General features: G+C 40.8%; 7 protein-coding genes and 2 pseudogenes across 10 annotated transcripts in view; 4 read left to right on the top strand and 5 right to left on the bottom strand.

Annotated features, from left to right (window-relative positions):
- The window catches only part of LOC110509101 (anion exchange protein 2), a 77471-nt gene extending 50170 nt beyond the window's left edge, over positions 1–27301 (bottom strand). Inside the window, exon 1 of one of the 3 annotated variants that reach the window (XM_036966169.2) lies at positions 27014–27301. The gene's annotated coding sequence lies outside the window, so the exon portion shown is untranslated. Of the gene's footprint in view, positions 1–21307; positions 21706–27013 lie in introns of those variants that run through there. The other 2 variants (XM_036966168.2, XM_090225225.1) reach the window with 2 other exon arrangements.
- A 20777-nt stretch (positions 27302–48078) lies between these two features.
- Positions 48079–52220, bottom strand: LOC149971143 (uncharacterized; annotated as a pseudogene).
- A 16803-nt stretch (positions 52221–69023) lies between these two features.
- On the top strand, positions 69024–80534 carry LOC110509100 (uncharacterized). Its single transcript, XM_021590064.3, has 2 exons — positions 69024–69309; positions 77509–80534. Exons 1-2 carry the CDS (start codon positions 69144–69146, stop codon positions 78834–78836), a joined length of 1494 nt encoding a protein of 497 aa, XP_021445739.3. The 5' UTR covers positions 69024–69143; the 3' UTR covers positions 78837–80534.
- LOC149971142 (uncharacterized) lies at positions 72455–73357 on the bottom strand (annotated as a pseudogene).
- Positions 80535–80963: 429 nt separating the features above from the next.
- LOC110509099 (dnaJ homolog subfamily C member 1) lies at positions 80964–89048 on the top strand. Of its 2 annotated transcripts, XM_021590063.3 has the most exons (12): positions 80964–81290; positions 82632–82733; positions 83949–83995; positions 84364–84529; positions 85058–85155; positions 85446–85539; positions 85782–85881; positions 86397–86569; positions 86960–87079; positions 87257–87305; positions 87710–88197; positions 88512–89048. In XM_021590063.3, the coding sequence occupies exons 1-12, from the start codon at positions 81135–81137 to the stop codon at positions 88578–88580; spliced, it is 1662 nt and encodes a 553-aa protein (XP_021445738.2). In that variant the 5' UTR covers positions 80964–81134; the 3' UTR covers positions 88581–89048. The 2 variants fall into 2 exon arrangements, 1 of the variants encoding a protein (XP_021445738.2); XR_016492798.1 differs by lacking the exon at positions 87257–87305.
- Positions 89049–93375: 4327 nt separating this feature from the next.
- Positions 93376–104404, bottom strand: riok1 (RIO kinase 1 (yeast)). The gene is made up of 17 exons (XM_036966583.2): positions 104205–104404; positions 103050–103257; positions 102711–102801; positions 101855–101924; positions 101698–101740; positions 99822–99914; positions 99350–99462; positions 98806–98886; positions 97229–97315; positions 96621–96758; positions 96183–96286; positions 95567–95673; positions 95282–95347; positions 95045–95164; positions 94773–94826; positions 94369–94482; positions 93376–94011 (listed from the first exon to the last, which is right to left on the bottom strand). Exons 1-17 carry the CDS (start codon positions 104258–104260, stop codon positions 93901–93903), a joined length of 1656 nt encoding a protein of 551 aa, XP_036822478.2. The 5' UTR covers positions 104261–104404; the 3' UTR covers positions 93376–93900.
- Positions 104405–108257: 3853 nt separating this feature from the next.
- On the top strand, positions 108258–111211 carry lyrm4a (LYR motif containing 4 a). Its single transcript, XM_036966844.2, has 3 exons — positions 108258–108409; positions 109136–109256; positions 110843–111211. The coding sequence occupies exons 1-3, from the start codon at positions 108324–108326 to the stop codon at positions 110912–110914; spliced, it is 279 nt and encodes a 92-aa protein (XP_036822739.2). The 5' UTR covers positions 108258–108323; the 3' UTR covers positions 110915–111211.
- Positions 111212–114215: 3004 nt separating this feature from the next.
- Positions 114216–122879, top strand: rpp40 (ribonuclease P/MRP 40 subunit). Its single transcript, XM_021590060.3, has 8 exons — positions 114216–114492; positions 114722–114866; positions 114982–115050; positions 116881–116976; positions 117139–117264; positions 117591–117789; positions 122240–122374; positions 122492–122879. Exons 1-8 carry the CDS (start codon positions 114376–114378, stop codon positions 122688–122690), a joined length of 1086 nt encoding a protein of 361 aa, XP_021445735.2. The 5' UTR covers positions 114216–114375; the 3' UTR covers positions 122691–122879.
- Positions 122880–127927: 5048 nt separating this feature from the next.
- LOC110509094 (chromodomain Y-like protein) lies at positions 127928–139089 on the bottom strand. The gene is made up of 7 exons (XM_090225221.1): positions 138781–139089; positions 134043–134862; positions 133130–133395; positions 132578–132750; positions 131982–132192; positions 129791–129934; positions 127928–129232 (listed from the first exon to the last, which is right to left on the bottom strand). Exons 1-7 carry the CDS (start codon positions 138802–138804, stop codon positions 129074–129076), a joined length of 1797 nt encoding a protein of 598 aa, XP_090081347.1. The 5' UTR covers positions 138805–139089; the 3' UTR covers positions 127928–129073.
- Positions 139090–144179: the final 5090 nt, after the last annotated feature.

Genomic DNA, 144179 nt, shown 5'->3' with positions numbered 1-144179 from the left:
CACACTTCTACAGAAATGTGATCAAACTTGCCATTGCGCTTCTCTTTTAGGAACTATCATGGCCCAGTTCCAACATCTACAAATCGTACAGCAAATGAGGGCGTTTTTTGTTACCATAAAAGGTGCATAGAGTGAGTTTTCAAGATGGGGTTGTAAAACTTGTTCATGGGCGCACAAATACAGCAGCCTGTGTTTCTGATTTATCAATGAAAACATGCATATATGTTGCGTGCAACAGTGATAAATCCCAATAATTTGTAACGCAGGAAAATCCTAGAAACTCCACATACACCAGAATTTAGTGAGAAATGTTCGCAAGGTTGATAAATGAGGTATCAGTAGTCTACACAAAGGGACCATGGTTATTTCTGGCGAGGACCCTCAACCCCTGGCATCACCTCTTCCCTCATAGATGCAAAGAGCTAAAATACTCTGCATGGTCAATCTGACTTCTGCAATGGGCCGTACAGCATATACTGTGATAGGGCCTCTGTAGAAGTCAGGAATTTCATACTTCTTGCGCTTCACGGAGCAGAGCAGGGCTATTGTGAAGGAAGTTGTCAAGGAAGTGAGATTGTGTTTATACAGGAACCTCCCGCCCTCACCGACCGTCAACCAATCATGTCAATGCGGAGCTATACGGAACATCGCCGTACAGAGATCAATTTGGCCTCTGCAAGCCACTGGAGGCTCTGTAATTATGCCATACGAAGCCCCCGGACAGCATTTCTGGATCAAGGATAAATCAGATAATAATCATATAAAATCAATAATAAAAGCGCTTAGTGGGAAAAAAAGCTCCAGATTCGCCAGCCAGCATTTAAACAATGAGAATGGCAAAAGGGATGAAGGAGATTACCACGCTGTACCTACTCTTGCCTTTGTTGTTGATGTGGGTCGGTGGAATGTTAAGGTCAATCCATGGTGGATTTGTAAGCGGTGGGCCGGGTTACTGAAGCAAAGCGCTACACGGTCCATGTTAGGCAACCTGCCAGGGATTTATGGGGTTAAGAATGTGTGTGTGAAAAGATTAGCATGATTGTTTATGCAACACCAGTGAGCATAGAGGATAGAAGACCTTAGCGACACGTGTTTGGTCAGACTTGATCAAAGCTTTGGCACTGTAGCCATTCACAGAACATAAGGTTGTTGGAAAGTGACTTGTACTCTGAAGATATTTGATAGGCCAGGAGGGACTCTACTTTAGATTTTAGGGCATGAGGGTAAGATGGCCAGCCTGGTCTCATAGACTAGAAAATATACATTCTGGACCCGCAAATTTGAATGATATGTTACGTTTGGTATGGTTACATAAGACAGAAGGTTACTTAACTTAAAAATGAAAGGAGGGGGGTTGTTCGGGTGGATTAGTTGGCGTAAAATGCGAACATCTAGCAACCCAAAGGTTGCGTGTTCGAATATCATCATGAACAACTTTTGCAACTTTACAACTACTTACTACTTTTTTAGCTACTTTGCAACTACTTAGCCTGTTAGCTAACCCTTCCCCTAACCTTAACCCTTTAACCTAAATCCTAACCTTAACCCTAACCCTTAGCCTAGGTAATGTAAGTGTTAGCCACCTAGCTAACGGTAGCCACAAAAAAAATAAATTTGTAACATATCATACTTATTGCAAATTCGTAACATATTGTACAAATTGCAATTCAAATAAAATTGTATTTGTCACATGTACCGAATACAACAGGTGTAGACATTACTGTGAAATGCTTACTTACAAGCCCTTAAAACAACAATTCAGTTCAAGAAATAGAGTTCTGAAAATATTTACAAAAAAAAACTAAAGTAAAAAAGTAAAATAAAAAGTAACAGAATAAAATAACAATAACGAGGCTATATACAGGGGGTACCTGTACTGAGTCAATGTGGAGGCTATATACAGGGGGTACCTGTACTGAGTCAATGTGGAGGCTATATACAGGGGGTACCTGTACTGAGTCAATGTGGAGGCTATATACAGGGGGGTACCGGTACTGAGTCAATGTGGAGGCTATATACAGGGGGTACCTGTACTGAGTCAATGTGGAGGCTATATACAGGGGGGTACCGGTACTGAGTCAATGTGGAGGCTATATACAGGGGGGTACCTGTACTGAGTCAATGTGGAGGCTATATACAGGGGGTACCTGTACTGAGTCAATGTGGAGGCTATATACAGGGGGTACCTGTACTGAGTCAATGTGGAGGCTATATACAGGGGGTACCTGTACTGAGTCAATGTGGAGGCTATATACAGGGGGTACCTGTACTGAGTCAATGTGGAGGCTATATACAGGGGGTACCTGTACTGAGTCAATGTGGAGGCTATATACAGGGGGTACCTGTACTGAGTCAATGTGGAGGCTATATACAGGGGGTACCAGTACAGAGTCAATGTGGAGGATATATACAGGGGGTACCTGTACTGAGTCAATGTGGAGGCTATATACAGGGGGTACCTGTACTGAGTCAATGTGGAGGCTATATACAGGGGATACCGGTACAGAGTCAATGTGGAGGCTATATACAGGGGGTACCGGTACAGAGTCAATGTGGAGGCTATATACAGGGGTACCGGTACAGAGTCAATGTGGAGGCTATATACAGGGGGTACCGGTACAGAGTCAATGTGGAGGCTATATACAGGGGGTACCTGTACTGAGTCAATGTGGAGGCTATATACAGGGGGTACCGGTACAGAGTCAATGTGGAGGCTATATACAGGGGGTACCGGTACAGAGTCAATGTGGAGGCTATATACAGGGGTACCGGTACAGAGTCAATGTGGAGGCTATATACAGGGGGTACCTGTACTGAGTCAATGTGGAGGCTATATACAGGGGATACCGGTACAGAGTCAATGTGGAGGCTATATACAGGGGGTACCTGTACTGAGTCAATGTGGAGGCTATATACAGGGGGTACCGGTACAGAGTCAATGTGGAGGCTATATACAGGGGGTACCTGTACTGAGTCAATGTGGAGGCTATATACAGGGGGTACCTGTACTGAGTCAATGTGGAGGCTATATACAGGGGGTACCTGTACTGAGTCAATGTGGAGGCTATATACAGGGGGTACCTGTACTGAGTCAATGTGGAGGCTATATACAGGGGGTACCTGTACTGAGTCAATGTGGAGGCTATATACAGGGGGTACCTGTACTGAGTCAATGTGGAGGCTATATACAGGGGGTACCTGTACTGAGTCAATGTGGAGGCTATATACAGGGGGTACCTGTACTGAGTCAATGTGGAGGCTATATACAGGGGGTACCTGTACCGAGTCAATGTGGAGGCTATATACAGGGGGTACCTGTACTGAGTCAATGTGGAGGCTATATACAGGGGGTACCTGTACCGAGTCAATGTGGAGGCTATATACAGGGGGTACCTGTACTGAGTCAATGTGCGAGGGTACAGGTTAGTCGAGGGAATTTGTACATGTAGGTAGGGGTAAAGTGAAAATAGTCCGGGTGGCCATTTGATTAATTGTTCAGCAGTCTGATGGTTTGGGGGTGGAAGCTGTTTAGGAGTCTCTTGGTCCTAGACTTGACACTCCAGTACTGCTTGCCATGCGGTAGCAGAGAGAACAGTCTATGACTTTGGTTTTTTAATTTAACCTTTATTTAAGTAGGCAAGTCAGTTAAGAACAAATTCTTATTTACAATGACGGCCTACCCCGGCCAAATCCTGACCCGTACAGCGCTGGGCCAGTGATGTCTTAGACCACTGTGCCACTCGGGAGATTGGAGTCTTTGACCATTTTTGGGTCCTTCCTCTGACACCGCCTAGTATATAGGTCCTGGATGGCAGGAAATTTGGCCCCCAGTGATATCCTGGGCCGTACGTCTTACAGTCAGATGCCGAGCAGTTTCTATACCAGTCGGTGATGCAACCGGTCAGGATGCTCTCTATGGTACAGCTGTAGAACTTGTAATTCTTAACATACGAAATAGATGATAGAAATGCACAAATTAATACATACCATACAAAACTTAACATATCATTATAAATGGAGGGAGACAGATTTACATTTACTATGTTACGTCTACCCCTGAATCCAGGTTGTAAACCAGTGTGCTGTTTTCTTACTTCTTCCTTACAGTTAAGAATCACCTTACATTTCCTATGTTACGTCTACCCCTGAGTCCAGGTTGTAAACCAGTGTACTGTTTTTTACTACTTACAGTTAAGAATCACCATACATTTCCTATGTTACGTCTAGCCCTGAGTCCAGGTTGTAAACCAGTGTACTGTTTTTTACTACTTACAGTTAAGAATCACCATACATTTCCTATGTTACGTCTAGCCCTGAGTCCAGGTTGTAAACCAGTGTGCTGTTTTTTACTTCTTCCTTACAGTTAAGAATCACCTTACATTTACTATGTTACATCTACCCCTGAGTCCAGGTTGTAAACCAGTGTGCTGTTTTTTACTACTTACAGTTAAGAAACACCATACATTTGCATGTACCAGGAATTTGGCCTGGTGAAATGGTCACAATATACAGAATATACACAATAACTGGAAAACACTAAAAACTACAGACTAAGCTATAAATTTGGCATGTGCAAGGTCTTTAAACAAGACATTTTTTAAGAATGATGTGTAATGGGGGAAATATATATGTAAGAGTCCGTGGTAGAGTGCAAATTGGTAGGTGCGTACAAGAATGTGCAGAGAGTGCAAAGATCAATGTACAGTTCTAGGATGATAGTGCAAATGAGAAGACCATCATAGACCAGGTGGCCGGCTGGTGAGGCGCGTGGGAAGAAGCTGTTCAGGTGGTGGGTGGTTTTGGTCATGATTGACCTAAACCACCTGCCAGATGAGAGTCTTTGGAAGAGGGGGGTGTCCAGGGGGGATGGGTTGGGGATTATCTTTCCTGCATGCTTCTTGGCCCGATCCTTGATGGAAGGCAGGTGGCAGTGCGTTTTGCTCCCCTACTGGTTAACACACCTACTCATTCAAGAGTTTTTCTTTATTTGTACTCTTTTCTACACTGTAGAATAATAGTGAAGAGATCAAACGTATGAAATAACACATATGGAATCATGTAGTTACCAAAAAAGTGTTAAACACATCAAAATATATTTTATATTTGAGATTCTTCAAATAGCCACCCTTTGCCTTGATGACAGCTTTGCACACTCTTAGCATTCTCTCAACCAGCTTCACCTGGAATGCTTTTCCAACCGTCTTGAAGGAGTTCCCACATATGCTGAGCACTTGTTGGCTGCTTTTCCTTAACGCTGCAGGTCTACACCATAATTTGCAAATAAATTCATTAAAAATCCTACAATGTGATTTTCTGGATTTTTTTTCTCATTTTGTCTGTCATAGTTGAAGTGTACCTATGATGAAAATTACAGGCCTCTCTCATCTTTTTAAGTGGGAGAACTTGCACAATTGGTGGCTGACTAAATACTTTTTTGCCCCACTGTAGCCCTTACACAGCCTGGAGGTCTGTTGGGTCATCGTCCTGTTGAAAAATAAATGATAGTCCCACTAAGCGCAAACCAGATTAAAAGGCGTTTCGCTGCAGAATGCTGTGGTAGCCATGTTGGTTAAGTGTGCTTTGATCTCTAAATAAATCACTGACTGTGTCACCAGCAAAGCACACCCACACATCACACCTCTTCCTCCATGCTTCACGGTGGGAACCACACATGTGGAGATAATCCGTTCGCCTACTCTGCATCTCACAAAGACATGGCAGTTGGAACCAAAAATCTCACATTTGGACTCATCAGACCGAAGGACAGATTTCCACCGGTCTAATGTCCATTGCTCCTGTTTCTTGGCCCAAAAAAGTATCTTCTTCTAATTGGTGTCCTTTAGTAGTGGTTTCCTTTCAGCAATTTGACCATGAAGGCTTGATTCATGCAGTCTCCTCTGAGCAGTTGATGTTGAGATGTGTCTGTTACTTGAACTCTGTGAAGCATTTATTTGGGCTGCAATTTCTGAGGCTTGTAACTCTAATGAATGTATCCTCTGCAGCAGAGGTAACTCTGGGTCTGCACTTGAAGAAACTTTCAAAGTTCCTGCAATTTTCCATATTGACTGACCTTCATGTCTAAAGGTACTGATGGACTGTAATTTCTCTTTGCTTATTTGAGCTGTCCTTGCTATAATATGGACTTGGTCTTTTAAATAGGGGGGACCAAATAGGGGGGACCTACCTTGTCACAACACAACTGATTGGCTCAAACGCATTAAAAAGAAAAACAATTAGACAAATCCACAAAAAACTGGTATTCAGAGGTATTCAGAGACTTTACTCAGTACTTTATTGAAGCACCTTTGGCAGTGATTACAGCCTCAAGAGTCTTTTTGGGTATGACGCTACAAGCTTGGCACAAGTGTATTTGGGGAGTTTCTCCCATTCTTCTCTGCAGATCCTCTCAAACTCTGTCAGGTTGGATGGGGAGTGACGCTGCACATCTGTTTTCAGGTCTCTCCAGAGATGTTAGATCGGGTTCAAGTCCGGGCTCTGGCTGGGCCACTCAAGGACATTCAGAGACTTGTCCCGAATCCACTCCAGCGTTGTCTTGGTTGTGTGCTTAGTGTTGTTGTCCTGTTGGAAGGTGAAACTTCACCCCATTCTGAGGTCCTGAGCACTCTGCTACAAGTTTTCATCGAGGTTATCCGTTCATCTTTCCCTTGATCTTCCAATCCCTGCCGCTGAAAAACATCCCCACAGTATGATGCTGCCACCCCCATGCTTCACCGTAGGGATGGTGCCAGGTTTCCTCCAGACGTGACGCTTGGCATTCAGGCCAAAGAGTTCAATCTTGGTTTCATCAGACCAGAGAATCTTATTTCTCATTGTCTGAGTCCTTTAGGTGCCTTTTGGCAAACTCCAAGTGGGCTGTCATGTGCCTTCTACTGAGGAATGGCTTCCGTCTGGCCACTCTAGCATAAAAGCCTGATTGGTGGAGTGCTGCAGGGATGGTTGTCCTTTTGGAAGGTTCTCCCATCTCCATCTCCACACCTTCCTGACCAAGCCCCTTCTCCCCCGACTGCTCAGTTTGGCTGGACGGCCAGCTCAAGGAAGAGTCTTGGTGGTTCCAAACTTCTTCCATTTCAGAATGATGGAGGCCATTGTGTTCTTGGGGAACTTCAATGCTGCAGAAATGTTTTGGTACCCTTCCCCAGATCTCGACACAATCCTGTTTCTGAGCTCTACAGACAATTCCTTCGACCTCATGGCTTGGTTGTTGCTCTGACATGCACTGTCAACTGTGGGACCTTATATAGACAGGTGAGTGCCTTTTCAAATCATGTCCAAACAATCGAATTTACCACAGGTGGACTCCAATCAAGTTGTAGAAGCATCTCAAGTATGATCAATGGAAACAGGATGCACCTGAGCTTATTTTTGAGTCTCATAGCAAAGGGTCTGAATACTTATGTAAATAAGGTATGTCTGTTTTCACTTTGTAATTATGATGTCATTATGGGGTACTGTGTGTAGATTGATGAGCAAAAAAATGTATTTCATACATTTTAGAATAATGCTGTAACGTAACAAAATGTTTTAGTATGTATGACACCTAAATAGGCTTATATTCAACTAAATAGCATATATATATATATATATATATTTCAGTATGTTTGACACCTGAGTAGTTTTTTATTAATCTAAATAGCATATATATATTTCAGTATGATTGACACCTGAGTAGGCTTATATTCAACTAAATAGCATATATATTACCATATATATTTCAGTATGTTTGACACCTGAGTAGGCTTATATTCAACTAAATAGCATATATATATTTCAGTATGTTTGACACCTGAGTAGGCTTATATTCAACTAAATAGCATATATATATTTCACTATGTTTGACACCTGAGTAGGCTTATATTCAACTAAATAGCATATTTATATTTCACTATGTTTGACACCTGAGTAGGCTTATATTCAACTAAATAGCATATATATATTTCAGTATGTATGACACCTGAGTAGGCTTATATTCAACTAAATAGCATATTTATATTTCACTATGTTTGACACCTGAGTAGGCTTATATTCAACTAAATAGCATATTTATATTTCACTATGTTTGACACCTGAGTAGGCTTATATTCAACTAAATAGCATATTTATATTTCACTATGTTTGACACCTGAGTAGGCTTATATTCAACTAAATAGCATATATATATTTCAGTATGTATGACACCTGAGTAGGCTTATATTCAACTAAATAGCATATTTATATTTCACTATGTTTGACACCTGAGTAGGCTTATATTCAACTAAATAGCATATTTATATTTCACTATGTTTGACACCTGAGTAGGCTTATATTCTACTAAATAGCATGTATATTACCATATATATTTCAGTATTTATGACACCTGAGTAGGCTTATATTCTACTAAATAGCATGTATATTACCATATATATTTCAGTATGTATGACACCTGAGTAGGCTTATATTCAACTAAATAGCATATATATATTTCAGTATGTATGACACCTGAGTAGGCTTATATTCAACTAAATAGCATATTTATATTTCACTATGTTTGACACCTGAGTAGGCTTATATTCAACTAAATAGCATGTATATTACCATATATATTTCAGTATGTATGACACTTGAGTAGGCTTATATTCAACTAAATAGCATGTATATTACCATATATATTTCAGTATGTATGACACCTGAGTAGGCTTATATTCAACTAAATAGCATATATATATTTCAGTATGTATGACACCTGAGTAGGCTTATATTCAACTAAATAGCATATTTATATTTCACTATGTTTGACACCTGAGTAGGCTTATATTCAACTAAATAGCATGTATATTACCATATATATTTCAGTATGTATGACACCTGAGTAGGCTTATATTCAACTAAATAGCATGTATATTACCATATATATTTCAGTATTTATGACACTTGAGTAGGCTTATATTCAACTAAATAGCATGTATATTACATATATATTTCAGTATGTATGACACCTGAGTAGGCTTATATTCAACTAAATAGCATGTATATTACCATATATATTTCAGTATTTATGACACTTGAGTAGGCTTATATTCAACTAAATAGCATGTATATTACATATATATTTCAGTATGTATGACACCTGAGTAGGCTTATATTCAACTAAATAGCATGTATATTACCATATATATTTCAGTATTTATGACACTTGAGTAGGCTTATATTCAACTAAATAGCATGTATATTACATATATATTTCAGTATGTATGACACCTGAGTAGGCTTATATTCAACTAAATAGCATGTATATTACCATATATATTTCAGTATTTATGACACTTGAGTAGGCTTATATTCAACTAAATAGCATGTATATTACATATATATTTCAGTATGTATGACACCTGAGTAGGCTTATATTCAACTAAATAGCATGTATATTACCATATATATTTCAGTATTTATGACACTTGAGTAGGCTTATATTCAACTAAATAGCATGTATATTACCATATATATTTCAGTATGTATGACACCTGAGTAGGCTTATATTCTACTAAATAGCATGTATATTACCATATATATTTCAGTATGTATGACACCTGAGTAGGCTTATATTCAACTAAATAGCATGTATATTACCATATATATTTCAGTATTTATGACACCTGAGTAGGCTTATATTCAACTAAATAGCATGTATATTACCATATATATTTCAGTATGTATGACACTTGAGTAGGCTTATATTCAACTAAATAGCATGTATATTACCATATATATTTCAGTATGTATGACACTTGAGTAGGCTTCTATTCAACTAAATAGCATGTATATTACCATATATATTTCAGTATTTATGACACCTGAGTAGGCTTATATTCAACTAACTAGCATGTATATTACCATATATATTTCAGTATTTATGACACCTGAGTAGGCTTATATTCAACTAAATAGCATATATATTACCATATATATTTCAGTATGTATGACACCTGAGTAGGCTTATATTCAACTAAATAGCATGTATATTACCATATATATTTCAGTATGTATGACACCTGAGTAGGCTTATATTCAACTAAATAGCATATACATGTATATTACCATATATATTTCAGTATGTATGACACCTGAGTAGGCTTATATTCAACTAAATAGCATGTATATTACCATATATATTTCAGTATGTATGACACCTGAGTAGGCTTATATTCAACTAAATAGCATGTATATTACCATATATATTTCAGTATGTATGACACCTGAGTAGGCTTATATTCAACTAAATAGCATGTATATTGCCATATATATTTCAGTATGTATGACACCTGAGTAGGCTTATATTCTACTAAATAGCATGTATATTACCATATATATTTCAGTATGTATGACACCTGAGTAGGCTTATATTCAACTAAATAGCATGTATATTACCATATATATTTCAGTATGTATGACACCTGAGTAGGCTTATATTCAACTAAATAGCATGTATATTACCATATATATTTCAGTATGTATGACACCTGAGTAGGCTTATATTTAACTAAATAGCATGTATATTACCATATATATTTCAGTATGTATGACACCTGAGTAGGCTTATATTCAACTAAATAGCATATACATATATATTACCATATATATTTCAGTATGTATGACACCTGAGTAGGCTTATATTCAACTAAATAGCATATACATGTATATTACCATATATATCTCAGTATGTATGACACCTGAGTAGGCTTATATTCAACTAAATAGCATGTATATTACCATATATATTTTAGTATGTATGACACCTGAGTAGGCTTATATTCTACTAAATAGCATGTATATTACCATATATATTTCAGTATGTATGACACCTGAGTAGGCTTATATTCAACTAAATAGCATGTATATTACCATATATATTTCAGTATGTATGACACCTGAGTAGGCTTATATTCAACTAAATAGCATGTATATTACCATATATATTTCAGTATTTATGACACCTGAGTAGGCTTATATTCAACTAAATAGCATGTATATTACCATATATATTTCAGTATTTATGACACCTGAGTAGGCTTATATTCAACTAAATAGCATGTATATTACCATATATATTTCAGTATTTATGACACCTGAGTAGGCTTATATTCAACTAAATAGCATATATATTACCATATATATTTCAGTATGTATGACACCTGAGTAGGCTTATATTCAACTAAATAGCATGTATATTACCATATATATTTCAGTATGTATGACACCTGAGTAGGCTTATATTCTACTAAATAGCATGTATATTGCCATATATATTTCAGTATGTATGACACCTGAGTAGGCTTATATTCTACTAAATAGCATGTATATTGCCATATATATTTCACTATGTTTGACACCTGAGTAGGCTTATATTCAACTAAATAGCATATATATATTTCAGTATGTATGACACCTGAGTAGGCTTATATTCAACTAAATAGCATATTTATATTTCACTATGTTTGACACCTGAGTAGGCTTATATTCAACTAAATAGCATATACATGTATATTACCATATATATTTCAGTATGTATGACACCTGAGTAGGCTTATATTCTACTAAATAGCATGTATATTACCATATATATTTCAGTATGTATGACACCTGAGTAGGCTTATATTCAACTAAATAGCATATTTATATTTCACTATGTTTGACACCTGAGTAGGCTTATATTCAACTAAATAGCATATTTATATTTCACTATGTTTGACACCTGAGTAGGCTTATATTCAACTAAATAGCATATATATATTTCAGTATGTATGACACCTGAGTAGGCTTATATTCAACTAAATAGCATATTTATATTTCACTATGTTTGACACCTGAGTAGGCTTATATTCAACTAAATAGCATGTATATTACCATATATATTTCAGTATGTATGACACCTGAGTAGGCTTATATTCAACTAAATAGCATGTATATTGCCATATATATTTCAGTATGTATGACACCTGAGTAGGCTTATATTCTACTAAATAGCATGTATATTACCATATATATTTCAGTATGTATGACACCTGAGTAGGCTTATATTCAACTAAATAGCATGTATATTACCATATATATTTCAGTATGTATGACACCTGAGTAGGCTTATATTCAACTAAATAGCATGTATATTACCATATATATTTCAGTATGTATGACACCTGAGTAGGCTTATATTTAACTAAATAGCATGTATATTACCATATATATTTCAGTATGTATGACACCTGAGTAGGCTTATATTCAACTAAATAGCATATACATATATATTACCATATATATTTCAGTATGTATGACACCTGAGTAGGCTTATATTCAACTAAATAGCATATACATGTATATTACCATATATATCTCAGTATGTATGACACCTGAGTAGGCTTATATTCAACTAAATAGCATGTATATTACCATATATATTTTAGTATGTATGACACCTGAGTAGGCTTATATTCTACTAAATAGCATGTATATTACCATATATATTTCAGTATGTATGACACCTGAGTAGGCTTATATTCAACTAAATAGCATGTATATTACCATATATATTTCAGTATGTATGACACCTGAGTAGGCTTATATTCAACTAAATAGCATGTATATTACCATATATATTTCAGTATTTATGACACCTGAGTAGGCTTATATTCAACTAAATAGCATGTATATTACCATATATATTTCAGTATTTATGACACCTGAGTAGGCTTATATTCAACTAAATAGCATGTATATTACCATATATATTTCAGTATTTATGACACCTGAGTAGGCTTATATTCAACTAAATAGCATATATATTACCATATATATTTCAGTATGTATGACACCTGAGTAGGCTTATATTCAACTAAATAGCATGTATATTACCATATATATTTCAGTATGTATGACACCTGAGTAGGCTTATATTCTACTAAATAGCATGTATATTGCCATATATATTTCAGTATGTATGACACCTGAGTAGGCTTATATTCTACTAAATAGCATGTATATTGCCATATATATTTCACTATGTTTGACACCTGAGTAGGCTTATATTCAACTAAATAGCATATATATATTTCAGTATGTATGACACCTGAGTAGGCTTATATTCAACTAAATAGCATATTTATATTTCACTATGTTTGACACCTGAGTAGGCTTATATTCAACTAAATAGCATATACATGTATATTACCATATATATTTCAGTATGTATGACACCTGAGTAGGCTTATATTCTACTAAATAGCATGTATATTACCATATATATTTCAGTATGTATGACACCTGAGTAGGCTTATATTCAACTAAATAGCATATTTATATTTCACTATGTTTGACACCTGAGTAGGCTTATATTCAACTAAATAGCATATTTATATTTCACTATGTTTGACACCTGAGTAGGCTTATATTCAACTAAATAGCATATATATATTTCAGTATGTATGACACCTGAGTAGGCTTATATTCAACTAAATAGCATATTTATATTTCACTATGTTTGACACCTGAGTAGGCTTATATTCAACTAAATAGCATATTTATATTTCACTATGTTTGACACCTGAGTAGGCTTATATTCTACTAAATAGCATGTATATTACCATATATATTTCAGTATTTATGACACCTGAGTAGGCTTATATTCTACTAAATAGCATGTATATTACCATATATATTTCAGTATGTATGACACCTGAGTAGGCTTATATTCAACTAAATAGCATATATATATTTCAGTATGTATGACACCTGAGTAGGCTTATATTCAACTAAATAGCATATTTATATTTCACTATGTTTGACACCTGAGTAGGCTTATATTCAACTAAATAGCATGTATATTACCATATATATTTCAGTATGTATGACACTTGAGTAGGCTTATATTCAACTAAATAGCATGTATATTACCATATATATTTCAGTATGTATGACACCTGAGTAGGCTTATATTCAACTAAATAGCATATATATATTTCAGTATGTATGACACCTGAGTAGGCTTATATTCAACTAAATAGCATATTTATATTTCACTATGTTTGACACCTGAGTAGGCTTATATTCAACTAAATAGCATGTATATTACCATATATATTTCAGTATGTATGACACCTGAGTAGGCTTATATTCAACTAAATAGCATGTATATTACCATATATATTTCAGTATTTATGACACTTGAGTAGGCTTATATTCAACTAAATAGCATGTATATTACATATATATTTCAGTATGTATGACACCTGAGTAGGCTTATATTCAACTAAATAGCATGTATATTACCATATATATTTCAGTATTTATGACACTTGAGTAGGCTTATATTCAACTAAATAGCATGTATATTACATATATATTTCAGTATGTATGACACCTGAGTAGGCTTATATTCAACTAAATAGCATGTATATTACCATATATATTTCAGTATTTATGACACTTGAGTAGGCTTATATTCAACTAAATAGCATGTATATTACATATATATTTCAGTATGTATGACACCTGAGTAGGCTTATATTCAACTAAATAGCATGTATATTACCATATATATTTCAGTATTTATGACACTTGAGTAGGCTTATATTCAACTAAATAGCATGTATATTACATATATATTTCAGTATGTATGACACCTGAGTAGGCTTATATTCAACTAAATAGCATGTATATTACCATATATATTTCAGTATTTATGACACTTGAGTAGGCTTATATTCAACTAAATAGCATGTATATTACCATATATATTTCAGTATGTATGACACCTGAGTAGGCTTATATTCTACTAAATAGCATGTATATTACCATATATATTTCAGTATGTATGACACCTGAGTAGGCTTATATTCAACTAAATAGCATGTATATTACCATATATATTTCAGTATTTATGACACCTGAGTAGGCTTATATTCAACTAAATAGCATGTATATTACCATATATATTTCAGTATGTATGACACTTGAGTAGGCTTATATTCAACTAAATAGCATGTATATTACCATATATATTTCAGTATGTATGACACTTGAGTAGGCTTCTATTCAACTAAATAGCATGTATATTACCATATATATTTCAGTATTTATGACACCTGAGTAGGCTTATATTCAACTAACTAGCATGTATATTACCATATATATTTCAGTATTTATGACACCTGAGTAGGCTTATATTCAACTAAATAGCATATATATTACCATATATATTTCAGTATGTATGACACCTGAGTAGGCTTATATTCAACTAAATAGCATGTATATTACCATATATATTTCAGTATGTATGACACCTGAGTAGGCTTATATTCAACTAAATAGCATATACATGTATATTACCATATATATTTCAGTATGTATGACACCTGAGTAGGCTTATATTCAACTAAATAGCATGTATATTACCATATATATTTCAGTATGTATGACACCTGAGTAGGCTTATATTCAACTAAATAGCATGTATATTACCATATATATTTCAGTATGTATGACACCTGAGTAGGCTTATATTCAACTAAATAGCATGTATATTGCCATATATATTTCAGTATGTATGACACCTGAGTAGGCTTATATTCTACTAAATAGCATGTATATTACCATATATATTTCAGTATGTATGACACCTGAGTAGGCTTATATTCAACTAAATAGCATGTATATTACCATATATATTTCAGTATGTATGACACCTGAGTAGGCTTATATTCAACTAAATAGCATGTATATTACCATATATATTTCAGTATGTATGACACCTGAGTAGGCTTATATTTAACTAAATAGCATGTATATTACCATATATATTTCAGTATGTATGACACCTGAGTAGGCTTATATTCAACTAAATAGCATATACATGTATATTACCATATATATCTCAGTATGTATGACACCTGAGTAGGCTTATATTCAACTAAATAGCATATACATGTATATTACCATATATATCTCAGTATGTATGACACCTGAGTAGGCTTATATTCAACTAAATAGCATGTATATTACCATATATATTTTAGTATGTATGACACCTGAGTAGGCTTATATTCTACTAAATAGCATGTATATTACCATATATATTTCAGTATGTATGACACCTGAGTAGGCTTATATTCAACTAAATAGCATGTATATTACCATATATATTTCAGTATGTATGACACCTGAGTAGGCTTATATTCAACTAAATAGCATGTATATTACCATATATATTTCAGTATTTATGACACCTGAGTAGGCTTATATTCAACTAAATAGCATGTATATTACCATATATATTTCAGTATTTATGACACCTGAGTAGGCTTATATTCAACTAAATAGCATGTATATTACCATATATATTTCAGTATTTATGACACCTGAGTAGGCTTATATTCAACTAAATAGCATATATATTACCATATATATTTCAGTATGTATGACACCTGAGTAGGCTTATATTCAACTAAATAGCATGTATATTACCATATATATTTCAGTATGTATGACACCTGAGTAGGCTTATATTCTACTAAATAGCATGTATATTGCCATATATATTTCAGTATGTATGACACCTGAGTAGGCTTATATTCTACTAAATAGCATGTATATTGCCATATATATTTCACTATGTTTGACACCTGAGTAGGCTTATATTCAACTAAATAGCATATATATATTTCAGTATGTATGACACCTGAGTAGGCTTATATTCAACTAAATAGCATATTTATATTTCACTATGTTTGACACCTGAGTAGGCTTATATTCAACTAAATAGCATATACATGTATATTACCATATATATTTCAGTATGTATGACACCTGAGTAGGCTTATATTCTACTAAATAGCATGTATATTACCATATATATTTCAGTATGTATGACACCTGAGTAGGCTTATATTCAACTAAATAGCATGTATATTACCATATATATTTCAGTATGTATGACACCTGAGTAGGCTTATATTCAACTAAATAGCATATATATTACCATATATATTTCAGTATGTATGACACCTGAGTAGGCTTATATTCAACTAAATAGCATGTATATTACCATATATATTTCAGTATGTATGACACCTGCCTACAAAAGAGAAGTGAAAATAGCAACCTGCAGAATAATATATTTTTGTGCTCTTCTCCCCAGCTCCTCTCCTTTACCGGTATGACTCAAGGTAACAGAGGACAGTGACTCAGCAGCAAACCACATCTAATATTCAGGCACTCTGATGCGAATGTAAAATGGCCTAAATATGGGCGCAATGGATTGAAAAGCGTAACTGCTTTGATGGTTGCAGATGAGAACCACTCTTAGAAAGTCTATCCGCTCCATTCGTTTCATTCTCGTTCGTACAAAGTGTTTCTCTGGTCTACACCATTGCCCATCATCATCCAGTCAAAATATAGTTCAATAGTGTTGGCAACCACTAGGGCATTTTGGAAATAAGGTCATGACCTCACAAGGTCAGCAGAACATTTTATTCCCACCATCTTGAGCAATTGACATTGCCGGGTTTGTTCAAAGTTGATCAGAGCTAGCTGACTGGCCTAGCTTGCCCTCTATAATTACTTGGGCTGGATCCCAAACTGCCCCTTATTCCCTATAGAGTACATTACTTTTGATCAGCGCCAATAGGGCTACAGTGCATTCGGACCCTAAAACTTTTTCTACGTTTTGTTATGTTACAACCTTATTCTAAAATTGATGACATTTGTTTTCCCCCTCATCCATCTACACACAATACCACATAACGACAAAGCAAAAAAACATGTTTTTTTGGAAATGAAATACCTTACCTTACATAAGTACTTAATGTATAAAATAAATCTTGCCCTTATAAAATATGCTTAAAATTGCATTTTTGGGGGGTTTGCTTAACCTAGGCCGATGTTCTCAAAGTGTCTCAGAGGTGGAATGCTGGTCCAGTTTTGCCCTTTAGATCCGAATTACATGGACAGGGGGAGGGACCTGATCCTAGATCAGCACTCCTACTGTAAGACACTGAAAATACGACCTAGGTCACACAAACAAAAAATCTCAAATTTGAGCATATTCATTAACGGCAGGATTCACTTTGTAAGATAAGAGGTTTGTATATTAAAAAAATTAGAGGCTAGACGCTAGTATGTCTATAGACTAGAAAGGGAAGTGACACGAGCATACCAGATGAGCTGAATTACTTCTATACTCACTTTGAGGCAAGTAACACTGAAACATGCATGAGAGCATCTGCTGTTCCGGACGACTGTCCGATCACGCTCTCCATAGTCAATGTGAGTAAGACCTTTAAACAGGTCAACATTCACAAGGCCGCAGGGTGAGACGGCTTACCAGGACGTGAACTCCGAGCATGCGCTGACCAACTGGCAAGTGTCTTCACTAACATTTTTAACTTCTCCATGTCTGAGTCTAATACCAACATGACCACCATTGTCCCTGTGCCCGAGAACACCAAGGTAACTTGCCTGAATGACGACCGACCCGTAGCACTCACGTCTGTAGCCATGAAGTGCTTTGAAAGGCTGGTCATGGCTCACATCAACATCATTATCCCAGAAACCCTTAACCCACTCCAATTTGCCTACCGCCCAAACAGATCCACAGATGATGCAACCTCTATTGCACTGCACACTGCCCTTTCACACATGGACAAAAGGAACACCTATGTGAGAATGTTATTCATTGACTACAGCTCAGCGTTCAACACCATAGTGCCCTCAAAGCTCATCCATAAGCTAAGAACCCTGGGACTAAACACCTCCCTCTGCAACTGGATCCTGGACTTGCTGACGGGCCGCCCCCAGGTGGTAAGGGTAGGTATAACAACACATCCACCACACTGATCCTTAACACAGGGGCCCCTAAGGGATGCGTGCTCAGTCCCCTCCTGTACTCCCTGTTGACTCATGACTGCATGACCAGGCACGACTCCAACACCATCATTAAGTTTGCCGATGACACAACAGTTTGCTGATGACTCTGATCACCGACAATGACCAGACAGCCTATAGGGAGGAGGTCAGAGACCTGGCCGTGTGGTGCCAAGAAAATGGAGATGATTGTGGACTACAGGAAAAGGAGGACCGAGCACACCTCCATTCCCATCAACGGGGCTGCAGTGGAGCAGGTTGAGAGCGGCAAGTTCCTTGGTGTCCACATCAAACAAACTAACATGGTCCAAGCACACCAAGACAGTCCTGAAGAGGGCACGACAAAACCTATTCCCCCTCAGGAGATTGAAAAGATTTGGCATGGTTCCTCAGATCCTCAAAAAGTTCTACAGCTGCACCATCGAGAGCATCCTGACGGGTTGCATCACTGGCTGGTATGGCAACTGCTCGGCCTCCGACCGCAAGGCACTACAGAGGGTAGTGCGTACGGCCCAGTACATCACTGGGGCCAACCTTCTTGCCATCCAGGACCTCTATACCAGACAGTGTCAGAGGAAGGCCCTAAAAATGGTCAATGACTCCAGCCACCCAAGTCATAGACTGTTCTCTCTGCTACTGCATGGCAAGCGGTACCGGAGCGCCAAGTCTAGGTCCAAGAGGCTCCTAAACAGCTTCTACCCCCAAAGCCATAAGACTCCTGAACAACTAATCAAATGGCTACCCAGACTATTTGCATCCCACCCCCCCTTCTACGCTGCTGCTACTCTGTGTTTATTATCTATGCATAGTCACTTTAATAACTATACCTACATGTACATATTCCCTCAATTGCCTCAACTGACCGGTGACCCCACACATTTTATTTTTACTTAGCAGGTATTTTTTAAAATTAAAACTGTATTTTTGGTTAAGGGTTTGTCAGTAAGCATTTCACTGTAAGGCCTACTGCACCTGTTGTATTCAGCATTTCACTGTAAGGTCTACAGCACCTGTTGTATTCAGCATTTCACTGTAAGGTCTACTACACCTGTTGTATTCAGCATTTCACTGTAAGGTCTACTACACCTGTTGTATTCAGCATTTCACTGTAAGGTCTACTACACCTGTTGTATTCGGCATTTCACTGTAAGGTCTACTGCACCTGTTGTATTCGGCGCATGTGACAAATAACATTTGATTTGATTTGGTCATTATCATCCACAACGATTTCCCTTTGCTGAAGTAAGACACAATGTGGCTTTACACAGGTGTAACGTTGAAGTCTCCGTAAATGGCCGATATCATAGGTTAGACACCATCTGTAACTCAAGACCTTATCATTCCTCTCCTCTCAAAGAGAGAAAGAGAGACAAATAGAGGGATTGGTGGAAAATGTATAGAAACGAAAGAGACAGGTGTTACCTCACAAGACAAAGACTACATTGAGAGCTCAGTACAAACTGAAAGCTGCATAAGGACATGATTTTTCATCGCATCCCCCTCAGTACACGTTGTGTGTGTTAATGGCAGAGAGAGGAAAAAAACAACCTCCTCACTCAATGAAAAAGTTAATGCAGAATCAAGCTACTCAGCTGGAGCTCATAGGTTCAAACCGGAGAGAATTCTGTTTTACAGTCCAACAGGAAACAGTCACAAAAATGCTGGAACACTTCCCATTTTTTCTTATTTTTCTTTCACTTCACTCAACAGATAGGGAACCCCCCCCCCCCCCCCCCCCCCTCCTCCCCTCCCCAATTCCTTGCATGCGCGACAGATTCACACACAATGACACGCCAAACTCTAACAAAACCTCCTCTGTGTCTCCCTATGAGACATGATAACATTACAACTGCTTATTAGAGGCTTGCATTTACAAAGGACAGAGGACATTTCTTCTTCTTGACAAGGGTCACCGAAACCCAAACTGAGAAAGACAGCAGAGTTTTAAGGGAAGAAGGTATACATGTATACATTTAAATCATTTAATTTATCCAGAGCAACTCTCCTGGTAAGTGTAGGCACAGCAAGGGGCTTCAACCGCAGCATAACAAGCATAACCTGGAGCAAATCTCTACTAGAAAAACATTCACAATACTACAGTTAACGTATAACACTTCTTCTTTTTAACTGACAGTCACAGAAGTAAGTGAGTGAAGTCTGTTACTGTGTGTCTGTGAGCTTGCAGTCAACACCGTAATCAAGGTGAGTGGAGACAATGAACACGACTGCCGCAAAACAGAGGGAGTGTGAGAGTGTGTGTGTGCGTGTGTGTGTGTGTGTGTGTGTGTGTGTGTGTGTGTGTGTGTGTGTGTGTGTGTGTGTGTGTGTGTGTGTGTGTGTGTGTGTGTGTGTGTGTGTGTGAGAGAGAGAGAGAGAGAGAGAGAGAGAGCCCGACAGAGCTTACCTCGGCGTGCTCACTGCAGAGAGCTTCCTGCAACTGCAGACATCGTAGTGCAGAGTCAAAACCCACTGTGAATTCAGACAGGCAAGGAGAGAACACAGAGAAGAGGGAGAGGGGAGTGGTGAATGTAAGGGAGAGGGAGAGGGAGTGTGTGTGAGAGAGGGAGAGGGAGTGTGTGTGAGAGGGAGAGGGAGAGGGAGAGGGAGTGTGTGAGAGAGGGAGAGGGAGAGGGATTATGTGTGTAAGGGAGAGGAAGAGGCCGGGTGTGTGTGTAAGGGATGAAGAGAGAAGCAGAGCAGGAGAGAGCGACGGAGACTGGTTGGTTCTGTATTACTGGCTTGGCTCTGCACACCCCCTAACACAAGCACACACTCTGCCCTGACACACACACACTCTACACCGCAACCATTGAGTACCAACTAATGTTTCAAACCCTCCCCCAACTTCCATTCCCCTCGATTGGGTTTCCTCCTCTAGCCCTCTGACAAGCATGTGACCGTGGGAGATGACTCGACAATAAGGGACTCTCTCTCACACACACACACACACACACACACACACACACACACACACACACACACACACACACACACACACACACACACACACACACACACACACACACACACACACACGCACACACACACTCATTGTTAAACACAGTGTGAAACATGACACAGTGACACACATGCCGAAAGACACTCTCTACAGCCGCTATTCACAATCTGACAATGACCTACACATTTACAAAATGTGAACAAGGTTCTATGCATTAGTAGATCCTGATTCTATCCCACGAGAAAACAAACTGTAAATCATATACAATGAAAAAAAAAACGTGATTTGAAATAGTTAAAAACTATTACTCAAAGATATAACAACAAACTTTAATTCATTCTTTTTTTTTTATATAACAGGTGAAGCAGCTGAGAACAAGCAATCTTTAAAAAATTAAAAAAATGACACACACAAGAAACATTCGGTCACTAAAATGGATGCCATCGTGTAAAACACCTAGGTACATAACATCAATGTGATACATTTTTCAATGATCTTAAGTGTTTTTTGACTCAACACTTGAAATCAATGCACTTTAATTAAATATGACTTGACGCCTATAGGGCTGTGCAAGCCATTGAACTTTCTGACCCCCCCCCCCCCCCCCAAAAAGTCCAACTGAGCATAGCAAATGTTAACTCAATGTGACAGGCCTATTTGTTCACTGGTCCAAAACAAGGTTATTATAGTTTGGTGATTTTTATATTTGTTTCCATAGGTTTAGATTTTTATTTGAAATTCTGTTTTGTTTTCAGAATTGATTTACTCGTTTTTATTTAGTTTGATTAAAAAAAAAACATTTATATTTCGTTTTTTATATTATTTAGTTTCAGTTTTAGTGTTAGGGATATAAAGTAGCCTATATGCGTGGGAAGCTAGGAGCCATTAATGTGTTGAAGGCCTATGGCTAGAGTCGTTTGTGGATGTCACTTCATGCCACTGTGGGGCAGTAATAAGATGATATAGGTTTGGTTTGGTTTCAATTATAAATCAATCTTAGGCCGCATTCCAGAGCATAGACGTTGCTGACTACCTGACAGATTCTACAACGCCTGGATGAGTATTTAAGTATCAGCTAACCTCATCATATGTTATAGCAATCTGTCAGTCGATGACACAGTCAATGACGTGGCACGCAGCCATTGGTTGATGCATGCAGTGTCTGAGCAGTGGAATGCAACCATTGTCTGCTTATTGCCTCTGCCCCGACCAGGAAAAAAAATGCCTGTGAGAGGTACTGCTCTGGGGTACCCCCTCCGCAGAGCGAGGGCAACAAGCAGACCAGAGGCCCCGCCACAATCAGATTTTTTTTTACGGGTCTCTCTCTTTCTCTACTGTCTCTGACAGATTTCTTCCCGGTTGTTAGCTAGTGATAGCAAACATATCTATTATATTGACAAGATGTTCAAGTATCCGCTCTAACCAAAAATACATGTCCTCAAAGATGGAAGCCAGGCGGAAGGAGACAAGCTATTCTAGCCAATGAGAGGGCAGATACGCGTGTGAACTACAGTTTTCCCGAACGCCACTTATGCCACTTATATCAGTAAATGTGTAACAACCTAAACATTACTCTCTATCTAATCAAATAAGCCTCGCATAATTTGACACTCTCATACACCTCTTATCTTGCGGGGGGACACATCCTCTCGCTTCACCTCTTCCTCTCTGGTGATAGGTAGTGACAGTGATGCACATGCTAGGCTTATTTGAAACATTTACTGGCAGCATTGCATTTACCCCCCAGAATCAGAAGCTCGAAAACCCACATTTTTGGGTAGTTTTGCAATCAAAAATAATATTTTAGTATAGTTTTAGTTTTTAAAACGTTTTCCTTAATTATTTAATTCCAGTTTACTAAATTGGTTTTTCCAATTGTATTTTTTTGATTACTATAATAAACAATAATAAACACTGCTGATGTCATCACATATCACACATATATCAGTTATATCAGAATTCTAGTTCTAGTTGACATTCCAATATTTTAAAATCACTGACAAATTGTGCCATTCTGATGTATAGGCCCACTGGGAACAGACATCAGTTCTACGTCTAGTTTTGATTTACACTATTGATTGAATTGCCAACTAATGTGAATTCAATGTGAAATCAACCAAACATGGTCACCTTGTCATTGGATTTATGTTAAATGTTGAAAAAATATTAATAATCCCTTACGTTGATGACCTTTTTGCAAATCCAATCAGTAATCCAGATTGATTCAGTAATCCACATTGATTCAGTAATCCACATTGATTCAGTAATCCACATTGATTCAGTAATCCACATTGATTCAGTTTTCCACATTGAATTTTTGGTTGAAATGATGTGGGGGAAAAAAATGATGATTCAAAAATTATGATTTGCCCAGTGGGGGAGGGGAGGGGAGGGGATGAGGGGGGGGGGGGGGGGCTCTATGACATCAGCCTATCTAGGGTTCTATGTTTATGGATGTCATGACTGACTGACTAGTTAAAGACCAGTTTGTCTCCTCTCTCACCTTGTAAAGAGTGGCCATGATTACATAAATCAATGTCATAACCTAAACACACACACACACACACACACATCGGTCCAACACAAGAGCGTCAATCCAACGCAAACAGTGATAATGAGGGACAATCTTAAACCGTGAGAGCGGTTTCCATGGTAATAGACAGAGCCAAGCTGGTGCCACTCAGGGCAATGTGGTCAGGGCATGGTGCTCCATTAGATAATATGTGTGACCAAAGGGAAAGACTTAACATCATCAACAGTTATAAACTTGACCACAATGAGCAATATTAGCATTTCCAGACCCCTTCCCCATCTAACCCCATGTACATCTTCCCCGTTTAGCATGTATTACATTTCATGCCCAAATCATCTCAAAATAATTTAAAACCAGTTCATTGAGTAACACAATCCAGATGTGGGCATGAAATGTAATCGATTGAAGGAAATGACAAATGGCTACCACAGTGGCTGCTTTTTTTTTTTTAATAGCTCCATTTTTTTTAAATGTTCAGGGCCCCAAACTGTGTGTGTGTGTGCCAAGTTTCATGCTTTTATGAAAAAGTGAACGATTCCACCCACAATTTGGACATATCGCCTGAACTATAACAGTGTTTTTCTTCAGCCTCAAAAACAATCGATGGTATAATAACTTATCTCCCGTGTAGGCCTATCACCACAACCACAACAACAGGCATTATCCAAACCCACAACACTTACATGGACATCCAGAAGGCTTTGTCTATAATCAGGCTATTCACCATTTCCAATCCGTAACCGCACTATAAAACCAATGGCAGAGGCATGGTCAATATTTCATGTTTTACGGTATACTAATTACTCATCTATGTTGCCAAGTTACTTTTTTTTTTTAGATACATGCGCAGGGTAAGAAAGCAGATTCCAAAACGTGCATGTTTTAATAGCATGTCGTCACATTCTCCAGCGTGTTTTTTTTTTGTTTTTTTTTTTGAAAACTTGAAAAGACGAGGAGCGGTGCAATTCAGCATGGCAGAAGAAGAATGACGTTCATATTCTCACGGAAAACCATTGGCTCAAGCGGTACTTCTTGGCTGGAAAATTCATACAAATATATGAATGATGTTATATATAATATAATATATAATATAATATATGAATGATGTCTGTGGAGGGGATGTTTAACCCAGATAAAATGTCACAATTCTTTGTCTCTGGCTGGGAATGTTTCTCTGTTCCTCTCAGATCCTGGTTAGCTTTGCATGCTAATGTGGGTCGTCCATAGATACTAACATATGATAGTATAATGAAGACCTCAATCTCCTCCATTTATATGTTTCTTATAAAGGCCACCAGTTATTTGGTTTCTATACACTTTCTTGTAATTAGGGTAAAACAGGGAAGCCAGAGAGAGAATAAATCTAACGGAGTGACTCTGGAAGGAATTTATAAATCTGAAAAGTTAATCACAGAAGTTCAGAGTCACTATAATTTATAACCAATAGAGATCCTGATAGTCTCCGACATGAATCAAAATAGAACTATAGAAATATAATTATAGATGTGAATTCTCAGCGTCACAGCTTTTTACTTACCGTACCAAACAGGAAAGGGGTGAGCACTTGGTTTACCATTGAGCATGAGTTAATGCATGGACATCTCCTCAAAAGCTCAATAGGTGTTTAAATCACACATATATTTTCACAATTTCCTTGGTTTCTTTTTGCCTTACAAACTGTCCAACAAAACAATGCAATTTACTATTTTTTTTTTGCCACATCAGGGTTTATCGTAAACCCTTGAATGGCTGGTGAATGTTTGATCCCCAGGCAAGTACAGGCTTTTGTGTACCTGAGGTCAAGATTCCTAGGTTCGTAGGTCCAGAAGGATTTTAGGCACTCAGCAACTTTTTCTCAAAGGACTGCCACAGTCTTAGGGAAAAAAAAGGTGATATCTAGAACTTTAAAGGATTCTTCGGCTGTCCCCATGGGGGAACCTTTTGAAGAACCCTTTTTGGTTGCATGTAGAATGCTTTAGGTTCCCGGTAGAATCCTTTTGGGTTCCACGTGCCAGGTAAAAGCCTCATTGGGTTCCACGCGGAACTCTTTCTACAGAGGGTTCTACATGGAACCCGAAAGGGTTGTACCTGGAACCAAAAATAGTTCTCCTATGGGGACAGCTGAAAAACATAACCTGCGCTGTCTGTGGTTCACCTTTATGGGACTCACTTTGGTTTCATCTACACTCTAACCCAAAATGTTTTTTTTACCTAGAACCTTTTTAAGAGGGTTCTCCTACAGGGACAAATAGTTCTAGTTCTTCAGTAACATAGTGTTTCGACAGCAAACCTAGCTGAGAAGTTGTCCAGTGCATGCAACCAGACTGACAAATTTCATATCAAGTGTCAACTCCCTCCGTCTGCTGTGTAAATCAAATTCACTTCTGAAAGTGCTATCCGGAAATTAACTATCTGCAAATGATTGAATCCCAGCCTTAGAAATAGTCATTTGGGATGCAAGACATGTTAACACGCTAACTGCCATTGAGATTGAGACTGGTAGCATAGCCAAGGGAATTGACAGGTGACTATACTTAGTCACAAGCTGTATGTAAAAAAAAGGCTTCATAGAGTAATGTGTTAGCATCATACACATTATAAGATTACAAGAGACTCACCTCTACATGTTCATTCGTTGTTTTCTTCTCCGCATGCAAGACTATGGAATCTGATAGTCGTTCGGACAAAGTCGTGTACTTAAAAAAAATGTTTTTTTATAAAGAAACAAAATGAAAGAGGTTTGCCTATGAATCTCTCTGTTAAGGATGTTGATATTGGTTTCGGCAGATCACACCAGTGATCTGAGAGGTTCTCCTTTGGCAAATGAGTGATGCACATAGGATTGATGAAAACTAAAGAGGGCAACTATATATAAGGTTGGGTTCAGAATGTGTGTGCATGTGTGTAACTGTATGTGAGAGAGAAAGAGCGTGGGATTAATTGGTAAGCTTTTAACTCCCAAGGGAAGACTCGATAGCACAAGGGGAAGAAAAAAAGGACACAACAGTTATTATCCATACGTGGTCATACTGTCGTGTTCAATCGTACACCAAGAAAAAAAAAACACACCTAGGAATGAACTTGAGGTAAATAGTGATTATTCCCAGTACTGTGAGATCTCGCTGTGTTGAGTTCTATGACTCCTGTGGGAAGGGAGAAAATAAGAAAATGAATGTGTACACCAAGACAATGACCACACACATCCCACACACACAAATGGTTGTTTTGAGGAAGTGTAGGAGGACTGGCCTCAATGGAAACAGGGTTTATCAAGTGTTGGCTGTTATTGGGACTGGTCTCTCACAGGTATAAAATAACCTCACAGTGCATTGGATTGGTGCGCATGCTTTGTTTACGTGTGTGTCTATTAATGACTATTTTGTATGTGTAGGGCAATTTCACTTGCTGTGAGAGTCCTCCGTCACCAAGTTTGTGTGTGTGTGTGTGTGTGTGTGTGTGTTTGTGTGTGTGTATGTGTGTGTGTATGTGTGTGGTGTGTGGTGTGTGTGTGTGTGTGTGTGTGTGTGTGTGTGTGTGTGTGTGTGTGTGTGTGTGTGTGTGTGTGTGTGTGTGTGTGTGTGTGATTAAATTCCACTCCATTACTATTAAACCACAAACCACTCAGCCCTCAGAGAGAGACTTGTAATGGATCACCATTATTTATGTCCCGTTACATCGTAAAAAAAAAAAAACGATTTAATTGTACTTTTCTCACGAGGCTTTACACTTTCCAAGATCAATTTTTGGAGTTAACATAATTTCTTCTGTACTACTAATACAATTATAAAATGGATACAGTGAGATCTCTTTAACCAACATAACACGAGTGTAGGTTAAAGTGTGGAAGTAAAGGAACCTTTCCTGCTCATAGTGGGTTTTAAATCACATGACCTACACCAGTTGATGACGTCAATGTCTCCGGATGACGTCATCGGAAATTCCTGTCTTCTTCTATCTTCTCGACTACAAAACATAGAAACACGCAGTTTACACACTTTGGCGTAGAGCTGGAGATGATGTTGAGAAAAGGGGCGGAGTGAGTGCCCCTTTAAGACAGCTGTTGCTGACCTGTGAAGAATATCGCCCTCTGTGTTGGCATGACAATACTGAAGCACCAATTTTCACTACCAATTGGCCAAAATGACTGACTAACCTCAGTGCTTGGCAGAGTTCATTTCACGTCAAATTATCTTCAGAGTGGTCTTGAGTGCCCCTGTGCTATCTGCTGATGTAACCGTGGCAACATGCATATGATGAACAGGGTGACATCAATCAGCCAATAAAATGTCTTGTGAGAATTTAAATATCAATTAACTGGCCATTTAATTGTACTAGGCTACTAGTAGGAAAACAAAAGTAATGCATGTGATATATCAGAAATTGTGTAATAGAATTAATGTCAACAAAACATATTTTCATGTGTAAATACAGTTTATATGGGTTTTATACACATTTTCCTCTCAAATACTGTACATGAAAACAGACCATAAATATCAACATGTTTGTTTTCTTTAAAAGCTGTGAGTGCTATTATATGATACAATATCAGTACTTGTTGCATTTACAACTTGTTTAAAGGACCGTCTACACCAAGGACGAAAGCTTTAAAGATAAACTAAAATCTTTCTAATTCGAGTGAACAGGATCGTTCAGACTACAACGATAACTACAAAAAAAAGTGGAGAACGATAACCAGATCTATTTATTGGATCACTTTCAGATCCATTTTTCCAGACGATAAAACACTTACAACCAATGACAAACGTGTTCTATTGAAGCGGAGGTAGAGCGCACGGTCAACTTTCCTGAATACAGTACCTTCAGAAAGTATTCACACCCCTTGACTTTTCCCACATTTTGTGGTGTTACATTTAAAATTGATCAAATTGTGTCACTGATCTACACACAATACCCAACAAAGTTATGTTTTTAGAAATGTTTACAAATTAATAAAAAAATGAAAAAGATGAAATGTTCAGGAGTAAAACTGCTTAACAAGTCACATAAGCTGCATGTAATCGCTATAACAATAGTGTTGAACCTCTACGGGATCAGTCCCCTCACGGAACGGTTGAGCTAACGTAGGCTAATGTGATTAGCATGAGGTTGTAGAGGTTTTAAATTGATTTTTAAATGACTACCCCATCTCTGTACCCCACAGGTCCCTCAGTCGAGCAGGGAATTTCAAGCACAGATTCAACCACAAAGACCAGGGAAGTTTTCCAATGGTTCGCAAAGAACCATTGGGAAGATGGGTAAAAAAATAGCTGACTTTGGGCTGGCAAGTAGCCTAGTGGTTAGAGTGTTGGGCCAGTAACTGAAAGGTTGCTTGATCAAATCCTCGAGCTGACAAGGTAAAAATCTGTCGTTCTGCCCCAGAACAAGGCAGTTAACCCACTGTTCCTAGGCTGTTGTTGTAAATAAGAATGTGTTCTTAACTGACTTGCCTAGTTAAGTAAAAAAAAAAAAATCCCTTTGAGCATGTTGAAGTTATTAATTACACTTTGGAGGGTGTATCAATACATCCAGCCACTACAAAGATACAGGTGCCCTTCCTAACCCAGTTGCCGGAGAGGAAGGAAACCGCTCAGGGATTTCACCAAGAGGCCAATGGGGATAAAAAAAAAAGTTAGCGTTTAATGGCTGGGACAGGAGATAACTAAGGAGTAATCACCCACATTGCAGTTACTCTACAATATTAACATAAATGAGTGAAAAGAAGGAAGCCTGTACATAATACAAATACTCCAAAACATACATCCTGTTTGCAAAAAGGCAATACTGCAAAGAAATTAGCTTTTTGTCCTCAATAGAAAGCATTGTTTGCTGAGTACCCCTCTTCATATTTTCAAGCATAGTGGTGGCAGCATCATGTTATGGGTATGCTTGCCATCGGCAAGGACTAGGTTTTCTGGGATACAAATATTCAAATAAAATGTGCTTTACAGGGAAAAAAACAAATACAATTCTATGAAAATAAAAGCTAAACTATTTACTACACAACAAGCATAAGATGAAAAAAGAAAGAATGGCAGAAACTGAACAACTAAAATGCAGCCGAAGGAAAAGCAAAGCTAAATAAGTGGGTTTTAACATCTCTTTTAAATATGTCCACAGTTTCAGCCCCCCTTCCAGAGGCTGGGGGCATAGTAACTAAAGGCTGCCTCTCCATGCCTCTTGGCCCAAGGCTTTGGGAGAGTTAAAAGGCCAGTACCTGAGGACCTGAGGGACCTAGTGGGTACATAACTCAAAAGCATGTCTGACATGTATTGGGGTGCACAATCATTGATTGATTTAAAAACCAATAGAATAGTCTTAAAAAGTATTCTAAACTCACAAGTAGTCAGTGCAGAGACCTTAAAACCAATGTAATGTGTGCTCTTCGTCTGGTCTTGGTCAGTATGTTTTGCAGTTGACCAATGACATTCTTGGGTAGAACAGACAGGAGAGAATTACAGTAGTCAAGCCTGCTTGTAATAAACAAGCATGGATGAGTCTTTCTGTATCAGCCTGAAAGAGAAACGTCCACACCTTGGCAATATTCCTCAGGTGGTAAAAAGCTATTTTGGTCACATTCCTAATGTGTGATTCAAAATGATGTCTAAAATAACACTTAGGGTTTTTTACCTGGTGTTTTACCTTTATTGCCCTTGAATTAAAATGTGCGGCCAGATTCTCTCTCTGTGCTTTGGCTCCAACAATAAGTACCTCAGTCTTGTCTTGATTTAGCTGGAGGAAGTTGTGAGCCATCCAAGTATTTAAATCACTAACGCGGTCGTATAATTTATCCGTGGAGCTAAACTCCTCTGGTGGCACAGAAAGGTAAAGTTGTGTATCATCTACGATAAAAATAAAAGGAATAGAGCTAAGCACAGGTAAAATCCTTTTTACCACTCTCTATATTTACAAGCATAGTGGTGGCTGCATCTCGTTATGGGTATACTTGTAATCATTAAGGACTGGGGAGTTTTTCAGGATAAAAAAGAAACAGAATGGAGATAAGCACAAGCAGAATCCTAGAAGAAAACTTATTTCAGTTTGCTTTCCAACAGACACTGGGAGACAAATTCACCTTTCAGCAGGACAGTAACCAAAACAGCAAGACCAAATATACACTGGAGTTGCTTACCAAGAGGACATTGAATGTGGCCTAGTTACAGTTTAAACTTAAATCTACTTGAACATCTATGCTAAGACTTGAACATTTCTGTCTAGCAATGATCAACAACCAACTTGACAGAGCTTGAATAATTGTTTTAAGAATACGCTCTTAAAAAAGAAAGACCCCTTGACTTTTTCCACATTTTGTTACGTTATAGCCTTATTCTAAAATGTATTAAATATATTTTTCCTTAGCAATCTACAAACAATAACCCATGATGACAAAGTGAAAACAGGCTTGGTGGTGCCTGTACCTAAAGAATGCCAAGCATCACGACTGGAGGAAACCTGGTACCATCCCTACGGTGAAGCATGGTGGTGGCAGCATCATTCTGTGGGGAATTATTTCAGTGGCATGGACTGGGAGACTAGTCAGGGTCGAGGGAAAGATTAACAGAGCAAAGTGCAGAGCGATCCTTGATGAAAACCTGCTACAGATTGCTCAGGACCTCAGACTGGGGCGAAGGTTCATCTTCCAACAGGACAACAGCCCTAAGCACACAGCCAAGACAATGCAAAGAATGGCTTCGGTACAAGTCTCTGAATGTCCTTGAGTGGCCCAGGCAGAGTCCGGACTTGAACCCGATCTAACATCTCTAGAGAGACGCTCCCCATACAATCTGACAGAACTTGAGAGGATCTGCAGAGAAGAATGGGAGAAACTCCCCAAATACAGGTGTGCCAAGAGTGTGGCGTCATACCCAAGAAGACTCTCAAGGCAGTAATCGCTGCCAAAGGTGCTTCAACAAAGTTGTGAGTAAAGGGTCTGAATGCTTAAGTAAATGTGATATTCTAGTTTTTTATTTAATATAAATTTGCAAAACATTCTAAATACCTGTTTTTGCTTTGTCATGTGGTATTGTGTGTAGATTTGAGGGGGGGAAAAAAACAATTTCATCCATTTTAGAATAAAGCTGTAACGTAACAATGTGGAAAAAGGGTCAAAAGGTCTGAATACTTTCTCAATGCACCGTAAACTAGTGTTTAATTTTCCATCGGTATGAGAAGGCCATATTTTCCGATGGCATCTGTTAACATCAGATACATCCTGAAAAAATACACACTGTGACTGGCCTGTTGAGAAAAGACCACTGACTGAGCCAAATGGTTGCCTAATCAAGCCTAGGCTAGATCATTATTTTGGAAGGAAGCATGCTTTCAAAAGGTTATTCAAATTAGCCTACAATCACTGCAGTTTAAAGCCCTAGACAAAAATGGTGTACTCTCACTTGATCACAGTAATACATGCTGCTGTAGCCTAGGTAAAATAATGTTCTTGCCCAGGGACTGCCAAGTGAAGCCTGGAGGAACGCACAGATGTGCCATTTCATAATCTGTTAACTTTTTCCTTCCACTTGCACCTGACAGGTAAATATTTATAGCCCTACTATTTAGCTAATGAATGGCCTAATATCTAGCTAATATTTAGCTTCCTACTTCTGCTACACAACTCTAATCTCTCTCTTCCGGCTGTTCCTGTGCGCAATGGGCTATAGGCTACAGAAACAGGCCTTGCCACTATTCCTGTTCTCGTGAAATCCCAGGGAAACCTACCGTATAGGCTACAAGAGCTATAGGACCTGTATTTTTAGATTTATTTGTATTATTTTAATACTAGGCCTAAGCCTTTTCGTGGAGAGAAGCAGTGGGAGAGTGTGTTGGTGTGATCACTTTGGCCAGTGACGATAACATTGTTGCACTGATGCTTTGCAAATGGTTACACAGGACAAACAGAAAGATGAGCACAGTGAGAAAGAAAGACAAAAATTGAAATCACTTGCAAACCACTTGAGCAACGAGGCAACGACACAATGTAAAAGATACGCAGGCTAGACAGAATTTGTTGTTGAATTGTTACATTTGTAAAAATGTTACCCCCTTTTCTCTGCAATTTCGTCGTATCCAATTGTTAGTAGTTACTACTATCTTGTCTCATCTTACAACTCCCGTACGAGCTCAGGAGAGACGAAGGTCAAAAGCCATGCGTCCTCCGAAACACAACCCAACCAAGCTGCACTGCTTCTTAACACAGCGCGCATCCAACCCGGAAGCCAGCCGCACCAATGCGTCGGAGGAACCACCGTGCACCTGGCGACCTGGTTAGCGTGCACTGCGCCCGGCCCTCCACAGGAGTCGCTGGTGCGCGATGAGACAACGATATCCCTACCGGCCAAACCCTCCCTAACGACGCTAGGCAAAATGTACGTCGCCCCACAGACCTCCCAGTCGCGGCCGGCCGATAAACTGCCCACTGGTGTGGATGCTCGCCAACATTTATAGTTATTATTATTGACCTTTTCAATTATCAAATCAATAACACGTTCTATATGTGTAACGGATGTGAAACGGCTAGCTTAGTTAGCGTGGGCGCTAAATAGCGTTTCAATCAGTGACGTCACTTGCTCTGAGACCTTGAAGTAGTAGTTCCCCTTGCTCTGCAAGGGCCGCAGCTTTTGTGGAGCGATGGGTAACGACGCTTCGTAGGTGTCAGTTGTTGATGTGTGCAAAAGGTCCCTGGTTCGCGCCCGGTTATGGACGAGGGGACGGTTTAAAGTTATTCTGTTACATTGGTGCCGTGACCCGGATCACTAGTTGCTGCGGAAAAAGGAGGAAGGTCAAAAGGGGGGTTATGGGCGAGGGGACGGTTTAAAGTTATTCTGTTACATTGGTGCCGTGACCCGGATTACTAGTTGCTGCGAAAAAAGGAGGAAGGTCAAAAGGGGGGTGTAACGGATGTGAAACGGCTAGCTTAGTTAGCGTGGGCGCTAAATAGCGTTTCAATCAGTGACGCCACTTGCTCTGAGACCTTGAAGTAGTAGGGCCGCTTTTGTGGAGCGATGGGTAACGACGCTTCGTAGGTGTCAGTTGTTGATGTGTGCAGAAGGTCCCTGGTTCGCGCCCGGGTATGGGCGAGGGGACGGTTGCACATATGCACGTGCAACCAATAGCCATAATTACTAGTTCCCAAAATGACGAGTACTTATTTCTTGATCCAACCAAAAGAAAAGGTAACAAACAAGTTATATATATATTGCTACCAAATCCACTAAACAAAATCATCAGACAACATTTATTTCCTGTTTCTAATCCCTGTTTCCTCTGCTGGTGTTAGCCACATTTGGCTAGCACATCAAATAACCACAGAGCTAGCGTGATGTGAAGGTAGAGAATGATCAGCTTACCTTGTTAGCCATCAGCAAGATAGATTACTTTCTCTCATGACAACCAACAATATAACTAAACTAAATGTAGTTAGTATATGAGTCCAATGTTAGACGGCCACATTATTTACATCAAAAGTTCGCTAGCAGCATTAATTACCCCACAATCAACATCTCTCTCCCCCCTCACCAATCTGTCTCTCCTAGCTCTTCTTCGTCTGCTTCGAACAAAACAAATTGTAATTTTATTTCAATTTATACCCTCATGATCTCTCCTGTGCATGTCATGCTTAAGGCCTACCTTCATTACAAGACTAGGGCTTGCACTAATCCATTTGAGAGGTTGACCGATTAATCGGAATGGCCGATTAATTCGGGCCGATTTCAAGTTTTCCAATCGGAAATCGGTATTTTTGGACACCGATTTACACCTTTATTTAATCTTTATTTAACTAGGCAAGTCAGTTAAGAACACATTCTTATTTTCAATGACGGCCTAGGTACGTTGGGTTAACTGCCTTGTTTAGGAGCAGAACGACAGATTTTTACCTTGTCAGCTCGGGGGATTCAATCTTGCAACCTTACAGTTAACTAGTCCAACTCTCTAACCACCTGATTACATTGCACTCCACAAGGAGCCTGCCTGTTACGCGAATGCAGTGGAAGCCAAGGTAAGTTGCTAGCTATCATTAAACTTATCTTATAAAAAACAATCAATCATAATCACTAGTTAACTACACATGGTTGATGATATTACTAGTTTATCTAGCGTGTCCTGCGTTGCAGATAATCGATGCAGTGCGTATCGTTGCTCCAATGTGTATCTAACAATGAACATCAATGCCTTTCTTAAAATCAGTACACAGAAGTATATATTTTTAAACCTGCATATTTAGCTAAAAGAAATCCAGGTTAGCAGGCAATATTAACCGGGTGAAATTGTGTCACTTCTCTTGCGTTCATTGCACGCAGAGTCAGTGTATATGCAACAGTTTGAGCCGCCTAATTTCCCAGAATTTTACGTAATTGTGACATAACATTGATGGTTGTGCAGTGTAACAGGAATATCTAGACTTAGGGATGTCACCCGTTAGATAAAATACGGAACGGTTCCATATTTCACTGAAAGAATAACCGTCTTGTTTTCGAGATGATAGTTTCCGGATTCGACCATATTAATGACCTAAAGCTCGTATTTCTGTGTGTTATGTTATAACTAAGTCTATGATTGGATAGAGCAGTCTGACGGAGCGATGGTAGGCACCAGCAGGCTCGTAAGCATTCATTCAAACAGCACTTTCGTGCGTTTTGCCAGCAGCTCTTCGTTGTGCTTCAAGCATTACGCTGTTTATGACTTCAAGCGTATCAACTCCCGAGATTAGGCTGGTGTAACCGATGTGAAATGGCTAGCTAGTTAGTGGGGTGCGCGCTAATAGCGTTTCAAACATCACCCGCTCTGAGAGTTGGAGTGGTTGTTCCCCTTGCTCTGCATGGGTAAGAGATTAGGCTGGTGTAACCGATGTGAAATGGCTAGCTAGTTAGTGGGGTGCACGCTAATAGCGTTTCAAACATCACCCGCTCTGAGAGTTGGAGTGGTTGTTCCCCTTGCTCTGCATGGGTAAGAGATTAGGCTGGTGTAACCGATGTGAAATGGCTAGCTAGTTAGTGGGGTGCGCGCTAATAGCGTTTCAAACATCACCCGCTCTGAGAGTTGGAGTGGTTGTTCCCCTTGCTCTGCATGGGTAAGAGATTAGGCTGGTGTAACCGATGTGAAATGGCTAGCTAGTTAGCGGGGTGCACGCTAATAGCGTTTCAAACATCACCCGTTCTGAGAGTTGGAGTGGTTGTTCCCCTTGCTCTGCATGGGTAAGAGATTAGGCTGGTGTAACCGATGTGAAATGGCTAGCTAGTTAGCGGGGTGCGCGCTAATAGCGTTTCAAACATCACCCGCTCTGAGAGTTGGAGTGGTTGTTCCCCTTGCTCTGCATGGGTAAGAGATTAGGCTGGTGTAACCGATGTGAAATGGCTAGCTAGTTAGCGAGGTGCGCGCTAATAGCGCTTCAAACATCACTAGCTCTGAGACTTGGAGTGGTTGTTCCCCTTGCTCTGCATGGGTAAAGCTGCTTCGAGGGTGGCTGCTGTCAATGTGTTCCTGATTCGAGCCCAGGTAGGAGCGAGGAGAGGAGACGGAAGCTATACTGTTACACTGGCAATACTAAAGTGCCTATAAGAACATCTAATAGTCAAAGGTATATGAAATACAAATGGTATAGAGAGAAATAGTCCTATAATTCCTATAATAACTACAACCTAAAACTTCTTACCTGGGAATATTGAAGACTCATGTTAAAAGGAACCACCAGCTTTCATATGTTCTCATGTTCTGAGCAAGGAACTTAAACTTTAGCTTTCTTACATGGAACATATTGCACTTTTACTTTCATCTCCAACACTTTGTTTTTGCATTATTTAAACCAAATTGAACATGTTTCATTATTTATTTGAGGCTAAATTGATTTTATTGATGTATTATATTAAGTTAAAATAAGTGTTCATTCGGTATTGTTGTAATTGTCATTATTACAAATGTTGGTTTGTTTAAACGGCCGATTAATCGGTATCGGCGTTGAAAAATCATAATCGGTCGACCTCTAAGTCTAATCTGGTATCCTTCAACACGGTTAGCCTCATTGTCTAATGAAAAAGAAAAACCCACACTGATCTGGCCATGATCAGCCTTTTGTTTTCTTTCCTAGTTATTATCAAATGATTCCCACACATGAGTTATTTCTGACATGTGAATGTTTTTCCTATTACTAATAGTATAAGGGCACAGGGCTTGACCCAGATACAGGAGGCAGATGGTTTGAGTCTCTGATATTTATTAGTATCCAAGGGGTAGGCAAGAGAATGGTCGTGGACAGGCAAAAGATCATAACAAGGTCAGAGTCCAGGCGGTACAGAGTGGCAGGCAGGCTCGAGGTCAGGGCAGGCATTATGGTCAGGCAGGCTCGAGGTCAGGGCAGGCAAGGGTCAAAACCGGGAGGACTAGCAAAAAAACTGAGCAAAAACAAGCGCATGGAGTAACATGTTTTGTCAAGTCAACCAGCAAGACAAACTGGCACAGACAGACTGAAAACACAGGTATAAATACCCAGGGGATAATGGGGAAGATGGGTGACACTTGGAGGGGGTGGAAACAAGCACAAGGACAGGTGAAACAGATCAGGGTGTAGTATCATTTCATTTCAAATGGAGAAAACATCTCAACAAAATATAGACAATGTGTGAGGAATTGATAATCCTGTTTCAGTACATTCTTAGAAAAAAAGGTACAAAAAAAAGTTTCTTTGCAGAGGGATAGGATTCTACCAAGAACCGTTTTGATCTGAAAAATCCCTTTTGGAAGACAAGGGTTCTTTATAAGGCATAGGGTTCTACCTAGAACCTTTAACATCATAGGAATCGGTTTTGGAAGAAAGGGTTCTTTGATGATTCTTTGGAAGGCATGAAGGGTTCTTTGGAAGGAAAGAAGGGTTCTACACAGAACAGTATCATATTTCCCAGCATGCTCTATTGGAGGGTGATTTTTCAGAATGTTTTGTTTTAATATATGTTTTTGCATACATTGATTGGTTGATACATTTTATGCTACACAAAGATAAATAGCATACATTTTTCTAAACTATTTCTATCTGTTAGTAGATGGACTTATTTGCACCCATTACAGAGATAGTTGTTCCAGTTTAACTGATTGAGAGTCTCAATACTTAACCTCCTCTACCCTGGCAGTCATTATGAATGCAGGTTGCAGGTGATTAAGAAATCCACTTGTTGGAAATCTTAACTGGATTCCAATCTGCGTTAAACATCACTTTGCAAGCCAGCATAATGTAACTTGCAGGCCTGCTGTGTGTCTTAGACCCTCAAAGAAAGGCCTTATGATATACACTACCTGTCACAAGTTTTAGAACACAGACTCAAGGGTTTTTTCTTTATTTTTACTATTTTCTACATTTTAGAAAAATAGTGAAGAAATCAAAACTATAAAGACATATTACATTTATTTAACTAGGCAAGTCAGTTAAGAACAAATTCTTATTTACAATGACGGCCGACACCGACCAAACCCAAACGATCCTGGGCGCCGACCTGTGGGACTCCCAATCATGGCCAGTTGTGATACAGCCTGGATTTGAACCAGGGTGTCTGTAGTGATGCCGCTAGCACTGGGATGCAGTGCCTTAGACCGCTGCGCCACTCTGGAGCCCAAGTATGGAATCATGTAGTAACCAAAAAAGTGTTATACAAATCTAAATATATTTGAGATTCTTCAAAGTAGCCACCCTTTGCCTTGATGACAGCTTTGCACACGCTTGGCATTCTCTCAACCAACTTCACCTGGAATGCTTTTCAAACAGTCTTGAAGGAGTTCCCACATATGCTGAGCACTTGTTGGCTGCTTTTCCTTCACTCTGCGGTCCAACTCATCCCAAACCGTCTTGAGGTCAGGTGGTTGTGGAGGCCAGGTCATCTGATGCAGCACTCCGTCACTCTCCTTCTTGGTCAAATAGCCCTTACACAAGCCTGAAGGTCTTTTGGGTCATTGTTTTGTTGAAAAAAAAATGATAGTCCCACTAATGTCAAGAGTGTGCAAAGCTGTTATCAAGGCAAAAGGTGGCTACTTTGTAGAATCTCAAATATAAAATATATTTTGATTTGTTTAACACTTTTTTGGTTACTACAAATGTTTATTCCATATGTGTTATTCCATAGTTTTGATGTCTTCACTATTTGACTAGTACTGTAGTTCAATATCTTTTCTGCATGCTTTCTATCTGTTTTTGGTCGTTTAAGTTGACACTGAAACTGTTTTTCCATCCTGAAAATTACCACTTAGACTGCCCGCCTAAGAATTTTCTGTACAGAAAAAACCCTGTAATTAGCTCCAATGACTGTAATTTCCTCCATATTAAAGGGATAGTTCGAGATTTTGGCTATGAAGCCCTTTATCGACTTGCCCAGAGTCAGATGAACATGAACAGATAGAATGCTAACTGATGCCGTAGACTGGAAGTTAAAAGTCCCGTAGACTTTTAATTACGGACACGCTGCAGTACCTCTGCAGACCCCAGTTTGAAAACCCCTACACTGTAGGATAAACACTTACCAAAGACATGGCTTGTGGTGAACCACTCAAATCTTTATTTGCCTTCCCATACAGGAACAGCAATCACAACCTGGCCCAAAGGATGTGGACATTTTAGTGAACCGATAGTGTTTAACTAACGTCAACAATTGGGGAGGGGAAAGAAACAATACAATTAAATAAATTAGAGGCTGAGCCAAACAAAACCACAAGCCAAAAATGGGTTTTACCCAGCCAGCTGTATTTCTTACTGTGCCTTTTATGCTCTAAAATGGACATCCTGTTATTTGGGCCCTAAAATGCCATTTGCCATGCCAAGTGAACCATTCCCCTTATTCATAAGGCTGCACAGAGATGTACTAGGCAAATCAATTAGAGGTAGTTCAATTTTGTGAGCATACATTGCCAACTTGCAATGTTTGTTTTGTGTGTTAGTTAGTGTTAGGGTACATGTTGACTGAGTTTGTTAGGGGTAAGGGGTTCAGTAAATCAAATCCTGTATTTCACTAAATCAGAAGTAAGCCTCCCTTTGTGAAAACTCCTATATTATGGGCTTTGCTGTTGTCTTGAGTTACAGGTTTCATAGACCTCTCATGCCACTCAAGGGCAAAGCAAGGACCACACTTGGAGCAAAAACAATACTAAACCTTGCAACTCTCATGGCATGTAATGGTAACATCATTTGAAATACATAAGCAGTAACTTCATGTTTTTGTGTGTGTTTCTTTTTGTTTGTTTCGTAACACATGTAAATTGTGTTCTGCTTCAACCTAGACCAGCGTAGACCAGCATATGGTGCCTTCAGAAAGTATTCACACCCCTTAACTTTTTCCATATTTTGTGTTAAAGCCTGAATTTAACATAGATTCAATTGCATCATCTTTTTTGTCACTGGCCTACACACAATACCCCATAATGTCAAACTGGAATTATGTTTTTTAATTTTAAACAAATTCATTAAAAATGAAAAGCTGAAATGTCTTGAGTCAAAAAGTATTCAAACCCTTTGTTATGGAAAGCCTAAATAAATTCAGGAGTAAAAATGTGCTTAACAACTTACATAATAAATTGCATCGACTATGTTTTCAATAATAGTGTTTAACATGATTTTTGAATGACTACCTCATCTCTGTACGGTTGCAATCCAGTATCTCATTAATTATGGACAAATTAGCACAATGTTTTTATGTACTAATAGCACAAACTCTTGGCGCATGGAACTCCATCAATGCCACGGCCCTTCTGAATCCCTTAACTTCTCTAGGCTAGGGGGCGGTATTTTCACGTCCGGATGAAAAGTGTGCCCAAAGTAAACTGCCTGCTACTCAGGCCCAGAAGCTAGGATATGCATATTATTAGTAGATTTAGATAGAAAACACTCTGAAGTTTCTAAAGCTGTTTGAATGATGTCTGTGAGTATAACATAACATAACTTATTTGGCAGGCGAAACCCAGAGGACAAACCATCCAGGATTTTTTTTTTTTTTTAGGTCACTTTCTTTTCAATGGGATTTCTATGTGGATCTAGATTTTTAAGGCACTTGCTTGCTTGCAGTTCCTATCGCTTTCACTGGATGTCAACAGTCTTTAGAAATTGGTTGATGTTTTTCCTTTGAGAAATGAAGAAGTAGGGCTGTTCAGAATGAGGGTCGAGTCTAGTGTACTGTTTGTTAGGGGAGCGCGACCTGAAAGCTTGCTCCACTTTGTTTTTATCCGCTATTGAAGAGCCATAGACCTCCGGCCCAGAGGCAAGAAGGACGACCAAAACATATCCTCATTTAACTCCAAAGCAAGAGGAACTGCAATTTTGATAAGTAGACACATCCCCTTCTGCGTCAACAACACCATCTCTGATCCCTCTGGCAGGTTTGTTTTGGTGCAGGGGCTTATCTTTTCAGAGTCAACAACACCATCTCTGATCCCTCGGGCAGGTTTGTTTTGGTGCAGGGGATTATCTTTTCAGAGTCAACAACACCATCTCTGATCCCTCTGGCAGGTTTGTTTTGGTGCAGGGGCTTATCTTTTCAGAGTCAACAACACCATCTCTGATCCCTCGGGCAGGTTTGTTTTGGTGCAGGGGCTTATCTTTTCAGAGTCAACAACACCATCTCTGATCCCTCTGGCAGGTTTGTTTTGGTGCAGGGGATTATGTTTTCAGAGTCAACAACACCATCTCTGATCCCTCGGGCAGGTTTGTTTTGGTGCAGGGGCTTATCTTTTCAGAGTCAACAACACCATCTCTGATCCCTCTGGCAGGTTTGTTTTGGTGCAGGGGATTATGTTTTCAGAGTCTTGGACCCTGTTGAATATTTATGCTCCTAACTTCGATGACCATATGTTTATTCAGAATGTCTTCCTTCAGGTTGCTCAAGCACCACCAGGATGGCTACTGGCTGGAGGAGATTTACATTTTTGTTTAGATACAGTTCTTGATAGGTCCTCTGATAAACCCTCACTTCTTACCAAAGCCGGCAAGCTCACCATGTCATTCATGAAAGATCTGAATTTACTAGACATCTGGAGACAGATGCACCCACAGGATAGGGACTACTCTTTTTATTCACACCCACACAAGACACACACACACACGCATAGATCACTTTTTTACTATCAACCCAACTGTTTCATAGAGTGTTAGATGTCGAGTATCTCCCCAGATTGCTTAGTGACCATTCTCCTCTGGTATTATCAATCTCCATTCCTACCAAGGTAAATGGAGCATATAGATGGAGACTCAATTCTACACTCCTGAAGCATCCTGAATTTTGTGTATTCATCAAAGAGCAGATGAATATTTTTACTTTGACAAACAAACCCTCCGCTCCTGACAGTTTCATTCTTTGGGACATATTGAAAGCCTATCTGAGGGGACAGATCATTTCCTATACTAAAGGGTTGTAGAGAAAACACGGTGCAGAACTGAATGTCCTTGAATCTGAAATCTCTGAGCTAGAGAAAACCTACCAAAGAGACCCGACTAAAGATCTATACAGGCTTTTGGTAAATAAAAAACTGAAATATAATACTCTGAACAAATATCAAGCTGAGAGGGCCATCACTAAATCAAAACAGCTTTACTACGAGCTTGGAGAGAAAGCACACAAAGTATTGGCATGGCAACTGAAAGCAGAGGGAGGTAAGAGGACAATTAATGCCATAGAAACTCTTTCTAATGAGATATCTTTCGACCCTACTGAAATTAATTTGAAACTTTTAAGAAATATTACAAAGACCTCTACACTTCCCAATCAAGTGGTGATCTATCAGAGATTGACTCCTTTCTCTCCTCTCTCAACCTCCCATGCCTGTCAGAGGAAGACAGAGAGCGCCTGATTGAACAGTTCTCAGTTCCTGAATTTTTGGAGGCCATTAAATCCTTACCTTCTAATAAATCTCCTGGGGACGATGGCTTCCCTCCAGAGTTCTATAAAGAATTTAAGGAGCAGTTGATACCCTACCTTATGGAGGTACTTAAAAAAGCCAGGGAGGACAACTGCTTTCCAGAGTCTTTCTCTCAAGCAGTGATTACTGTAATTCACAAGAAAGGGAAAAACCCGCTAAAGTGCGCCTCCTATAGACCAATCTCTCTCCTTAACACAGATCTCTCTCCTTAACACAGATCTCTCTCCTTAACACAGATCTCTCTCCTTAACACCAAGAAGCTATCTAAGAGACTGGAGTCATATTTTCCCTCTAACAAAAACAAAATACCTAGTGTCACAGTCTCCCTCGACGCTGAAAAGGCCTTTGATAGGGTTGAATGGCCATACCTCTTTCGCGTCTTGGAAAAGTTTGGTTTAGGTACCGTGTTTGTAAATTTGGTAAAATCACTCTACAAATCTCCTAAAGCTAGGATTGCTACCAATGGGATTACTTCCTCCTCTTTCCCTCTCTATAGGGGGAACAGACAAGGTTGCCCAATTAGCCCCCACCATCGAACCTTTGGCTGAGGCTATTAGAACATGCCCTGACATACATGCCAGCAGCATACCACCATGCATACCACTGCTGGCTTGCTTCTGAAGCTAAGCAGGGTTGGTCCTGGTCAGTCCCTGGATGGGAGACCAGATGCTGCTGGAAGTGGTGTTGAAGGGCCAGTAGGAGGCACTCTTTCCTCTGGACTAAAAAAAATATCCCAATGCTCCAGGTCAGTGATTGGGGACACTACCCTGTATAGGGTGCCGTCTTCGGTGTGTCCTGACTTTCTCGGGTCCTTAAAGATCCAATGGCGCTTATTGTAAGAATAGTGGTGTTAACCCTGGTGTCCTGGCCCAATCTGACCATCACAGTCACCTAATCATCCCCAGTTTACAATTGGTTCATTCATCCCCTGTAACTATTGCCCAGGTTGTTGCTGTGAATGAGAATGTGTTCTCTGTCAACTTACCTGATAAAATACATGGCTTTGAGGTGGGCCCCCATATCCATGAGTTATCACTCTTTGCGGACAACCTTATCTTATTTTTAACGAGCCCAGAACACTCCCTCTCTCACTCGCAGATCCAGATATAAGGTCTATTTTGATAAAAGCTAAATCTTACCGTTGTCTGTCTATGACCACCATACCATCAAGCACAATTTTCCTTTTAGATGGTCGCCTATGGGCTTCACATATTTGGGCATAATGGTGGATGGTAACCTGAACAACCTCTATAAACTCAATCTGGCCAGTTTGTGTAGAATCAATGTAATTAAAATGAATGTCCTGCCCAGATTTCTATATCTGTTTCAATCTCTCCCTATCCCTGTGCCCGCAGCATTCTTTTCCTCTCTCGACAAGCTGACCAGACGGTTTATCTGGCACGGCAAAACCTCTAGGGTTGGCTTGGATAAACTGACCCTTGATTACGGTCAAGGGGGCTTAAACCTTCCCAATTTTAGAATGTACTACTGGGTTGCACTGTCTAGGTTTCTGGCTCAGAGGTTTGACAATGGTCCCTCTCCCAACATCCCAACATTCAACTCAACATTGAAAAGTTTGAGGTAAATGATGACACTGGGGCAGAATTGTTTTACAAATGGGACAGAAAATCTATAAAAACCATCACAGACAACCCTTTAATCATACATTCTGTCCTGGCATGGTGCAAACTGTATGAGCTGTTCAGACGAGGGGGATTTCTTTCCCCTAAAACCCCTTTGTGGAACAATAGATTGATTCCTATGTTGATAATATATTGATTCCGATAGATTGATTCCAATAGATTGATTCCTATGTTTTTCCAGAATAGTAACTTTAGACCATGGTCTGATAAGGGGATCACTCTCCTGGAACATTGTTATGAGGAGGGAGTTCTTATGTCTTTTGATCAGCTGAAACAGAAATACCACTTGCCTAACAGGGACTTCTTTAGCTACCTACAACTACGAAACTTTATTAGGGTGACTCTCAAGAGACAATGGAACCTACCTAAGATGTCACCTATTGAACAACTCCGCCACGCAGACCAACCGCTGTTCAAGACCATTTCCCGTGTTTACGATGCTCTAATGTCAGGACTAACACTGCCTGAGCTAGATAAAACAAACCAATCATTTCAATCGTGTAAGCACATGGAAATACATTTTAGCTAAATTATTTATTTATTTCAGACAGATTTAAGTGGTGAGCTGTGAGTGACGGACTGTGAAACTCAATCTCCCATGATTCCGTACTACCGGAATTGACCATTTAATTTATGTATAATTTATGTTGTATTCCGCACACAAACTTAAAACATTTTTTTTACTCTGCATGTAATATTTAATAATAGAAGAAATACTTGTATTTTACATTTGAATTAGATCTGTGATGGTGTAGCTAGTTTATTTATAGACCTGCATGTGTCCAATAAGAATAAAAAAAATGGGTATGTCCTGTCTGCACAACCATTAAAATGATCAGAGAGGGAAAAAAAATGAGAAAATCCTCTTGAGCCTTAGTAGTTGCTCAGTGAAACATTGTTGACAGGATATTGAGATGCTTTGGGACACCATTTATGCTGTCATCAAGGCAGAATGTGGCTATTTGAAGAATCTTAAATATAAGTATATTTAGATTTGTTTAACACTTTTTTGGTTACTACATTATTCCATATGTGTTATTTTATAGTTTTGATGTCTTCACTATTATTCTATAATGTAGAAAATAGTAAAAAATAAAGAAAAAACCTTGAATGAGTAGGTGTTCTAAAACTTTTGACTGGTATTGTATGTGTGAATAAGGTGTAAGCAATATGGTGTAAGCTTCACCACTTTCCTGATTATATCTATCCAGACCATTCAGAACAATCTAAGGGTTAGGTCAGGGCCAAAGAGGAGGGGTAGGGAGTGAATTTGGACAAGCAAATATTAGCCTATTATAGGCCTATATGTATTTGAATCTATAGCTACACCTAGCCTATTATAGACCTATATGTATTATAATCTATATCTCTACCTAGCATATTATAGGCCTATATGTATTATAATCTATATCTCCACCTAGCCTATTATAGACCTATATGTATTATAATCTATAGCTACACCTAGCCTATTGTATTTGAATCTATAGCTACACCTAGCCTATTATAGGCCTATATGTATTATAATCTATAGCTACACCTAGCCTATTATAGACCTATATGTATTATAATCTATAGCTACACCTAGCCTATTATAGACCTATATGTATTATAATCTATAGCTACACCTAGTCTATTGTAGACCAATATGTATTATAATCTATAGCTACACCTAGCCTATATGTATTTGAATCTATAGCTACACCTAGCCTATTATAGACCTATATGTATTATAATCTATATCTCCACCTAGCCTATTATAGACCTATATGTATTATAATCTATAGCTACACCTAGCCTATTATAGACCTATAATAAACTCCTCTATGAAGATGCACTTATTGTTGCATATAGGCCTATATTAACTATTTGAAGGTTAGTTGGACATATAATAAGCCATAATAAGTTTTTCCCTGGTACAAATGGCAAGAGGAGCCCTGCGTGGCCTAAATAGTGTAACTCTGTATCATCCCCTTCAAAACGCCCTAATTCTTCATAACACCACTCACGCATGTCCACTGATGTGGGAATTTGCCTACGTATTCAATCTAAGTATTTGATATTCCCATCACTTTTGCTGATTGTTTTCTCATTCCTCACAATAAAATCACTAGACCTATATGTATTATAATCTATATCTCCACCTAGCCATAGACCTGCTCAGTATGTCAATCATACTTAGTATGCTATAGTTACTGAATTTTTATGTAAAATTCTATATATTTTTTTACACCATGAATATATCAATTGACATCAATTAATTTTGGTAAAATAACTATTAAAACATATGCTGTTGTAAATAAGCATATTATCCTTCATCAGGTAGGCCATCATTGTAAATTAGATTTTGTTATTTTACCTTTATTTAACTAGGCAAGTCAGTTAAGAACAAATTCGTATTTTCAATGATGGCCTAGGGACAGGGGCAGTTCATGCCTGTTCATGGGGCAGAACGACAGATTTGTACCTTGTCAGCTCGGGGGGTTTGAACTTGCAACCTTTCGGTTACTAGTCCAACAGCTCTAACCACTAGGCTATCCTGCTGCCCCGAGTCTTAACTGACTTGCCTAGTTAAATAAAGGTTAAATTAGCCAGTAAGCTTTAACAGGACACATGTCGTACCATTTGAAAGTATGGTGTAGGGTACAATGCCCTGCTGAAATATATAGGTTGGGAAACAGTACATTCCCCTCAACCACATTAGAAAGATGATGTTATACTTACAATGTTGCAAGGAAAACTTTTTATTACATAAAAATAAGTAATTCAGACTATGTAATCGATTGAAACACACACACACACTCAGAGCTGTTACTGCTTAATGCATTTATTTATTGAGAGCTTTATTTATTTAAGCAGTCCCATTGAGACCAAGGAAGGACTCTTTCACAACTCACTCAATTACAACGAACAAAAGGAAATCCCAATCATGACATCATAGACAATACTTGAAGAAAATACAACAAAATACAATGAAGAACAAAACACATTCCTCGGTAAAGATGTCTTCAAGCAACAGTCTGAGTTGCTGATGACTTCGCTACAGCCTAGGACCAGGAAAGAAACAGAGGAGAGGTGAGGGGAAGAAACATGGCAACAAATGCGCTGAAAAATACACATTCCTTCTCCACTAGCGCGTCGTCGGGCAAATTACATTTCCTTGGATGGGTTCAGAAGGTGAGGGGGTCAGGGGTCAACGTCAGGAGACCAGGCTGCTCCCAAGGGAGGTGGTGGCGACCTTCTCCCTCTCCTGCGGGAGACAGCGAGACCAAGTGAAAGAGGCAGGAGTGTTGTATGATTTCAGAAAGCATAGCAGGAGTCATCTGATCTCTCAGCAATAGGACTTCTATCTTCATCTGAGTTCTTGTCTTCATCGGAGTCATAAAAAAATATCCCCTCCTCCCAGAATCAGCTTGTGGTAGGTGTTCCTGGTGTTGACTTGGTCTTGTGTCAGTTCACTCAATCTTCTCTTCAGGTGGCAGAGAAGGCCATTCCTTTCTCCCTCTGACAACTCCACTGAATTGCCTAAATGTCACATGTAAAGCAGTAAATGATTTACCCTTCCATTAAACAAAATAGTGTGGAGGGTATTTGTAAAGCAAGACAAAAAGTTCAGTCCAAAAACAGTATAAACCTCAACATACTCTGGTCTTGCTGTAGACCAGCTGTAGGGACAGTACCTTCTGTGTTCCCGATGCTCTTTGTAGGCTCCCCCCAGTGCCTCTTCATCTCCTTCACCAGGATCCACTCTTCCTCCTGTAGTCTGTTCACCAACATCAGTCTGTCCAAGATTGCCTTTTTTGATGACAAGATGGCTGTTGCCTGTGTGATGTAAACTCACAGAGGTATATAACAGAACGGCAGCAATGATTGCAGCCTACGCTGAAGGTAAACATTCAATCCCAATAGATACCTTCTGCAGTCCTGTTTCTTACTGGTGCCAAGTCTCTCCCATGGCCACACAAAGCTGTCAGTGTTGATCAGCTCGTCCACTGTGGGGAGCCTAAACTCTGCCTTGCTGTTGGTGAAGTTGAACAATGGCAGCTGTCAAGGCCGCTTTGTCCTCAACCATTTTTCTCTGAATCCGATGTGTCCTTTTGTTGCCGTCTGAATAAAAAGGGGTGATTAGACAGACTGTATGTTCAGATATATTACATGACTATAAGTTACAGAACTACTGTAGAGGCACGAACAAAGAGAGAACAAAGCAATCAACTCATTTCTAAAGCATTTACTGTCATGCGGTTATAACATTATACAAGGCCTACAGAGTTGTAGCTCACTCTGCTGTTTATGGTCATGCAATTTCTCAGTTTAATGAAATGTTTTGCATGAGATCAATTAATAACATAGGTCATGGATACATTTTTTATCATAAACATGGTCTGATGTGTATGACTAATGCATTTTCTTTCACAAATCCGTTTCACTGCTTGATTAAAAAGGTGTTTGAGGTCATATTGTTGTTGGGGCTTACCTGTCTAACGGTAGAGGTAGTGTTTCCTCTGTTTCCCACTGAGGTAAAGCCCCTCAGTCTTCTTCTGGAGATGCCCCGTCTACCCTGTTTGACTATCCTGAAGTGTGGAGATCAAACATTAGGGCAAGTTACAAACATGACTCCACTGACATCAATGCAAAAAATAACATTCACTTTTCTACCTGTCTGCCTTGAAATATACTTATTCCTGTCATCATATTAGAATGTATTGATTACTTTATATGTATAAGAAATGTACAGTACCAGTCAAAAGTGTTAAACAAATCAAAATATATGTTATGTTTTGAGTGCTGCATCAGATGACCTAGCCTCCACAATCACTCGAGCTCAACCCAATTGAGATGGTTTGGGTGAGTTGGACCGCTGAGTGAAGGAAAAGCAGCCAACAAGTGCTCAGCATGTGGGAACTCCTTCAAGACTGTTGGAAAAGCATTCCAGGTGAAGCTGGTTGAGAGAATGCCAAGAGTGTGCAAAGCTGTCATCAAGGCAAAGGGTAGCTACTTTGAAGAATATAAAATAGATTTGTTTAACACTTTTTTGGTTACTACATATCTGTTATTTCATAGTTCTGATGTCTTCACTATTATTCTACAATTGAGAAAATAGTAAAAATAAAGAAAAACCCTGGAATGAGTAGGTGTGTCCAAACTTTTGACAGGTAATGTATATGTTAGGGGTCAATGAAAGGTGTATAGGAACTTTGGGTATGGAAAGTTACTGAGTGAGACAAGGGGAATTGCAGAAAGTTTATATTCTGATCAAACATGTTATTGCTGAATGTGAATATTTCTAAGAAAGGAGGCAAAGGCTAGCAGTTTAGTTTCAGTTCCTGATAAGGCAGGCAAGCTGCTGAGGAACCAGGACAATGAGGGATGTGGAACTCAACTCCAGAAAAGGTCAGCAGTTGAAGAGAGAAGACACTGCTGGGAGGGGGGCCATAGGGGCCCATCCCGAAGACCATCTGACTACAGACCTATCCCATACACGCACTGCTGGGAGGGGGCCATAGGGGCCCACCCTGAAAACCGTCTGACTACAGTCCTATCTAATACACACACACTTCCACACCCGTGAGGGTTCTAGACTTAGGCAGGCCATGACAATACCAGTGAGAGGAACCTATTATGTTTCTGCCTAACAACAGATGAGTGTTTATCTTAGACATGCAAGGTGGCAACTCCACCTAGTCAGAAGGCTTGTGGGTAGAATAAACTTAGTTTGAGCTTTTTCTGATTGTCTGTTTCAGTTTCTGCTCTATTTGTTCAGAACCTGACATACCTTCAGGCCACTGCTGGACCTCAGAAACCCACTCCTGAAGCACAGAGTCGTTGATGTCCAGCTCTGCCCGCTTTTCTTCAAGGAGTCTGGTCTCCCCCTTCAGTCTTTTGACATTCTGAAAAAATTCAAATTCAATTTAAGGAATAACATAGGTGAATGTTTTTCAAGTGAATCACACTAAAATATTTGACTTTAATGGAAACAGTCATCTTGATGTTTTCCTACAAGTGTGCTGGAGCTGAAATATAAAGGACCATGTTGCAATCCTGAACCTTCTTCAGCATTAGTCATGACATCATAATACACTTACCAGCCTTGGACATGTGCTTTGTTGTGACAGCAGCTCTGGATATAAAATTATTCACCTGTTCGACTTCCTCTCTGGTTATGTTGCCGGCACCAGGCTGATTGCGGCCTCCCCATTTGAACTTTAATGCCTTAATGAACAAATACAACAAAAATGTAATAATGTATTATGGAACGATTATTTAAAAAAGCATTACAATATCCTTTCTTCATAACATTTAATTTAAATAAACAGTCAAGAAGGAAAACAATTACCTCACAAGACCATTCATGTGCCTTCGCATGAATAACAGAGAAGGAGAGGGTGCATTTTTAAGAAACTACTCCAACTCTGGGCACGCCTGCACAACTTTCTGACAATATGGACAGTATTTACATGCAACATCGTGCCAGCAGAAGACAGCTCCTTCTGCAAGTGCATTGTATGGGCATATATCTCTCCTCTGTACATGTTGAGGGCCTTGAGGAGTCCATTACATAGGCATATATCTCTCCTCTGTACATGTGGTGTCAGCACTGTATCCTTCCTCATCTACTTTGGCAGATCATTTTCCAGACGTCTCCTTGGCCGCTGTCCACTCTGACGTGCCACGCACTCCTTTGCCTGGCGTCTACAACATGAATATCACAGGGAAGTGCAGAGATGAACTTAAAAGAAACAAGTTCTAAACTAGGTGACATTAAGTTATGTTATAGAAACTGTGAGAATAATTACATGATTGGTCTTTGTACGGACATGTTTGACGAAAGATGACATATCGTTTGTCTTTTGCCAGGACGACACCATCACAGAAGCCCTTCTCAACACTAAATAGAAAGTCAGACTGCAAGATTACATCACAAAATGATCCATAAAACCAAACCGCCAAGGTGTGGCATGTAGCCTAGAGTGGTGGGTTGCTGGTTCAAATCCCAGACATCTGACAGTGTTGCTCCAACCTCTCTGTGTGTGCGTCTGAGTGTGTGTGTGTCTCTGTGTGTCTCTGTGTGTCTCTGTGTGTCTCTGTGTGTCTCTGTGTGTCTCTGTGTGTCTCTGTGTGTCTCTGTGTGTCTCTGTGTGTCTGTGTGTGTCTGTGTGTGTCTGTGTGTCTCAGAGGGATTTGGATGAAGCAAAAAGACAAATCCCTGTCCAACAATTTTTCTTCCTGGAAAATGACCTTTAGGTTGATAATTAATCTTCTTCTAAAAAGACCAACTGCAATATAACATCATAAACATAATTCACAACAAAAGGAAAACCAACTGCAATATACTAGCACAGCTACACAGCTGTGGCACAGCTACACAGCTACACAGCTACACAGCTACACAGCTACACAGCTCTGGCACAGCTACACAGCTACACAGCTGTGGCACAGCTACACAGCTACACAGCTACACAGCTGTGGCACAGCTACACAGCTACACAGCCATGGGCAAAAGACAAACTAGAAACCAAAATGTGACACCAAAGAATCACAAATAAATTGTTCTATATATTTGGATTGTAAATACTGATGCATTGAAAATTGTGCAGCATGACTAAAAAAGTGTGTATTGCAGGAGGTGCTATCAGATTTAATTTGAAACACATAAACAATAAACACACAATTTTCTCCTGGAAGGTAAGGGATGGTTGGGGGACAAGGGTCGATAAATCCCTTCAAACAGAGACTTCCTGTTATGCAAAACCTTGGTGCTATGGGTAGCTTTGTCACATGTGGCACAGAGAATATGCCTGGGCAGGCAATCTGCACTGCACAACAGCATCCTCACTGTTGCAATACTGACACTGTCCCAACACAGTACCTTCAGCAGCGAGCATGCTGTCCACCATTGCCTCTCCCCCTTTTGTGCACACAAGGCCTGCCACTCTGCCCAAGTCACCTTTGGGGTTATATGACAACCTGGCCCTGTGAAACTCCTCATCAGCTCCTGTAGGTCCTGCATCAGGGAGTCTTGTGGAGATTAAAAAAAACAAAAACATGACAGGATTCATTAAAAGAATAGCTGCTTGGCTATATTAAGAAATGTTAAGGTTGGCATGGTATTTGTTTGGCATTCTAGCATACTGTACCTTTATCTTGTGGGGATAGGTGCAGGAGCATGGGTACCGCAGGAGGATGGATACTGCAGGAGGATGGGTACTGCAGGAGGATGGGTACTGCAGGAGGATGGGTACTGCAGGAGGATGGGTACTGCAGGAGGATGGGTACCGCAAGAGGATGGGTACCGCAGGAGGATGGGTACTGCAGGAGGATGGTACCGCAGGAGGATGGGTACCGCAGGAGGATGGGTACTGCAGGAGGATGGGTACTGCAGGAGGATGGGTACTGCAGGAGGATGGGTACCATAGGAGGATGGGTACCACAGGAGGATGGGTACCACAGGAGGATGGGTACCACAGGAGGATGGGTACCACAGGAGGATGGGTACCACAGGAGGATGGTACCGCAGGAGGATGGTACCGCAGGAGGATGGGTACTGCAGGAGGATGGGTACTGCAGGAGGATGGGTACCATAGGAGGATGGGTCCCATAGGAGGATGGGTACCACAGGAGGATGGTACTACAGGAGGATGGGTACCGCAGGAGGATGGTACCGCAGGAGGATGGGTACCACAGGAGGATGGTACCACAGGAGGATGGTACCGCAGGAGGATGGTACCGCAGGAGGATGGTACCGCAGGAGGATGGGTACTGGTACTGGAAACTATTAACTAAAAATGGTGTTTTATTTCTTCATCAACGCAACTTAAGTATAACTTAGTATAACTGTTTATTGGGTGAAGAGATGAGAATCCACTCTGACAGATATGTCATTAAATGATGATGTCCGTTAGTTCTTATATTAGATATAAATATATCATGAAATTATGATATACTGTATGTCCTTATATTAGATATCATTAAATTATGATATACTATATGTCCTTATATTAGATATATATATAATTAAATGATGATATCTGTATGTCCTTATATTAGATATATATATTAAATGACATGTGCATAGCTATGTGTTTTTAATGTACATTAGCAACAAGTTCTTCTTACTTCGGGAGACATAGAACATAACATTTTCAGTACATGCCACCTAAGAGTTCATGCCTGCCAGACAGAGGCTGAGGTTACAGTCAATCGGTCTGAGGATTTGAACTTTTTATAGCACTACTTTGCATTTAATTCCACATTGAAATGAAAGCCAATGAGACAGCTAAAAATCGGTCAGTATATATTGCAACTGGATTTAGTACTAGTTAGAAATAATGTCCTGACAAGGTAATCATGCTGCCTGACCAGGTGAACGACGCTAGTCTTGATGAGGCACTTCATCTCTTGGGGTTGTTGTGTGTATCGTGATTTCCTTAGGGTCATGTGACCTGGGTTTCAAGCCTACCTCTTTTTGTATCCAAATCCGGCTTAAAACTTCTTCACAACAGTATCTCGGACCTGCCTGGTGTGTTCCTTGTTCTTCATGATGCTCTCTGCGCTTTTAACGGACCTCTGAGACTATCACAGTGCAGGTGCATTTATACGGAGACTTGATTACACACAGGTGGATTGTATTTATCATCATTAGTCATTTAGGTCAACATTGGATCATTCAGAGATCCTCACTGAACATCTGGAGAAAGTTTGCTGCACTGAAAGTAAAGGGGCTGAATAATTTTGCACGCCCAATTTTTCAGTTTTTGATTTGTTAAAAAAGTTTGAAATATCCAATAAATGTCGTTCCACTTCATGATTGTGTCCCACTTGTTGTTGATTCTTCACAAAAAAATACAGTTTTATATCTTTATGTTTGAAGCCTGAAATGTGGCAAAAGGTCGCAAAGTTCAAGGGGGCCGAATACTTTCGCAAGGCACTGTACAATTATCTGTAAGGTCCCTCGGTCGAGCAGTGAATTTCAAACACAGATTCAACCACAAAGATCGGGGAGGTTTTCCAAAGCCTCGTAAAGACGGGCAACTATTGGTAGATGTGTAAAAAAAATAAGAAAAGCAAACATTGAATATCCCTTTGAGCATGATAAAGTTATTAATTACACTTTGGATGGTGTACAAATACACCCAGTCACTACAAAGATACAGGCGTCCTTCCAATCTCAGTTGCCAGAGAGGAAGAAAATCGCCATAAGGCCAATGGTGACTTTAAAAAAGTTACAGCGTTTTAATGGCTGTGATAGAAAACTGAGGATGGATCAACTACATTTGAGTTACTCCACTACTAACCTAATTGACAGAGTGAAAAGAAGGAACCCTGTACAGAATACAAATACTCCAAAACATGCATCCTGTTTGCAACAAGGCACTTAAGTAATACTGCAAAGCAATTCACTTTTTGTCCTGAATACAAAGTGTTATGTTGAGGGCAAATCCAATCCAATACATGACTTAGTACCACTCTCTATATATTCAAGCATAGTGGTGGCTGCATCTCGTTATGGGTATGCTTGTAGTCATTAAGGACTGGGGAGTTTTTCAGGATAAAAAAAGAAACGTAATGGAGATAAGCAGAATCCTAGATGAAAACCTGGTACAGTCTGCTTTCCACCAGACACTGGGAGATGAATTCACCTTTCAGCAGGACAATTTACTAAAACACAAGGCCAAACCTACACTGGAGTTGCTTACCAAGAAGACAGTGACTGTTCCTGAGTGGCCTAGTTAGGGTTTTGACTTAAATCAACTTGAAAATCTATGGCAAGACCTGAAAACTGTTGTCTAGCAATGATCAACAACCAACTTGACCGAGCTTGAAGAATAATGTGCAAATGTTGCACAATCCAGGTGTGGAAAGCTGTTAGAGATTTACCCAGAAAGACTCACAGCTGTAATTGGTGCCAAAGGTGCTTCTACAAAGTATTGACTCAGGGGTGTGAATACTTCTGTAAATGAGTATTCAACTAATCAATACATTTGAAAACATTTTTAAAAAACATGTTTTTTACTTTGTCATTATGGGGTATTGTGTGTAGATTGGTGAGAAAAATATATATTTAATTCATTTTGAATTCAGGCTGTAACACACAAAAAAAGTGGATGAAAATCAAGGGGTTAGTTTCTGAAGCAGCTGTATGTTGTGTTTTGGACACTTTTTGATACTGGTGACCAGTTTGTGATGGTGATGCTGGTGACCAATTTATGATGGTGATGCTGGTGACCAGTTTGTGATGGTGATGCTGGTGACCAGTTTATGATGGTGATGCTGGTGACCAGTTTATGATGGTGATGCTGGTGACCAGTTTATGATGGTGATGCTGGTGACCAGTTTATGATGGTGATGCTGGTGACCAGCTCATGCTGGTGACACTGGTGACCAGATTATGATGGTGATGTTGGTGACCAGTTTATGATGGTGATGCTGGTGACCAGTTTATGATGGTGACACTGGTGACCAGTTTATGATGGTGATGCTGGTGACCAGTTTATGATGGTGATGCTGGTGACCAGTTTATGATGGTGACACTGGTGACCAGTTTATGATGGTGATGCTGGTGACCACCTCATGCTGGTGACACTGGTGACCAGTATATGATGGAGATGTTGGTGACCAGTTTATGATGGTGATGCTGGTGACCAGTTTATGATGGTGACACTGCTGACCAGTTTATGATGGTGATGCTGGTGACCACCTCATGCTGGTGACCAGTTTATGATGGTGATGCTAGTGACCAGTTTATGATGGTGATGCTGGTGACCAGTTTATGATGGTGATGCTGGTGACCAGATTATGATGGTGATGTTGGTGACCAGTTTGTGATGGTGATGCTGGTGACCAGTTTATGATGGTGATGCTGGTGACCAGTTTATGATGGTGATGCTGGTGACCAGTTTATGATGGTGATGCTGGTGACCAGTTTATGATGGTGATGCTGGTGACCAGCTCATGCTGGTGACACTGGTGACCAGTTTATAATGGTGATGCTGGTGACCACCTCATGCTGGTGACACTGGTGACCAGTTTATGATGGAGATGTTGGTGACCAGTTTATGATGGTGACACTGGTGACCAGTTTATGATGGTGATGCTGGTGACCAGTTTATGATGGTGATGCTGGTGACCAGATTATGATGGTGATGTTGGTGACCAGTTTGTGATGGTGACACTGGTGACCAGTTTATGATGGAGATGTTGGTGACCAGTTTATGATGGTGATGCTGGTGACCAGTTTATGATGGTGATGCTGGTGACCAGTTTATGATGGTGATGCTGGTGACCAGTTTATGATGGTGATGCTGGTGACCAGCTCATGCTGGTGACACTGGTGACCAGTTTATAATGGTGATGCTGGTGACCACCTCATGCTGGTGACACTGGTGACCAGTTTATGATGGAGATGTTGGTGACCAGTTTATGATGGTGACACTGGTGACCAGTTTATGATGGTGACACTGGTGACCAGTTTATGATGGTGATGCTGGTGACCAGTTTATGATGGTGATGCTGGTGACCAGATTATGATGGTGATGTTGGTGACCAGTTTGTGATGGTGACACTGGTGACCAGTTTATGATGGTGATGCTGGTGACCAGATTATGATGGTGATGTTGGTGACCAGTTTGTGATGGTGACACTGGTGACCAGTATATGATGGAGATGTTGGTGACTAGTTTATGATGGTGATGCTGGTGACCAGTTTATGATGGTGATGCAGGTGACCAGTTTATGATGGTGATGCTGGTGACCAGTTTATGATGGTGATGCTGGTGTGAAAAGTCATGTTTAATCCCTAGATGGAAACTATCCAGAGTAGGGAGATCCCAACATGTTTACATTTATTCACCCACAACCTGCATTCAGAATGATTTCCAGGGTTGGAAAGATATATGAGACGACCTAAACCCTCTAAAAGGCAACAACCATTTCAGTCCAACTAACTCATGAATCAATGTACATGCGAAAATACAGATGCTGAAACAAACGATGCTAAAAAGTCGCTGTTTTCGAATACCTGAGCCGACAAGGTGAAAAATCTGTCTCTGCCTCTGAGCAAGGCACGTATTTATTTTATAAACAATTTACTTTAACATTTATTTAACGAGGTCAGTTAAGATCAAATTCTTCTACACAATGACAGCCTTCCACAGCCAAACCAGGACGACGCTGGGCCAATTGTGCGCCGCCCAATAACCATCATTTTCTTCAGGGGTGTTCAGGGGTGTTGTACTACTATGGCTGACCCTGTAAAACAACACATTTCACTGCACCTATCTGGTATATGTGACCAAAAAAACACATTAGCTACTTATTAGTTTTGTATTTAATGTTGCGAATTGTGGTGAAAAGCCTTTAATCTCTGCTCTAACTCCTCTGCAGGATACAGTTGTGGCTACAACGCCAACACGTATCACCACTTACATCAGATCAATACACAGATGGCAATTCAATGCAAGGATTAAGAAACTTAAAGACCACCTGCCATAAATGAACAAAGACCAATTCATTATTTTCCTTTAACAACCCCCCCTCCCCCCCCTCCATATTTACCCCAAACTTTTTTTTGTACATTTCATTCTCCACAGCATGTATCCCCACTTGTATCGAGTTAACACAGGTGGCAGAACAATTGGCAGAAAAAAAAGGATAACAACACTCGGATAAAAAGCTCAAACACCACCTGCGCTTTAAAAAAAATAAGTAAAGGAGCCGTTTGGAAATGCAAACAGACAAAGTGCTAGTTAGGCATAAATATTGTTGCTTTCACCACCCCACCCCAACCCACCCCACCCCACCCCACACCACCCCACCCCACACCACCCCATGCCATGCGAATAGTCAACAAAAGTGACTTCACCCTCTGCAATGAATGCACCTGGTCATAATTCAAGTATTTTTTTTCCGCCCCCCAAACGAAAAAAAACAACCTAGTTTGACACTGCCATCTTGTGTTATTTTCTGGAACAGCATCTGAGCTCCCATGTATACAACAAAAAAAGTACCTAAATGGAAAGTGGTTTAGCGGTATATACTGTATGAGACAAAGCAGGCAACAAATAAAGAATTACATAATAAGAAAGTTGAATTCAAAAAACAAACATGATATAATAAGTTAAAAGTAATCTTGGGAGACGTTGCTCAAACACTTGCCATGTAAACATATCAACAAGGCTTAAAAGAGGAATGATAATGCACATTTACACTACAGCCATGCAGGTAACATTATCTTCTTTACATTACCATGAATAAATACAAATTTGTAAACATTCTGACATTGACATGTGGGAACCAAAACGACTCAAATTTCTTTCACTGCAAATACCTGAGTGCGGACCCTCGTCATTTTCTTCTTCATAACAGATCACTTTTTTTGGGGTCGACGCATCACAATATGAAAATCTACAATTAGATGTGAGCTGTGTTTTCTTTTTTTGGAATATTTCCATTTCCATAGGCATCTCAGACTGAATTTACACTGAGAAGAGTTTTAGAGAGAATATCTGCTTCTACACATACTTCTAGGTCGTTCCTATGCTCCCTCAGTACCCACTGTGGAAAGGTCTTATAAATTAAATTGAGGCTACACAAAGCATTTATAACCCTGTCATGCATCTTGTCAGAGCATTGCAATGCCAGGATAGTGGGTTCGATTCCTGGGACCACCCATATGTAAAAAATATATTCACGTATGACTGTAACTTTGGATAAAAGTGTCTTAAAATGTTATATATAATATTATAAACTGGGTGGTTTGAGCCTTGAATGCTGATTGGCTGACAGCCGTGGTATAGCAGACCGTATAGAACAGGTATGACAACAAAAACAAATTTACTGCCCTAATTTAGTTGGAAATCACTTTATAATAGCAATAAAGCACCTCTGGGGGTTTGTGATATATGGTGAATATACCACGGCTAAGGGCTGTATCCAGGCACTCTGGGTTGTGTCGTGCTTAAGAACAGCCCTTAGACGTGGTATATAGGCCATATACCACACCACCTCAGGCCTCATTGCTTAATTATAGTACTCTAAAACATTTCTAGGATGGTCCAACCTCTTTCATTCTTGAGTGCATATTCAATATTAGTCCTGACCACAACCTTCCACAAAATGCTGACCTGCAGGATGACACACACACGCTAAAGTGCAGTCATGCACTGCAAAAAAACATTGGCAGAGCCTTTTACAAAAAATAATCTTCTGGAGTTTTTTTCCGCCCAAATCGTGTTTTCTCTGTTTTTTTTTTTTTTTTTCAGGTATTCATGAATATTCATCCATTTTCTTCTGGTTTTCCTCCAGTTTTTTCACACTTTTTTTGTTTGGTTTGTTGTGTTTACAACAATGTTTAAACTGGGGTCATTCACTTGACCTTAGAGCATGTTATAAAACCCAAATGTCTCTTAAATATCAACAAATATGAATCATTGTTAATGTTTAGACAATTATTTTTCATATATACACTGAACTAAAATATAAACGCAACATGAAAACAATTTCAAAGATTTCAGTTCATATGAGGAAACCAGTCAATTGAAATAAATAAAGTAGGCCCTAATCTATGAATGCACCTGGTCATAATTCAAGTATTCACATGACTGGGAATACAGATATGCATCTGTTGGTCAAGTAGGGGTGTGGATCTGGTGTGACTACTGTTGGGTACTGAGAATATGACATATTCATGTCACTGAGGGAGAGAGGGTAATGTATAACGTTTACATTATGTCAGGATATGTTATTGTTAGCCATCAGGGATCCTCTGGGAGGAGAAGAGACACAGTCTGGTACCAGGCACAATGACAGCCTTGTGTTGAGTGCAGGGAAGCGGACACATGTGGCAGGCATTGATAAGGGGAGAGAGCCATGGATTAGCGATGAAGGGGGGGTCGAGATCAGGTCAATTAAGGGATTAAGGGAGAAATAAAAGTTTATGGCCCGTATCACTTAGCGTCCTGCCTAGCAGTAAAGAACAATGTTTGTACAGATGTTTAGGAGGAGACTCAGCCTAGGAGGAACAGTTAAACATCAGTGCTAGTGTGAAAATGTATTTGTCTAATGCAGCTGTATTGATCCTCTGGGATGAATAAACTTGGTTTAAGCTTTCATGGTGTCCGTAGAGTTTTTTACTCTGATAATTAGAACCCAATACTACCATTTGCCTCATGCAGTGCGACACATATCCTTTGCGTAGAGTTGATCAGGCTGTTGATTGTGGCCTGTGGAATGTTGTCCCACTCCTCTTCAATGGCTGTGAGAAGTTGCTGGATATTGGCTGGAACTGGAACACGCTGTCGTACATGTCGATCCAGAGCATCCCAAACATGCTCAATGGCTGACATGTCTGGTGAGTATGCAGGCCACGGAATAACTGGGACATTTTCAGCTTCCAGAAATTGTGTACAGATAGATCCTTACGACATGGGGATTTGCATTATCATGAATGGCACGATGATGGGCCTCAAGATCTTGTCACAGTATCTCTGTGCATTCAAATTGCCATTCTTAAAATGTAATTGTGTTCGTTGTCCGTGCTTATGCCTGCCCATACCATAACCCCACCGCCACCATTGGGCACTCTGTTCACAACGTGGACGTCAGCAAACCACTCACCCACACGACACCATTCACATGGTCTGCGGTTGTGAGGTCGGTTGAATGTACTGCCAAAGTCTCTAAAACTACGCTGAAGGCGGCTTATGGTAGAGAAATTAACATTCAAATCTCTGGCAACAGCTCTGGTGGACATTCCTGCAGTCAGCAGGCCAATTGCACGCTCCCTCAAAACTTGAGACATCTGTGGCATTGTGTTGTGTGACAAAACTGCACATTTTAGAGTGGCCTTTTATTGTCCCCAGCACAAGGTGCACCTGTGCAATGATTATGCTGCTTATTCAGCTTCTTGATATGCCACACCTGTCAGGTGGATGGATTATCTTGGCAAAGGAGAAATAAGATTTTGTGCATCTGGAACATTTCTGAGATCTTTTATTTCAGCTCATGAAACATGGGAACAACACTTTACATTATGTGTTTAATATTTTTGTTCAGTGTATCATGAATAAATATCGGTTATTGACACTTTTCTACTATTATGTAGGTGTCACTACTTCCGCCGAAGTCGGTTCCTCTCCTTGTTCGGGCGGCGTTCGGCGGTCGGTGTCACCGGTCTTCTAGCCACCACCGATCCACTTTTCATTTTCCATTTGTTCTGTCTTTGTCTTATCACACCTGGCTTCACTTAATCAATGACTTGTTTATTATTTAACCCCCTGTTCTACATGTTGTATTTGTGAGTTAAAACCTACAGGACTGTAGCTCTCCAGGAACAGGGTTGGAGTTAAAACCTACAGGACTGTAGCTCTCCAGGAACAGGGTTGGAGTTAAAACCTACAGGACTGTAGCTCTCCAGGAACAGGGTTGGAGTTAAAACCTACAGGACTGTAGCTCTCCAGGAACAGGGTTGGAGAGCCCTGCACTAGTCCAGCTTCAGCCACAATATTTGAGCTGCCACAATGTGTCAACAATGTCATGTTGCTAACTAGTAGGCTGCTGTTAATCACAAATATATAAAATTAAAATGTAACAGGAGCCGAACCACCGGTCCAGTAGAAAACGGATTAGCAGACCTGAGGGCGTTCCTTAATTATTTTAACAATTTATAAAAGTCCCAATTGGGCATTCCAAAAGGTAAAGTTCTGTTTTACTGTCCATTCAGAATGTTCTGTTGTCCTCCCACGGCAGGAACGCTCTGAAGGCTCCAATCCAGTGCTTGCAGTATGCCTCTCCTGGGTCATGTTGTACTGCGTGGAAGACAAATATTCTGTCAGCAGATGGCGCTGTATAGCACAACAGTGGTCTAGTTACCTCAACGGTGTCGGGGCCACTGCTGCACTGTCAACTCCAGTAGTACTTAAACACATAGATATATCTCTGAACTCACCGAGAGGCCATACACCTTGAGACTCTTTGTAAAAGGGTTGAAAATGTCTGTAGTACCTTTATAGAGACCAAATCATACAGTGTGTGAAAGAGGGGGTGCGTTGCCTCGGGAACAGATTCTGTGGAAGGACGAGGGCGTTTACAAAGCTCTGGTTGAAGAGTTCATTGATGGTGGTGTCCTAATTGGTGGTGTTCTAATTGGTGGTGTTCTAATTGGTGGTGTCCTAATTGGTGTTATAAAAATTAACTGATTCAAGGACTGAAAAAATATGAGTCGTTAACATTTCAAACAGTATTATAGAAATTAACTGATTCAAAATAAAAATGTACATAAGTATTCAGACCCTTTACTCAGTACTTTGTTGAAGCACTTTTGGCAGCGATTACAGCCTCGAGTATTCTTGAGTATGAAGCTACAAACTTGGCATACCTGTATTTGGGGAGTTTCTCCCATTCTTCTCTTCAGATCCTCTCAAGCACTGTCATATTGGATGGGAGCGTTGCTGCACAGATATTTTCAGGTCTCTCCAGAGATGTTCGATCTGGTTCAAGTCTGGGCTCTGGCTGGGCCATTCAAGGACATTCAGAGACTTGTATATCGAAGCCACTCCTGCATTGTCTTGGCTGTGGGTCGTTGTCCTGTTAGAAGGTGAACCTTCACCCCAGTAGGAGGTCCTGAGCAGGTTTTCATCAAGGATCTCTCTGTACTTTGCTCCGTTTATCTTTCCCTCGGTCCTGACTAGTCTCCCAGTCCCTGCCTCTGAAAAACATTCCGACAGCATGATGCTGCCACCACCATGCTTCACCGTAGCGATGGTGTCAGGTTTCCTCCAGATGTGACACTTGACACTTGGCATTCAGACAAAAGAGTTGAATATTGTTTTCATCAGATCATAGAATCTTGTTTGTCATGGTCAGAGTCCTTTAGTTGCCTTTTGGTAAACTTCAAGTGGGCTGTCATGTGCATTTTACTGAGGAGTGGCTTCCGTCTGGCCACTCTACCATTCAGGCCTGATTGGTGGAGTGCTGCAGAGATGGTTCTCCCATCTCCACAGAGGAGCTCTGTCAGTAACAATCGGGTTCTTGGTCACCTCCCTGACGAAGGCCCTTCTCCCCGATTGCTCAGTTTGGCCGGGCGGCCAGCTCTAGGAAGAGTTTTGGTGGGTCCAAAACTTCTTCCATTTAAGAATGATGGAGGCCACTGTGTTCTTGGGGACCTTCAATGCTGCGGAAATTGTTTGATACCCTTCCCCAGATTAGTGCCTCGACACAATCCTGGAACTTGGCCCTCTACGGACAATTCCTTCGACCTCATGGCTTGGTGTTTGCTCTGACATTCACTGTCAACGTTGGGACATTATATAGACAGGTTCAAAATCATGTCCAATCAATTGAGTTTACCACAGGTAGACTCCAATCAAGTTGTAGAAACATCTCAAGGATGATCAATGGAAAACAGGATGCCCCTGAGCTCAATTTCAAGTCTTACAGCAAAGGGTCTGAATACTTATGTAAATAGGGTATTTCTGTTTTCAATTTTTAATAAATGTGCCAACATTTCTAAAAACCTGTTTTTACTTTGTCATTATGGGGTATTGTGTGAAGATGAGGTGAAAAAATGATCATATTTTTTAGTATTTAAAAAAAATGTTTGTTTTTTTACCCCTTTTCGTGGTATCCAATTGGTAGTTGCAGTCTTGTCCCATCGCTGCAACTCCCGTACGGAGAGAGGTGAAGGTCGAGAGCCGTGCGTCCTCCGAAACACAACCCAGCCCAGCCGCACTGCTTCTTGACACAATGCCCGCTTAACCCGGAAGCACCAATGTGTTGGAGGAAACACCTGGCGACCGTGTCAGCGTGTCAGCGTGCATTGAACTTTTGAACTCCAAGAACAAAATCTCTCCTAGAAGTAAATTGTTCTGGAATGCATATACAATGCATTTGGGAAGTATTCAGACCCCTTGACTTTTTCTGCATTTTGTTATGTTACAGCCTTATTCTAAAAGTGATTAAATTATTTTCCCCCCTCATCAATCTACACACAATGACAAAGCGAAAACAGGTTTTTCTAAATTTTTGTATGCATCTGAATACTTTCCGAATGCACTGTATTACTGACATTTAATGGAAGAAAGCTTGGTTGCTCCCCACAAATTCTGTATATCAAATAAAGTAAAATCTTGCACAAAATATACCCAATAACTTGTTGTCTAAATTCATGGACTTAGAGGTCATATGCCTTTTCTGTGGTAAAGAAGGGGAAACAGAGTGTGACTCTGAAGTTATTTTGGAGCGAGTTAAGTAATTACGTTTTTAATTTCATTAAGACCCATGTATTTACAATGAAATATGTAATATGTTATTATTCAAATGAAAACAAAACTACTGAATTAGTCATTAATTTCTTCATTCTCTTTGGTAAATTTTATATACACGAGAAAACAAATAATAGAAATCTGTCCCCAAATACAATATATTTTTTACTTGTATTCTAACAACTCTATCATACAAAAGTAATTTACAACATCAAAAATGTATACACATATTTCAGATCAATTTGATGTTATTTTAATGGACAAAAAAAATAAGCTTTTCTCTCAAAAACAAGGACATTTCTAAGTGACCCCAAACGTTTGAACGGTAGTGTATATATATTGTATATTTTTATTTGTTATTTTATGTTTCTTCAGAGAAAATATGTTTTTTTTGTTATTGTAATTTGAAATGTAATTAAAAAAAAATATATATATATATATATATACAGTACCAGTCAAAAGTTTGGCCACACCTACTCATTCTTTATTTTTACTATTTTATATACTATAGAATAATAGTGATGACATCAAAACTATGGAATAACACATATGGAATCATGCAGTAACCAAAAACAGTGTTATATTTTAGATTCTTCAAAGTAGCCACCCTTTGCCTTGACAGCTTTGCGCACTCTTGGCATTCTCTAAACTAGCTTCACCTGGAACCAGGGATTTGTCCCAAATACAATGCTTTTAGTTTTAGAAATATTTAGGGCTAACTTATTCCTTGCCACTCACCCTGAAACTAACTGCAAATCTTTAAGTGTTGCAGTCATTTCAGTCGGCGTAGTAGTTGACTAGTGTATAGTGTTGAGTCATCCGCATACATAGACACTCTGCCTTTACTCAAAGTCAGTGGCATGTCATTAGTAAAGATTGAAAAAAGCAAGGGGCCTAAACAGCTACCCTGGGGAATTCCTGATTATTACAGGTAACTCTTTATCCACATTATAGCAGGGGGTGTAAAGCCATAACACATGTTTTTCCAGCAGCAGACTATGATCGATAATGTCAAAAGCTGCACTGAAGTCTAACAAGACAGCTGTGAAATTGTTAGATATTACTTGTTAGATATTACTGCACTGTCGCAGCTAGAAACATAAGCATTTCGCTAACTCCCGCAGTAATATCTGCTAAACATGTGTATGTGACCAATAAAATGTGATTTGATTTGAACACCTTTTTATTGGTGCTTTGGTCTGAAAATCACAACTCTCCACTTCAGATCCTAATCATTTAGAGCCAGGAAATCAAAACAAAACCACTCCTTGTCACTCTGACTCTACATTTCCTAATGCCTCAACTATCTTTGTGACCACTAATAGATCTCCCAGAAATACATAATTGTCGATGAATCTCTCTTACAAGAAACTGATGTTCGTTTACAACTTTCGCTCTTTTGGCTCCATTTCCCTTTTGTCAGTGTCTTCCATTCATTCTCACCAACTTCACTCAACCGCACGCCATCAACCAGCACTTTCACGTCCGACATCTCCCTCCTCCACCATGCTGCTATTGTTGCCAGCTAGCCAGCATAAACTAGCTTGCTGGGAAATGGGAAAGGCTCATCAGAGATGACTGACTGAACCAAATTCATTAGTCTCCACTTGACTCTGATCTGCGCGGCTAACGTCATCAAAGGTGTGTTCGTATAGCTTCTCCCTATGAAAGGGGACAGTCTAGTGATTTCAGCAATCGTGGTCTCATACAAAGATTATAGATATACTAACAAGATACATGTCTCTCTGCCCTAACAATGAGAGTTGTTGACATCAACCACCTGTATTAAATGGGAGAGAGATGCTATGCTACTAGCCTCATGTCATGAATATGCATAGCCGTCTCGAGACAACGCCCATATAAAGAGTTTTTTCTCAAAGTTGCCGGGATGTCACATGTCAACTACTTATATCAGTATGCTCGTAACAATTTAAGCATTACAAAACTTTTACTCAATCAAATAAACCTCACGTAGCAAATAAGCCATTCATATTTTCGTTGAACAAATTCGACGTTCTCAATGACATCCACACAAAAACACCTCGCTTGGTGGGCGACACAACAAAAATACGCCACCTGCTGGAGGGAGACAGATTTTCCCCCGAGTTGGGCCTCTCTTCCTCATCTCGCTGTGATATTCTCCGATTTAGAGCTCACAATATGGAAAAAATACTAAATCACTTTGTGCGTAAAGCTGAAGTTGTAAGGAGTCTGCAGACATTCGAATGGTGTCTCAGAATTGCTCAGAGGAGATTTGGCAGAAAATGGTCTGTTGTCAGTTATTTTAAATGGGGCCAAATTTGTACTGTCATTAAATATAATCATATTTATTTTACAGTTATAAGAAAGGTGAAATATTATAGTAAGTCGTTTATTTTATTGTAACTATATTTAGAAAGCATTAATATTATTATATTTGTATTATGTACTTGAGTTTGTGTCCTCAAAAGTGAGTACACCTCAGAAATGAATTCCTTTTTTTTTTTTTTTTACCAGAAAGGTGTGTTCCAGACCTTTCTAGAACTATGCAGCATTACTAGTTATGGTTCTTGACCATCTCATAAAAAAATGATTACTTTTGGGTATGGCTATTTATGCGTAAAACTACATTTTGCCATAAAGTTACTAATAAGTTTAATAAAGTAGTTTTAGATTACTTTCTTGCCGAGTCCATTTCAAGTAAAAACTCAAAAGTCAACAATCAGCGTTCAAAATATCTCAACATCCCAGGGATACATTTGTAAACATTTTTATAAAATGTAACTAGGCAAGTCACTTATTAAAATAACAAATTCTTATTTACAATGATGGCCTACTCCAGACAATGCTGTGTCAATTGTGCACCCCCACCCTATGGGACTGTCAATCATAGCCAGATGTGAAACAGCCTGGATTTGAAACCAGGGTCTGTAGTGACAACTCTAGCACTGAAGTTCAGTGCCTTAGACTGCTGCACCACTCAGGAGCCATGCATATTATGGGCAGGTTATTAAAAACAATCAAACTTGAGCACCAAGCTGTGGAAACGTGGATATTGTATTTGCGCATTACAAATATATTTTATTTCGAAAACTGCTTTTCACTTATGTTAAATACATGTGATATGAACGTGTTTTGAATGGTACTGCAAACACTCATAATTAATAAGGTGATACTGTTATTAATGCCTCGTGTTATATACCCTTTGGAGTGAAAAGATGGCAGATTGTACTGAGAAAAACAATTTCAAATAATCCATCCTGTTTGAAACTAGGGACATAAATAAATAATAATAATAAACTTGCATGTTACAGCAGTGTGTAGAAGGGAGATCCCACAATGTGAGAAATGTGCAGGGGGGCACAGTTAGAGGGAGCGTCGAGTTGGGATAGAGAAGGCATCTTGTGTCAACCGGGGATCCGAAGTGCCCTGTGAGGAAGCGACAGGTTGAAATTGCGACAGTTCGAGAGGGGCAGAAAGTTTAATATGCTGAGGCAGTGAAGAGAGTTTAAGATAGCCCAAGGGTGAGTGATTCGCCTGGGAGCCCCCCAGTGAGTAGGCCTGAAGAGAGACCTACAGGGAGGATACGTTTTTAGTAAGGTTGAATTTCTTGCGTTTATAGCCATAACGATTAACTTTACTGCACTGATGGAGCGGAAATCACAGAAGAAAGCTTTGTTAGTTGCAGCAGCAGAAATATTGGGGTTTGAGAGATTTTAGTGCAGAACATCTACGGGGACTTTTGAGAAAAGGAATTCCAAAGTAGTTGGATGATGGGGTTAGATGTGCCATTTAAGATTTTCCCCATTTTTGTGACCAAATACTTCATCCGTACTCCAACCAACGAAAGGCAGCACCGGGTCTAAATCTGCCGGAAAAATCACACAAAGAAGAAGACAAACACAGGATTGTGGGAAATTTCGCACCTTGCGAAATGTAGGCTACATGCACAATTTGAAAGGATTATTACATATTTATCGACTTTCATTTCGATCAAAATGTCTAAACTGCAGTTGTTCAATGCGTATCTGACTGAACGATTAACAGCAGCTGCTGCAGAGATATCAGTGGCAGTAGAGAGAACGATAACAGATTACCAGGAAGAGAACGAACGTCTGCGACGACTACTTGATTTGTTAACCAAACCAAAGTTTCATAGAGCAGGTCTGTATTGTGTCAATGGGAGAGCTAACCAAATGTGGCATCATACCATTTTAAATAAGGCACACTGCCTAGGTAAGCTAACGTTAGCTAGCCCCAATGATGCGTATTAACCCTGGATTGTTGATGCTATGTATTGGACAATGACGGGCTTTGAAGGGTCATGGCTAGAAGGGATCCAGGTTTTGTTGAAGGGTCGCGGCTAGAAGCGTTACAGGTTTTGTTAAATTAACGTCAGATTTTCGTACCAGGTTAGGATAATTGGGTTAAGGTTAGCGATAGCCAAAATGCAAAAAATAATTCCACGTTTGACCTTAAATGGTCAAAAGCTGGATCCCTTCTAGCAAGCCATGCTGCTGGCTAGAAGGCCGCCCCTGCTGTTGTTATCCCAGAAGGAGCAGTTCTCGAATTAATGGAATTCTACAGTATATCAATAAATACATTACATGTTTTTAAGTATTTATTTGTTGTAGTGGGGACAGTAACATTACTACTCCAAAATATGTTTTAAAGAATAGGTTTTTATATATATATAACAAAACATTTTAATGTTTAGTTCAATTAGGGCTCAGACACAACAATAGCATTTGCTGGCCAAAAGTACCTCGCACCTCTGAACGTAACTTGTGACCCGAGTGCACACTGATTTGACATCGTGTGGAAAATGTCGGCAGTCAGACATCTACAGCCGGTGGTCGCTAAAACACAGCGCGCTGAACGATCAGCAGACGCCAGAATCACATTCGGTGCTATGTGTACTAGCCTTTAAAGGCGCCCACCAGAGGGCACAGCTCAAATCAAATGTTATTTGTCACATGCGCCGAATACAACAGGTGTTGGTTGACCTTACCGCGAAATGCTTACTTACAATCCCTTAACCAACAATGCAGTTTTAAGAAAAGTACAACCAAATAAAAGTCACCGATAATTAACGAGCAGCAGTAAAATAACAATAAGCAAGCTATATACAGGGGGTACCGGTACCATGTGGAGGCTATATACAGGGGGTACCGGTAGAGAGTTAATGTGGAGGCTATATACAGGGGGTACTGGTAGAGAGTCAACGTGGAGGCTATATTCAGGGGGTACCAGTACAGAGTCAATGTGGAGGCTATATGAAGGGGGTACTGGTACAAAGTCAATGTGGAGGCTATATACAGGGGGTACCGGTACCGAGTCAATGTGGAGGCTATATAAAGGGGGTACTGGTACAAAGTCCATGCGGAGGCTATATACGGGGGTACCGGTACAGAGTCAGTGTGGAGGCTATATACAGGGTGTTACGGTACAGAGTCAATGTGGAGGCTATATACAGGGTGTTACGGTACAGAGTCAATGTGCACCGGTTAGTCGAGGTAATTGAGATAATATGTACATGTAGGTAGAGTTATTAAAGTGACTGCATAGATAATAAGAGTAGCAGCAGCAGTGTGAAGGGGGAGGGGGGGGGGGGGGGCAATGCAAATAGTGTGGGGGTAACTATTTGATTGGAGTCTTATGGCTTGGGGGTAGAAGCTGTATAGAAGCCTCTTGGACCTAGACTTGGTGCTCCGGTACCGCTTGCTGTGCGGTAGCGGAGAGAACAGTCTGACTAGAGTGGCTGGAGTTTGACAATTTTCAGGCCTTTCCTCTGCCTGGTATAGAGGTCCTGAATGGCTGGAAGCTTGACCCCAGTGATGTACTGGGCTGTACGCACTACCCTCTATAGCGCCTTGCGGTCGGAGGCCGAGCATTTGCCATACCAGGCAGTGATGCAACCCGTCAGGATGCTCTCGATGGTGCAGCTGTAGAACCTTTGGGCAGCAGGTAGCCTAGTTGTTAGAGCATTGGGCCAGTAACCAAAAGATTGCTAGATCAAATCCCCGAGCTGACAAGGTAAAAATCTGTTCTGCTCCTGAACTAGGCAGTTATAACCCACTGTTCCCCGGTAGGCCGTCATTGTAAATAAGAATTTGTTCTTAACTGACTTGCCAAGTTAAATAAAGGTAAAATAAACCTGTTGTATTCAGCGCTTGTGACAGATCAAATTTGATTTGATTTGAAATCAGTATCTTCAACTTGCCCATCTATTGTTATCTCCAAAGTTTTAGCATCTTCCATTAAGAGACATGCATTTTTCTACATTGTAATTGACAGTGTAACCTTTGGTAGGTAGGCTGTGGTACAGCAAAGCCAAGTCAGCACGTACTCCTGGTTCTCACAGGGGAGGTGAAATGATAGGCTACAGTGACTTTGCTCTTGATGCACGTCACAAATGACATGAAACAACAACCCCCCGAGTGCATCAGACACAACAAAATAGATAAGTTACTTTAATTTTCTTTCACGGGTACCTGTTCATTATAGGATAGACACCTTGTGGTTTAGCTGCATTAATCAAAGCAGTGAAGCAAGACTTTAATGGTCAAAACCATTCATCTTGGGGCGACGGGTGGAGCAGAGTTGCAAAAAGCAATCATATCTCGCAATTATAGTATTTATAAAATGTTTGTGTGTGTATATATAAATACACACACACACAGAGTATACAAAGCATTAAGAATACCTGCTCTTTCCATGACACAGACTGAGCAGGTGGAAGCTATGATTGGGGTTGCACATTTTGAGGAATATTCAGAGATGGAAACTTTCCATGGGAATATATGGGAATTAACGGGAATATATGGGAATTAAATTAATACCATTTAAATGTAGATGTTTTTTTGCATTGGATATATTTACCATGTCATATGGAGCCACAAACCTTTTACATTATCATATGTAGACAATTGCAAATGATTAAATCCTTCCAATAGAAATCAAAAAAACAATTTAGTTACGAATTAAATGAGTTGACTCTTCACATGGGATGATTTCACTGAACAACAAAATAAATGGGAATATTGAATGTTCCCCAATGATCCATCACATCTCCCAAAAACTTTTTCAACATACATCTGTAAAATGATAGTCCAGAAACTAAAGCTTTGGTTGTCTTCCTCTCAGGCATGTCTTCTCCCTGGACCTCCTCAATGTCCACCTCTTGAACATCAGACTCAGGTCTCATCTTCACTGTCACTTTCCAACCTTGTTGAGGATGACTTATTGTCAGGCTCAAAAAGCCTCAAATTTGCCCGGGTGGCCACCAATTTTTTAACCCTTGTATTGGTCAGCCTGTTGTGTGCTTTGGTGTGTGTGTTCCCGAACAAGGACCAGTTGCGCTCTGAGGTGGCTGATGTTGGTGGGATTTGGAGGATAATGGAGGAAACAGGGGAAAGAGCCTCAGATCCACAAAGTCCTTTCCACCAGGTGGCTGATGAGATATGTTAGCAGGACTGCCATGTTGCATCTCCATCCCAAAGCCCTTGCTTGGAAGTGTACTTTGCCAGACTGCCAAGAACCTTGCCCTCATCCATGCCTTGTGGATCTCTGCACCAGACAGGATGCTTTTGCCAGCATACTTGGGGTCCAACATGTACGCTGGGGCGTGTATGGGCTTCAGGCAGATGTCTTCACTCTTTTTGATGTATTTCAGAACTGCAGTTTCCTCTGCTTGTAGCAACAGTGAAGTGGGCAGGGCAGTACAGATTTCTTCTCTTACATCTGCAAGCAGAGTCTGAACATCAGTCTGGATGGCATTTTCTCCCTCAATCCGTGCAATGGCTACTTCTATAGGTTTCAGGCTGCTTACCACGCTCTCCTAAAATACATCTAGGAGGATCCTCTAGATGGGGCTGTCTATATTGGCAGACTGTAATATGCCCATTTCTTGGAGAAACTCCTTCCCCTCCAGGAGACTGTCAAACATGATGGCAACACCACCCCAACTGGTGTTGCTGGGCAGCTTCAATGTGGTGCTCTTATTCTTCTCACTTTGCTTGGTGAGGTAGATCGCTGCTATAACTTGATGACCCTTCACATACCTAACCATTTCCTTGGCTCTCTTGTAGAGTGTATCCATTGTTTTCAGTGCCATGATGTCCTTGAGGAGCAGATTCAATGCATGAGCAGCACAGCCAATGGGTGTGATGTGAGGGTAGGACTCCTCCACTTTAGACCAAGCAGTCTTCATGTTCCCAGCATTGTCTGTCACCAGTGCAAATACCTTCTGTGGTCCAAGGTCACTGATGACTGCCTTCAGCTCATCTGCAATGTAGACACCGGTGTGTCTGTTGTCCCTTGTGTCAGTGCTCTTGTAGAATACTGGTTGAGGGGTGGAGGTGATGTAGTTAATTATTCCTTGCCCACGAACATTCAACCACCCGTCAGAGATGATTGCAATACAGTTTGCTTTCTCTATGATTTGCTTGACCTTCACTTGAACTCTGCATATAGCAAATTAGTAAATAAAGCATTCTGGTTGGAGGGGTGTATGCTGGGCGAAGAACATTCAGAAATCTCTTCCAATACACATTGCCTTTGAGCATCAGAGGTGAACCAGTTGCATACACAGCTCGAGCAAGGCATTCATCAGCATTTCTCTGACTACGTTCCTCCATTGACTAAAAAAAAACTTCTGATTCCAGGAGGACCATGAGCTGTTGCTATCAATAAGGTGTCTGATTCATCAGTTTCACCTCGAATAGAAGTAGAGGGACTTTTGTCAGAGGTTGCTTGTTGTGAGCGATGAGGGAACTTTATGCACTTGGCCAGATGATTCTGATTCTTTGTTGCATTCTTCACATATGATTTGTCACAGTATTTGCAAATGTACACAGCTTTTCCTTCTACATGTGAAATGCAGTGAAATGTCTCCATACGTCAGATAGTGCCCGGGGCATTTTCCCGTAAAGATTAGAGAAAAAAATACAATTCCATATACAGATAAATAGTTAAGCATTTAGATTAAACAACTCCTTTGTAAGAAATGTTTTAAAATTAAACATCTATGGAAACGTGTGAATTAACACTCCTCAGTTAGCAGGCTCAAGCAAGCTAAAAACCCACATGGTAGCAAAAACTAACTAGCAGAAATTCTTAACAAGTTAGAAATGATTTAAACACACTTTGCTGTAGGCTACTATGTACTAGTTAACAAAAAAAAATAATGTATGTTATATAAAATATATTCACCCCACCCAGTATTGTAATCAAAACTTACCAGAAAACATGTAATCCTTGCCTCAGACAGTGTAGAAGTGTGGGCTCAATAGCATCTCATTCGTGTGCAAGATCTTGAGAATCAGCTGCACATTTGGTGGAAGAATGCACTGCACATGCAGAGGGTTGAGCAATTCCATTGAATTGGGGATAGTTTAACCAAAATATGCCACAAGACCTAGAATTGCTTTATGTGTATCCCACACAAAAAAAAAGGTTCACTATTATAAGCTCTTTTGTTTTTAATTAATTTAAACAAAATTCCCCAAATTCCCGGGCTTAACTTCCCATGGAAAAATTCTGGTAATTTACCGTAAAGTTTCGGAACCTTTGCAACCTTAGCTATGATCTCTTATTGATGTCACCTGTTAAATTCACTTAAAATCAGTGTATATGAAGGGGAGGAGACAGGTTAACCTCTTTGGGCTGAGATCCCGCGAACGGCATCGATATGACAACAGCCAGTGAAAGTGCAGGGCGCCAAATTCAAACAACAGAAATCTCATAATTAAAATTCCTCAAACATACAAGTATTTTACACCATTTTAAAGATACACTTCTTGTTAATCCCACCACAGTGTCCGATTTCAAAAAGACTTTACAGCGAAAGCACACCAAACGATTATGTTAGGTCAGCACCTAGTCACAGAAAAACACAGCCATTTTTTTCCAGTCACAAAAAGCAGAAATAGAGAAATGAATCACTAACCTTTGATGATCTTCATCAGATGACACTCATAGAACTTCATGTTACACAATACATGTATGTTTTGTTTGATAAAGTTCATGATTATTAGAGGTCGACCGATTTAATCGAAATGGCCTATTTAATTAGGGACGATTTCAAGTTTTCATAACAATCGGAAATTGGTATTTTTGGGCGCCGATTTAACAATTTTTTTAAAAATATTTTTTTTACACCTTTTATGTAATCTTTATTTAACTAGGCAAGACCGTTAAGAACACATTCTTATTTTCAATGACGGCCTCGGAACAGTGGGTTAGCTGCCTTGTTCAGGGGCAGAACGACAGATTTTCACCTTGTCAGCTCAGGGGATCCAATCTTGCAACCTTAACTAGTCCAACGCAATAACGACCTGCCTCTTTCTCGTTGCACTCCACAAGGAGGCTGCCTGTTATGCGAATGCAGTAAGCCAAGGTAAGTTGCTAGCTATCATTAAACTTATCTTATAAAAAACAATCAATCATAATCACTAGTTAACTACACATGGTTGATGATATTATTAGATATTATCTAGCGTGTCCTGCATATAATCTGACTGAGCATACAAGTATCTGACTGAGCGGTGGTAGACAGAAGCAGGCACGTAAACATTCATTCAAACAGCACTTTCGTGCATTTTGCCAGCAGCTTTTCGTTGCGCGTCAGGCATTGCACTGTTTATGACTTCAAGCCTATCAACTTCTGAGAGGAGGCTCGTGTAACCGAAGTGAAATGGCTAGTTAGCGCACTAATTGTCGTTGTGTTGCTGGTTCGAGCCCAGGGAGGAGCGAGGAGAGGGACGGAAGCTATACTGTTACACTGGCAATACTAAAGTGCCTATAAGAACATCCAATAGTCAAAGGTTAATGAAATACAAATGGTATAGAGGGAAATAGTCCTATAATTCCTATAATAACTACAACCTAAAACTTCTTACCTGGGAATATTGAAGAGTCATGTTAAAAGGAACCATCATATGTTCTCATGTTCTGAGCAAGGAACTAAGCTTTCTTACATGGCACATATTTTACATGGAACATATCGCACTTTTACTTTCATCTCCAACACTTTGTTTTTGCATTATTTAAACCAAATTGAACATGTTTCATTATTTACTTGAGGCTAAATTGATTTTATTGATGTATTATATTAAGTTAAAATAAGTGTTCATTCAGTATTGTTGTAATTGTCATTATTACAAGTAAATAAATAAAAATCGGCCGATTTAATCGGTATCGGCTTTTATGGTCCTCCAATAATCGGTATCGGCATTGAAAAATCATAATCGGTCGACCTCTAATGTTTATATCCAAAAATCTCAGTATACATTGGCGCGTTATGTTATGTAGTTCCAAAACATCCGGTGATGTTTGTTTTGTTCGATAAAGTCCATTATTTATGTCCAAATACCTCCTTTTTGTTTGCGCGTTTAGCACAGTAATCCAAATTCATGATGCACGAGCAGACAAAGTCAAAAAGTTCCTTTACAGTCCTTAGAAACATGTCAGACGATGTATAGAATCAATGTTTAGGATGTTTTTATCATAAATCTTCAATAATGTTCCAACCAGAGAATTACTTTGTCTGTAGAATTGCAATGGAAAGCAAGCTAACTCTTGCGTGAACACGTGTGGTCATCTCATGCCTCTCTGGCAGACCTCTGACTCATTCCCTTCTCATTTGCCCCCACTTCACAGTAGAAGCATCAAACAAGGTTTTAAAGACTGTTGACATCTAGTGGAAGCCTTAGGAAGTGCAATATGACCCAATAGACACTGTATATTGGATAGGCAATGAGTTGAAAAACTACAAACCTCAGATTTCCCACTTCCTGGTTGGATTTTTTTCTAAGGTTTTTGCCTGCCATATGAGTTCTGTTATACTCACAGACATCATTCAAACAGTTTTAGAAACGTCAGAGTGTTTTGTATCCAAATATAATAATAATATGCATATCTTAGGTTTTGGGACTGAGTAGCAGGCAGTTTACACTGGGCACCTTATTCATCCAAGCTACTCAATACTGCCCCCAGCCATAAGAAGTTAAAGAAGGATTTTTAAGCCTTGAGACAATTGAGACATGGATTGTGTATGTGTGCCATTCAGAGGGTGAATGGGCAAGACAACAAAATGTAAGTGCCTTTGGAACGGGGTATGGTAGTAGGTGTCAGGCGCACTGGTTTGAGTGTGTGTATCAAGAATGGTCCACTGCGAAATGATGGCTGTCAGGTTAACACATAGCATTGGCTACACAACTAGCTAGCTTACAGCTAGCTACAGACTGTAGTGATGGCAGTAGTACATTTCTTCTGCAGGGCATAAGGAAACTGGATGATACACTTATTATATTTTAAAATGTGAAATTATACAGCAATATTTCCCTTCTGTTTTCTTTTCAGACCCCCAGCAACTCACGCTCCTTGTATCTGAAGAGGAGGAACACTGTGAGCAGGAGTGGAGCCCAAGTCTGGGGCAGGAGGACCCGGAGGACCCAGAGCCCCCACACATTAAAGAGGAACACGAGGAGTTCAGGACCAGTCAGGAGGAAGAGCAGCTTCAAGGGCTGGTTTCTGACACCAAAGACGCAACATTCACTCCTGCTTGTGTGAAAAGTGACTGCAATGATCAGGGCCCACCTCAGCTCCCACATCTTTACCAAACTCAAACTGTGGAGAACAAGGAGAAGCACTCTATACCCACCAACACAATTGAAGAGATCAAAACAGAACCTAATGGACAGGACTATGGAGTACCAGAACCAACTAGTGACTCTCATCCCCTCTGTGCAGTAAATCCTGGTTGTTCTGCAGCTCAGAGTGAAGCCAATGACAATGGGATGGAAAGTGGAGAAACACTGCCAGGATCTACACTACTCGAATCAACTAGAACATGGGTAAAACAAGGACAAAGCTCCCATACTAGTACTGATGACAAGACAGCCAAACAGTTGCCCCAATTTAAATCCCCCAGTCAAAGAAATTCTGTTCCTTTTTCATGCAAGGTGTGTGGAGAGACTTTTGTTTTCATGGGCCATTTCGTCCATCATGTGCGAGAAACACACACAAAGAACCAAGACTACATGTGTGGTGTGTGTGGAGAAGACTTTGAGTCCACAGAATGTATGATCGATCACCTGCAAACTCACACTACAGAAATATATTATTGTGATGTTTGTAGCAAACGTTTCTCCTTTGAGTCTCATCTGAAACAACATATGTTGGTTCACACTGGGGAGAGGCAGTATCAATGCAAAGAATGTGGCAAATGCTTCATTCATAGTGGACAGCTGAATACGCATATGAAGATTCACACACGGGAGAAATTGTATCAGTGCAAAGAATGTGAAAAATGTTTCCCCAGTAAGCATAACTTGGACAGACATATGGTGATTCACATATATTCTAATCTGAAAATGCACAAGACTCACACAGGAGAGAAACGATATCAGTGCAAAGAATGTGGGAAATGCTTCCTTCATAAGGGACACCTGAATACCCATCTAAGAATTCACACAGGAGAGAAACCATACCAATGCAACGAATGTGAGAAATGTTTTGGCCGGAAGGAAAACCTAACCGCACATATGAGGGTTCACACAGGGGAGAAACCGTACAAGTGCCCAGTGTGTGGAAAATGCTATAGCACTGCACAAGTTCTAAAATTGCATCAACTTCAAAGTCACTATCTAGGTTTCCATCCAATTGGTGATGGATTTTCATGCGAATAGTCCATATAGAAAGAACATGGCCATTTTATCATCTGGGGTGTGTTTCCAACAAACTGAATTTTTAGGAGATAAAATGCTGTGTGTGATGTAGTTAACTTAAGCGCAAAAGTGCTTTTATGTTTTCATATACCAAATAAATGTTCCCATTGCATTTTCAATTCTACAAATGGTTTTGTCACACACTGTTTGCGATAAATGGTATTACTTGCCCAATCTGGTTTTGGCACATGCTCTATAAACAACAAGTCTGCTGATAAAGTGGACGAGGTAGGTTATATGATGAGATATGGATAAAATCAATAGCCTTTTTAAAAATATGTTATAATTAGCAGCTATCAAGTCACCAGCATCATTGGACATGTGCATGAAACTCATCACCGTGCACTTAACCACCATAACTTATTCGCTTTTTTCCATGTCGCGGTAGTAGGCTACAACGTCATTGTGTGACTCGGAAGTTTAATGCGCGACATGGTGTTTTTTTCACCGCAATTGTTGCGTGATCTATTTTAATCGACCCACCAAAAAATATCCCACCGTGTCTAGCGTATTTAGTTTAGTTGACATTAGGAAGTTTTACAGACACATTAGCGGTTTTCAAAAGGCCTGTCGTGACTTTAATTTATTTTATTTTATGCATCAGGTCATTGTCCTGTAGATCACTTCATTATTCCTTTTTGTTTACAAAGCTCTACTGTACGAGTTTCTGATTTATCCAACTTTTCGGTTTAAAATATAAAAACATGAGAAACCAAACCTGTTCACAAGGTTGGTTAACTCTTGAGGTTCCTCGAGTCGCCACCGAACTAGGTGAATACGCTTTTAGTTATAAAGCACCTCGTTGCTGGAACCAACTACAAAATACATTACAATTGGATGTTCTGGTGCCACTTATTGAGGAATGTAATGTTTTTTTTATTGAATATTTGTGTTGTGCTGTATTTTACTGGTTTTATATTGTATTTGATTTGTCTTATAAATTGTATATGCAGGGCTCCCTTTGGAAAAGAGACCCTGGTCTCAATGGTGACTCCCTGCTTAAATAAAGGTAAATAAGATTAATCTGCATGAAATGGTTGGATGAAACCTGGTTACTGTGAAGAGATGTTCACGTTAGTATGTTGTAGGACTACACATACTAGTGCCTTTCTGAGTAGTGCTTTCATCCCAAATGGTGACAATCGAAAACCATCACACTTTTCCGGCCTTGTGGTTGGGAAGTATTTTTCTTCGGTGGTGCTAAGCACATATAATCTAAAAATGATATAGTCAATGTGGGGGAGGGGGGTACTTCATTTATTAATTCGTGTTGCTTTATAGCACAAAGTGACCGGCCCAAATGTTACGTCATGGTCCGTTCTTTAGCTTGGAGGCTGCTGAGGTGAGGCGGCTCATAATAATGGCTGGAATGGAGTGGATGGAATGGCACCAAACGCATGAAAATGTATTTGATACCATTCCACTGATTCCGCTTCAACCATTACCATGAGCCCACCCTCTCCAATTAAGGTGCCACCAACCTCCTGTGTTGTTGGAGTGTTTTTTCAATCAGAAGGAATGAATGGCCTTTTCCAAATGGACTCATCAGAAATGTGTCGATTCCTGTATATTTCATTTTTCCATAAGGACCTACTCTAGGTTTACTCCAAAGTAGATATTTTGAGGAGATACAAATAAAATCCATTATACTTGTCATTACTTAAATGTCCCTCTGTTTTCCATAAGCCATCAAGATCCAGTATAACAGAAGTTCACATTCAAAAATTGAGTTTGAAGTGTTGCCTTTCTCTGGTTGCAAACTTCCTGGTTATTTAACAAAGTTCCACGATGTTTTTCATAAACTATGTTAATTAATGCGTACATTTGGGGAATACATAAATTAATTATTTCTTTATGAAAAGTATATCTTTTTTTCAGATTATATCTGTGTCTGGTGTTGTCCATGAGCTCTAGTGGACAGACCACATGGTTCCTGAGAAAATAGCCTATTATAAAAACATCTAATCAACAAAGTAATTTCACTGAGTTCAAATCGAGGATACTCTGGCTTGAAATCGGACTCGGGGGGATATCATGCGCATCAATTGGTGCTTTTATGTTGAAGGCAAGAACTCTACAAACCGGTGTGACACGTGTGTAAACCGGAAGAGGTGACAAACAGGATTGTGGGAAATGTAGCAAATCTTTAGCGCAAGCAGCCTGCTGTAAGGGTAGTAGCCGCGCTAGGTGTATATCAGCAGGATTAAAAAAAAAAAAATCGCGGTACAATATTACCGCCAACATTATCAAAGCCTGATAATGACCTCAGCTTCATGGAGCCTCTCGTTTATTGCCGCCGTCAGTATTCTTATTGCCTGCCCAAGACCCTCTCATTCCTGGGATTCAGACATTGAGCTCTACGATCTAGTGGAGGAAATTCAACAAAACTTTTACGAATTCCTGTCTGTTGAGCAGGTAAGTCATAACTAGTTTTTACATTTTTTTTTTTAACCTGTAAACGTTTACTAACTAGCATTTTCTTTTTTAAGTCCTAACGAGATCTGTTCCCATGATGAGGCCTGTTGTAGTTTTTTTTTTTTTACTAGCTACGTGTACCTAGACTACCGGGAGACGAGCAAACCATGACGTGTCAGGTTGCTTCCCGTTATTTTGTATTATCACCCCTGATGAAAGTTAAGGTAGGTAGTTAAATATCGTTAGCTAGTTCTTCATCTTGCAAGGAACACTGTTGCTTCACCAGCCAAAGTTTACTGGTCTGGGGCAGGCTTTTGCTCCAGCTCTACTCTAACACATACGATTTTTACTCATCTGATTCAGCAACGCATCAGGACCATGAGCAGCTGAATGAGGTGTGTTGAAATTGGGCTGGAACAAAAGCCTGCACGCCCGTCAGCTCTCCAGGAGGAGGGTTGGCCTCCATATGGACAAACTGAGTACAGGATAGTGTTGAATACAGTGCCGCCCTGCAATGGAGTCATCAGAGTTAGTGTTGAATCATCCGAGTGCCATGTCTTTGTAGGACTCCGTTAACCTTGGAGGTGGTTACTGTCCTCTGGATAGGATGGGGAAGCATAGGCCCCGATTCCCTTGGTTTAGTTACTGTCCTCTGGATAGGATGGGGAACCATAGGCCCCGATTCCCTTGGTTTAGTTACTGTCCTCTGGATAGGATGGGAAAGCATAGGCCCCGATTCCCTTGGTTTAGTTACTGTCCTCTGGATAGGATGGGGAACCATAGGCCCCGATTCCCTTGGTTTAGTTACTGTCCTCTGGATAGGATGGGGAACCATAGGCCCCGATTCCCTTGGTTTAGTTACTGTCCTCTGGATAGGATGGGGAACCATAGGCCCCGATTCCCTTGGTTTAGTTACTGTCCTCTGGATAGGATGGGGAACCATAGGCCCCGATTCCCTTGGTTTAGTTACTGTCCTCTGGATAGGATGGGGAACCATAGGCCCCGATTCCCTTGGTTTAGTTACTGTCCTCTGGATAGGATGGGGAACCATAGGCCCCGATACCCTTGGGGTGGTTACTGTCCTCTGGATAGGATGGGAAAGCATAGGCCCCGATACCCTTGGGGTGGTTACTGTCCTCTGGATAGGATGGGAAAGCGTAGGCCCCCAAAACTGTGGGACATGTCAGGTAGAATGAGAGCGTACAGACTGATTTAGTGCCAGAGACTAGTTATTATGCTTGTGATAAACCATGTGTGTGATATCACCACACACAATACCCTCTGAAATGTGTCATGTACATGTCGTTTTCCTGCTCACCTCTCTCTCTCTCCTGAGTGCAGGATGCCTCGTCGACGGACATCAGAAAGGCCTATCGCAGGCTGTCGCTCACGCTGCATCCTGACAAGAACAAAGATGCAAATGCTGAAACCCAATTCAGACAGGTCAGCCCACTCACTTAACATTTTGTATTTATTATGGATCCCCATTAGCTGCTGCCAACGCAGCAGCTACTCTTCCTGGGGTCCAGCAAAATGTATACAATTTTAAAACATTACAAGACATTCACAGATTTCACAACACACTGTGCCCCTCAGGCCCCTACTCCACCACTACCACATGTCTACAGTACTAAATACATGTGTATGGATAGTGCGTGTGTGTGTGTGCATGTTTCTGCCAATGTGTGTGTTGCTTCACAGTCCCCGCTGTTCCATAAGGTGTTTTTTTAATCTGTTTAAAAATGATTTTTTAAATCTAATTTTACTGCCTGCGTCAGTTACTTGATATGGAATAGAGTTCCATGTAGTCATGTCTCTATGTAGTACTGTGTGCCTACCATAGTCTGTTATGGACTTGGGGACTGTGAAGAGACCTCTTGTGGCATGTCTTGTGGGGTATGCATGGGTGTCAGGAGCTGTGTGCCAGTAGTTTAGACAGACAGCTCATTGCATTCAACATCTCATAAACATCTCATAAATAAAAGTAGTGATGAAGTCCATCTCTCCTCCACTTTCAGCCAGGAGAGATTGACATGCATTAATATTAGCTCTCTGTGTCTATCCAAGGGCCAGCCGTGCTGCCCTGTTCTGAGCCAATTGCAATTTTTCGAAGTCCTTTTTTGTGAAAACTGAGCACACGACAGTAGTCAAGGTGCGACAAAGCTAGGGCCTGTAGGACCTGCCTTGTTGATAGTTTTAAGAAGGCAGAGCATCGCTTTATTGTAAACAGACCTCTCCCCATCTTAGCTACTACTGCATCAATATGTTTTGACCATGACAGTTTACAATCTAGTGTTACTCCAAGCAGTTTAGTCATCTCAATTTGATCAATTTCCACATTTAGTACAAGATTTAATTGAGGTTTAGGGTTTAGTGAGTGTTTTGTTCCAAATACAATGCTTTTAGTTTTAGAAATATTTAAGGCTAACTTATTCCTTGCCACCCAATCTGAAACTAACTGCAGCTCTTTGTTGAGTGTTGCAGTCATTTCAGTCACTGTAGTAGATGACGCGTATAGTGTTGAGTCATCCGCATACATAGAAACTCTGGCTTTACTCAGTCAGTGGCATGTCGTAAGTAAAAATTGAAAAAAGCAAGGGGCCTAAACAGCTACCCTAATTCCTGATTCTACCTGTATCATTTTTCTCTCTCCCATAGCTGGTGGGCATCTATGAAGTACTGAAAGATGAAGAGAGGAGACAGAGGTCAGCCCCCCCCCTACATTCTCTCACTACTTTCTTCTGAAAGTGGGAGGAGTCTGTCACATTCACAATTTCGTACACAATTTTGTGGAGATTACAGTATTCTGTCACTATTAGGTATACTATATTCTCACCATGTTATTCACCAGTGTATCATTTTAGTATGTATTTCCTATGTTACCCACCACAGTAGTGGGGGGAGAAAATGAGGAAAGCATTTAAAAAAAACAACAAATACCATTTTCACACTGCTGGGCTGAGCCAATCTGTTCTGCCGCTTATCACTGCTTGAAAAACTATCCATCACAGTATGGTTTGGGTAGACACGGTAGTGTGAACCACCTTTTTGTTTTGGTTCCTCTCAACTACAGGTACAATGATGTCCTGGTCAACGGGCTACCGGACTGGAGGCAGCCAGTGTTTTATTACAGGAGGGTGAGGAAGATGAGCAATGGGGAGCTGGGCTTCCTGCTCTTCCTCATCCTGACCGTGTGCCACTATGTAGTCATCTGGTCCGTCTACCTGGAGAAGCAGCTGGTGAGGGGACTGTGCATGACCTTTCACCCGTTTGTTTTTTTAACTGCCAAACTGTAATCCAAGTTTACATTTGCTGTAATCCAAGTTTGCTGTAATCCGTTCCACAGCTTCAATTCTATTAATTTAGCCCCCCCCCCCCCAATGGGCAGTTATTGCTGTGCTGAAAAAGTGGGATTAAAAAGCATTTTTGTGTGTTTGTATAAAGTATAAATACACTGGTGCAATTTAACACCGGGTTTCTCAGCCTCAGGATTTTATAATAACCAATTACTCCCATTTTAACAATGTTCAATTAAATAGTCCAAAACTTAACTTATTGAATTATTCAAACTAAATATGTGAGAGATGTCACATTTCTCCCTCTGTCATATAATAAATGTAATTGATTTGCAGTAAAATGTTTCCCCTTGAACCAAGTAAGATTCTGCAACTAAAAAGTTGTTTTGTTTTTGTGTGTGCGCGTGAGCAAAGTGAAGCCCATAATAACCTGCTTGACGTCTTCCTTCCACATGGTGCTTCTCCTTCTAGGATGAACTTCTGAGCAAGAAGAAAAAAGAGAAGAAGAAAAAGACGAGTAGCAAGAGTGCCGAAGAATCGCGTTTTATCGGACAGGAAAAAATAGAGAGGTGAGTGTCACAAGGTGTTCCTAATTTCACAAGTAAATATCATATTGAATTATAATAATACAGCACTTGCTTTTATTTTTTGGGGCAAAATGGCAAAATTTGACGCTTCATGCCCAACTTCTCAAGCGGTGGAACTGTTTATTAGTAGAACAGTTGAAGTGCTCGTTGCATGTAAAAATGTCACGGAAAACGCATTGGAATATTGCTCCTTTGTTTAGCATGTAGTGTGTAGTTTATTCATGTGTGTTGTATGTACACTTCAGCATGGTCACATGTCCTTTTCCTTTCAGGTCACATGACAAACCTCATTGGCAGGATATCCTGCCACTCAAGCTGAGCACTTGGCTTTATCTCTCTGTCAAGTCCCTCCCCCATGTCATACAGGTAGGTAGTCCTCCAACTAATTTACCCAAACCGAGTTCTCTTACCTTCACAGTCTAGGAACAGCCCTTAGCTGTGGTATATTGACCAACATATACAGAGCCTAGTGAAAGTATCCCCTCTCATTGCTCATTTTCTATCACTGTATTGGTGTACAATTATTATTATTTCTTTAATGGCAATTGATAAGATCCTATCAGCATCCTCAGCGAGCGACAATTTCTTTCATTTTGTCTGTGCTACAGGACGCCAAACAGTATTACAAAGATTATAAGGAGATGAAGATCAGAGAGAAAGAGGAAGTGGAAGCCATGGCACTGGCAGAACAGGATGCTACTACAATAAGTAAGGACTTGTAGAAGATTGAAGTAGACAACTTAATTATCTGCCTAATTATGACTGATTGTTCACTTTTGCCTGGTCTTTATTTAAAAGTAAGATTTTATTTTATTAACCTGCCTGGATAAATAAAGGTTAGCTGGATCAAACAAGAGAATAGGTCATCATAATACATTTTATTTTGTAGAGCAAAATCATTTTTCTGAAATAATTCAGTAACTGAATGTTTGAATGTAAAAATAAAATAAAAATGGTAAAACTAGTATTTAACCTTTAACTAGGCAAGACAGTTAAGAACAAATTCTTATTTACAATGACTGCTTACACCGGCCAAACCCGGATGACGCCGCCTTATGGGACTCCCAATCACGGCTGGTTGTGATACAGCCTGGATTCGAACCAGGGTGTCTGTAGTGACACCTCGTGCATTGTGTCTTCGACCGCTGTGCCTCCCAGGAGCATCAGTTGTAATTGTCCCCAGCCGTGTGCTCTTGTCTCATCACGTTCCTCACTTCCCACAGAAGAGAAACGATCCAAAGTGAAGAAGCCGAAGTTTGAGTTCCCCGTTTATGAGCCTTCCCTTACGGTCGCAGACAGCGCAAACTCACTGGCGTACGACCAGGGAACGTCTATCGAGGAGATCGAAAACCAGCTGGATGACTGGCTCGAGGATAAGAAGTCTCAGAAGAAAAAGGTGGGTCCACAATATTTTCCCTCTGTGGAAAGGTTTGTTCCATGACATTAGTAAAGCTCTGCTCTTTTAATTCAGCCAAATATTGGATTATAAAGTTTTATTTGCCATTTGTAGGTATAGTTGGACAGTTACCAGAGTTTGATCTGTCTAATAGATCCTATTCTAGGATCAAGTAAGGTAAATTGCATGAATCTGAGGCAACAAGCAATATGGAATAGATTTTGGATGGTCATTATAGCGTTATGTTCACCAAAATACCGCAAATTCCTGCTTTTTTTCCCAACAGGGACTTGCGTAAAACCTGGGAATTTTGGGAACATTTCTGGAATTTTGCAGCCCTAAGCCAAAATGGCCTGGTCTTTGGTCTAATCTTGTTTGTCGTTTCTTCAGGCTCCGGAGTGGTCAGAAGAGGACATCACTCTTCTGACAAGGAATATGGCCAAGTTCCCTGGGGGAACACCTGGACGCTGGGAGAAAATCGCCCACGAACTAGGAAGATCGGTGACCGATGTGAGTATACATTGGGAATGGGTGGTGCATGGAAAACTCTGGACTTAAATGGAGGGAATGTGATTTTTTTTGTCAGTCTTAGAAAAATATACAGCAAAATTAACATTTTGTGTTTAGAAATTGAGGAGAATAATTGCTTGTCAAAGAAAAATGTCAAAATATTGTGATCCTTTGCAGGTTACTGCAAAAGTCAAACAAGTCAAAGATGGTCAAACCAACACATCAGGTAAGTCAGTTTTTAAAAAACTTTAACTTGTTTGACCTTTGCAGTAACCTGCGATGGACCACTTTATTGTTCAGTTGTTGCCTTGTCAGGCATGGCACATTTAAAAAAAATGTCTTCTACAATCATGCAATGTTTAATAGGAGATGAAAATGTAATGTATACAGCTGAATCCAGGATATTACTCCCAATACTGAAGCAGCATTTTTTATTTAATGTCCATGAGGAGACTAGGGACTATGATGTTTGGAATATAGCCATTCCAGTTTAAACTTGTTCTGAAATGAGTGCTGACAACTGCACCATTTTTGTTGTGTTTAGAAAAATGTCCCCTTTAATAAAAACAATTTGAATACTTTATTCATCAGCAGAGAGACAGCATCTTAACTTGTACCTCTTTGATGCAGGGCTGGTGAAACTCTCTGAGCTCAAGGCCCAGGGCAGCAGCGCTTTCCCAGGAAAGGGCTCCATAGCTGGGGCCGGAGCCGTACCTGACAGCTTAATGACCCAGCGTGATGACCCCCAGCCTCCGGCAGAAGCCATGGCAGAGGGGACAGAATACAGGGGCGGAGGGGACGAAGAAGAGGGCATCCAATCCGGTGGTGTCAGGAGGAGAGGTAAAAAGACTGGGGGTGGAAGGGCGGGGGTTGAGGCTAAGGGACACAGACAGAGGGACTTTGACTACACAGCTGCAGCCGAGAAGGACAGCGGAGAGGAGCAGAGTCCGCCCACCTCTTCAGTCCCACAACCGTCCAAGGAGAAGGCCACTGCGGAGACTGACGACGTCTGGACCCAGAACCAGCAGAAGCTTCTGGAGCTGGCCCTACAGCAGTACCCGCGAGGCACCACGGAACGCTGGGACTGGATCGCCAAGGTGGTCCCGGGGAAGAGAAAGGTGAGAGATTACCCCCCCCCCCCCACCACAATGTAACATTGCAGAGTGTGTCAAAATGTTTGGCTAGCCCCAGTTTAAGTCGTGTGTACAGTTTGTTTTATCTATATTGTCTGTGGTAATTGACATGATCCGTCAACTTTTTTTGTCCACTTATTTATAATTGAAATACTTTCTTGAAACCTGAAGCAATTTCGATGAGTGTTAGATGTAGGTAGTTAGAATATGGAAATAACCAAACTTAAATTGTCATGAATAGCTGAGATGGTAAACCATTATTTAATTTTGAATGGTGATGGACCTATACTGTTTTTCAGGAGGAGTGTATGATCCGTTACAAACTTTTGGCTGAGCTGGTGCTGAAAAGGAAGCAGGCCAAGAGCTGACTCCGCCCAAAGACCGCCATCTTGAAATCAGTTTTCTTTTGGATCCCCCACAATGCAACATTGCAGGGTGTGTCAAAACGTTTGGCAGACCCCAGTTTATTGCCTAATCTAGCCCCTTTTCCTGGCTACCCTTCAATGTGATCTAAAAGGATGGACGGAAATATAATGAATAATACACATAACATATGGTTGCTTCAACCTGTCTGGTTATTTTTATCTCTTAAAAGGACAGAAGAGGACCTGGGAGAAGGGACTAGGGCCCATCGTCTCATGTCTGTCATGTGCCTTAGCTCCGCCCAAAGCATGCCATCCAGCCTCCTCTCTATGGACTGCCATGTGAGGAGTGTTCAGCACGCCAACAAACAAAAGAAAATCAATACTTTTTTTTGCTGTGTCATTTTAAATCGCACATGTACTGAATATAACTTGTTTGAGAAGGAAATAAATGGTTTTATTTATTTACATGGATCCATTGGTGCACTGTTTTGAAATTTCAATTTCAGCCCTAAAATATATATAAATGAACTAGCGGTCAAACAGGGAAATGGTTCCAATTGTTTCTAAAATTCCCTATGTTGGAAAATTTTAAGGGGTGATTGTGTAGGTTTAACCTGGCATGACGTTTTGACAACCTTGTAATTCTAAGACGAGGTGATTTATCTACTCTGATGCTGAGTAGTATTTTCAAAGCAAAGTAGACATCATGCAAGACTACAAATCCCTGCAAGCTCCTGCACCTCGTCTCTAGCTGACACCTTTGCTAACAGGTATTGTATCAATTCAAAACTTTCACAAGACAGTTCACAGAATTATCAATATTTAAGAAATGTAGCCAATTTATTTATTACGACATTTAGGTAACGTTGCAAGAACTAGAGAGATGTACTTTTTCCTCTGTGGCAGTCTTGTCCAGGTTATCATGGCATTTGACTATGCGATAGCCGTATTAGCGTTTAATAAACAATAAACATATTAATTCACCTTGTCCGGGAGAGATTTACAGGTATCAAAAACGTCACGCCAGGGTAAGCGTACACAACACAGTCCTTTATTTGAAGTGTTTCTCATTTTTCCCGGTGGGGGATATTAATGGTGGAAAAACGATTGGAACCATTGTTTTATCGCTAGGCATTATGACTCATACGGTGGTACTCGTTCGGAGACAGAGCTGCATGTAACAGTGTTGAGAAACATTTTAGCCTGAGGTGCTGACGAACAGACCATTTTAATCAATAAGGTTGACTCAATTTTAAAGAGCTTTACTTACTTTTGTCTACATAAGGAAATCATAAAACAAATGTTTAGACAGTGTTCCCTGAATTAAAGTGCATATTTAGATCTGACTTTCATATTTAAAATAGTTTCAAATTATACATTTTCCAAATTCAATTAACCTTGGTTAAAAGTTCTTTCCTCATATTGATAGGTGAAATACCACAAGGACTGGAGGTGAAGGGGTCACACAGGATGTTGGTACGCCTTACCAACTACTCCCAAACAGGAAATACAGGGGACAAGTGTACATGGTGGAAGTGGCCTGGTGTCACCAGTACATAGTGGAGGTGGCCTAATGGGAGCTGTCGTCCAAAAAGTTATACTTTTTACTCGTCTGTCCCTAGAGTCTTGATGATTATCTACGTGCTTTATGTCAAACTTAAGTCAACTTTTTGGATGAGATGGGTTCCATTATGTCCAGCGAAAACCAATTACTGCTTTCTACAGAAAGAACCTCGTACCATGGTGGTGAAAGTGTGATGGTTTGCTGGACCTGGATGACTTGCCTTAATAGAAGGAACCATGAATTCTGCTCTGTATCAGAATTCTACAGGAGAATGTCAGGCCATTCGTCTGTGAGCTGAAGCGCAGCTGAGTCATGCAGCAAAACAAGTATACATGAAAATTGTTAAAAAGCAACCAATTTGAAGTTTTGAGATGTGGCAGACCTTGAAAGGAGTGGTTCATGCTTGAAAACTCCCAAAATGTCACTGAGTTAAAGCAGTTCTGCATTGGAGAATGGGCCAAAATTCCTCCACAGCGATGTGAGAGACCAATCGACAACTACTGGAAGCTTTTGGTGGCAGTTAATGACGGCAGGTAGCCTAGTGGTTAGAACGTTCGGCCAGTAACCGAAAGGTTGCTAGATCCAATCCTCGAGCTGACAAGGTAAAACATTTGTTGTTCTGCCCCTGAACAAGGCAGTCAACCCACTGTTTCTAGGCAGTCATTGTAAGTAAGAATTTGTTAACTGACTTGCCTAGTTAAAAATGTTAAATAAATGTAAAAAAAACTCAGTGTAAGGGGGCAATTACTTTTTCCACACAGGGGAATTAGGTGTTACATAACTTCAAATTAGTATAATTTATAAACTCAGCTTCCCTTTATCTAATAGCAGGTTTTGCTTGAAGATCGGTTAACATTCAGTATCAAAAAGAGAAATCAGAAAAGGGGCAAATACATTTTCACAGCTCGAAACAAATACATTTTACACAACGGTTTGTCTGCGCAAAAGTAATTGCTCGAAGCATTGGCGACACCCCACAATGGTTAAGCATCGAATAGCCCCTGCGATATGCAACTTTTCAGGGAAGTTAGGAACCAATATACACAGGCAGTAGGAAAGCTAAGGCTAGCTTTTTCAAACAGAAATTTGCATCCTGTAGCACAAACTCCATAAAGTTCTGGGACACTGTAAAGTCCACGGAGAATAAGAGCACCTCCTCCCAGCTGCCCACTGCACTGAGGCTAGGAAACACTGTCACCACCGATAAATCCACAATAGTTGAGAATTTCAAAAAGCATTTTTCTATGGCTGGCCATGCTTTCCACCTGGCCACCCCTACCCTGGTCAACAGCCCTGCACCCCCCACAGCAATTTGCCCAAGCCTCCCCCATTTCTCCTTCACCCAAATCCAGATAGCTGATGTTCTGAAGGAGCTGCAAAATCTGGACCCCTACAAACCCGCTGGGCTAGACAATCTGGACCCTCTCTAAAATTATCAGCCGAAATTGTTGCGACCCCTATTACTAGCCTGTTCAACTTCTCTTTCGTATCGTCTGAGATCCCCAAAGATTGGAAAGCTGCTGCGGTCATCCCCGTCTTCAAAGGGGGAGACACTCTAGACCTAAACTACTACAGACCTATATCTATCCTATTGAAAGCCAAGTTATAACAAACAGGTCACCGACCATTTCGAATCTCTCCGAGCTGGTCATGGGTGCACCTCAGCCACGCTCAAGGTCCTTAACGATATCATGACCTCCATCGATAAGAGATATTACTGTGCAGCCGTCTTCATCGACCTGGACAAGGCTTTCGACTGTCACTCACCACATTCTTATCGGCAGACTCAACAGCCTTGGTTTCTCAAATGACTGCCTCGCCTGGTTCACCAACTACTTTTCAGACAGAGTTCAGTGTGTCAAATCGGAGGGCCTGTTGTTCGGACCTCTGGCAGTCTCTATGGGGGTGCCACAGGGTTCAATTCTCGGGCCGACTCTCTTCTCTGTGTACATCAATGATGTTGCTCTTGCTGCTGGTGCTTCTCTGATCCACCTCTACGCAGACGACACTATTCTGTATACTTCTGGCCCTTCTTTGGACACTGTTACCTAACCTCCAGACGAGCTTCAATGCCATACAACACTCTTTCCGTGGCCTCCAACTGCTCTTAAATGCAAGTAAAACTAAATGCATGCTCTTCAACCGATCGCTACCAGCACCTGCCCGTCCATCCAGCATCACTACTCTGGCGGTTCTGACTTAGAATATGTGGACAACTACAAATACCTGGGTGTCTGGCTAGACTTAACTCTCCTTCCAGACGCACATAAAACATCTCCAATCCAAAATTAAATCTAGAATCGGCTTCCTATTTCGCAACAAAGCATCCTTCACTCATGCTGCCAAACATACCCTCGTAAAACTGACTATCCTACCGATCCTTGACTTCGGCGATGTCATTTACAAAATAGCCTCCAGTACTACTCAGCAAATTGGATGCAGTCTATCACAGTGCCATCCGTTTTGTCACCAAAGCCCCATATACTACCCACCACTGCAACCTGTATGCTCTCGATGGCTGGCCCTCGCTTCATATTCGTCGCCAAACCCACTGGCTCCAGGTAATCTATAAGTCTTTGCTAGGTAAAGCCCCGCCTTATCTCAGCTCACTGGTCACCATAGCAGCACGCGCTCCAGCAGGTATATTTCACTGGTCACACCCAAAGCCAATTCCTCTTTTGGACACCTTTCTTTCCAGTTCTCTGCTGCCAATGACTGGAACAAATTGCAAAAAATCACTGAAGGTGGAGACTCATATCTCCCTCACTAGCTTTAAGTACCAGCTGTCAGAGCAGGTTACAGATCACTGCATCTGTAAATATCCCATCCAAATACCTCATCTCCATACTGTTATTTCTTTTTTTGCTCCTTTGCACCCCAGTATCTCTACTTGCACATTCATTCTGCACATCATTCCAGTGTTTAATTGCTAAATTGTCATTATTTTGCCACTATGGCCTATTTATTGCCTTACCTCATTTGCACACACTGTATATAGACTTATCTTCTATTGTGGTATTGACTCTTTTTTTTATTCCATGTGTAACTGTTGTTTGTGTCGAACTGCTTTGCTTTATCTTGGCCAAGTCGCAGTTGTAAATGAGAACTTGTTCTCAACCGGCCTACCTGGTTAAATAAAATAACGTCTTGGATTCAAATGCAGGCAATTGGTTTCCAGAAAAAAAATACATTTTCCCTATGGGGACAATAAAATCAGTAAAGTGAAATGAAGTATTTCATGGTAAATAATGTTTAATTATTTCCATCCCTATACAATGTGAGGACTGGCTAGCTGCAAGCCACAATTTTCATGTGGTTATTTTGGCTTCTAAATGACTAGCTTTAGTACAGACCATTAGGAGCACCTGCCCTGCAAACTGTTGCAGTAACTGTACATAGAAGAGCCTTGAAACCTCGTTGGTAAAATGTTTCAAGGTAAAGTACAACTTCATTTAGATATTTTTTTTTACATTTAATTGAACTGCTTTTCTATAGCGATTATCATAAAACACTAAAGCATTGTGCATAACACCTGACATGGTCAACAATATTTTGCCCACATACTTCTTATATAATAAACATGTCATATTTTTTCACTGTCTGTTAGTGTGGCCTAATACTGCACAACTGTTCACCAGTTTCACTACAGTGTTACTGAAGGCCTGTGTGTGTTGAGCACGGAGGTTTACATCAGTTCATGAAGTCACTGGGATAAAAGTTCATGTTTAGGTCTGGTGTATTCTTGATTACTGGGTCCACTCATTTGCCTTTCTTCATCTTTGAAACCCTCTCCTTTCTCTTCTTCACGTGTTTCGGTGTTTTGTTTTTTCTCTTTTCCCTCTGGGCCTCCTTGGCCAGTTTCTTCATCTCCTAAGAAATGCAGAAACAGGTTTGGGTATAGAATGTTAGATTAAAGCATTGATGTAATTTTAGGTGACTTAAATTCAGACTGAAAGAAATCTAAATAGTTTGTGATATTTGCAGAACATGCTCCAGATTTAGTTTTGTCTAGGCCATGTAATAACCTAAAAGTAGTGGGCACAGTTACAGGGTTACAATAACCACAAGGTGCTCACTCCCTCTGGTGGTCAATTGTGTAATTTCCTTATTTTTTTATTCATACCTCCAATGCAATAAGATGTTTGTTTTTTAAATCTGCTGATAGCAGTTAAATATCGCAAGATTACTTGACAAATTCACCTTCACACAGTTTTAATAGAAACATACCTTCTTGTCAATCTGAGACTCCTCTCCCACAGACTCCTGTTTGCCACCATCCTCATCTTCATCCTCTGAACTTGAGCTCTCCTCTACATCACAGTCCTGGAGCAGGGCAGGTACCTACAAATGGAGGGACGAAATAACAGTCAACAATTAAACATTTACAACAGTCAATAAACAATCATACTACTTACCATTCCTCAACTCATGCAGGGTCATGGTAAAAATATTCACAACCACACATGACTTTATTCTCAATTAGAAGCCATTATTAAAATCTTGTTTATTTCAGTTGACAGTCGCCACAGAAAGCCACACCTCTATAAAAAAAATATCAACCTCTCTTTAATTGACACGCAACCTTTGCTGCCAATTCACATGGGAAAAGGGTGGCATTGAGTTTGACTTACTGTCTGAACTCCAGACAGATCCTTCTTCAGGCCCGTCACTGTCTGGTAGAGGATCTATATCAAAGAGATCACAGGCATTAATACAGAAGAGCCAGATTAATAAATCCCAGTGTAGGGGTTGGCTCAATCACATTGCTACTGAAAAAAAAGTAACAATAAATATCAGGAAGTAGAGAAACCTGTAAAGTGAACCATGAGTTAGGGGGTTGTCGACTACTTTGGTGTCAGAATGGTGTGTTTGAGCGGTGACTTCAGGGTTTTACTCAACTCACGTTGTCATTCTGCATGTTGTGCGAGGACTCGTCGTCTTTCATGTTTGTCATGGCGTCCACGTCACGTTCGTAGTGGCTCACTTCTGTAAGTGTGCGTGGGATGTACGCGTTCTTAAACACCTGTCACAGTTCAACCATAAACCAAAACAGAGAGAACGTCAGAATATCGTGGAGGAACCCAAAAAAAAACATTTCACCTTCATGGTTATCAGATCTAAAAAATAATAAAGACTTTACCTCCTCATTCACACTATCCTGATTGGACCTCTCCTCTGCCGTCCTCTCGGAAGCAATGTCCATCGCCTACAAAGAAAAGAGAGCCACCATGAACACAGGCATATCAAACGGCCATGCTCGCTGAGTACTGAGCGTGTACAGAAACGCACGGAGCATCCCACAGTGCAACTTTTTCACTTGACAAAACAAATACAAAAAAATAAAAAAACTGCATACGGTTATGATTCAATCGTGTAGATAAGTAAACTTCACATCAAATGAAACATCCCCCCCCCCCCCCCCTACCTTTTCCAAGTAGAGGTTGATGTTGCTGCTGGTGATGGAGGGATCGGTGACGAACTCAAAGAGCTCGCGCAAAGTCATCGCCGCTACACCTCTCTTCAGGAAAAAGTCTGAGGGACACGGGACCAAATCTCATCGAGCCTTTTATCCAAACTCAGAGCCTCATACTTCCAACAGAAACCATAGGCACGGGACACTCCTAGTATATGCACTGCCTCTTGTCCTATAACCTCTTGTCTACATTAACCTCTGTGTTTCACATATTACGTGCATGTCGGGTTGGAGTTACGGCAATCTCAGATGAAATGTAGCTACATTTGACGATATTAAACAAAACAGAACTTTCATACATGTTTTGTTTCGAAAAACCTTTTAGAATATTAGAACGCTTTGTCAAATAATAATAGAAACCATCTGTGCTTTAGAAATGCAATATTATATTACCCACAAGCATTAAGGCTGTGGTTGGTTGACAACGTCACAGAGCGCTGATCTAGGATCAGGTCCCCCCCCCCCCCCCCCTGGGTCATATGTATTATGATGGTGAAAGGCTAAACTGATCCGGTATCAGAACTCTTTCTCTAGCGACTGTGTGAATACGGGCCTGGGCCACACGTACCATTGACATTGGTACAGTCTTTGCGCAGGAACTCGAGAGCGTGGGGGTGGTCGTGCTCCACAGACTGGGACACGTCGATGATGTAGGCGTCACCGTCGTTGTACCTTGAAAGATAAGCAATAATTGAAAATATATATATATATATATATATATATATATATATATATATATATATATATATATATATATATATATAAACAATTGAATGCATCAATTTAGTCAACCCCAGTATCTTCCATAATTGCACCAATGGAAGTGTTTTTACTTAAAGGCACAATCAGTAATATTTCCTGTTGTTCAATTCAAAATGGTAATTTCAATGTACAATACAACACCATTGATTCTCTATGAATATCTCACGAAGAAGAAATGCCTTATGAATATAACTATTAAGCGTAGTTCACACACACACACGTGCATCAGATAACAAGAACTTACAGCATGTTGAACTCACTGAGGTCTGAATGGACCAGCCGGGCCTCCTGGTACATAACCCTCATGTTGTGTATCACCTGGAGATACAGCTCGCGTGCTTTGGACTCGGACAGGGAAGCGTTCTTCAACAGAGGAGCAGGCCTGGGACCAGAGATACAGATTAAAACAGATCTTCAAAGCCAGGAGAAGCATCCACGTTTATCAGTTTGCTATATAGTAAACGTAGATGTGTGTGCAGACCTGCGTAGAATGCATCTCAAACACCACACACACTGCGATAACACAGCAGCAAAAACAACAGCGTTCAACATTGACATAGTTAAAGTATAGAAAAACATAACAGCCTTAACAGTAGTTACCAGAAGTTACAGAACAAAACCCCCTATTAAACTTGTTTGCTCTCAAATCATCACATTAGCAATGACAACAGTTGAATAAGTGAATTGTTTGTCCTTTTTGAGAGAATTGATTTGGACCACAGCTTCACTACGCACAGGCTAGATAAAACCAGAACTTACACATAGAACTAGGAAACAACCTTTAAGCCAGACATTGTAACCGGTATATAATATTGACATGTCAAAACAGAAACGAAGCCTGATCATACTTACATGTCATCCTTGCCGATGAAACTCATGAGGAGCACGTGGCTACGCAGCATGATTGGCTCCGGACTCGGGATGCCTGCCGTCTGCAACCTGGAGACAGGCAGTACGAAGAGACAAGCAAAAACGCAGGGTCGTATTCTTTCGGGCACACCACAGAGTGTTGCAAGTGAAACGGAAAACCAGCGTTTCTTATTGGACAGTCCAAGTAGTCCCTCCCCTTTTCAGTCAGTTTTCAAAATTAATTAAAACTAGTGAATTTAGGGTCAAAGGTGATTCATTGACACAAGCGTAGGCTTGTACCCAACGGCGCCAGGTAGTCACCCCAACGGCGCCAGGTAGTCACCCCAACGGCGCCAGGTAGTCACCCCAACGGCGCCAGGTAGTCACCCCAACGGCGCCAGGTAGTCACCCCAACGGCGCCAGGTAGTCACCCCAACGGCGCCAGGTAGTCACCCCAACGGCGCCAGGTAGTCACCCCAACGGCGCCAGGTAGTCACCCCAACGGCGCCAGGTAGTCACCCCAACGGCGCCAGGTAGTCTACCCAACGGCGCCAGGTAGTCACCCCAACGGTGCCAGGTAGTCACCCCAACGGTGCCAGGTAGTCACCCCAACGGTGCCAGGTAGTCAACCCAACGGTGCCAGGTAGTCAACCCAACGGTGCCAGGTAGTTAACCCAATAATGTTGAATTATTTGACGTTCCAGAAGGTATCTGGTATCGGTTCTTAACCATTTACACTAACTTGAAATGTTTCTTACAGAAGGAAGATGAAAAGTACATGCATAAGCACGGTAGCAATTAAAACAGTTTGGCGATTATGGAAAAATGATTAGACCAAATTTGAGGACATGTTGACGAGACTGAATCCAAACATTACACTGTTGATTTGATCTGTATTTTACATTCACTGCCACATTAACGACATCTGAAAATCCTCTGGATACTTTGAGTAACATGATGACAATATTCCTGGACAATGTGTTGTAGGTGCAACATAAGAGAATGACAAGAGGTTGAGGCAGAGGACTAACTGGTGTCTCCAAGTGGACACACACACACACACACACCTCTCCAAAGTGTGCATTTTTCCTAAGTATATTGAACAACAATATAGAATCAACATGTAAAAATAAAATAAGTGTTGATCCCATGTTTCATGAGCTGGAATAAAAGATGACAGAAAGTCCATATGCATAAAAATAAAATAATCTTTCAAAATACATAAAGTTCTCTTAATTTACAGCATTTCTCTCACTCAGACAAACCATTTGCAAAAGTTGCCCAATTATTACGGGAGGGACGGGCGCAACTTCTTGTCGCGTGCAATGCTCATGTTCAGATCGTCTCGTCAGTCAAAACCCATACAGAGCTGTGAAGAGCAGTCTGAGCTATGACGTCATGTATTGCATGTTACTGTACAGCCACTGCGTTCCGATTTAGGCGCTTATCATTGCCCAAATCTGCAATTTGCAACCAGTATACGGGTATGAGTGTAAAGGGGTAAATACCACCTTAAACCGGGAGTAAAATAAAGCGTAACCAAGGTTACTTTTTCCATGGCTCATCTTGGGGATGCTCACCTGATGAGGTTTCTCATCTCCTTCTCGGCCCAGGTTCGCACCATCTTCCTGGGGTTTCCTTTACAGTAGCCATGGCGGAACCTGGAGGGCAGACGACAGACTTCATCAGCTTTAAACATGGCTGATGCAATCCAAGTCTACTGTACGCTAGGGATGGGCGTGAGTACTCGATTAGTTTATATTGGATTAATAATCGCATGCAGGTACTCAATATAAAATTGCAATTATTTAGCAGGTTACATTTCTAAGCACTAACAAAATCAACTAATATGCGTTTGTTTCTAGAGTAGGTAAAGTGCAGTAAAAAAATATTTTTTTAAATCTCTTTCAGCCCTATTTCACATTAAAAAACGCTAACATGCGAGTACTCAAATATTTTTCAATGCGAGTATATCCAACACAGAATCTTTCAAAAGCCCATTCCTACGGTACACAACAGACTGCACCAAATAGTTAGTTCCACATCAACCCCTTCTGAAATACGGTTACTTAAAGGTCTTGGTTTTATAACACCATCTTAGACAAGCCAGGAAATGCTGTTCACCTGAATTCTCCACTAACATATTTGTCACGGTCCTTGAACAGTAAGATGGAGGTCTTGTAGATCTTGATGGCTCTGCTCTCACCATTGGCAGTGGTTGCGTGGTAAACATTTGCCTGTTGGTAAAAAGCACTTTGAAATAATGAAACTGAATATGCCATTCGTAGGACGATAAGTTGCCCACAATTGTTTTTTTTAAATATAACAACTAGGCAAGTCAGTTAAGAACAAATTCTTATTTACAATGACGGCCTACCCCGGCCGAACCCTGACGACACTGGGCCAATTGTGCGCCGCCCTATGGGGACTCCTGATCACGGCCGGGTTGTGATACAGCCCGGGATCGAACCAGGGTCTGTAGTGATGCCTCTGGCAATGAGATGCAGTGCCTTAGACTGCGGCGCTACTCGGGGGAGGCCCAAGTGTTCCACAGTGGTGGATACATTTGCCTCATGACGTTGTGGGATCAACTTGCCTCTTTGCCTGTGCTGATACATCCATTGATCTCTGAAATGACACCCCGGCTGAGCATCTTAAACAGAATCATTCGTGTCCGCGGATCCAACACCTTTCAAACAAACAATAAGGAAATCAATTCACTGTTGATTTTCTGTTACTCAGGCTTACGCTAACACTGACATCAGGTATGAAATCCAAACAGAATGCCATTACCACATAAAATAACGTCACTTTCAACTCTGATTTAGTACTATTGATTCAATTGTTTTTTTCCCTGCATCAATCTACACACAATACCCCATAATTACAAAACAAAAACCGGTTAAGAAATGTTTACTAATTTACTAAAAATAAAAAAACAGTCTTCTTGGGTATGACGCTACAAGCTCGACACATGTATTTGGGGAGTTTCTACCATTCTTCTCCGCAGATCCTCTCAAGCTCTGTCAGGTTGGATAGGGAGAGTTGCTGCACAGCTATTTTCAGGTCTCTCCAGAGATATTAGATCGTGTTCAAGTCCAGGTTCTGTCTGGCTGGGCCACACAAGGACATTCAGAGACCTGTCCCGAAGCCACTCCTGTGTTGTCTTGGCTGTGTGCTTAGGGTCATTGTCCTGTTGGAAGGTAAACCTTCACCCCAGTCTGAGGTCCTGAGCTCTCTGGAGCAGGTTTTCATCAAAGATCTCTCTGTACTTGGCTCCATTCATCTTTGCCTCGATCCTGACTAGTCTCCCAGTCCCTACCGCTGAACAACACTCCCACAGCATGGTTTCTGCCATCACCATGCTTCACCGTAGGGATGGTGCCAGGTTTCTTCCATATGTGACGCTTGGCATTCAGGTCAAAGAGTTCAATCTTGGTTTCATCAGACCAGAGAATCTTGTTTCTCATTGTCTGAGTCCTTTAGGTGCCTTTTGGCAAACTCCAAGCGGGCTGTCATGTGCCTTTTACTCAGGAGTGGCTTCTGTCTGGCCACTCTACCATTAAGCCCTGATTGGTGGAGTCCTGCAGAGATGGTTGTCCTTCTGGAAGGTTATCCCATCTCCACAGAGGAACTCTAGAGCTCTGTCAAAAGTGACCATTGGCTTATTGGTCACCTCCCTGACCAAGACCCTTCTCACCAGATTGCTCAGTTTGGCTGGGTGGCCAGCTCTAAGAGTCTTGGTGGTTCCAAAATTCTTCCATTTAATAATGGAGGCCACTATGTTCTTGGGGACCTTCAATGCTGCAGACATTTTTTGGTACCCTTCCCCAGATCTGTGCCTCGACACAATCGTGTATTGGAGCTCCACGAACAATTCCTTCGTCCTCATGGCTTAGTTTCTGCTCTGACATGCACTGTCAGCTGTGGGACCTTATAGAGACAGGCGTGTGCCTTTCCAAATCGTGTCCAATCAATTGAATTTACTACAGGTGGACTCCAATCAAGTTGAATAAACAGCTCAAGGATGATCAATGGAAACAGGATGCTCCTGAGCTTAAGTTCGAGTCTCATAAAGGTTCTGAATACTTATGTAAATAAGGTATCTGTTAATTTTAATACATTTGAAAAAAATTCAAAATATTTGTTTTCACTTTGTCATTATGGGGTATTTTGTGTAGATTGATGATGGGGGAAATGATTTTATCCATTTTTGAATAAGACTAACGTAACAAAATGTGGAAAAAGTCAATGGGTCAGAATACTTCCCAAAGGCATTGTATGCATTTATGTGTAAAATAAATAAATACACACACACACAATATATATATATATATATATATATATATATATATATATATATATATATATATATATATATATATATATATACACACACAGATTATCAAAAAAAAAACACACATATACACTATAAAACTCCAACGGGAATAAAACTATTTTTAAAAGCACACCTGCTCAACTGTAGCCCGATCAGATTTGTCTTTCACTCGAAACCTAGCGGAAGTAACCACAACAGCCAACAAAATTATTTTTTATACAATAACAGAAATAAAAAGGTACTCTTTACTCCAAGCAGTGCAATGTCATGTTCAGTGACAGGTTACATACGTGTCAGCATTTTGTTGTTTCTGCATCACAGTCACTTTGTTGATCACAGAGTCAGCATAGTTGAGCTTATCTACAGTAAAACAAAACACATTCAGCGCTCTATACAGTTACTTCTCACATTGTATTATCCATCTACACAGCTAAAATACTTAGTGCTGAGCGATTGGTGCTTTGAGGTCGGTTCGGTTCCTGTTCGATTATCAAAAAAAATACCAGTTTGCGATTATTTGAGTTGAATGCTGTACCCCAAATAAAACAATGAATAAAAGTCCCATGACAGTATTAACCATAATTTATCCACATTACTTTAATAAAATATTTCAGTTCTTGTTTATATTACTTGATTCCTTTGATTATTTTACTCCAAGTCATCTCTATAGAGCTACTGCCTATGCTGTCTGACAAAAATCACTATTTTGTAGTAAACAAGGCATGCTGAACACCATCAATCCTTTTCATAATTTCAGGTAGAGATGTTGCTAAGCAACTGCTGCTCTCTATATATATGACCTCACAATCATGCAAGCTTGTCTCTTCAGTAGCAGGCGTAAAATAAACAGACCGTACAAGTAGATGTGCAATGGATTATGGACATTGTAGTTAATTACCACGTTTTATGCACTAAAATATGTAGAATATTGGCCTGTTGGAAACTACAAATCCCTACTATGGCACAGTTCAGGGTGGATCTTGATTTATCTCTAGAGAAACTGAAATGTGCTCATTGAGCTCAGAAAGAAAACAGAACGAAATTGAATTAAAATAATTGAACAGTAGTAAATTAGTTGTTTTAAAAATGAAAAATTGCCAAAATTTCAGTTAATCGCTCAGCACTAAAAATTCTACTTGAACTCACCTAAATTAATTTTGTGTTCAAACTTCCTCAGAGCCTTGTCAGTTGGGGTTGACAGTTTCTGTGATTTGTTACTAAGATTTTGTTTATTTGCCTGCAAAAAAAACAAAAAACAGATGACATCAATTTGCTTCATTGTCTCATATACCCAATATTGGCTCCTGCTATGGGAGCAGATTATTATCAAACTCCACTAGTACATGTACATTTTGAAATAATGATTTATTTGCTGATAGTCTATAAAGTTCAGTTTTGGACTGTCTGGGACTCAACTCCACATCAGCCTGGGACATGGCCCAGAATAAGACGATGTGGAGATCCATGTCGAGGTTCTGAACTTACCTGGTGATTCATTCCTGTTCTATTAGCCATGTAGCGTTTTGTCAAGTCCCCAGTCTCATTCCAGTCCCAATCATCATCCTCCTCTTCTTCTTCCTCCTCCTCCTCATCATCATATTCACGCAAATCATGATAAGGTGTTTCCAGACTAACTCCACTGACCTGGCCCTCTATTGCAAGCATCTCCTCAGCTGGTTGGGTGATGGCAACACTATTTAAAAGAAACATAGCTAGTGGTCAGGCTTTGTACATTGAAACACTGACAGAAAGAAAACAAATAATTGACTTAGTTAGCTACATGAACAAAGGGAGAGGGGCAATACATGACATGCGGTGTGCTGTTTGTCTTGAGTCATTACATACGTTCCTTGATTAATCTTTGCTAGATTTGCAATGCTAAATGCAATGTAAAGAGACATGGGCTACCTTGTTTTATAGATAACGTTTCATACTAGCTAGCCAGCCTAAAGACCGGCAGATGGCGATATTCTGGCGCATGATTGTGTGAAATTGTGTTTCATATGGAAAGTATACATATTTTCCCAGTTTTCTCGCCATTAAATTGAGTTAGGGAGGAAATCAACGCAATTTGTAACCTGAATGGAGAATGTTATGTACGAACCGGTCCACCGGTGGATATGAGTGTATAAACAAGGCTGCGTACAACAATATCGCCATCTGCCGGCCTTTTGGATACGAGCTAACACTTGAGTAGGCACAGGACACGGACACAACTCTCCTAGAGTTTTCATTAATTTATTTAACTAAGCAAGTCAGTTAAGAACAAATTCGCCAACCTCGCCCTAACCCGGCCCAAACCGGCCAACCCCGGTCTAACCCGGCCAATTATGCGCCGGCCTGTGGGACTCCTAATCACGGCCGGCTGTGGTAGTTAGCTGGTTAAAGTAGCTAGCTAGATCATTTAGTCAAAACTCATGTTGTGAAATATAAATTCAACACGCTTTTCTTTTATTTTTTAAACGTATCCAATAAGTTGTTCAAACAATGAAATAGCTATAACTAGTTATATGCCTTTGGTTGGTCGCTAACGCTAGCTAGATAACGTTAATGCCAATGCCACGCATGCTAGCAACAACAAACAAGGATATAAGTACGACTAGCAGTAAAAGGCTACAAATAAAGGATACTTGTCGACACCTGTTTGATTCGTCCGCATCATCAAACTGTCCTGGTACAATCTGGGCCGTGGACATTTCAATTCTGTATTTCACTCCAATGTGAGTTACAACTCGTGTAAGAAGCTCGTCTGTTTCTACACACTTCCTTCTATTTTTCTTCTTCGACGAGGTTTAACAGCGGGTTGGCATCCAATAAATGCTGCATTACCGCCACCTGCTAGACTGGAGTATAACTACCTTATACTTTGCTTGAATGTTTTTTTTAACTACCCCTACCGTCTCTACACTCACACACACAAATAACACCACCCTACTCCACTATTCAAATATTTTAGTCCTACCTCAATCCAACAACCTGAAAGGATGGGACACCACCCCTTAACACACCCTGTGACTCTTCTGATGTCAAGTCTCGCACACCCAAAATGCTTCTCTGCAGCTGCCACCACAACCTCAATATTCTGCGACTATTTTCGGAACTCTGACATTTCTGACTTGCTAACTCATTGAAAGTGGAAGGCATTATGCATATAACTACAACCAGTTAGCAAGTCGGACATGTAGACATTAAAATCCAACTGAAGGAGTATAGGTTTTTAGAGGGAATTTTGGTCAGTGTTTCTTGTTTTTGGTAATTAGTATGAATTTTTTCAACCAAAACAGCTTTTGTTTTTTTGGGATGTTTGTTTTTTACTACCTCATACAGTAGGTGGTGGCAATACACCTTATGAGTGTAGTCTGCCTACAAACCTAATTATTATTATTATTTTTTTTTAAAAATATGTCCAAAATGTCAGAGTTTCCTAGTTCGGACTAGCACGTGAATGTGGCATTACCCATGGTTGAATGCAGGGTGCAACATCAGGAAGTAGCATTAGCCATCGTAGCATGGTGGTGGAAAATTGTGTTTTATTAAGACAGTATGCATATTTTTTCATTTTTTTGTAGTTGGGCGGCACGCCATTAAAGCTAGTTAAGGAGGAAAGCGATGGCTTTGCAGCCTAAATGGAGGATGTTTTATGTAAGAACCGGTCACTGGGGGACACTAGTGTATTACCGACTAGGCACAAGCCCAGACGGTAGTGGGGACCCATAGCACTCACAATGACCCGACACACCTCAAAGCTGTGTAAGGGTTATTTGAACAAGAAGGAGAGTGATGGAGTGCTGCATCAGATGACCTGGCCTCCACAATCACCTGACCTCAACCCAATTGAGATGGGTTGGGATGAGTTGGACCGCAGAGTGAAGGAAAAGCAGCCAACAAGTGCTCAGCATATGTGGGAACTCCTTCAAGACTGTTGGAAAAGCATTCCAGGTGAAGCTGGTTGAGAGAATGCCAAGCGTGTGCAAAGCTGTCATCAAGGCAAAGGTGGCTACTTAAAAATGTTTTGGTTACTACATGATTCCATATGAGTTATTTCGTAGTTTTGATGTCTTCACTATTATTTTACAATGTAGAAAATATTTTTAAAAATAAAGAAAAACCAATGAATGGCCGCTCCCATCAATGGGTGCTCTGGTCAGTGGGTGCTCTGGTTAGTGGGTGCTCTGATCAGTGGGTGCTCTGGGCAGTAGTAATTCCATCCAATAACCAAGTTCCTCCTGACGCCCGGGCAGGCATGGAAGCGAGCGCACCTATAACTACCAGGATCAGCACACACATTGCTTACAGCACGAACCCAAACCACAAAACACAAATAACGAAACGCAAAACATAAAATAATCCCAGCCTCACCCCTGATTGGAGGACCTGGAACATTTATACTATACATCTGTGTATATAATTGTTCCAACGCTCATCAATTCCACCCTTCAGACAGCCACAGATCAACCCATCTTTCCCAATGAATCATGATTTTTATTTTATTTGATTTAACCTTTATTTAACTAGGCAAGTCAGTTAAGAACAAATTCTTATTTACAATGACGGCCTACCGAAAGGCTCCTGCGGGGACGGAGGCTGGGATTAAAATAAATAAATAACATAAATATAGGACAAAACACACATCATGACAAGAGAGACAACACAACACCACATAAAGAGAGACGTAAGACAACAACATAGCAAGGCAGCAACACATGACAACACAGCATGTTAGTAACACAACATAACAACAACATGGTAGCAACACAACATGGTAGCAGCACAAAACATGGTACAAACATTATTGGGCACAGACAACAGCACAAAGGGCAAGAAGGTAGAAACAACAATACATCACGCAACGCAGCCACAACTGTCACAAGAGTGTCCATGATTGAGTCTTTTATTGAAGAGATTGAGATAAAACTGTCCAGTATGAGTGTTTGTTGCAGCTCGTTCCAGTCGCTAGCTGCAGCGAACTGAAAAGACGAGCGACCCAGGGATGTGTGTGCTTTGGGGACCTTTAACAGAATGTGACTGGCAGAACAGGTGTTGTATGTGGAGGATGAGGGCTGCAGTAGATATCTCAGATAGGGGGGAGTGAGGCCTAAGAGGGTTTTATAAATAAGCATCAACCAGTGGGTCTTGCTATGGGTATACAGAGATGACCAGTTTACAGAGGAGTATAGAGTGCAGTGATGTATCCTATAAGGAGCATTGGTGGCAAATCTGATGGCCGAATGGTAAAGAACATCTAGCCGCTCGAGAGCACCCTTACCTGCCGATCTATAAATTACCACTCTGTAATCTAGCATGGGTCGGATGGTCATCTGAATCAGGGTTAGTTTGGCAGCTGGGGTGAAAGAGGAGTGATTACGATAGAGGAAACCAAGTCTAGATTTAACTTTATCCTGCAGCTTTGATATGTGCTGAGAGAAGGACAGTGTACCGTCTAGCCATACTCCCAAGTACTTGTATGAGGTGACTACCTCAAGCTCTAAACCCTCAGAGGTAGTAATAACACCTGTGGAAGGAAGGGCATTCTTCTAATAATAATAACATTTATAATTATATTTATAATTATATTTATAATTATATTTATAATCCTTGAATGTAGGAAGCCTTTCAAGTAATTCCATCCAAAATCAAGTTGTAGGTTTGGAGTTTCGATTTGGAGTGAAGGTTATGTTGTTTAGGGTAGAATCCTGTAAATGTCTTGGTGACACAGTGAAGGTTGTGTTGTAGAGGGTAGCATCCTGTATATGTCCATCCCCCAAAAATCTATGTTTGTCTAACTCTAAATCTATCTATTTTTAAAAACATGCTGAAAAATGTGGGAGCTCATCTGCTCATGACCTCTCTCTCTCTCTCTCGCACATGTTATCATTCTACAATTACCTATCGCAATTCATCTCTCCATTCTCCCATTGTGTCTCACTAGGGACTTGAACCTCTCCCAATTCATCCCTCCATTCTCCCATGGTGTCTCACTAGGGACTTGAACCTCTCCCAATTCATCCCTCCATTATCCTATGGTGTCACACTAGGGACTTGAACCTCTCCCAATTCATCCCTCCATTATCCCATGGCGTCACACTAGGGACTTGAACCTACCCATCTGCAACATTTTACCCAAGAGCACAATGATTGACTGACTGTGGTCCTTCAAATCCCCCAGCAATACAGTTTGCAGGTGCAACAGCACCCTGACATTATGGACCATTCCCGGACTCCAAAAACAAGCCACCGATGGACAGCACCAAAAGAGAGACTCCAGAGACTGCACTGGTCTGACTGTTGAAGACCCCATATACTGAGCATTCTTTTTGTAGTGAGAATGTTATTTAATAGCATAAAATAAAACGAAAGAATTAATGCATCAATTGTATAAAAAACAAATATATATATCAGTTCATAAACCCGATGCCATGGTATTAGGACATCAAAAATCTGTTTTCAACTATCTCGAATTTTATGTGGCATAGTTGTCACTCCTCTTCACCGTAAGTGAAACTGATACGATACATTTTGCGATTTATATGAGTCGTTTTAAGCCTTTTATAATTTTTGAATTGGTGAAAGACAAACTAATTCATTAATTTCTCTGTTGAGAAACATCCTGTCGGGCTGTGTCACTGCATGGTATTTCTCAAAACCGATTGGAGGAGAAGGTCAGAGGGGCAGGACATCTGACTTTCTTATCCAATGGGGTTTTTGAGAAGGAGGCGAAGGAGTCAAGGAAACGCGATCATAGTGTTTACATGAACCAACATGGCGTCATGCAGCAGATCGCAGGTGATCTCCTTGTACAGGATGCTTATAAAAGAGAGCAAAAAATTCCCCTCTTACAATTACAGGTAAGGGATTTAATGTAGCTACACTGGTTGGAATTATATATGTGTTCAATCTAATGTTGATATAACTAGCTTTACAGTAAGTTCAACCTGTATTTCACAACGTCGTTAGACAGTCGATAACGTTTCCATTGCTAGAAGTTGTGGAAAGCACAACTTCTTAGTGTGAGTTTCTAGTACCATCTTTTTATATAATATATTTACTTTAAAAAAAGATGTATTGCGCTGTAACGTTACAGGTAGCTTAGCTAACTAGGTTTTTTTTATGAGGTGTAACGTTGCTAGCTAGCTCACGCTGGCGAAAGTAGTGAACGTATTCACACAAAACACTTTGGGCTTGGCAAAGATCTGACACCAATGATATGATAGTTAACTATCTAGTGGTTACCTTGACAGGATCTAGCTATGTGGACGAAGCAATTAAACTAACCTCGATAAACTGCTAGTGGTAGCAGTTTTTCCTATATTTTCCGCTTGCCTAAGTCAAGACAGGAACAACAGCGTCCGCTAGCGCCCTCTCTAGGCTACAAACAAATGTAGGTATGAGTCGCATTATTTTTTTTTAATACTGCACAATAACAAGCCTGCAAGGCGAGCATACAGTAGGCTTTTTTTTTATTTTATTACGTCTGAAATGTTTGTTGAATGACAATGCAAGTAACGCAACTTATATAAAAACATTTATCCACCAGATTTAAGATTTATTTACTTTTTGCTCCTGCCTTTCAGAACATATGCCCTGCGCAGGGTAAAGGATAGCTTCAGGGAGAATCTCCATGTTGACAACCCAAAAACTCTGGACATGCTGCTCAACCAGGCCAGAGAGAATCTTGCTGTCATCAAGAGACAGGTGAGTGGCTCTTCAGTAGTGTTGATTTAGATGTGCATATTATGGATGTTAATTGTTAGTAGAATAGCCTATTCAAATATTCAGCGAGACTTTGTACATGAGTTAGGCAATGCCTTGTGAATTGTGAAATAAATAGTAGCTTATCAATATTCAGAAATATTTGTCTCAAACGCAAGGGTTCAGTGAGTACAAACACACCTGACGATGGCCCAACGGCCAAGTGTTGCTCTTGTTGCCTCTAAATGAAACAAATAGCATAACAACAACTTTGAAAATCACATTTTTGAGGGCAGACCTTATACAAATCCATCTACTCCAGTCCATACACCCTACTACAGGCTATACACCCTACTCCAGTCCATACACCCTACTCCAGGCTATACACCCTACTACAGTCTATACACCCTACTACAGTCTATACAACCTACTACAGGCTATACAACCTACTACAGGCTATACAACCTACTACAGGCTATACACCCTACTACAGGCTATACACCCTACTCCAGTCCATACACCCTACTACAGGCTATACACCCTACTACAGGCTATACACCCTACTACAGGCTATACACCCTACTACAGGCTATACAACCTACTACAGGCTATACACCCTACTACAGTCCATACACCCTACTACAGGCTATACAACCTACTACAGTCCATACAACCTACTACAGTCTATACACCCTACTACAGTCTATACAACCTACTACAGGCTATACAACCTACTACAGGCTATACACCCTACTACAGGCTATACACCCTACTACAGGCTATACACCCTACTACAGGCTATACAACCTACTCCAGTCCATACACCCTACTACAGGCTATACACCCTACTACAGGCTATACACCCTACTACAGGCTATACACCCTACTACAGGCTATACACCCTACTCCAGTCCATACACCCTACTACAGGCTATACACCCTACTACAGGCTATACACCCTACTACAGGCTATACACCCTACTACAGGCTATACACCCTACTACAGGCTATACACCCTACTACAGGCTATACAACCTACTACAGGCTATACAACCTACTACAGGCTATACACCCTACTACAGGCTATACACCCTACTACAGGCTATACACCCTACTACAGGCTATACACCCTACTACAGGCTATACAACCTACTACAGGCTATACACCCTACTACAGGCTATACACCCTACTACAGGCTATACAACCTACTACAGGCTATACAACCTACTACAGGCTATACACCCTACTACAGGCTATACACCCTACTACAGGCTATACAACCTACTACAGGCTATACAACCTACTACAGGCTATACAACCTACTACAGGCTATACAACCTACTACAGGCTATACAACCTACTACAGGCTATACAACCTACTACAGGCTATACACCCTACTACAGGCTATACAACCTACTAAAGGCTATACACCCTACTACAGGCTATACAACCTACTACAGTCCATACAACCTACTACAGGCTATACAACCTACTACAGTCCATACAACCTACTACAGGCTATAAAAGTCAGAAAACATCTGTGCATTGTCATGTAAACACTTATTGATTGTTCTCTTTCCATTGCAGGTGTCCATTGGCCAGATGTACACTGCTCAGAGGACCATTGTGGAGGAAACTGGAGTGCACAGGGACCTCTGAGTTTGTAGTAGTGGTGGTGTTGTTGTGATTGTTGTTATCATAGGATGTCTTGGACCACATTTTGGACAGTTAAAGTCATGTTTTGCTATGGTAACAGCACTGAGGAAAGGCTTTAGTCCCAGAAAGCACTTACACCAGACAACATTTCTCTCTGATGTATTGAAATGTATGATCTCTTTTTAAAACTCTTAACTCATGTTATCATTTATATGTATTTGTAACAGCTTGTAGTGATATGTAATACCCTTTTGTTGCAATGACTGCAGCATCTCAATTAAACAGTAATATGTGCAATATGTGGTTTTAGAGTTTGGCTGGATGTTGTTATAATACTATTTAATAATTTCACATGATTTACTCTCAATGTTTAAATTTCACTACTTCTGGTGTCTAAGCCACAGATTATTATAAATTCATGCTCTGCTTGTTGAGTCACGCCTTGTGACGATCACAGAAGACACCATTTGTGTATGTACTATGCAGATGTTTAACTTGTGCTTGTTTGTTGAAGCTCAGATTAGAGAAACTAATTCACGACTGAACATGTGATAAACATGAGCGCAATCTGGCCAAGTTGCCATAAATTAAGCAGATATCAATGAATATAAAATGTATTATTAGCTTTGTCTCTAATGAAATACAGTAACTAAAGCTTAAAGGGGTAATCTACATTTCAAACACTGATGCAGCACACCGCCACATTTTTTTTTTTTTAGATAAACAGCTGAGGGATGGGGCTGGAGAAATAGAACAACTCTCAAATTCATAGACGGGGATATGGAGGCAAGGACTGACTATTCATAAAATCAAAATGAAAGTTTGTAAACAGACACGGTATAGCTTCAAAACATGATGTGGTAAGACAGTTGAACTATACTCATTGGGCATTTATAAATATTCTTCAAGAATCAATGGCAACAGTAAGTCAATTGATGCAGCACTCGCTGATTGCTCCTTTAATAATACATTTTAACGTGACAAATGATAAATATGGAACTGATAGACTCTGACAAGAACTGCCGTAAAGTGCTCTATTCTTAACACTGCTCAACCCTTGCACTATTCGTCAGTCTGTTATTGTTTTGTTCTCACAGAAATGACCACAATCTAATACAGATACATGGGAGAGTGCTCTGATGAGATATTCAGGTAAGGCACATAATGCATGTGAACCTCCTCTCCTACCAGATACTTTTTCCCGATCCGTCACAAGCAGTGGGGGCTGCTGAGGGGAGGACGGCACGAATTGAATGGCATTGTTACCTTTCCACTTATACCACTCCAGCCATTACCACACGCCCATCCTCCCCAATTAAGGTGCCACCAACCTCCTGTGATTTACATGTACATCTTGTGTATCTGGAAATGTCTGCTATAAATGACTACTCGTGGCTTCATCAGCATGCAGTACTAATTTCCATGTCATACGTCATGATCTTTCAGCAGATATACCAGGCAGTGGAAATTCAAGCTTATATCATGTCGAACTCACGAGGGTCTTCCCTAAAGGTGCAATCTGTAAGATTTTTCTGCTGCTCGTTGGTCATTTCAACTATGCTGAGCAAAAATATAAATGGAACATTGAACAATTTCATTGATTTTACTAAGTTACAGTTCATATGAGGAAATCAGGCAATTGAAATAAATTCATCAGGCCATAATCCATGAATTTCACATGACTGGGAATACACATATGCATCTTTTGGTCACAGATACCTTAACAAAAATGGGCCTCAAGTATTTTTGTGCATTCAAATTGCCATCGATAAAATGCAATTGTGTTCGCAACGTTGACATCAGCAAACTGCAAACCCACACAACGCCATCTGCGGCTTTGAAGACGGTTGGACGTGGTGCCAAATTCTCTATAATGACGTTGAATGCGGCTTATGATAGAGAAATGAACATTAAATTATTTGGCAACAGCTCTGGTGGACATTACTGCAGTCAGCATGCCGATTACATGCTCCCTCAACTTGAGACATCTGTGGCATTGTGTTGTGTGACCAAACAGCACATTTTATAGTGGCCTTTTATTGCCCCCAGCACAAGGTGCACCTGTGTAATGATCATGCTGTTTAATCAGCTTCTTAATATGCCACACATATCAGGTGGATGAATTATCTTGGCAAATGAGAAATGCTCACTAATAAAGATGTAAACAAATTTGTGCACAACATTTGAGAGAAATAAGCCATTTGTGTATATGGAACATTTCTGGCATCTTTTATTTCAGCTCATGAAACATGGGACCAACACAACATGTGTTTAGATTTATTTCTCAATGTAATTGAAGCTCCTTCATATTTTATGAATGTGGATACATTGATTGGTATTTTTTTATGTGTATTTTTACCAGTGCAAGAGGCGTCACTACAGCCACCCAGGTTCGATTTCAGGCTGTATCACATCTGGCCATGATTGGGAGTCCCATAGGGCAGCGCACAATTGACCAAGCATCGTCCGGGGTTGGCAGGGGTAGGCCATCTTTGTAAATAAGAATATGTTATTAACTGACTTGCCTAGTTTAATTATTTTTTTTTTAATATATTTTTAAAGAAGCTTTTAAACAAACGTGTAACTTCAACTGCACAGTCTCCACACCTAGAACACATGCACTCACTCACTCACGCGCACACACATCACAACTGCTGCTGCAAAATTATTGCTAAATACTGCACAATTTAAAAACTTGCCCCCCAATCCCCCCTTCCACAAAATATGTCAATATTGGACTATAAATTGTGCCTTCCTGTATTATACTTATGCTTAAATGTGTATTCTATTCTACTGAGCCATTTACTTTACGTTCGTATTCTTATCTTTTATTATTTGTTATTGTTGTTGCATTGTCGAGAAGGAACCTGCAAGTAAGCATTTGGTTGGACAGCCATGTGTATTTTGTACGTACGACTAATAAAACTTGAAACTGATGTTTCAAAATAAATGTCATGAAATGTAATTCCTTGACCACTACAGATCTTACGAATGGGACATCTCATCTAATGCACATTTCTGTTGGCAGGCCAGGGCCACGTTTGGTTGCCTAACATTCTCGAACGTTGCAGATAGAAATGCTGTCAATAGAGATTATGTGATTCCTTATACTACATGTAAGAGAGGTATGTTTGTTCTACATAGCATATTTCTATCTGAACGATCCAAAACGTCGCGTCCTTCTGAACGAGCAAAAGGCATATTTGATGGTTTGGACAAAGACTACAGGTTTCTAAACTGTGGTTTAGAGTTTTGCTATGGTCACTATTGGCTACTTTAAACACGCGATTGGCTACTTTAAACACGTGACAAGCAAGCACGCTGGCTCTCTAGCCGGAAGTAGTTTACAAGTTCAGAGAGGAACATACTGTATTTCACATGTTTGATTCACAAGTGTGTGTATAGCTAAATGTCTTTGGTTTAAATGTGTTTAGATTTGTTGTTTTTGATACAAGTCTAATACAATGTACCCGGAGCTAGACAAGTGTCCAAGAAGTTTACTTGTTTGCGAGAAATCGAACTTTGAGCATGAAAAGTCTAGACACGACACTCACGTGTCAAAACATTATTTTAACCACAAGGTAAGCAATTTTATGGTTCTGTGGTAGCTAACGTTAGATGGTTTAGATTATCTGCACGGAACCTGCTGCCACTTCGTTTGCTTTGCCACTTGTTTCACCTACGTGTTAAATCTAAACAACACTGTTTGCTAACTAGCCAGTCTGTGGATTAAGCAAATTACCAATGTGTGACACTATAGATGCATGTGATGTGAACTAAAAACATTAGGTAATTAATTCATCCTCTCAGGTGTCGGTTGTAATACCGGGATGTGGTGCCCTTTCTTCCCGGCTGGCCACTGTCATAAACAATTTCAGCAAGTATTTTCTGGTGAAGAATTTACCAGTCTATGAGTTTTTGGATAAAGACTTCTTGAAGAATGTTGTGTGGGATGGTAAGTGCATAGAAGGAGAACACTATTACATTTGGTAAATGAAACAACTACCTTTCAGTAAAAAAAAAAGCGTTATTTTCATGCTAGTTTAAAGTATGCCTGTTTGTTTCCCCAGGCGCTCTCTATGCTCTTTCCTACAAGACAAGCATTGACCAGGATAACACCATTGCACTTCTCCCTAGCGGTGAGTTCCCTTACCACTGTGTTCTACCTATTATCATCTTATTACAGGACATGACTCGCACTGTAGTCCTACCGCTATAGTCTTAATAAAAGTGTGTGTAGAGTAGTAGCCATGGTCTAAAACAGGCTAGAAAGTACACTACCGGTCAAACGTTTTAGAACACCTACTCATTCAAGGGTTTTAATTTAGTATTTTTGACTGTTTTCTACATTGTAGAATAATAGTTAAGACATAAAACTATTAAATAATACATGTCGTAACCAAAAAAGTGTTAAACATATCAAAATATATTTTATATTTGAGATTCTTCAAATAGCCACCCTTTGCCTTGATGTCAGCTCTGCACACTCTTGGCATTCTCTCAACCAGCTTCATGAGGAAGGCTTTTCCAGCAGTCTTGAAGGAGTTCCCGTATATGCTGAGCACTTGTTGGCTGCTTTTGCTTCACTCTGCAGTCCAACTCATCCCAAACCATCTCAATTTGGTTGAGGTTGGGGGATTGTGGAGGCCAGGTCATCTGATGCAGCACTCCATCACTCTCCTTCTTTGTAAAATAGCCCTTACACAGCCTGGAGGTGTGTTGGGTCTTTGTCCTGTTGAAAAACAAATGATAGTCCCATTAAGCGCAAACCAGATGAGATGGCATATCATGGCAAAATGCTGTGGTAGCCATGCTGATTAAGCGTGTCTTGAATTCTAAATAAATCAGACAGTGTCACCAGAAAAGCACCATAACACCACCTCCTCCATGCTTCACAGTGGGAACCACACATGCGGAGATCATCCGTTCACCCACATCGCGTGTCAGTTGGAACCAAAAATCTCAAATTTGTCCATTGTCCATGTTTCTTGGCCCAAGCAAGTCTCTTCTTATTGGTGTCCTTTAGTAGTGGTTTCTTTGCAGAAATTTGACCACGAAGGCCTGATTCACACGGTCTCCTCTGAGCAGTTGATGTTGAGATGCGTCTGTTACTTGAACTCTGTGAAGCATTTATTTGGGCTGCAATTTCTTAACTTTTAAGAAGACACACCTGTTAATTGAAATGCATTCCAGGTGACTACCTCATGAAGCTGGTTGAGAGAATGCCAATAGTGTGCAACGCTGTCATCAAGGCAAAGGGTGGCTACTTTGAAGAATCTCAAATATAAAACAAATGTAGATTTGTTTAACACATTTTTGGTTACTACATGATTCCATGTGTTATTTAATAGTTATGTCTTCACTATTATTCTAATGTAGAAAATAGTAAAAAATAAAGAAAAACCCCTGAATGAGTAGGTGTTATAAAACCTTTAACCGGTAGCGTATAATATTGGGACAAGAAGATATCACAAAATTGCAGTCATGTTGTCCTGGGCAATAGAACCAATGGAATTTGCCAGGCATGTATTCACTAGGAAGCAAATGGGGTGGGACTAACCTAAATTTGTCCAATAAGAAACGCTCATTTTTTTGTTGCAAATGTTTTGCTTCAGTGTGCACTAATGAATACAACCCAGAGCTCCCCTGCCAGGCTGCCACATGGGTCAGTGGAGATTATTTATTTTATTTAACCTTTAACTAGGCAAGTCAGTTAACAAATTCTTATTTACAATGACGGCCAAACCCGGACGACGCTGGGCCAATTGTGCGCCGCCCTATGGGACTCTCAATCACGGTCGGTTGTGATACAGCTTGGAGTCAATGCTAGTTCTATTAAACTAACTCCACTACCATCAAAACTGGTTGTATTTTGACTTTCAATACTAGCACAATGTACTACAAGAAAGGAGGCCCGACGTTACATTGACTGGTCCTGTAAATAAACCTCTGCTCTGTCTGAATCCAAGGTCAGCTGATCCTCTCTGTGGATAAGGACACGTATGAACAGCTGGGTGTGGAGGGAAAGCCGTCACAGTACAATCACAGACAGCCCATGAGATATGGTGAGAAAGGATAATGTATCTTTTCATATTATGTTATTGACATTTAATTGATATTTCTTTGCGCCACACCTCCACCCGGTTTCTTACTCATAATTTGTTGTTGTGATGTTTGAAATGACATCTGACCTGGTTGAATTTAATAACAACGGGGATGTTCTGCAGTCGTGACCATTGACCTGACGGACAAATCCATGGCGCCGGAAGGGAAGCGCTACCAGCGAGTTCTCTCCAGCCTTAAAGAAAGGGTGCCTCTGAAAAGCGACTTCCTGCTAGGACGGCACAATTCGGGTAGGAGAACATTTTGTGTTTGTTTGCACTGTTGAGTCTGAGGCATGTCATGTCTAGTCTGTCCAAGTCCAGGGTTGTTTTCACTAGACTAAATGGAAGAAAACAGAGGAAACAGAGAGGGGACCACCTGAATTTGTCCAATGAGAAACTCTCGTTTTTTGTTGGCTACAGTATGCTCTTATGAATATGACCCTGAACTTGTCCAATAAGAAACTCTCGTTTTTTGTTGGCTACAGTATGCTCTTATGAATACGACCCTGAGTTTCCGTAAGCTGGCCAATGTTTTCTTTCAAAGCATTTCTAAAATTGCGTCTGTCGACTTCAAGGGGCGGATGGGGATAGAGCGCTGCAGAGTCTCCTGTCCCGTTACCAGTGGAAAGAGCACAGACCAGTGGTCAGTAGCCACACCCTGAAGGATCTGCCATGTCCATCCCTGAACGCTTTGGACCTGCGCGGGGACCAGCGGTCTTGTGACCCCCACAGCTTCCTGGAGTGGCTTGGAGCAGTGAGCGCTGGTGTCAGTTGGTACGTACACAACCATATAGTTCTAATGGATATAAATACAGTGCTTTCAGGAAGTATTCTCACATCCTTTGAGCCTGAATTTAAAATGGGTTAAATAATAGGTGGCATGCACTCACTGTGTGCAATAAGCGTTTAGCATGATTTTTGAATGACTACCTTAAATCGCTGTACCCCACACATACAATTATCTGTAAGGTCCCTCAAACGGACACTCAACTTCAAACACAGATTCAACCACAAAGACCAGGGAGGCTTTCCAATGCCTCTCAAATATGGGCACCTATTGGTAGATGGGTAAAAAAAAAAAAGAAGCTAACATTGAATATCCCTTTGAGCATGGTGAAGTTATTAATTACATTATGGATGGTGTATCAAAACACCCAGTGACTACAAAGATCCAAGCGTCCTTCCTAACTCAGTTGCCAGAGAGGAAGAAAACCGGACAGGAATTTCACCATGAGACCAATGGTGACTTTAAAATAGTTAGATTTTAATGGCTGTGATAGGAGGAAACTGAGGATGGATCAACAACATTGTAGTTACTCCACAATACTAACCTAATTGACAGAATGAAAATAAAGAACAGAAATATTCCAAAACATGCATCCTGTTTGCAAAATGGCACTAAAGTAATACTGCAAAAAATGTGGCAAAGTAACTTTTTGTCCTGAATACAAAGTGTCATGTTTGGGGCAAATACAACACATTACTGAGTATCACTCTCCATATTTTCAAGCATAGTGGTGGCTGCATCATGTTATGGGTATGCTTGTAATTGTTAAGGACTGAGGAGTTTTTCAGGATAAAAATAAATAAATTAAATGGCGCTAAGCACAGGCAAAATCCTAGAGAAAAACCTGGTTCAGTCTGCTTTCCCCACACACTGGGATATGAATTCACCTTTCAGCAGGACAATAACCTAAAACACAAGACCAATCTACACTGCGGTTGCTTTCCAAGAAGACAGTGAATGTTCCCGAGTTACAGATTTGACTTAAATCTACTTGAAAATCTATAGCAAGACCTGAAAATGGTTTTCTAGCAATGATCAACCAATTTGAATTATTTTTTAAAGAATAATGGGCAAATGTTGCACAATCCACGTGTGGAAAGCTCTTAGAGACTTACCCAGAAAGACTTGAATCAATCGCTGTCAAAGGTGCTTCTACAAAGTATTGACTCAGGGGTGGGAATACTTATGTAAATTAGATTTTTCTTGGAGAAGAAAAAGAGGAGGAAGGGAAGCACTGCTAAGGTACACAATAGTAGATTTTGGTAGACAGAAGGTGCTCTTTGGTAAAAGGGGTAAATTGGTTATCAAAAAGAAAGAAGGACCAAGGCACTAGTCATATAATACATTAAAATGCCTTTATTAGTATGGCATGTTCAACATGCCATACAAATTACTAATAACAACAAATCATGACGAGTCCTCCTTTCTTTTTGAAATGAGATTTTTCTATTTAATTTTCAATAAATGTACAAAAAATGTCTAAACATTTTCACTGTCATTATCAAATCAAACTTTATTTGTTACATGCGCCGAATACAACAAGTATAGACTTTACCATGAAATGCTTACTTACAAGCCCTTAACCAACAGTGCAGTTCAAGAAGAGTTAAGAAAAATATTTACCAAATAAAATAAAGTAAAAAGTAACACAATAACATAACAATAACGAGGCTATATACAGGGGGTACCGGTACCGAGTCAGTGTGCAGGGGTACAGGTTAGAGGTAATTTGTACATGTAGGTAGGGGTGAAGTGACTATGCATAGATAATAAACAGGGAGTAGCAGCAGTGTACAAAACAAATGGGGTCAATGTAATAGTCCAGTGGCCATTTGATTAATTGTTCAGCAGTCTTATATCTTGGGGGTAGAAGCTGTTGAGGAGCCTCTTGGTCCTAGACTTGGCGCTCCGGTACTGTTTGCCTTGCGGTAGCAGAGAAAACAGTCGAGGACTTGGGTGACTGGAGTCTCTGACAATTTTATGGGCTTCCCTCTAACACTGCCTATTATATAGGTCCTGGATTGCAGGAAGCTTGGCCCCAGTGACGTACTGGGCCGTACTCACTACTCTCTGTAGCGCCTTACGGTCAGATGCAGAGCAGTTGCCATACCAGGTGGTGATGCAACCGGTCAGGATGCTCTCGATGGTGCAGCTGTAGAACGTTTTGAGGTTCAGTCTCCTGAGGGGGAAAATGTTTTGTTGTGCCCTCTTTATGACTGTCTTGGTGTGTTTGGAACATGATATATAGTTGATGTTGAGACCAAGGAACTTGAAGCTCTCAACCCACTCCACTACAGACCCGTTGATGTTAATGGGGGCCTGTTCGGCTCGCCTCTTCCTGTAGTCCACGATCAGCTCCTTTGTCTTGCTCACATTGAGGGAGAGGTTGTTGTCCTGGCACCACACTGACAGTTCTCTGACCTCCTCCCTATTGGCTGTCTCATTGTTGTCGGTGATCAGGCCTACCACTGTTGTCGCCAGCAAACTTAATGATGGTGTTGGAGTCGTGTTTGGCCACGCAATTGTGGGTGAACAGGTAGTACAGGAGGGGACTAAGTACACACCCCTGAGGGGCCCCAGTGTTGAGGATCAGTGTGGCAGACATGTTTTTGCATACTTTTACCACCTGGGGGTGGCCCATCAGGAAGTCCAGGATCCAGTTGCAGAGGGAGGTGTTTAGTCCCAGGGTCCTTAGCTTAGTGAGGAGCTACGTGGGCACTATGGTGTTGAACGCTGAGCTGTAGTCAATAAATAGCATTCTCACATAGGTGTTCCTTTTGTCCAGGTGGGACAGGGCAGTGTGGAGTGCGATTGAGATTGCGTCATCTGTGGATCTGTTGGGGCGGTATGTGAATTGGAGTGGGTCTAGGGTATTTGGGAGGATGCTGTTGATGTGAGCAATGACCAGCCTTTCAATGCACTTCATGGCTACCGACGTGAGTGCTACGGGGTGGTAATCTTTTAGGCAGGTTACCTTCGCTTTCTTGGGCACAGGGACTATGGTGACCAGCTTGAAACATGTAGGTATTACAGACTCAGTCAGGGAGAGGTTGAAAATGTCAGTGAAGACACTTGCCTGCTTTGAGTACACGTCCTGGTAATCCATCTGGCCCTGAGGCTTTGTGAATGTTGACCTGTTTAAAGGTTTTACATCGGCTACGGAGAGCGTTATCACACTGTCATCCAGAACAGCTGGTGCTCTCATGCATACTTCAGTGTTGCTTGCCTCGACGTGAGCATAAAAGGCATTTAGCTTGTCTGGTAGGCTCGCGTCACTGGTCAGCTCGTGTCTGGGTTTCCCTTTCTAGTCCGTAATAGTTTTCAAGCCCTGCCACCTCCGACAAATGTCAGAGCCAGTGTAGTAGGATTCAATCTTAATCCTGTATTGACGCTTTGCTTGTTTGATGGTTCGTCGGAGGGCATTGCGGGATTTCTTATAGGCTTCCGGATTAGTGTCCTGCTCCTTGAAAGCGGCAGTTCTAGCCTTTAGCTCGATGCGGATGTTGCCTGTAATCCATGGCTTCTGGTAGGGGTATGTATGTACGGTCACTGTGGGGACTACGTCGTTGATACACTTATTGATGAAGCCAGTGACTGATGTTCTCCTCAATGCCATTGGATGAATCCTGGAACATATTCCAGTCAGCTAGCAAAACAGTCCTGTAGCGTAGCATCCGCACCATCTGACCACTTTCGTATTGAGCAAGTCACTGGTACTTCCTGCTTTAGTTTTTGCTTGTAAGCAGGAATCAGGAGGATAGAATTATGGCCAGATTTGCCAAAATGGAGGGCGGGGGAGAGCTTTGCATGCATCTCTGTGTGTGGAGTAAAGGTGGTCTCAAGTTTTTTTTTTTCTCCTCTGGTTGCACATGTGACATGCTGGTAAAAAATGTGGTAAAACTGATTTAAGTTTGCCTGCATTAAAGTCCCCGGCCCCTAGGAGCGCCACTTCTGGGTGAGCATTTTCTTGTTTGCTTATGGCCTTACAGAGTTGGTTGAGTGCGCTCTTAGTGCCAGCATTGTTCTGTGGTGGTAAATAGACGGCTACGAATAATATAGATAAGAACGCTCTTGGTAGATAGTGTGGTCTACAGCTTATCATAAGGTACTGTACCTCAGGCGAGCAATAACTCTAGACTTTTTTAATATTAGACATGGCGCATCAGCTGTTATGGGGTATTGTGTGTAGCTGGGTGAGAAAAAAAACCCTATTTAATATTTATTTTTTATCAGGCTGTAACACAACAAAATGTGGAACAAGTCAAGGGGTATGAATACTTTCTGAAGGCACTGTATATGGCACTGGGTACTTGTGTAAGAGAGAGGGAAATCTGTCATGGTATTATTAACTTCTCCCTTGTGGCTAATCTCTCTCTCTCTCTCATAACACAAACACACTCATGCAGAAAGCTAGTGAATATGTTGTTCTTTGTTTAGTGACAATACAGCAGCCAGCTTCCTTTCAACATACGTCTGTCCAGAGCCCCAAACACTGGTGAGCCAAGCCCTGCATTGTACAGTGTCCGGCCTGCTGCTGCCCGAAGACATCTACTCTCTGCTGCAGGAACTGCAGTAAGTTCACCTTCTGCAACACATGACTGTATCGGTTCACTCATGAAGTAAGTTATATAAAAAAAATCAAGTCTTAAATATATACTAATTTACTATGTGGTCTTCTCCTAAAACCAGGCGGTTCTTTGACGAACCCAAAATCACGTCCTGGCTGTCACTGACTGTACACGGCTTCATGGACAGTCCCGTTTCCTGGGGAGATGCAGAACACGGGTTTCACAAGGGTGGTGAAAACTTCTACAACCTCGTCCTCTTCAAGAACCAGGACTACTGGTTGCACATGGGCACTGGCTCCCATGATAGATGTCCCCCATGATGACCACAAATACGTTTTTTTTTTTTTTTTTTCAGCTTGTTTTTTTTAGGAAAATAAGGTATTGTGTACAAAGCTGTTCACAAAATGTACTGCTTATCAATTGTGATGTTTCTAAAGAAATCTACTAATTTGCTCAATCTTAATTTTTGTCTTTGCCATCTTCAATAAAAATAATTGAGTCCAACTGAAGTGCTCATAGTAAGTTGTTCTTGGTTGTTTTTATACATTTCAGGAAACATGAAATTAATTTAATCCCGTCATTTCAAGTGAAGGTGCTACACAGGATACATTTTTTTTTTTTTTTAATCTGGATAAAAAAAAAAAAAAATGTGCATTGTCATTTCAAAACACTTCCATAATTTATATACACTGAACATAAATATAAACGCAACGTGTCAAATGTTGGTTTCATGAGCTGAAATAAAAGATCCCAGAAATATAACATAAAAAGCTTATTTCTCAAACATGTTTTGTTTACATCCTTGCTAGTCAGCATTTCTCCTTTGCCAAGATAATCCATCCACTTGACAGGTGTGGCATATCAAGAAGCTGATTAAAAGCATGATCATTGCACAGGTGCACCGTAAGCTGGGGACAATAAAAGACCACTCAAGAATGTGTAATTTGGTCTCACAACACAATGCCACAGATGTCTTAAGTTTTGAGGGAGCTTGCAATTGGCATGCTGACTGCAAGAATGTCCACCAGAACTGTTGCCAGAGAATTGAATGTTAATTTCTCTACCATAAGCCGCCTCCATTGTTTTAGAGAATTTGGCAGTACGTCCTACCGACCTCACAACCGAGGACCACGTGTATGACGTCATGCTGTGTTAGTCGTTTGCTGATGTCAACATTGTGAACAGAGTGCCCCATGGTGGCGGTTATGGTATGGGCAGGCTTAAGCTACGGACAACAAACACAATTGAATTTTATCAACGGCCATTTTAATGCACAGAAATACCGTGACGAGATCTTGAGGCCCATTTCTTAAGGTATCTGTATTCCCAGTTATGTGAAATCCATAGATTAGGGCCTAATGAATTTATTTAAATTGACTGATTTACTCATAACTCAGTAAAATATTACGAATTATTGCATTGCACTAGCCTGCTCTTCAGTGGAGTGGATGTGTGGTCCCAAGTCTGAATTTAAGGGTCTCTTTTCCAAGCTTAAAAGGATAAACATTCAACATTGGCCATGGTGTCAATCCAGTAGCTAAGAAAGTAATACTAAGTGTATGTTGTGTAGTAAGCTGTTAGTGGCCCATGTGCCTCACCCTAATAATTTGCTCCCGTTTCCCCTCCTAATTTCACCTACAGTTCTGACTTGGTGGTGCACACCTATAGCCTGTTTAAGAGAAATGTAATAATTGAATATTGTAAGAGCTTTCATTGTCTGCTTATACCCCCCCTTTAATTTATCCTACGGTTCTGACTTGGTGTACAGGGAGAATACTGTAAGAACGGTCCATGTTTTGAATTGTCGCTGTACAATTCAAAATTGCTGGATAATATATTATAATATAATATATATATATAAATAATATATTGACTATGTCTGTCCTAGCTCGCTCATAATGTCTTAATCAAAATTATGGATTGCCTCTTATCCGCTCGTTGTCCCCTTATGCCATAGTTTGTACATCTCAAATGACATTATAAAAAACACATTTCTGCAGTGCACCAAATCAGGCCTTTATGGTAGAATGGCCAGATGGAAACCCCTCAGTAAAAGGCATATGACAGCCCACTTGAAGTTTGCCAAAAGGCACTTAAAGGACTCTCAAGAGTCAAGACCATGAGAAACAAGATTCTCTGGTCTGATGAAACCATGTGGGAGGAAACCTGGCACCATCCCTACGATGAAGCATGGTGGTGGTGGCAGCATCATCATGCTGTGGGGATGTTTTTCAGTGGCAGGGAGACTAGTCAGGAACAGAGAAAAATATAGAGATCCTTAATGAAAACCTGCTCCAGAGCACTCAGGACCTCAGACTGGGGCGAAGGTTCACCTTCCAACAGGACAACGACCCTAAGCACACAGCCAAAACAATGCAAAGAATGGCTTCGGTACAAGTCTCTGAATGTCCTTGAGTGGCCCAGCCAGAGCCCGGACTTGAACCCGAATGAACATCTCTGGAGAGACCTAAAAATAGCTGTGCAGCAACGCTCTCCCATCCAACCTGACAGAGCTTGAGAGGATCTGCAGAGAAGAATGGAATAAACTCCCCAAATACAGGTGTGCCAAGAAGACTCTGTAATCGCTGCTAAAGGTGCTTCTACAATGTACTGAGTAAAGGGTCTGAATACTTATGTAAATTTTTTATAAATGTGCAAACAAAAAATAAAAAAAAACTTTACCTTTTCATTATGGGGTATTGTGTGTAGATTGATGAGGGGGGGGGGGGGGGGGGGAACTATTTAATACATTTTAGAATAATGCTGTAACCTAACAAAATGTTGAAAAAGTCAAGGGGTCTGAACTTTCTGAATGCACTGTATAACCTAACCAACACAATATTACTTTAACAGGTTCAGACCATTTATTTTCACAGCGAGTATAGATTTCATTAATCTATATTTTTAAAAAAAAACACACGTTCGGATTCTACAGCATGTATATTTATATAAGTTCAACTACAAAATAGGTCACATGTATGCAAACATGCTGTACCAGGATTTGAGTCAAGGCAGTTCACACAGTTCTTCAGAAGGGTGAGGATTATGGGATTTCGTACTTTTAAATTAATTTCGTTGCTGTACAAAAATGCAGTCAATTTCAACAACGCTTCTTGGAATCTTTCAACAGAATGAGTGAATTCTGTGTACACTAGACAAGCCTCATCATCATGCTGTGTTAACACACTACAAATTATATATTTTTTTTAAATACAGTACATTTCTTCAATGAGAAAAACGTGGAGGACATTACATTAACTAAGCTGTGGTCCAAGTGTTGAAGGCGCCTGCTAATATTTCTAAATCAGCATTCAGTGAAACATGGAAGTACGTTAAAAAAAAAAAACATCTTTATTTAACTAGGCAAGTCAGTTAAGAACAAATTCTTATTTACAATGACAGCCTAACAGGGCCAAACCAGGACGACGCTGGGCCAATTCTGCGCCGCCCTATGGGACTCCCAATCATGGCCAGTTGTGTGATACAGCCTGGAATCAAACCAGGGTCTGTAGTGACGCCTCCAGCACTGAGATGCAGTGCCTTAGACCCGCTGCGCCACTCTGGAGCACTCGAGGTATGACATGCTTCAGGCATAATTTGGGAAAACTAAGCAAAAAGGACATGTTTTTATGAAAGAGCATCGCCTTATTGATACGCAATACCTCTTCACCTTTGCTTACAGAAAATCCCAACCGAAATACTGACTTCTATCCCTTCTAGAAGAAAAAAAATATGCGAATAAAACAAGCCGACTGGTGCAGTTGCGGCGCTAACAATTTTATACATCTATGCGCGAAGGCCAAAACTGAAAGTGATAACTAAAAATCATACTATGTCCACGAAGTAGACTGCCCCGAGAAGATACTTCACTTTTCAATAAAATAAAATCAAACTGTGAAACAAACCCATGAGCAATGACTCAAAAACAGACACTACTTTTGTCCAAACCATCTCCACTTTAAACATTTAAATATTCATAGACAATATAAATAATGACATTTTCCATAATTCTTTATCGAAATAGGTTGAAGGTAACAGCAGTTGTCCAGATATCGGGATATTGCGATGACATCTGTTACCCCGAGCTCTGCTACTTTTATAAATCCAGTGAAACAAGGAATATGGCCAAATGATTGGTGAGGCCACAAAAACATTGGCCAAGTCAGAATTCATATATAAAAAGACAAATACAAACAAACTGTAGGCGAATAACGGTTTTGTTTTACAAACTCAAAAAGCTGTACATCTTTTTTTCCCCCCAGGGCTATGACTAATGTAAATAGAATGCCTCCACAGCATTTTAGTAGTATCCTTTGCTCAATGCAACAACAAAAAAACAAGGTGAGATATGCTGAAGCTGCAAAAGTCCTATATCCATGGTACTGAGTGGTGAGATTAAAGGCTATTCTCACTGATAATCGCTTCAGATCAGAACACACATTTTGACATTAGAAAATGGGAGTAAAGAACAAGGCACTGCTTTTAGCTAGTACCCTAGCCTAGCCTCGTCACAACTGAGCCTTGAACCGCGTACCCTAGCCTCGTCACAACTGAGCCTTGAACCGTGTACCCTAGCCTCGTCACAAATGAGCCTTGAACCGTGTACCCTAGCCTCGTCACAACTGAGCCTTGAACCGTGTACGCTAGCCTCGTCACAACTGAGCCTTGAACCGTGTACCCTAGCCTCATCACAACTGAGCCTTGAACCGTGTACCTTAGCCTCGTCACAACTGAGCCTTAAACCGTGTACCTTAGCCTCGTCACAACGGAGCCTCGAACTGTGTACCCTAGCCTCGTCACAACTGCATTCATTGTATCAGAATCTTGTAATTGTCTCTCCTTTGCGTGTATGTTTCATGGATGGAATAAATCAGGAGTTGCAGAATATTAAATTAAATTGTAATAAAGTCTTAACTTAAAACAAAAACAATTCTGTTTACTATAGAAACTGTTTGGTGGAAAATCCAGTCCCCCAAGCCAAATAAAACAACAAAAAGATGACCTGGGTGAAATATCATCTACAGATGATATCAGTTAGACAAAAAGTAAAAATACAGTGTTAAAAATTAATCTGACATACTCTGTTCTGGATTCAATCAAAGGCGTGCTGTTCATAAGGCACTGCACTGTTGACAATGAGTCTTTTAAAAGGCCGTTACCCTGACGTTCGAAGATGGCATTCATGGTGAACGCTACAGATGACGGCTCAAGCTTAAAATGACCTTTTTAAGTTAAATGCAGTACACTTCTCGACAACGCACCTTTTAAATTTAATCCCGGCCTCCATTCAGTTCAAATAGCAATAGGTCCTGTTTTGAATGGAAAGCTTGACAGGGGTCAATGTGGAGAATCCAATAAGCCTCCCATCCACTGGGCGGCGCTGTTTTCCCAAGAGTTCAGAGAGTTACATCTTATTGCAGGCTCCACAATGGAAAGTCGCCTAGGTTTTTGTCAAAGTTTTCAATGTGAACTTTTGTTGTGTCATAAATTCTGATCCATGTTGATACAACATCCCATCCAAATCAATCCTGAGGTGAGTAGGACAAACACCCCACTATGCAAGAAACTTTGTGTATTCATCAATGTCTTCACCTCCTCCAATCCCTCCATCCCTTTCAATCTAGGCCACGTTTAGTTGAACCTATAATGTGGAATGGTATTTTGGGCGGGCCAGGGCTATTGGGTAGAGCAGTGTTTCCCAACTCTGGTCCTCCAGTAGCCCCAACAGTGTTTCCTAACCCTGGTCCTCCAGTACCTTCAACAGCCCAACCCTGGTCCTCCAGTACCCCCCAACATTGTTGCCCAACCCTGGTTCTCCAGTAGCCCCAAAAGCCCAACTCTGGTTCTCCAGTAGCCCCAACAGCCCAACCCTGGTCCTCCAGTAGCCCCCAACATTGTTGCCCAACCCTGGTCCTCCAGTAGCCCCAACAGCCCAACCCTGGTTCTCCAGTAGCCCCAACAGCCCAACCCTGGTTCTCCAGTAGCCCAAACCTGGTCCTCCAGTAGCCCCCAACATTGTTGCCCAACCCTGGTTCTCCAGTAGCCCCAACAGCCCAACCCTGGTTCTCCAGTAGCCCCAACAGCCCAACCCTGGTCCTCCAGTACCCCCCAACATTGTTGCCCAACCCTGGTCCTCCAGTACCCCCCAACATTGTTGCCCAACCCTGGTCCTCCAGTACCTTCAACAGTACAGTTTTGTTGTAGTCCTTGACAAGCATACCTCATTCAACTCATTGAGGGCTTGATGATTTGTTTACAAGTCGAATCAAGTGTGCTTGTCTAGGGTTACAATAAAAATGTGTACTGTTGGGGGTACTGGAGGACCAGGGTTGGGCAACAATGTTGGGGGGTACTGGAGGACCAGGGTTGGGCTGTTGGGGCTACTGGAGAACCAGGGTTGGGCTGTTGGGGCTACTGGAGAACCAGGGTTGGGCTGTTGGGGCTACTGGAGAACCAGGGTTGGGAAACACTGGGTTAAAAGGGTCGAAGGCCAGGGGTTATTGGGTAAAGGGTCAACATATGGTCACCAGGATGCTAGGGAGATTTAAAGGTCCAGCATCAACGTCTCAATGGGCACACACACACACACACACACATACAATTAATCACACAGATTGCAGATTGAACCGGTTGCACTCCCAGTGCAGTTTGTCTGGTTCCCCCACTGAATGGGGCTCGGGAACATGGGGGACACATGCTTTCCTTAAAACTCATCTATCTTCTTCTGCAGATATTGGAGGATGGAGTCCATCCCCTGCGAGGAGCCCCAAACTCTCTTCAGCGCCTCACACTCGCGTTCGTTGGCCTGCTCCAGGGCGGCCCGGTTTGCATTTCGGACCAGTGCTTTGGACTCCCGCAGGACCTACAGTGCAGCAGAGGCCCCCACCCCACCCGGCGGAAAAACAGGAAAGGAAAATGACTGATGGATATGGATGCATTGAAAGGTTATTGGCATAGACTCCCTTAACCATTCCTTGTGGGACATGAGGTCACTCTTATGTCAACAATGTCTGCACAGACGATTCATGAAAAATTTTTGCAACATCCAGATAGTGTGACTTGATCTCAATTCAATGTATTCCTAAAATTATATATTATATATATATATATTATATTACTGCATTATATACTTATTATTATTTATTTTTAAACACACTCTTGGTTCCATTTTGTTTTGGGAGACATTGAAAAGCTAACAATTCAAGTGGCCACTGTTGTGGCTAGGAGAGAGTGTATGTGTATGCATACATATGAGTGTCAGTGACGTGATGTTTATGGTTTTGATGAGACAAAAAACGTGAACAAAAAGAGGAAGGACAACGAGGGCTGGGGAGGGGCCGTGGCCGTACTGTGACTGTGTAGAAATATATATTTTTTTTTAAATCTTAAAAAAAAAATCAAATGAAAGAGGATGACTTACAACTGAATTACAAGAGACTAGCTCCCTAATGCGAACCATCACCTCCTGAGTGAAAGTCCCGGGCCACAGCACCTGGGAGACAAGCCCTTTAGCACAGGCCTCCTGGGCCGTCAGCTTCCTCCCACTCAGCAGCATCTCATTGGCCTGAGAGACGAGGGGAAAGGGGAGGGAGAGAGAGAGAAGAGGGAGGGAGGTTAACGAGCCACTGAACACGACGATTGGCAAGAGTTTTTCTGTTACTCATTTGACAAACTAGATTTCAGTCTTGGAGGTGTGTTTCCTGACCGATTCAGTTTGGTTAATGATGATTGTCCCCTATCACTTCCTCAAAATCCCCAGAATGAATCTAAGATAAAGAAATCTGTAATAAAAATGTTGACATCTTTTGCCGAGGATGTTTTAGTTAAGCAATTTGACATCTAGCTAAGGTGTTTGGTGCGGTATTTCTGAAGTAAAGAAATGTGCAACGTATTGTCTTTTGTAAACAAAGTCTGTGCTGATGGACCTGTCTGTCTCACTGTCTATGCTATTGGATTAGAGAGCCAATCACCGCAGCTGTTTTCCCCATGTTAAGTCAGGTGTACACTACACGATTTTCGCCACCAATTTGGGCTGTTCCAGACAAGTTTGAGATCGGAGATAAAATCCCCATGTCGTTGGCTACTCGGGGGCGTGCGGCCGTCACCGACGCTCGATTCATGTGAATCAGGGACGCAATCTGAGGTCCGATCCTGTCTTTGGGCAGTCCTAGTTAGCCAATGAGAGCTCGCCAGAGAAAAAGCCAGTAAGATGATGACATCACCCAGGATGTGTAGACTCTGGAGCAGGAGCCATGATTAATACTGGTATGGATGTGTAGACTCTGGAGCAGGAGCCATGATTAATACTGGTATGGATGTGTAGACTCTGGAGCAGGAGCCATGATTAATACTAGTATGGATGTGTAGACTCTGGAGCAGGAGCCATGATTAATACTGGTATGGATGTGTAGACTCCGGAGCAGGAGCCATGATTAATACTGGTATGGATGTGTAGACTCCGGAGCAGGAGCCATGATTAATACTAGTATGGATGTGTAGACTCTGGAGCAGGAGCCATGATTAATACTAGTATGGATGTGTAGACTCTGGAGCAGGAGCCATGATTAATACTGGTATGGATGTGTAGACTCTGGAGCAGGAACCATGATTAATACTAGTATGGATGTGTAGACTCTGGAGCAGGTGCCATGATTAATACTGGTATGGATGTGTAGACTCTGGAGCAGGTGCCATGATTAATACTGGTATGGATGTGTAGACTCTGGAGCAGGAGCCATGATTAATACTAGTATGGATGTGTAGACTCTGGAGCAGGAGCCATGATTAATACTAGTATGGATGTGTAGACTCTGGAGCAGGAGCCATGATTAATACTGGTATGGATGTGTAGACTCTGGAGCAGGAGCCATGATTAATACTGGTATGGATGTGTAGACTCTGGAGCAGGAGCCATGATTAATACTAGTATGAGTCTGTATTTGCCTTTAACCAAAGCGTCAAATCGGTACAGCTCTGATATTCACAAGAAATGTTATTCAATTCAAAATGCTATATAGATATTTCAACTCTGTAATGGCAAGCGTGAATGTCTCTGACTGAAAACGTTTACGAGACTGCTTTGGAGCCACAGATCGTTCTAGCTACATTTAACAACCTAAATCACATCATTGTTTTCACGAGACAGCTTTGGTATGGAGAACGAGGAATGAGGAATCTTGTTGTCTGAGCCGGACCGGTTTAGTGTGCACACCACTACGTTCGGGAAAGACAAAACAATACAAGATAGACGGTCGTTTAACGTGAGAGGCTCAGCGATGTTTAGGATTTTTGAAAGTGGTGTACTGTACCACCCGGCATTAGTGCGGGGAAAATGGCCATCCTCAAATCAAAACCCAACCTTCATTTACCCGTTGTGAAGCACGGATACTTTGATTCAAACCCACGACCGCAGCAGTACAATGTGATCTAGAAACCGCTAGCCCACCCCCAAATCACTGACACAGATTAAACCTAGTCCCTGGAGCAAAAAGCAGCTAAAAAAATGCTAAAAGTGCTACACTTAAAAACCAGTTCCCCTAAACAATATCTGTATTGCTGTGCAAAACAACTCCCCCCTCTGAGAATGTGGAGGATTTTCAGCATCAACTCACCGAGGCCACGCCCATGATGCGAGGGAAGGTGACGGAGGCGCAGGCGTCAGGTGTCTGTCCGTAGGTGGTGTACGGCGTCTGGAACCAGGCTCTCTCGTTGGCCCAGACCACGTCACACAGCGGGAGGATGGAGGCTCCGAGGCCCACCGCCGGTCCGTTCAAGGCTACGATGATAGGCTTCTTGAATTGGATGAAAGTGTTCACGAATGTCCTGAGAGGATGAGAACAACAGACTGGGCCTGAATCACCATCTTCTGTGGCATTATTACAACGACTGACACTACAACACAGCATTCTACTCATCTTTATCAACAGTTTCAAAAATAACAGATGATATCTAGACAATCTGTAATTTGCACTGACCAGAGATGAAAAGACAGCCTAATGATGAGCTTCCACCATTTTGTTTTCTTTAATCAGTGCAGATGAAGATAAGGGAGACAAGGAGGATGAGGACAGATTTTTGGACAATCGAGAAATGAGGAAGTTGAGTTATCCTGCCGACCTTTTAAAAAATATATATCTATTTTTCTCCCTTTTTGAAAAATCATCCACATAAAAAAAAATAGAAACAGGAGGTAAGCCTTCTGACCTACCTAATGGTCTCAGCCATCTTGATGCTCTCTTTCTTACGGTCGTCGGTGAGCCGCCTGATGAAGTAGATGAAGTCCAGGCCGAAGCAAAAGAAGCTGCCTACGGCACTCAGTAGGACCAGCTTACTGTCGTCTGATGCCGCTGTGGCCATGGCACTCTGTATCTCCTTCATCACCTGAGGCAGCCAAGAGAGGGAGAGGAATTCAAAAATATGATCCATTTTTATGGGCCAGTTTCCCAGACACAGATGAAGCCTAATCTTGTACTAAGAAGCCCTTTCGATGGAGAATGATCACTGGAAATACTTTTTTTAGTCTAAGGCTTCATCTCTGTGTCCAGGAAACCATCCCAATATATTTTTGAAGGACCAGTATTTGACTTTCTTTAAAGAAATTTTGCTTACATTCATCAATTATATTTGACTACCAAATGTTTTGGAAATGTTGGCATAACAAAACTATAAAACTATTAAAAAAAAACTGTCACGTTGTAAAACAATTGTTTTGTCAGGGCAAAGACAGGCAGGCAGAAAGACAAGCAGGCGTATGACTCACGTTGGGGTTGAGTGAGTTGTTCTCCGAGGTCTTGGTGGAGAGCAGGATGTGGGTGAAGCCGTCCTGCTTCTTGACGACGAGGTCCCTGTAGCGATAGGCACTCTCCGTCTGCCGTACGCTGAACCGAAGGCGCTTGTCGAAGACCGAGCGCTGCTCTTCGAAGCGCCGTTTCCCCGCCACTCCGGAGACAGCGGTTACTCGCGCCACGGCGCTCTGCAGGTTAGCCGTCCCATTGGCTGCCAGAGCCTCCATGAGTGTCGATGTACCTGGTGGTTAAAAAACCCCACATAAGATACAGGGGGATGGAAATGGGAAGCATTTCTGCCTTTCTTAATATTGTCTATTGTAATAATCAGCTAGATTGACTATCTGGAACAGGCTGAATAGTTTACTGCATGTCATGAGTAGGTCTCAGTGCTTTTCTGGGCTTCCCTTCTGTTCTACTCAACAGTAGATGAACAGTGCACCAAATTTGAGTTCATTGATAACGAATGAGTGAACACTGAGACGAAAGGGGAGAAACGGAATTGGCCTGGAGTAAAGATTTGCATGGTAGTGTCCCCAATCACTCCCCTCGGGCATTGTGGTCTACATGGACCAGAATGAGAAGTCTGTACCTTCATAAGTCCTCCAACGCTACTTCCAGCAGCATCTGGTCCTCCAATGATAAAACAGGTACAATCAGAGGCAACACAACAATGGCTTCTGCCATTTACTGCTGCTCTAAAATAAAATGTTTACTTTTATTTCTTAACTGCATTGTTGGTTAAGGGCTTGTAAGTAAGCATTTCACTAAGGTCTACACCGGTTTGTATTCGGCGCATTTGACATAACATTTGAACGTACAACTACAAGACCTGGGTTCAGTAAACAGCACAACAACAGTTATTGCAGTCTATTGAAAAAGCCTTACCTTTCCCATTGAGGGTGCGTATGGATGCGGGTGTTACGGGGACTGGCTGAGGGATCAATGGGATTTGGCTTTGAGTCCTGGGCCGAGTCCCCATGCGTGCCCTTTCTTCCCCGGGCCCCAGCAGCAACCCCAGAGGCTTTTCCAACAGGGCCACCTCTGGGGGCACAGAGTCCTGCTCCTGACCCCCCTGTTCCAGACTGTGGGCCGCCTCGCTGGGCGACTCTTCAGAGTCCACCCAGCTGCTCATGGGGCTTTTGGGAACCAGGATTTTGATCCCGGACTTGGCCAGGTCCATACTCCGACGCGCCGTGCCCACTGGAGAAGCAGCGGGTCCACTTGTGAAGCTTAGACTAGAAATGGCACAGGTAGTGCAATCACTGTACTTTTGGCCCAAGATAAGCTGCTGTGTGTCCGTTTTGGAATTTGCCAGGCTAGAGTCAAGTGGTGGCAACTGTGGTTGCTGCGGCCGTTTGGAGACGGCCGTAGCTGCTGTGGTGGGCGAAGAGGTGGGTTTCACTAGAGCGTGGCCTCCTGCTCCACTATTGCCGCAGAGTGGCTGAGGCCTGCAGATCTGTTTGCGGGCGTTGTTGCTCGAACTGTGGCTGTGGGCCGTGCTGGGAGAGCTTTGAGTGGAGCGCAGTAAACTGCCGTCTCTCGGTCTTTCGCCGCGTGACTGATTAAAATGGTGAATGAACTCCATGCAGGCGGAGAGGTGCGACTCGGGCTCCCAGGTGTCCCCCTCGTATCCGTACCCCCTCCAGCGGACCAGGTACTCCATCTTTCCCTTCTTGTTCTTCCGTTTGTCCACAATTTTCTCAACCTGCGACAGAATTAAAAACAAAATAGTTGGCAGTGACTAGTCACTAAGTCACGATCAATGAGACTGAAACGTTTAGGCTTATATAGCCCACACTGGGCAAATGTTTCTTCGGTCTAATGGCGTCAGCAACAATTTATATGTGCATTCCGCTACCTACTAAAAAGGAAAGAAATGCAGGGGTATTTAAAAAAAAAAAACATACAAACTATCAATAACGAAATGTTAAGCTAAAATCTGCCTGCTTTTCTGTTTTTAAAATCAGGTCCCTACACAGGCTCAGAATCCTGCGATGGTGGGACATTTCCTGGCGACAGTAGTCAATGTAGTGCTTCTGTCATAACTCTTGGGAGACGCTGCTGTGGTGGGCATCAAACTTCCAACTGCAGATATAATGGATGTCCAGCTTCTTGGACTTCTTGTGCAGTACAATTACCAACTGCTATAAAAATGTCACAAGATCCACCTTCTTCACAATAAGCGTATCCAGATCACTTGATTGACGTAGAACATTTGCAACTGGTTGAGATGCATCTACTGCCATATCTTCTTCAGCACGGTGGCTTTTTCCCACCTTCAACTCTCTTCACCCACCTCCACTATAGGTGAGTTGCTGTACAATCGTGATCCTTGACACCTCAACCTTTATCCCCCTAACAGGGCACTCTGGGTATTCGGAAAATAAGATCCCTACCACAGTTGCAACATTTTTACATTCACAGACTCTCCAAAACATATTCCTTCCGTCTGCAAACACTTGACACAAATTTTTTTACACTTCTTGAGTTGCATCGGGTTTTGCGCGAACGCTCTTACGACGTATCTCATATATCCCAAACATTACATAAAGGTAGTAAATACTCAACATCAATAATACAGATTCATTTAGCTCCTTTTTCCTATTCTCTGTACAGAATTTTTTTGGGGGGGATTATCAAAATGTCCAAACGGGACACCAGAGAACAACTTTTACCGGTGCCCTGCGTTGAAAATAAAAGCTGTCCACTTCATGTGTCGATCATTTCACGAGCCACAATGAACGCTCCTTCAACTCTTTAGATACACAGGATGCCAACACCAACACCAATCCTGGTTCACACTGGGCTACATGTGAGACATCAGATGTATTCAGTAAAACACTGGGTTCATTAAAAGGCAGTTACTCTACCCAACAGGCAAGTAGTGTGACTCCTGAATAGATGACTTCATGGCTGATTGGGCCTGTTTATTGCATTAGCCTACTTTTTGATATTCCTCCTATCGTGTGTGTGTGTAACCTTTATTTAACTAGACAATTGCAACAGCTTTGATTAAAAAAAAAAATTAGATGTGTGTGTGTATATATATATATATATATATATATATATATATATATATATATATATATATATATATATATATATATATATACACACATACACACACACACACACACACACACTCCCCCCATTCAAAAGTTTGGGGTCACTTAGAAATGTCCTTGTTTTCCATGACAACATACATGAAATGAGTTACAAAATGAATAGGAAATATAGTCAAGACATCGACAAGGTTATAAATAATGATTTAATTGAAATAATTGTGTCCTTCAAACTTTGCTTTCGTCAAAGCCTCCATTTGCAGCAATTAGAGCCCTTTGGCATTCTAGTTGTCAATTTGTTGAAGTAATCTGAAGAGATTTCACCCTATGCTTCCTGAAGCACCTCCCACAAGTTGGATTGGCTTGATGGGCACTTCTTATGTACCATATGGTCAATCTGCTCCCACAACAACTCAATAGGGTTGAGATAAGGTGACTGTGCTGGCCACTCCATTATAGACAGAATACCAGCTGACTGCCATTTTACTAAATAGTTATTGCCTAGTTTGGAGCTGTGCTTTGGGTCATTGTCCTGTTGTAGGAGGAAATTGGCTCCAATTCAGCGCCGTCCACAGGGTATGGCATGGCGTTGCAAAAGGGAGTGATAGCCTTCCTTCTTCAAGATCCCTTTTACCCTGTACAAATCTTCCACTTTACCATAGCCAAAGCGCCCCCAGAACATCACATTGCCTTCACCATGCTTGACAGATGGCGTCAAGCACTCCTCCAGCATCTTAATTTATTTTTTCACTATTTTCTACATTGTAGAATAATAGTGAAGACATTAAAACTGTGGAATCATGTAGCAACCAAAAAAAAACATTTAACAAATCAAAATATATTTGAGATTCTTCAAAGTAGCCACCATTTGCCTTGACAGCTTGCACACTCTTGGCATTCTCTCAACCAGCTTCCAACAGTCTTGAAGGATTTCCCACATATGCTGAGCACTTGACACGGCAGTTGGAACCAAAAATCTAGAATTTGGACTCATCACACCAAAGGACAGATTTCCACCAGTCTAATGTCCATTGCTCGTGTTTATTGGCCCAAGCAAGTCTCTTCTTCTTATTAGTGTCCTTTAGTAGTGGTTTCTTAGCGGCAATTCGAACACGAAAGCCTTGAAGTTACTTCAACTCTGAAGCATTTATTTGGGCTGCAATTTCTGAGACTGGTAACACTAATGAACGTATCCTCTGCAGCAGAGATAACCCTGGATCTTCCTTTCCTGTGACGGTCCTCATGAGAGACAGTTTCATCATAGCGCTTGATGGTTTTTGCGTCTGCACTTGAAGAAACATTAGAAGTTCTTGAAATGTTCCGTATTGACTGATGTCTTAAATGTCTTAAAGTAATGATGGACTGTCGTTTCTCTTTGCTTATTTGAACTGTTCTTGACATAATATGGACTTGGTCTATATTCTGTATACCACTCCTACCTTTTCACAACAACTGATTAGCTCTGATTGGCTCAAACACATTAAGAAGGAAAGAAATTCCACAAATGACATTTTAACAAGGCACACCTGTTAATTGAAATGCATTCCAGGTGACTACATCATGAAGCTGTTTGAGAGAATACCAAGAGTGTGCAAAGCTGTCATCAAGGCAAAGGGTGAAGAATCTCAAATATAGAATATATTTTGATATGTTTAACACTTTTTTGGTAACTACATGATTCCATATGTGTTGTTTAATAATGCTGATGTCTTCACTATTATTATACAATGTAGAAAATCAATAAAAAATAAAACCCTTGAGTAGGTGTGTCAACTTTTGATGGTACTAATATCTATATCAGATTTCTATGGCTGTGTCAGCCTATGTTAACTGTCTTGCTGTTTCTAATGTGAGAGCTCTGTGGCTAAGATTTCCAATGTAGGCAATTTAACTACCAGTATATGGCAAACCTGAACGTGATAGAAAGACAATGAGCATGTTGACAAAGACAATGAGCATGTTGAGTTTGAAACTAACTTTACGCCATTATATCACACGGTCTAGATAAAGGATAGGGCTAGACTTGGCTACCTATAATAATTAGCCTACTAACTAAAGATGGAAAGCATTCACAGATTTGCATATACAATAGTATGTCTGAAATAATACGCCTAAAAATGTTGGATTGGCATGTAAAAACCAAAAAACCTGGCCACAATTGTATGTGAATCATTATTAGGACTAAGTTACACCTGGAGAAGTGATGCACAATCTGGGTGGAACTTGTAACAGAGTGGAAAGTACAAAAAGCTCACTAGTTAACAAACTTAAAACTGGCCAAGAAGACAACAGACCCCGTGACTATCGCTGCCCGCATCTAATCACAACAACAACAACATATCTAGCTAATCACACAGCAGCTCCTCATGCTAATAAAATATGGACTTCGACCTACAGTACTACTCTAAGCAGGCAACGAGTTTCTGGGCTGACATTTTATATGAAGCTAATGTTAAGTGGCTTTCAAGGCAAGTAGCTTGCTAGCTAAATACACACACCAACAAAAAACAAAACATTTCAGATAACGCTAGCTAGCAGTCGATAGTAGCTAGCTAACTCACCTCATAAAGCTCTTCCGAGGCCATTATGAGCAATGTATCTCGCCGTTTGGCTATCAAAACCTATTTTTGGTTTGAAGGCACCTTCTTCTCCTCAAGATGTAATGAAGCCCAATTTAGGTGTCTTTGGACTACGCCCAATCCTCGTAACGTTATAGCTATATTGGTCCTCGGTGTGCTGTGCTGTGATGTGCTGTCCAGCCCAGCATGTGAACTTTTTTTGTCTGGGGGTCTGTGTCCCCGAACTAGTTATTTTTGCGCTCTCACAGCTGCGCATATTTTGCGCATAAGGATGCGTTTTTTTTGGGAACCTAGTCAGACTGATACATAGACAGACTGCTGGTTGCTCACTGATGCACAATATATATACATTTTTTTTTCTCTCTCGCTTCGGTGTATATATGGGAGTCAATGTTCAATACATTAGCCTTCCTAATCGACTGTTTGATATTGCCCTTTACAATTGTTGGGGGATCACACATGACATCCTTTCCCTTCTTGCTTTTTCATATGCTCTGCACTGTATCAGTGATGTCTTTGACTGTATAGACTTATGCATTAAAGCCATTTTCATTACTTGACTTAAACCTTTCATGTTGTAGTTACACAGGCCTATATACATTACATTATTACATTACACGTATACATCTTACATGTAGGCTTTGTGACCTGAAATCCTTCATACAAAAGGCACATACAGTGGGGCAAAAAAAGTATTTAGTCAGTCACCAATTGTGCAAGTTCTCCCACTTAAAAAGATGAGAGAGGCCTGTAATTTTCATCATATGTACACTTCAACTATGACAGACAAAATTAGAAGAAAAAAATCCAGAAAATCACATTGTAGGATTTTTAATGAATTTATTTGCAAATTATGGTGGAAAATAAGTAGACCTCACAGACCTGTAACTTCTTCTTTAAGAGGCTCCTCTGTCCTCCACTCGTTACCTGTATTAATGGCACCTGTTTGAACTTATCAGTATAAAAGACACCTGTCCACAACCTCAAACAGTCACATTACAAACTCCACTATGGCCAAGACCAAAGAGCTGTCAAAGGACACCAGAAACACAATTGTAGACCTGCACCAGGCTGGGAAGACTGAATCTGCAATAGGTAAGCAGCTTGATTTGAAGAAATCAACTGTGGGAGCAATTATTAGGAAATGGAAGACATACAAGACCACTGATAATCTCCCTCGATCTGGGGCTCCATGCAAGATCTCACCCGTGGGGTCAAAATGATCCCAGAACCACATGGGGGGACCTAGTGAATGACCTGCAGAGAGCTGGGACAAAAGTAACAAAGCCTACCATCAGTAACACACTACGCCGTCAGGGACTCAAATCCTGCAGTGCCAGACGTGTCCCCCTGCTTAAGCTAGTACATGTCCAGGCCCGTCTGAAGTTTGCTAGAGAGCATTTGGATGATCCAGAAGAAGATTGGGAGAATGTCATATGGTCAGATGAAACCAAAATAGAACTTTTTGGTAAAAACTCAACTTGTCGTGTTTGGATTACAAAGAATGCTGAGTTGCATCCAAAGAACACCATACCTACTGTGAAGCATGGGGGTGGAAACATCATGCTTTGGGGCTGTTTTTCTGCAAAGGGACCAGGACGACTGATCCGTGTAAAGGAAAGAATGAATGGGGCCATGTATCGTGAGATTTTGAGTGAAAACCTCCTTCCATCAGCAAGGGCACTGAAGATGAAACGTGGCTGGGTCTTTCAGCATGACAATGATCCCAAACACACCGCCCGGGACAATGAAGGAGTGGCTTCGTAAGAAGCATTTCAAGGTCCTGGAGTGGCCTAGCCAGTCCCCAGATCTCAACCCCATAGAAAATCTTTGGAGGGAGTTGAAAGTCTGTGTTGCCCAGCAACAGCCCCAAACCATCATTGCTCTAGAGGAGATATGCATGGAGGAATGGGCCAAAATACCAGCAACAGTGTGTGAAAACCTTGTGAAGACTTACAGAAAACGTTTGACCTCTGTCATTGCCAACAAAGGGTATATAACAAAGTATTGAGATAAACTTTTGTTATTGACCAAATACTTATTTTCCACCATAATTTGCAAATAAATTCATTCAAAATACTACAATGTGATTTTCTGGATTTTTTTTCTCATTTTGTCTGTCATAGTTGAAGTGTACCTATGATGAAAATTACAGGCCTCTCTCATCTTTTTAAGTGGGAGAACTTGCACAATTGGTGGCTGACTAAATACTTTTTGGCCCCACTGTATCACCGCCTGGTAAGGCAACTGCACCTCCCTCAACCGCAAGGCTCTCCAGAGGGTAGTGCGGTCTGCAAAACGCATCACCGGGGGCAAACTACCTGCCCTCCAGGACATCTACAGCACCCAATGTCACAGGAAGGCCAAAAAGATCATCAAGGACAACAACCACCCGAGCCAGTGCCTGTTCTCCCCGCTATCATCCAGAAGGCGAGGTCAGTACAGGTGCTTCAAAGCTGGGACAGAGAGACTGAAAATAAGCTTCAATCTCAAGGCCATCAGACTGGTAAACAGCCATCACTAACATAGAGAGGCTGCTGCCAACATACAGACTCAAATCACTGGCCACTTTAATAAAATGACTTAATAAAGGTATCACTAGTCACCTTAAATAACGCCACTTTAATAATGTTTACATATCCTACATTACTCATCTCATATGTATATACTGTTCTATACCATCTACTGCATCTTGGCTATGCCTATCATTAGTCACTTTAAGTAACGGCACTTTAATAATGTTTACATCTCATATGTATATACTGCTATATACCATCTACTGCCACTTGCCTATGCTGCACGGTCCTCACTCATCCATAGATTTATATGAACATATTCCTATTAATCCCTTTACATTTGTGTATATTTGTGTGTATAAGGTAGTTGTTGTGAATGTGTTAGATTACTTGTTAGATATTACTGCATTGTCGGAACTAGAAGCACAAGCATTTCGCTACACTCGCATTAGCATCTGCTAACCATGTGTATGTGACCAATAACATTTTATTTTATGATTTGGTGCTGAACGCTCAGCTGTAGTCAATGAACAGCATTCTCACATTGGTGTTCCTCTTGTCCGGGTGAGAGAGGGCAGTGTGGAGTGCAATAGAGATTGCGTCATCTGTGGATCTGTTGGGGTGGTGTGCAAATTGGAGTGGATCCAGGGTGTCTGGGATGATGATGTTGATGTGAGCCATGACCAGCCTTTCAAAGCATTTCCTGGCTACAGATCTGAGTGCTATGGGGCGATAGTCATTTAGACAGGTTACCTTGGCGTTCTTGGGCACAGGGACTATGGTGGTCTGCTTGAAACATGTAGGTATTACAGACGGGGTCAGGGAGAGGTTAAAAATATCAATGAAGACACTTGCCAGCTGGTCAGCCAATGCTCTGAGTATGCGTCCTGGTAATCCATCTGTTAACCTGTTTAAAGGTCTTACATCAGCTACGAAGAGCGTGATCACACATTCGTCTGGAACAGCTGGTGCTGTCATGCATGGTTCAGTGTCGCTTGCCTCAAAGCAAGCATAGAAGGCATTTAGCTCATTTGGTAGGCTCATGTCACTGGGCAGCTTGCGGCAGGGTTTCCCTTGGTAAATCCATGATAGTTTGCAAGCCCAGCCACATCTGACGAGCGTCAAAGCCAGGGTAGTAGGATTCGATTTTAGTGGCGCTTTGCCTGTTTGATGGCTTGTCAGAAGTCATAGCGGGATTTGTGTCCGGATTAGTGTTGCACTCCTTGAAAGTGGCAGCTCTAGCCTTTAGATCAGTGTAGAAGTTGCCTGTAATCCATGGCTTCTGGTTGGGATATGTACATACGGCCGCTGTGGGGATGATGTCGTTGATGCACTTATTAAATGAAGCTGATGTGGTAAAATCCTCAATGCCATTGGACGAATCCCGGAAAACATATTCCATTCTGTAGCTTAGCATCCGCTTCATCAAACCACTTCTGTTTGAACTATCACTGGTACTTCCTGTTTTTGCTCGTAAGCAGGAATCAGGAAGTTAGAGTTATAGTCAGATTTGCCAAATGGAGGGCGAGGGAGAGATTTATATGAGCTTCTGTGTAGATTAATGGTGATCTCGTAATGAGATAAAACAGATTTCAGTTTCCCTGAATTAAAATTACCAGCCACTAGGAGCACTGCCTCTGGATGAGCATTTTCTTGTTTGCTTATGGCTCTATAAAGAATTTTAAGTGCGGTCTTAGTACCAACATCATTTTGTGCTGGTAAATAGACAGCTACAAAAAAATATAGATGAAACCTGTCTTGGTAAAAAAAAAAAAAAGTATGGTCTACACTAGCTTATCATGAGGTATTCTACCTCAGGTGAGCAGAGCCTCGAGACTTCCTTTAATATCAGAGATCATGCACCAGCTGTTGTTAATAAAAGACACATCTCCCCCTTATTGAGTTTACCTGAGGCTGCCGTTCAATATCTCACTTTCTCTTGTCATTGTATAAAACACACATTGGTACATGAAGTTTCGCCATTAGCTGGAAGACCATGTCCTCTTTTCTCAGCGGAGGGAGGGAGAGAGGAAGGACAGTGAGATGGGTGAGAGGCCACCTTACCGCTGCTCCCTCCCCACAGACTGACCATCAGATGCAGGTCATCAGTCCAGTAAAAAAAGCTAATTATTATGCTCACTCAGCTGTGCCTCACAAGTAATACAGCAAATGATCTATTACCTGTGTGATCGTATACCTAACATGTTGAAATATAATTTCAAAATGGTCTCAGAACAACACTGGCAGGGCAATTCAAGCGTAGTGATAATGTGTTGGGCCTATAGCCTACTGCAAAAACCTCATTGCTACATAACTGTTTTTAATTGGTTAATGTTGCATAGATTTATGTTAATTAAGTCATGTTCATTTAAAAATAAATCTGAGCTGTACATCTCGGCTTGCATATTAACTCATTGTGATCTACATTCAGAAATGGTTGGTGACCACTGTACTAGGCTATTCAAAATCAAATACACATTCACTATCATTTCAGGCTAACTCTGAAGCCGCCCTGCACAATCAATGAACCAACAGCATCTACTAGACTCTCTAGCAGACTCGTGGATCGAAAGTAGTGCTATCAATAAAATTACATTGACGCCAATGGCAAAATCAGAAAACCATTAACATGACGTCAATAGAAGAATTTCTTTAAAAATCTAGGGGTTATTTAGGAGCGATTTGGGGGTGTAAAGGGGCAAGATTTGCATACATATGGAACGTTCATTCATTTTAGGGTATTATTATGGAGCAGGACCATTCAGAGAAATCAAAGAGTTGGTTGGTGAATCGGTGGTGGTCAAACCTGCCTCCCCCGACCCACGCTCAATGACCCAGCCTCCCTAGACCCGGGATCCATGAACC

Source organism: Oncorhynchus mykiss, chromosome 28 (genome assembly GCF_057628025.1).
Source record: "Oncorhynchus mykiss isolate SJ-2025 chromosome 28, ASM5762802v1, whole genome shotgun sequence".
Taxonomy (NCBI): domain Eukaryota; kingdom Metazoa; phylum Chordata; class Actinopteri; order Salmoniformes; family Salmonidae; genus Oncorhynchus; species Oncorhynchus mykiss.
The sequence above is the reverse complement of the archived record's forward strand: the minus strand, read 5'-3'. Positions and strand labels throughout refer to the sequence as shown.

What these genes read in the sequence shown, in the direction of transcription:
- LOC110509099 (XM_021590063.3), top strand. Translation starts at nt 81,135, where the DNA reads ATGACCTCAGCTTCATGGAGCCTCTCGTTTATTGCCGCCGTCAGTATT. An exon ending in CTGAAACCCAATTCAGACAG is followed by an intron (nt 82,734 to 83,948) that starts GTCAGCCCACTC and finishes TCTCTCCCATAG; the next exon opens with CTGGTGGGCATCTATGAAGT. An exon ending in CCCTCCCCCATGTCATACAG is followed by an intron (nt 85,540 to 85,781) that starts GTAGGTAGTCCT and finishes TCTGTGCTACAG; the next exon opens with GACGCCAAACAGTATTACAA.
- rpp40 (XM_021590060.3), top strand. Translation starts at nt 114,376, where the DNA reads ATGTACCCGGAGCTAGACAAGTGTCCAAGAAGTTTACTTGTTTGCGAG. An exon ending in AACATTATTTTAACCACAAG is followed by an intron (nt 114,493 to 114,721) that starts GTAAGCAATTTT and finishes TCATCCTCTCAG; the next exon opens with GTGTCGGTTGTAATACCGGG. An exon ending in GCTAGGACGGCACAATTCGG is followed by an intron (nt 117,265 to 117,590) that starts GTAGGAGAACAT and finishes GTCGACTTCAAG; the next exon opens with GGGCGGATGGGGATAGAGCG.
- lyrm4a (XM_036966844.2), top strand. Translation starts at nt 108,324, where the DNA reads ATGGCGTCATGCAGCAGATCGCAGGTGATCTCCTTGTACAGGATGCTT. An exon ending in TTCCCCTCTTACAATTACAG is followed by an intron (nt 108,410 to 109,135) that starts GTAAGGGATTTA and finishes CCTGCCTTTCAG; the next exon opens with AACATATGCCCTGCGCAGGG. An exon ending in TTGCTGTCATCAAGAGACAG is followed by an intron (nt 109,257 to 110,842) that starts GTGAGTGGCTCT and finishes TTTCCATTGCAG; the next exon opens with GTGTCCATTGGCCAGATGTA.
- riok1 (XM_036966583.2), bottom strand. Translation starts at nt 104,260, where the DNA reads ATGTCCACGGCCCAGATTGTACCAGGACAGTTTGATGATGCGGACGAA. An exon ending in TTCATCGGCAAGGATGACAT is followed by an intron (nt 96,759 to 97,228) that starts GTAAGTATGATC and finishes CTCTGGTCCCAG; the next exon opens with GCCTGCTCCTCTGTTGAAGA. An exon ending in AGGATAGTGTGAATGAGGAG is followed by an intron (nt 95,165 to 95,281) that starts GTAAAGTCTTTA and finishes GAACTGTGACAG; the next exon opens with GTGTTTAAGAACGCGTACAT.
- LOC110509100 (XM_021590064.3), top strand. Translation starts at nt 69,144, where the DNA reads ATGTCTAAACTGCAGTTGTTCAATGCGTATCTGACTGAACGATTAACA. An exon ending in ACCAAAGTTTCATAGAGCAG is followed by an intron (nt 69,310 to 77,508) that starts GTCTGTATTGTG and finishes TTTTCTTTTCAG; the next exon opens with ACCCCCAGCAACTCACGCTC.
- LOC110509094 (XM_090225221.1), bottom strand. Translation starts at nt 138,804, where the DNA reads ATGGCCTCGGAAGAGCTTTATGAG. An exon ending in ACGCACCCTCAATGGGAAAG is followed by an intron (nt 133,396 to 134,042) that starts GTAAGGCTTTTT and finishes TTTAACCACCAG; the next exon opens with GTACATCGACACTCATGGAG. An exon ending in AAGATGGCTGAGACCATTAG is followed by an intron (nt 132,193 to 132,577) that starts GTAGGTCAGAAG and finishes TCATCCTCTCAG; the next exon opens with GACATTCGTGAACACTTTCA.